Below are 144,179 nucleotides of genomic sequence, written 5' to 3' on the forward strand. Positions count from 1 at the left end.
CTTGCACCTCTACTCTAATACTACTGCTATACTCACTCCTCCAGTTTATACTATGTTCTTTATCGCACTCTTCCCAGTCACTACTAGTGTAGTAGTCCGTAGTTAAAGGAGTTGTAATGAAATAGCTGAGTGCTTAGTTAAGGTAATAAATTCTCACTAATTCTAATAATAGGAGTGAATCGTGGTTATGAAGTTAAAGGATGTAGGATGTAGTAAGTTCCTAGCGTAGCAGCGAGTTTCAAGATGTTAGGCTCAAATGCAACTCTAGGAGCTTCCAGTGGACAAGATAGTCAATTCTCCGACTTTTCTTGCCCGTTCAATTAATGTATTTTTGAGTGTATGAAAGGTTCATGTTTAAGAGCACGCCTACTCTTTCCCCTCCCTCTACATTCCTTGCCGCTGCAAATACTTGACCCCTATATGACTGACCTCTTATCCAGCTACTACTACAGCGTATGATCCTTTATCTCAACCTCACTTTTCTATTGGAGCTAGTCCTGCAGTTGCTCACCAATTACTTAAGGGCTAGAGCACTCGAACTCTCCTTGAAACAAGGAATTCTTGACTTAGCTCCCTCTTACCTATTGCTGCTCAGGGTCAACTTCAATTGTTGCAAATCTAAAACACCCTTCCTTATTGGCTGTTCCACGACACTTTTGCCTAACATATTACTTGTTCAAACTATCCGGGACAGGACAACTTCTGGCACAAGACGGAGTATCAGGTACTTACCCTTGCTCTTCAAAACTAGTATCCAGTACTTAACTTAATGCACCCTTGCTCGTCAAAAAGGCTTACTGCCCCGCTACAAGTTGCTTAATCTCTCTATAACTCGCATATCTCATAGGAATGTAATAAAGTCCGAAACTCCTAACAAAGCTTACTTATTAGCTTGTTCCTCTCGCTTCACTGATTCTCTCTCTTTCGTCGCCAACTCATGAACTGAACTTAGCCCTTACTTTCCACTTGACCGCATTAGCTTCATCAGAAGGAATAGATGATGACCTTCAAGTAAAGTTCTTTAAACTCAACATCAACAGGAGCTCAGCGCTTTACCCCACCAACGAAGTAAGCATTAGCACGACAATCATCTACTTAACTTGTTTCTTACTTAGAGTCAAGGAAAACCCTGGAATTGATCGTGATCTAGCAGCAAAGCTAGTAATTGCAGATGAAACTAAAACGGAAGATTCTCCTGCTTCCTTCACCATATATGGCTTCTACTTTTGATACTGATCCTGTTTATGGAACAATACTTTCATCTGTAACTCCCAGTTCGAAACCTTCCTGCTAACTTTTGCACTGTTCCTTGACCTGATACTTGACCGCTACATGGGCTATCTGCACCCGAACTCTCGTAAGCTGCAGATGGTAGTTGAGTCATTCAGATTGCTAAGTATCGAGATAAGAGCATATAAGTAAAGAATGTAATTGACTCTTGAAGATGAGACTAGAACAAAAGGTGCTGAAAGCCACTCAAGCAAGAAGTTTCCAATTGGCCATTAGCAGGGTAAGACATAGGTTAAACCACTCGAACTCCCCGTTAGCGCCAAGTAAACTAAAAAGCTTAGAGTCCACCAAGCTACGGATAGACAAGTAGGAAAGCAGACAAGAAACTACTAAACAAGCAAGGGCGACAGGGCAAGTAACGACTACTAAGACATAGCAAGTAGGCAAGCACCGTAGACAAAAACAGCCCTGCAAACAGACAAGCAATAGTACTAGAGCAAGAAAGAAGACATGGCGTCAGCAACTGCCAAGCTACTACTAGATGAAGAATTGCGGTAACTATAGGAATTCTTTGACTCCTGAGTTCAGAGTTCAGTTCAATTCCCACTTGACAACTTGCCTACCCGACCTCTAGTGTTAACGCCTAACTCTCCTCTGATCTTGCCTCTCTCTTTTCGTTAGAAAGAAACTACTAGCTTCCCTTGACTCTCTATCCTCTGATCTTTCCTCTGATCTTGCTCATCTAACTTGATTCTTAAAACACATAGTAAGTAGTCAACTAGTTCTCTTACCGACCCGACCTCAACTCTCAAGTCCGAAGCTTCTGGTAGAGCCAAGCCAAGCCTACCCTACCTCTAATAAGTGCCCTACCCGAACTAACTCTCAGTTCAGAACCACTTCTAGACTACCTCCCCTCTGATCTTGCTAATCTACTTCTGTAAACTCCCAATCTATCTTCTCTGTCAACAAGGGATTCCACCACTTTTCCTTGGCTCTGTAAACAAATACAGATGCAACTGAACCACTACTTGGACTAGACTTTAGCTAACACCCGAACCACCCCAGTACACTTTCTTGACCACCTCCCCTCAGTCAACTAAGAAAGTTATTGCTCTGGTCTGGACTACTCTCCTCTGGCAACAACAACAATGAGTGGACTCCCACTGACTAGCTACCCCCACACGTTTAAGGCTTATACCTATGAGTGGAATTCTGATCTCTGATCTTACTACTTAGGTACTATAGCATCTTAGAATTAATACCTTAGTTACTTGGCCCGGGGTTTTTGAATAGCTCAGCAGACTTCCTATGGCTCTTTGAACTCTTTCTCCTCTACGCCTAATTCCCTCTGAAAAGTAGTTCCCCGTGGAAAGCGAGAGAGCTTTTGATGGAAGAGGAATGACTGGTTCAATGGTTTGGAAGCTAAGCTCCTTAGAAAGGATTGACCGAGCCCCCCTTATTTGCTTTTCCTGTTTGCTGCCTAATAAGCAATTGACTCTTTGTTTGCGATTCTTTCAAGGAAGGATAGGATCCATCCGATCATATTGGCTCTATAGTGGAAAAGGTCTTTCTTTCATGGACTATATCCCAGCAGACAGCGACCCTCTTACTCACGTGTAACGAATCAGATGGTAGGATTCTCTTACGTACCTGGTATAGGTAGTTAAAAGATGCCTTTTTTCTCATCGAACAGCGGAAAATGCAAATACCTTTACTCCCTGGGCACTTCCTTCGTCTGCTTTCTTCCGCCAGTACTCTTCTTGCTCCTATTATACTATTCTCTTCTCTTTGCTTTTCGCCTGCCTAAACTCACCGACTTGGATATTCCTTTTACGTACGTGAATAAGTCCCTTGCTTGGCTACTTTATTACGCTATGATTCCCAAAGAGAAAGAAATAGAGGTAAGTTGGTTGGCTAGGCAAAGTCAGATGGTATAGTATAAATATGTCCGTATCTCTCTAAACAGTGGGCAAATTTCTTTGGTGGGTGAATTAGCTCAAAAAGAAAGGCCTTCTAAATCAAAAAGAAAGAAGGTTTAATACGAGGAGTTAGAATAAAATAACCGGAGGTGTAGCTAATGACAATTCGTGTTGAGTCTATTTTGGTAATGCTTGAGAAAGATTGTTCTTTACCTTACCCTTCCCACCGACCTGTTGTTTTCCTTCCCCGAATAGATAGACCTTTTTGTCTTAGTGCAGATCGAAGAAGATATTGTTGGTTGAAGTCACCAAGCAACGTAGTCGACAAGACACTACTAACGACCGCCAAGACACTACTAACGACCGCCAAGGCACTGGGCAAGTAACTACTAACGACCGCCAAGACACTACTAGACGCCAAGCAACAGCTACATAGCATCAGACTGTCACTCACTAGCTTCAATCTGAGGAGCCACATACCAATACTAACTCAGAGACCCCGAACACAGGACCACTGACTTAAGGCTTATACCCAATAGCTCACCTCTCTACCACTACCACCAAGAATTCAACACAACCCTAGATGCTGGCCTAGTCACAGACTTCGGGCTGACTCCTGACTCCTGACTTTCCTCCTTACTCTTGACTTTCCTCCTGACTCCTGACTTCTGGGGCAATCGGTGGGAATGTAGCTATTGGTTAAGTAGCTATTGGTTAAGGCTTATACCCACTAGTTTGATTCTGACCAGTGAGTTCACCCCGACCCTACTTCTTTCTTGAATTTGAGCACCCGAACTCTACTAAAGCTTAGTTACATCCCTTTTTCGGGTGATTGGTGCATTTTCTTGAAGTTTTGTCCTTGCCAGCTCCATTCTATGACTCACTTGTTTTAGGCTTTGATGCGCTGGTTCAAGTCTGAGATGCACCGGTTGAAGGCTGTTCCTCATCAGTATCGGGCTTGCTAGCACTGGTTGGAGTCTTAAAAGAGTTAGTTCAATTCTGCCCAGCACTAGTATAAGTCTGTTAGTTGGTGCACTGGTTCTGCCACTCCTTAGCTTCAGTCCGGGTCAAGTAGGAGGTCAGTCTGGTTGTTAGGTGCCTCAGTCGGAGTCTAGCTCCCCTTGCTTTAAGTCTTGGCTACCGAGACCCTGTATCAGGCTTTGACTCACTTGTTTAAGTCTGGTTCGGAGTATTAGTGTTTCAGGCTGTTGGGGCAGTGTTTGGTTCTTTAACTACCTTGTTTCAACCGGTTTCCTATATAAGTGGAAGTAGTAATTATGGAGGGGACAAGCCTACAAAAGAGATAGATTGTATCATTGCTTAACACAAGCTCCCGACCCGACCTCTACCTTTCTTTCTTCCTTTCTTAATAAGAGAAGAATTCATTTGATAGCTATTTTCTTATACTAAACGTCTACAGTGGCAGTAGAGGAGAAATGCAAGTTGAAAACATCCAATTACTTAAGGGCACAGGGCGACTCTACAATACCCCGGCTCATCTATATATGGCTCAGTCCAATCAATAACTCCCCTTTGGCATTCTTCCGAACTATGAGACCAAACCACAGCAATAAGGCTTAACCGAGTCCTAATGAATAGCGTCAATCCTCTTAGGTCCTATCGAACAATAACTTTACTACCAATCGGACTACCTGGACTACCAGTGTCGGACTACCTGGACTACCAGTGCTTTCACTTCACACGGATTCAACTTCAACACCCGGCCCGGCATCAGATCTTATTCCGCATCTCTACTTTCTTTCTTGATTTATTGATTTCCTTACCACCCCGCTTCTGCTCTTGAAACTAAATCACCCTTACCTGTAGCCGACCTATCCTTTCAGTGCCGACCTAGACTCTAACTTACCTCGACCGGGATTTTGGATAGCAAAGTCATTACTTCAGTACTTATAGCTTCCTGGCCTATCCCTTACTTTAGAACCAGAACAGTGAATTCTGCATCTGTATTCCGACCCGACCTCCAGAACTGCTTACCTTGATTCTTATTAAGAACACTGCTTCCCTTGCTCTCCCATTAAGTACTCTTCACTTGCTCTCCCATTAAGTAAGTTAAGGACCGAGCCAAAGATAAGCCCCAGTCGAGTCCCCCTAGAATGAAAAAGGTAGCCATCTAAAGCTGCCCTTGTTGTGAGCTAAAGCCCAAGAAGTACTAGTGGAGCTCTTTCACTTTGTTTTGATTATTATACGCACAGAGTATCAATTCTCATTAGCGTTGGTTTCATTCTCTCTTTTATTTACTAAATTCCTTTCCTTATCTATTATCTTATAATATCATATGTTTTGCTTATCTATTATCTTATAATATCATATGTTTTCTGTATCACGAGAGAGCTCTTGCTCCGGTGTTCGTTCAGTAGAATCCCTATTCTCAGTGTATTATGAGTAAAGTCCTTATTGCTACCTATGTCATTGATACACCATTACTACCTATGCCATTGATACACGCAATATAGTGTTCATTGCTACCTATCTATGCTATTGATCTACTAAAATGAAAAGAGATAGTGATTGTGCTATCGACGAAAGAGAGAGAATCTGCAGCCCGCGAGAAGGAACTAGTTGACTTCACTTTAATCGGGAGTTCACCTTTTGAATGCTAAGGTGCAAGTGCTACTATAAGTTCAACTAGAAGTATAAGGTATCGTGGTAGATCACCATCAGCAAAAGCAAGAGTTTTGGGTATTGCATAGAGATATACGGGTCATATTCCTTCTGAATCAGCAGTGCCAGTTAAGTCCGGAAAGTCAGCTGATAGAACAGAGGCGTAATCCTTCTTTGCTGGTGAAGAAGTAGTTTCAAGTAGAGGTCGGGTCGAGTGCTATTTTAGTTGCATCCACAGTGGTTGAATCCCTTGTTAGTAGTTGCATTCTTTGTCCAGTGTACCAGGGAAGGTGGTTTCATTCTATGTCCAGTGTACCGGAGTGCCTTATAGTAAGTTGCAAGCGGGTATCTCGGGCGAGGTAAGCAGCAATCGGGTATTGGTACTAAATCAATAAGATTCCACTTTCAGATTTCATATATAATATAATAAGTGGGCGAATCCTGCTAATAAGATCCTTCCTTCACCCTTACATTTGTTCATCGGTAGAAAGCCTAAGATCCTTTGTTCATCGGTGTTAGTAGCAGTTGTTCCCGAGTCCTGTGTTTGGGCACCCGCTAGTCAATTGAATTCCACTCTGCTGTATGAAGGTAAGAAACATCAGAATGAGCTAGGTTCTATTCGAACAGTATTGCCAGGACAGTGCTTTTGTTAGCTACGAGTATCCCAATTAATAGTAAGGGCCCTACTTCTTTATAAGATGAAACAAGGGATTACTTTCTCACTTCCTCTGATCCTGATACAGGCAATTCTAGAATAAGATAATAATTCATTTATAAATAAGAAAGATAAGAGTCAGCAGCGTAAGGAAAGGAAGCAAGAGAATCCGCTGTGTGAGTTTAATCCTGGTGAGCAACAGTAGGAGTTCATATGTGAAGCAACAGGTGGATCAGCAACTCCAAGTCAGCCAAGCAGACAAGTAGGAAAGTAGAAGTAAGTAGAATAGGGAAAAGAAGGAGCTGAGGCTGCCAATGAGATATAGGAGCTAGGAGCCTTAGTTCAAAGAGTAAGAGGAGAGGGAAGAAATAACCTGGAAACTAAGAGTGCAACCAGGTAGTAAAAGAATGGAACAGGTCAGGGCAAGAATGAAACCAGTAAATCTTAGAATTGAACGTCGTTGTATAAGAATGAACCTAGTTGTCGACTGGGGTGCGAGTAATAGAAGTTCATACCAGAGTTGAGGAATAGAAGTTTCTACTGGAATTACTGAATTGAACTAATAAGGGTAGAGTTAAAGAATAGAACTAAGTCGACTCAGACTGAAACCGGTGTATCTGAGACTTCACCCATGTAGTTACAGGCTATCCGACCCGAGTGACAGGCTAAGAGTGGAGCTAGTAAGACTTAAGGAGTGCCCCAACAAGCCCGATACCAGTGCCGGGCAGAGTGAAGCGGTGTAGTATGGGTCTTGGTATGTAGCTGCTCAGGCTGATGCTCTGTATTGGTAGCTAGGGTCTAGTAGCTGGTATTGGTATGTGGCTCCTCAGACTGAAGCGTGCCCCTACTATGTTGGGTAGTTAGGGACTGAACCAAGGGAGTTACAGAATCAACCCGGTGAGTCAGAGAATTAGACCTATGACCTGAACTCCTCATTTAGTACTAAGAATCAAACTCACACCTAGGAATGCTGATACTAACAACCAGACTTCAAGCACTAACTCCAAGCCCGATGCAGGGTATTATCAGACTGATTGATGCTTTGGGTAGCTAAGGTATCTAACTAGTAACAACAGGACTCGTACACCCAACAACCAGCCTGAAACCAATGAATCCAAGAATTGAAACGAGTACAACCCAGACCGAAACTAGTGCATCTAAGACTTAGCCCAGTGAAAGTAAGCCTTAAGCAGTGCCAGCGGGAATCAAAGTAGTGCTTGTAAGAACCAAACAGTGCACTATCAGACTCAAACCCATGCTTCCAAGACCGAAACAAGTGCTGGGCAGACTGTTGCTGGGCAGATTGATACCAATTCTCTCTCCACCTCTAGTAATACCAGGTGGAGCATATCTCTCAGTTATACAGTGCTTTGAGAATTACTGTATATACTTGGCTGTTGCTTCATCGCTCGATGGATCTGTGTTGACACTGGCCCAACCCCAGAGATCGAATACCAGACTGCCCGTGTGGAAGGCAACTCTGTTTAGCCAGCAATCAAAATCCACCCATAATCCAGTGGTCCAAGCAACGGAAACAAATAAGTAGGCTAGGGCTTCACCTAAGTTAGGTTAGTGAATTGGTAGTTCTTCACACAAGTCAAGACTTCTGGTTAATGGTTTCGCTCCCCTACAATATTGCTTGCTTGTTTTGAAACCTCTTGTTAATGCTGGAGCAAGTGCTTTGGGCCCAACTAGTCCTGATTTGACCATTATGTATTAGTTGCGAAAGTAAGTCAGCAGCAACCCAATCTTCTCTTCTGCGCTCGATAGATTCCTGTTTGCTGTTTGACAAGGAAGGCGCTAACTGAAAGGGAGTTGAAATTCCTACTTACGGGGGAGTTTACACAGGATCAGAAGTCGAAGCAAGATCTGTAGATAAGAGCAGAAGCTATAGGGCGAGTGGAGTCTGGCATACCCGAACACAGGACTTGGCGACGAGTCAGCTGCTATAAGGTATAGATTAGTAGTCGATACAGAGCCAATTCTTCTTACCTCAGTTAGATGAGATGAGAGCCTCATTCAGATATGAGCAATAGAGTAGTTGGCTTGAAGACCTGATTGAGAGTCCCTTTCCGAGATACCCCACAGCCTCGGAGACTTCTCTTGCAATACTAGATTCTGAGTGGAAGGCTTTCACACCATCTGCTAATTATAAGGGCAGAGGCAATAGAGGCCCCTATAGTAAGTTGCATCTAACTCCATTTCTTTGATACCAGAATGAGGCTTAGGCTCCTGTCCTTGTTATCAATCCGCTAGCACAGTTGCAAGAGGAGAGGGAATAGAAGTTACTTAACACCGTCGGAATAGCTCAATTCAATTGAGAAACTACTTCAATGGAATCCGTCTTGTTCCCCCCGCTGGGTAAGATAGCAGAGGTCAGGTAGAATCAGTAACTAACCACACCTAGTCTTAGAGTGGAAGCCAGGCAGTTCGCAGTGAGAGTTTAGTCTCGTGGGTAATTCGCTCTCCTATGAGAAGGGTCTCTCGGGCTAAAGTAAGCAACACTCGGGTCTTAAAGCTTAGGCACAAATATAGCATTTAGTAATGAATTCTTTCTGTCTTTGTTGACAGAGGCGAGGCCCTTATAGTCAGTTTATGGCGCCTAGAAGGAAGCTGTCCGGGGGCCAGTACGACTTTATTCTCTTCTTTCTTCCCTTAGTTACGGATATCTTATCTATAGTGATTAAAGAAGCAAGTCAGAATTAAGGCCCACCCTTCAGATGAGAACTCTAGCCCTAGCTTTTTATAGGAACGACAACTATATGAGAATTGCGCAACACAAAGCATTGCTGAAGAGCTCCTAACGACGCCGATACAAAAACGAGAACTCAATCTCTAAGATGTCGACTTTCCCCGCACCCGAAGGCATAGAGAGTCAGGAACTAATTCATATATCTATTAATGAGCTATGAGCTAGTCCAGTATTCTTTTGCACTCTCCTCTTGGCATTCCACTTTAGCTAGAAGCAGCTCAAGAATAGGGTTTGAAATGCATTCTTTCGAATCCTTATATGTTTTTATGGAAATCCCCCTTGGAATACCCCTAATGGAGCAACGAATGAATTTCTTGTGTATACCTGCCCCCGACTCGGCAGCATCAGATCTTATCTCCAACTCTGGAAGTCAGGTTGAATCAGTCGAGCACATAGCAAGTAGGCAAGCGGACTCCTACGGAAGGTATAACACGTAAGAATCACACCGGCAATGAAGGTATCAAACATAAGAACAAGAACAGTTCCAGTAGTCCGATAAGATGAAAGAGCTGTTTCCTTTCTCAAGTCTGGTGGTGTCGCAGGAGAATCTTTAGTTTCAAGATCAGATAGATGCCGAAGAGTGCGAGTGCAGACGAACCCCAATTACTTGACTATACTAACTAAAGGCAGAGGCATAGGGTTATGGTATCGGTGAACAAGTAAGCTGCCCGCTCACGTAAGCGCAACCAGATTAAGTGCTAAGTGGAGTTTGCGAGTGGAATTGAATCGTACCTTCACAGCGCTTGTTCCCTTCCCTGATTTGGAAAAGAATTGAGCTATCTTCGTAACTAGAGCAAACCAACCTCTTTTGAGCCTAAAGTGGAATTGAACGGACACACATATAGAAAAGTAGGTAACCAAACAACATAGCATGGCTTTAATCACTCATATCAGCACCCCTGGAAAGCTCACATTAGCACTTAGGCTACTACAGAAATGACTCTCTCAGGTCAACAAACGCAACACCTGTTGTGGGGCGTTAGCAAGTTAAGCAGAAGCCATTTCCATTAGTGAGATGAGAGTAATTTCACAGAGTCAGCAGTACTTTTAGATCGAAAAAGCAAGGTCAGCGTCAGCTGCTGGCTGCTGGTAGCAAGCAACTCAAACAAAGGCAAAGAGAGGAATGAACTACAAAAGGCTGTGACATTGCTGGGTTATATGGCACATCAGTGGAATTCATATTAGTGTTTGACTCGCCGATCGAAAGAGGGTAGGGTATTCTTCAGACTCTCGATAGACTTAGTTAAGCCTTAACGAGCACCCCAAGAGAAAGAGACGAGTATTCAGTACTTAGGGAAACTCCGACCCCTAACGCTAAAGACAATAACTCCTATAACGTCGATGAAGTAACTAACTAATGACTAGACGCATGAACAAGTAGTAGATTCCCAGAAGCAAGAACAGAGATATAACATAATATGAGTTGACATAGCGGCTATACTTTCCGTTTCTGTCTTTGTCCATCTGTAGCGCTAAGAGAACTTTAACTGTAAACTACCTTCCTGAACCCTGCTTGAACGCTTGCTTCCTTTCCATACTTACTAACGCTGAAGAATGGAATAGAGTGTGCACCTATTTGACTTTCCACTTATCTTGCATAAAAACTGGTTTTGAAAAACGTTACTTGAAGCGCAACTACCGTAGTTGGGCGAGTTAACAATCACTTCTTAGAGGTATGTTGAGCCAGTAGTAAGCGGTTTTGCAGCAACAAGCAAAGCAAGGGCCATAAGTATACGAGAAAAAGCAACGGAATGAAAAGTAGAAGCTATCTAAACTGGGAGATCACCATCAGAAAGAGGTAGATCACGATCACCATCAGCAACTGCAAGCTTAGGCGATAGAACTCCACTAAGTAACGGAACACGCAGGGTAGGGGCAAACCTAGGTTAGGGCTTTCTTTCAACAAGCGAGGGAATAAGATGTTAGGGGCGTCAATGAATTTCTACAGCCTTAAACAAGGCCTTACGCGCCGAGGAAAAGAAAACAGCAAACTGGTATTAGTATTGAGCTCACCTTTCCTTTCCGGTACTTGACCTTATTTCTCCCTTTCCTTTACTACTTTCTAATTATACCTTTCCTTTACTATACTTTTTGAGCTCTCTATCTAAGTCATTCCCCTCTGCCTTACTCACCTGCTAAAGTGATATTTCTATGCTTTCTTTCTGAAGCACATTGTATTGGAGTACGGTTTCCTTTTCTTTACCGCTCCGTTGAACATAAGTGAGTAGAGTTGCTAGTTTGGTTTACAGCCAACACCTTCAATCCATAAATAAGGGAAAACTGCCTTAACTACGAAACACTCAATTATCTAAGCTTTCGACCGACCTTGCTTGTTGCTACGCCCTTGCTATTACACCTAAGTTCCCTTTGACTCTAAATCCAATATCATATCTTTGTGCACCCCAATGGCTTTAAGAAGAGAATATAGCCGTTCACACCACACGCTCTCACGGATATTCCATTCCTCTTTGTGCTGCTCCTATGAGATCTGATTCTGGAAAACTCCCGAACACGCAACGGGTTGCTTCAGCGCAATAAGTGTTAGATATTAATGATTTGTTGATTGCCCTACTGTCTCTCTTGAACTTCTCCCTACTGTCTCTCTTGAACTTATGGTAATGGCGGTTAATGCTTGACGAACTGAACTGTTCAAAGTTTCTATTCTTTTCCACAAGTAAGGACTATGGGGAAGAAATGAGTTATTGAATTAGGCTTAGATAGAATTGAACTGTAAAGTCGGTGTTAACTTGACCTTTCTTGTAATTGAGTTCAGGGTCGCAAAACACTATATTCTATCTAGTTAGTGAGCAAAACACTATATTCTATCTAGTTAGTGAGTTTGAACAAGCAACTCGGTTTACTAAGTTCTCAGTTTATTCATGATTTCCGTTTAGTGCCCCCATTCGATTATGTAGTAGTTTCAGGACAGGACCCTTTCTTATAGCATAGGCGAGATAGATAGCATAGGCGAGATAGATGATAGCATAGGCGAGATAGATAGCATAGGCAAGATAGATGATAGCATAGGCGAAGATAGATGATTCCATTCTGAAATTCCTATATGTGCTGTGGATAAGATAATGAATTTGTATGGTTTACTTGACTCTGTCCCTACTGCTAAAGTATTCTGCTCAGTGGAAAGGTGGAGTAGAAAGGAATTGAAACCCCGGGGCCAAGCACCTAAATACAAGTATAGTAAAGTACGGGTACTCAGAAGAATTCATAGTCAACAAGGAGTATAAGAATTCCAAGTCGGGGGTTGGAAGTATATAGAATAGGAATGGAACAAGTAAGTGCGGGTACGATCTACCGACCTAGTATACGCTTGGCGAGTGTAATCCCGAGTTTAATCCTAAGTGAAGTGAAGTGCTATCCTATAATCTGATATGAATTGGAATTCCAAACCTTTCAATGAAACTTAAACAGTCTAAAGCAAGTCAAGTTTTCGTCAACAAGAACAGGACATTCAACAGCTTCGGATACAGCATCTTCTCTCTACGACTAGGTTTAGGCTTCAACACAATCTTTCGAGTCTACTAACCCATCATGTTCAAGGGCTGGGCGTTTCAGAAGGACAAAGACAGAAACAGAGACCAACCATAGCCTTTGTTGCGTTGTTTAAGCCATGGTCCACTTTCCATGTTGGAAATAACCTTTCAAACCCAACAAGCAACTACGGAAGGACAAACAAGCAAGGGAACAGGCGAGGCAACCAATCCTCAATTGAATTCTTTGTTGCGAGATAGTATAGATTAGAGATTTTGTAATCAACAGGTGCTCGAAAGTAATAATTCCATTTTGGATAAGTTTTGACATATAGGTAGCTTAAAAAACACATAAAAAATAGGCTTTCAAACTCGTCTTTAGGAGGGAAAAGTGATTTGGATAGGTTTGAACATAAGGGTAGCTCACAAAAATGAATATAAATGAGCCCCCCAAAAGTGCTTTAGGAGGGAAATTGGATTTCTTATCGGTTTTGCCATATAGGGAGCTTCCAAAAGAATTGGAAAATGTCCCAAAAACTATGATTTCCCTCGTAACAATTATTTGGAGAGTTTTGAGAATATAAAGTATAGAAAAAGTAGAGATCCGCTGTATCCCTGTATCCGAACTCAACTCTAACTGCAGCTGATCCTACTCAGGGTATAGCTTCCCCAACGCCTGGCCCGGCATCTCATATAGTTCCCGTATCCGGGTACAGCTTATTAGTCTAATCCAGCAGGAAACCCAGATTTGGAGTCGCCCTTTGTTCGGAAACTAACAACATAACGAGTTATAACAGGTTTCAACAAGTCTGGTTTTCGGGGTTAACGTCTTTTATGGTCAATTCTCTATTAAGTACTAAACAAGCAGTTATAGTGCCATATAAATAGTGCCTTTCTCGCTCTTCTCTCACCTTTCCTTTTTCCAGTCTCTCTATTTCTTAAAACATTTCTTATGTCAAATCATCATAGGTTGGCCCGGGTTCTCCTCAAAACTTCCCTTTCAGAAATACATGGGACTCTTTCCATCCGGATTTCTCACTTCATAATAGATTAGGCAATGAGCCGGTTCATATAAGTATACTCAATAATGACAGACTCCCATTGAAAAATAGATGCTCAGTTAGAAAGTACATCCGCTAGCTTATTGCTATAGCAATCTCTAGGTATGTTCAGAGAAATTCCATCTCTGTTAACTTCTGTCACTAGATTCTGAGACATATCCAAATAAAGCATCAATATAGGCCCGCTTTCCCTGGGTTCTGCTCCATCACCTGTACTGGAAGCAGCAGATCCGACTCTCGCACGCACGCACCTCTATGATCCTTTTTCCTCACCATGTCCCGATTCAGCCTTACCTCCCCATGTCCCCCAGAGTCAATCTTTCTTTCATGGGCCTAACGCCCTCGCACCCTCCTCTCTCTATGGCAGCCAAGATCTTTTTCCCCTATGAAGTTCCGTCTTATATCTTCTTTCCCCTTTTGACCCAAGTGAGAATCTTTCTTGCGCCTCGGATCAGCTTTACAAGCCAAAGCAGGGAATATGGTCAGAGGTTGGAAAAGCTCTTCTATTCATTCGATAATAGCACTACTAGGTGGAAGCCAGATCCGTTTCGGACAACTAATTCGGAACCTATTATTATAGTAAGTCCGTGTGAAGTAATAAGTCTGTGTGAAGTAGTAAGTCCGTGTGAAGAATCCTCTATTGGTGCTCAAAAAAGCAGTAAGGCAGAGCAAAAGATCATAGACCCGCTTCTTTCTTCTTTCTACTCTCTCTATCTCTCTCTATAAATTACGGACGGAATCCATTCTATGGAATTTCTCTTTAGAAAAACCATCATCCCTATTTATCTTCTAACTAACGAAAAGGAAAACCAACGCCTCGCCTCTGCTAGGCCCCATTGGAGCTATTAATAAGGCTCTACCAACCCCCACATACATTAAGTATAAGAACAGAACAGCCGGTCCAGAGTAGATAGGCAATGTATAGACTGGAGCGCAATGACAAAAACACTGATGTTATGGAGTATGGGCTTTCTTGTACGCTTCTCCTCCCGTAACCCTATTCTAACATAAGAATATGCCAACTATTTCACCTTATAAGAATATGCCTACTATTTCACCTTATCGTATTGCTATGTTATTTTGGATTATGAAACAACTATGGCTGCCTTCCACTACAAGGGTTTTCTAGAGTGACTTTCTCTTAGATTCAGCTCACTCCCTAATGGCACTTAACTTAGGGTCGGCAGCAATACCTTGCGCAGAACAAACGGAGTTTTCAGAATAGTGTTTCACTCCCTTTGCAGTTAATAGCCACTTCTAATTGTTCGTATATTATTAATGACTTTATTTGCAACTAGCGTATATTATTAATGACTTTATTTGCAACTAATAGAAGCCTTTAGGCCTAGAGCACCTCACAAGTGCTTTGGGCTTAGTTCTGTGCCACCTTTAGCACGCGCCCAGATGAAGAAGAAACTAGGAGTCGCTATACTTTTCAGGTATAGTATAGAAAGAGAAAAGAGGAATTCGAGTTACCGCTGGCATTTCGGAATGTGGGACGACAATATAGGTTCCCGCTTTCTTAGTTTAGGGTACAGGCCCAGAGATAGGATGGAGGTTCATTTGATTTGCGCTTGATTCTAATAAGTTCCAATATAGAAGGTAAAGGCAATCAATCAATCTTATTTCTGATCGCCAACAAAGACGGATGAAACTGATTGAAACCTCGCTTCCTTAACAGAGACCTACGCTCTTATAATAGTATAGCAAGCTAGATTCTTGGACCTACGCTATTATAATAGTATAGCAAGCTAGATTCTTGACTTTGTAGCCAGCAGTAATGGGTAAGTCTAGAGAACAAAGGTCCTTCGAAAGGAAAGTCCGTTTTCAGAATGCAAGTGTTAGTCAATAGAATAGGTTGGGGTTATTATCTAGGGCAGGAAGTAGCAGAGTCACTGAAGTAGCTTAGGAACAAGTAAACAAACAAGGGCTTTCGAACATGTAAGTTTAATATATCCAAATCGGTAATAAGAAGAACTTAGATGCTATGATAGCTCTTTCTCGAAAGATTGTGAGGGTAGGCCGAAACCTTTCCTTGTTGAATGTGTGGGTACCGCCTGTTATAGAATGAATGGTTGTAACCCAAGGGATAGGTAGCTTACTATTGTATTGTTCATCTTTGTGTTATGCGTACATTTTCTCTTCCTCGTTTTCTGTCTGTATCTGTGTTTGCGACTCGATAAAATGCTAGATCAGGAGTAGGAACAAGATAAGATACTGTATACGGGAGAAAGAGTAGGAGAAGATACCATATATGAACCCCTGTTTACGCAAGAAAGAAAACAGAACATATTGAATTGAAAACAAACATATCAGAACCCGGAACAACAAAATAGTCCTGTTGCGCCTAGAAGAGAGAAGAGTACTGTTGCGAAGAGGAAACTCGCCAAGTTCACTTAGCAACTACGTAGTGACAAAAGCATAGAGCCAAGCTACTGTCGAACCGAAAAAATAGAAGAACCTGTTTCCCAGAAACGGATTTACCATTGGAGTAGTTGAAGAGCTGCCCTACCGCCATGAAGACAGGACGCGGAGCCGAATTAAGCAAGTAAGACGAACACTAGCGGCCCTTTAGCGCTTTCACTCGTTAGGAAGTAGGTAAGAGCACAGAGCACCCGGTTGGTTACCCAATTCTTGGAAACAGAGCGAATTCTTCTGTTTCGGGACTTCAAGTTCAATTCAGACTTAATAGTATAGTATAGTACCTGGCCTGGTTCTTTCTATTCTGAGTATAGTACCTGTTTGTTACTTCAATGCCACACTTAATCATTTCCCGACCTCGACCCGAAAGATTCAATCAATTCTTTGACTGCAAAATTCCTTAGTGATAGAGCAAGAGCATCAATCAGTTCATAAATTATGGATTCCATTACTGTTTTACCTAATACAGCTAGGTTAATGCTTTACGGGGGGACTAAGCAATCTGATAGTGTGGGTCATTTTCTACTTTTCTATATGATCTCGGTGATGCTATGATAGCTCGGCGAAAGAAATAGTGGAGTTTTTCTGTTCCATTGGCCTTACTACGTTGCTTGGTGGACTTGCTGATGACAGTTATTAACTCCTAATATTACTGATCGTACTCTCTTATTTGTGCTTTTTATCTGATTCCTCGACCCCGACATTGATGGAATTGTTGGTCTGGTCTACCGCTCTGCTTATGCTTATTCTTCTTAATAGGAATGAATACGATGAAACTGATTGACTTTGACTTCCCATTTTGATGAATATCGAATTTCATTATATGGTTATCCTTTCACTTCAAATGATTCTCACAGCATCTAGATGAGGACGTACGTCTTCTGGGCTGCTACATGAATTGACTGAAATACGGCATAAGCAATGGTTGGTCTATATAGAGTCCAATATAGCAAGCTTCCCACTAGTTTTCGAGAATTTGGTTAATCTTGCGGAATGAGTCTATGTTTCTGCTTTCTGCTTTTTGGATTTATTGAGGAGTGGAAGCTGGTCTGGAACCAGTGATACCCGCTAGAGAGAAAGGGGCAAGAGCTTACTTCTGCGGAGTGCTATTCTATTTTGAAAACCAAAACAACCTGGAATAATGAAGCTCTGTTGAAAATCCAAAATATACTTCTTTACTTGTAGGAAGACATTTGGAACATCTAGCTTGTATAGGGACTACTTCTTTGATGCAGCAATAGCCGTGCTCATCGTTTTCATCTTAACAACTGGACGGAAGGTTTCCTCCAAATCTATCCAATATTATATTATTGAGCAAAGACTGGATTTTGTTTGCTATAAGCCGTTTGTACGTACCTCTAGAAAAAAGAGAAAAGAGCCAGATGCTTTACGCTTGACCTTGCACACCTACTTGTTTCAAATCGATCGCTTACCCTTTCTTTAAGTAAAGGAACAAAATCACTCCCCAGGTATTACTTATTGAAAGAACTTGTAGCTCTGGTCTCTCTCCAACATGATTGAGATGACGCTTCATAAGAATCAAAGGAATTGGGTTCTTTTATGGAGAAGAGAGACTCGCAAGATATACACGATTACAAGTAGATACAGAATGAACAATAAAGTAGGAGACAAAAGAATTGCATGAAAGAAAGCAAATAACAGGACGAGAGATACGAGAGGAATGGCGTACCTCAGGCATGCATGTTGTCTGGAACTGTCTCATGGCTTGAGTCTGTAGAGGAAGAAGCGTTGGTTTACTGATCTCTTTCAGGTCCTGGCTGAGCTTAAACAAGATCTTGTGTTAGACTAAGTTTCTATCTGGTATAAACTATGTAAGAGAGTCACTGGTATAAACTATGTAAGAGAGTAACAGGCTTCTCTGGCTTTTAGATATGTCATAATTCACTGTAATACTATACTTGGGAAAAACTAGACTCATCAGTGTAAGAGAAGTGGAAGTGGAAGCAGTGGAGGCAGAAGGTCGCAAATCCCCACTCCCCCGGAAATTCAAAGCAAAGGCAGAAAGGGATCTGTTCAAACCAGAACTAAGACTAGATAAAGATGTAAGGAGGGCTAATTCCGCATAGACCAATAGATAGATTCAAAAGAACAATGCAATAAATGATCCTTCGGTTCGGTCAGTGATTCTTTCCTTTAGTAGGAAGAGCCATGCTTAGGTCAGTTCCTTCAGTTCGGGCATTGACCAGGTTAGTGATGAAAAGACTTCCAGCGCCTTACTGTGGGAATAAATAGGGGAATTGATTCCGTCTGCAAATGATAGGGTGATGGCTCCGGAGCCTATAGGTTAACATCAAATTATAGAGCCAGATGCTTTCTTCATTGACCAACGGATGCTTTCTTCATTGTAATTGGCCAAGTGAAAGCGGGCGTAGGAGCTCCTTTTTGGTCCAGGCACCTACTACTACTATAGTATAGGGATTTGGAGGACCATATTGACGGTAGCACCAGCAACGGAAGTATACTAAGTAGATTTACCCAAATCAAATACACCTACTCTATTTGGCCGACCCCGCCATGGATTTCTCAATCAAGACGAAGACATATATCCCGGGTTCTTTTATGTTGTTGGGTAAGAAGTGTTGTTCCTCGATGTCACTTTCCCATGTCAACTAAAACCAAACTAAACCACTATTTCCTGCAAGTGTTCCTGTGCCTTAAGGCGAGCAAGAGTCTAAAGTTCAGTACTACTATAGTTTTGGAAAGCGACGAAGCAGATCTGTCCTTCTAAAAGAAAGGGTGAAGGATTTCGAATCGCTACGAAAGAAACAAACCTCTTTGATCACTTGTTTTAGGTAGCTATTTAATCCGTCTCATATGTGCGATTACCAATTCCTTCTTTGAAAGATGTTTGCTTAGCCCCGCTGGGATAGACATAAACAGCCAGGATTGCATATCTTACCCATGGTTTAATGGGAATTCATGCTAGAAGCTTGGCGCGCGATTGAATGCATTCCTGCGAGCCTCTTTCCTTTATATATAAGTTCATTATTTATATCTGGTAAGACGGAAGTTCATTATTTCTATCTGCGTTCATTCCGGTACCTAACGGCGCGCATCTCTAAAGCAAAGACAGGTGAGAATTCTAAGAAAGAAAGAAAGCCACACTACTTAGAATAATCAAGAGCTGGCGGGACTACCGGGACTACTTGACTTTAATAGTTCATCTTACTTCTAAGCAGATAGTTTGCTTCGCAAATTAGTAGGAATATGGAATATGAGCTTGTTCTATAAACTACATTCCAATCGAACGGCTCGGAAACCATTATCGATTCAATCTGTAACTGTCCTCTGGGGATTCATCATTCAATCTGACCTCAAGCTGTAGTTTGCTGGGCAGCGAATGGCATCAAAGCGGATGTGCCGCGCCTATCTTGATGAAACCAGAAGCTAGAGTCAGAGTGAGCCCCCATGTTGTAAGTTCAAAGAATGGCTTTAGTAGTGGCACAAGACAGATTTCAAGCAAGGCGGAGTGGGAAAGCTAACCCGTTCGCTTAATCTTACCTTCGTCTTCGTTCGGGCTTTGTAGCGAGGAACGTCTTACATCGAGTTTAAGCTATGCCAAGAGATCACACAACTTTGATACGGTCGGTTCCCTTGGTAATTATTAAGGGGAAGTCCCGAAACTGAACTAGTGAATTGATAGGATCATTGCTAACCCATTGGCTTCACGAGATCGGATAGCGCAACATAGGGCATTTTCTTAATGATAAGATTCTATTTCTACACTCTAGACATATCTGGCCTCTGATTTCCTTGCCCGCCTAAGAATATGCCTTCCTTTTTCACAGGTGGGACGAAGTCGCATTGATGGAATCGGCCACTTATCCAATTCCGTCGCCGAAAAAGTCAGTTAGGCTTTACTTGACGAGTATACCTTAGTTACCGGCTTATTGCTTATTAAGACCTGCGCGGAGTTTCTTTGCTTTCAACTGTTGTTGGCAAAAGTCAAAGCAGAGCTGACCTGTAGTCCCATTATCCACCTTTATAGACATTTTGGAATAAGGTTCTCTGTTTAACACATCTTGGCCGAGCAGGAAATAAGTGCTTTGTCGGTTGAAGGTGCTCTCTTCTCTACTCCGTCACATAGGATAGATACTTCACTATAATAGTCTTCTATGCATCTTCTGTCTCGTCTCTTGGCTTTCGGGGATATAGTTTCAACCGTATAGATTCTCCCTTAAACACTCTCGCACTAGGAAGGGACCAAAAGCAATATACCGCTCTAGCAAGAGAGACTCCTTTCATTTTGGATCGTAAGTCCACTTTTATTCCGTTTGAGTTTGTTTGCCTTTCGAGTTTGTTGAATCAAAACTTTCGTAACACCCCGTTCGTTGGTGAAGTAAGCCGCGAAAACTAGCTTGCTTATAGTCCCCCGCCTAGCTTCTCTGTAACCAACAACGGATCCATTTCACCGGGATAGCATTTACCAAAGAAGGTTGTCTCAAAGCCACACCCCCGCATAGACACCTGAAGAAACAAAAGCTTAAGGCGCAGGCCGGACTCAGCTAAAATGCGAAACTTCAACTAATAACTAACAGAATAGGAGCACTCATTAAACCTTGGATGGTCGTCTGGTATCCAAATCCAGAATTCATAGAACAAGGAGGGAGCAGAGCTGACAGCAAGTATCCTCAAAGCCAGGAAAAGGGGTTGGTTGGCTTCTGATAGATATTCGGGGGACCCTGTGTTGAAACTACAATCGTATATAAGGGTCTCCGCCTACTCTACGAATTCACATAAAAGGAAGACCTAACAAAGCTAGTTTCTGGGTGATTTCAGGAGACAGAACCGAAGGAGAGGAGCTTATGCCACTCGACAGGTTGGAGAAGAGCGTAAGCCACTCGACGAGGAAGGATAAGAATATGAGTCCTCCTTAATGAAAAAAGCATCAAGTTGACGTTAGAGAATAGATCTTTGATGAAAAATGAAATAGAAAGCCGAGCGAGTTAGACTAACAAGCTCTTTATGTATCGTAGGAATCATTAGAACCGCTGGCCCTAAGACCCTAAAGACACGAGCTCCACAATGGAAGTAGGAGCATCAACCATTTGTCGAATCGAAAGCTTCGCCTACGACGGAACTCAGCGCTTGTCTTACTTTTTTGGATCTAAAACCATACTCCAACCCTGCAACAAATGAGCGGCATATGAACGGAACGAGACCCTTCGAAGAGACTAAGATCGGGGAGAAAAAAGCCCTTTATTACTATCCATTCATTTTATGATTTGGAATAGTTTGTGGATTCTGCAGGTGAAGATTCGGCGTCGGCCTAGGCTTCTTTATACCTTGGATTTGGTACGAGAGCCTATGCTTTAGGAACAGGCTCAGGCCACAACGCTTAAGGTGGAAAGAAAGAATCCTACTCACTTTGTAACACAGACTCAAATGGGAAAACTAATCAGAAACTTCCACTGCGGAATGACCCGGATCAAGGGTATTCTTATTGTAGTTATAGAACCCATATTGGCTTGGCTACTTGAATCATTTATTCCCCTCTTTTATAGCTGATGATTTGGCTGAAGCTTTGGATTCTGTACTTTATATTAGGGTAGGGGGAAACATGAGCTTTTGGTTTTGATGCTCCAGTGGTGAGTGTAAACCCACCGAAGCGAGTGTGACAAACCCAGTTTTGACTTTCGGGGAAGTGCTCCAATGTTTAAAGCGGAAGACGAATCAGAGAGAAATGGGTATATATCTGCAGGGGCGGAACAAGAAGCAGCGCTAGCTAGCTACAGGACAAGACTCAAAGTGGGCTTTCGTCTCCGGGTAGAACCCAACGATGATAAAGCCTAGCTATCCTTGCCCGCGTTCTTTCCGGGTAAAGGGCAGCTCATTCGTTTCTATCTCCATCGGGATAAGCTGAAACCTACGCTGTGCACAGCTAATCAGTCATTGCTTGTGTTCGGAGCTATCTGATGTCCATCGTTCCGAGCTACGCAAAGCTGCTAAGCGATCAATCTACCTCACTCCCCCACCTGACTTATAGTTATAGATTAGATCTTTCACTTTACTCATCGATGGAAAATGGATCTTTCGACTATATAGATTCTCGCCCCGCCTAACATCTATCATTCCTTTGAAAACCCCTTTAGCGGCTGCACCAATATAGTATTCTATTATGAATTTGTCTTCTTTCTTATCCGCCTACATAGACTTCACTTATTAACTAAAGTCCAGATCCGCTTTGTCGCATTCCTCCCCTTCTCCTTCGCTGACTAGACTCGTGCCCACTCCACTGTCGATGAAGAATGCGGACGTATAAGCTTTCCTTAACAAAAGCATTCCCTTTCCCGCTTTACTGGAGCATTTCTTTACTTGACCGGACCAATTCATATATATATAACCCTGACAAAACGAAAAGAATCCCATTTGTCTATGTTCTATACTGTATACGCTCTTCTTACCTGAATTGCTTTAGGTATTTTATTCGTTCCCTTTCAAAAGCTTACTCAGGCTCATATTCATAGGGGGGCGCCTATTTCTCTGTAAGAAGAAGAGCCCTTATTCTTCGGGTATTAAAGAAAGAATACTTTTTTCTGGCTGAGGATGCTAAGACCGGATAAAGACAGTCGACTTACTTATTCTGTGCATTTGCTTTGGCATTTGTCCCTTGGCATTCCTAAAGTCAGTGAGAAAATCTCCTATCCGGCTCGTTCCAAGTATTCCATTCGCTCCTCTCTGCATTCAGCCCATGAAGCTTCCCCACTTCAAAGCCTTGGGCTGGGCGCTTGCCTGGGCCTCTTAGTCAACTATTTCGCCTTATTGAAGGACCTATTCTCTCTCGTGGGCTATTGGCAGTCCCATTTTCCTAGGGCCATTTCCATTCCTAAATCCAATCTCAAGCGTTACATTTGGTTCTTCTTTACTGCTTTCATGCGGCTGGATTTCGCTTCTTTCTAAGAGCCGTAGACAAAACTCTGGACGGCTAGTCTCCTTCTGGGCTGACCCTCCTGACTCATGATTGTAAAAGATCATGTCGAGTGCGAGCTGGGGGCCCAAGGTTATTGGTTTTGGAATGAATGGGATTAGACTTGTCTGTGAAAGAAGATCTGTCCTTGCCAGCGCGAGTCAAATCCTTATAACACTTAGAGCAGCTCTGGATCTGGCATCAATTGTTTATCCTGTATGATCAGAGCACCGGTTCAGGCATTGGGAGTTGATTCGATAAGAGTCATTGCGGAGTAGAGAACTAGCAGCTGCTGTTGGAAGATGGGATTGTATACTTGGCAACCTCTTTATTCCTAGACCTAACTGAGCGAGAACTCTAAGGAATAATCCCTCAAAATAGAAAGAAGGACTATCTCTGTCTTTCCCCCTATGGCAGCTTAAGTCTTTGCTTTAACAAAGTCAAAGAGACTATCTGTATTTCCCCCGATAGCTTAAGTCTTTGCTTCGACTAACAAAGTAAAGGACTGTAGCTTGAGAAAGACTGATTTCTTGGTGTTGGGCAAGAAGGGAAGGATTATTTCAAAGTCAAGTGAACAGAGCCTTAAGGGCAATCAGGAGAAAAGAGAGCAGATTCACCTCGCACTCAACTTGCATTTCCGAACTCCACTTGATGATTCTGAACCGAACCTATCCTTGAAGTTATGAACTGGAACTTGAAAACTAATACTATATTTTATAGGGCTGAAGCAACTCGCCGACAGCCCAGCTACGGGTGACACGCAACTACATCCAATTGAAACAAGCAACTACAAGTATCGAGTTCCTAAGCGAGGTTAAGCTCCCGAATCAACAGTAGAAAGTCAGTAAGCTGCGAGTGCGAGTGGTGTTGTCAATTCTGCAAGTGACGTTTCTTGGGGAAGAATCTTGTAGTGAGTAAGCTGCCCTGAAGTTAATGGCGAGAGTAAGTGGTGAGTCAGGACGGCAGGAGGAGTCTTTCAAGTCTAGTTCGTGTGTTGTCGATTCAGAAAGTGACGTTCTAGCTGGATCAGGTGATGAAGCAGGTCCGGGCCCAATCGTTCTCGTATCATATAGTCCAGGCCCCATCGTTTTCGTATCATATATAAGTGGGTAATCAGAATAAGTTATATGCACAGCAGTTCCATATTTCCATTCATGTTTTCCTTTACTCGGCACAATAAGATTATTAAGTTCTAAAGTAGTCTAAGGTGCGCCGCTTGGCTTAACAAAGAAAGAATCTCTATATTAGCACAAAAACAGTGAAATCAATTCAATGAGAAACGGAAATAGTGTTCGAGCAAAGGTCTCTGTGTAGTCCCGCTCGCTAACCCACCTAGTGCTCTGTGCTCAAGATATTTGAGTGAAGATTCAATTGCTAAGTAGAAACTCGCTACCGCTATCCATTATGCTTGTTGAGTAAAGAGCCGTATCAGAAGCTGGGTTAAGGGCTTACTCTAGTCCTGTTTCTTTTGTGTTGGCGATTAGAATAGAATCCTGAGTGGAAAGGTTTTGTACGAGTGTTGTCTTATACAGATACATAAGCGGAAACCTAGTTCTCTGTCATTTAAGAATGGAGTGAACTTACCTCCTTACCGCAAAACAGAAGGCTAGATCAGGTAGCGTTGACAGTATAGTAGCAGAGGGGTGTAATCGAAGAAGTAGCGACCCTAGTGCCCCTCTCTAAAGTCATAATTCTACTAGAGAGTAATAATGGAGAGTCTACCCTATCCCCTACTTACTTGATATACAAAGATGACAATACGATCTCGCCAAACCAAGGTGTCTTCGACTAAACTAACTGTTAGGCCTAGCCAGCAAGCTCAGAAGTCGGAATGAAAGTCCGGCTACCAGAGGAGCTATTCTTATATTATATGATTCAGACAATACCTCATTAATTAGATCCGGGTCGAAAGAAGGCCGTGCGAGTGATGATCTCCATCTCTGTCTGTCTTTCCACCCCTTCGATCATTCGCCTCAGAGGTTTGGTACGCTCCCCGACTTTTCCTTTTCGGTGATGAAGAGGTCTATTAAGAAATGCACCCTTATTCCCTTGTTCTATAAAGAAATGCACCCTTATTCCCTTGTTCTATTAATCCGGGGGGCAAACTAATAATGAAATCGCGTATACTTCATATTGGGGGAGAAGATGAATTCAATCCACTTTGATCTCTACTGCGATAACTCATATATAAAGAGAAGGCTTTGCCCCCTGCTTGCTTCTCCTCTTTCCTTTGCCGAGACAGTTCCGGTCCTTATGCTTGATGTTGATAGAAGAGAGGTCGGTTCAGATGTAGCTACCGCTTCCTTTTTATTGAAGCTTGTTCCTCTGCCGAGGTATATGCTGATTTAGTCTGTCTTGTACTCCGAAACAAGGAAGACAAGGAGATACTAGTCTAGGAAGCCGGATGGACAACCTGCTTTTCTTAATTGCTTTCGTTATCTGTCATTTCCATTCATAGGAAGCGCTAGAAGACCCGGGCAATGGCGAGTATCTAGCTAGGTGCTTTCCTGTTTCTAGTCCTCGGTTTTTGCTGTCTTTCTCTAGCTGGTGTCGTTCATAGGCGAGCGAGTTCATGCTTTTCCTCCGTTACTTATGCATAACCAGTGGCTTTCTCTGGGAATGGACTATAGGCCTATGAAGCCTTGGTCTAGAACGGGAATCTCTTATTTCACAGATGAGAAGGTTTTGATCTACGAGAGTCCACTACTGTGAGTAAAGATGGAGACTCAGCGATGCATCCACTGGTCGGTACTACCCTATCCCTGTGGATTATGGGGTAAGTTCCAGGCTCATGGAATGCTTGCTAGGTCTTAAGGATCGCTTAGGGTTTCTCTACAGCATCCGATAATAGGTCTCGTTCCCATATGACCAAGTCCTGTTTACGCCCTTCCTCACAACATGGGGCTCGGGAAAGTGAGTTGGTCTTGAGTTATCTCTTGAGATCTTGCCAAGAATCTACCATTCTGAATATCCTTCCATCGAGTACGCCACCACAACTTTACATCGCCTGATCGGTACATGGTAGCAGTGGTATCAGGCTTGGATTCACCGGTTTGATTCTAACTCTCTAGGCTGCATACCCATACTAGCTCATCAGAGAATCAATACCCACACTAGCTACCCTTCCCATACTAGCTCAATTGATACCCTAGACACCGCATCAGCCTGCAACTACATAGAAGCAGTCCCATACAGTAACATACCGCATCGGTCTACCCAGCACTTGTTAGAGACCTTAGACTTAGGTTAGCCATCCCATACCAGTAACCACCTAGATCAGCCTGTGACTGCTTAGTTCCAATCTCTAACTCCCTTGTTTCGTTCTATCACTCCCAAGCATCAGTCTGCCCGGCACTGGCTCCATTCTCTAACTACATAGCTCCATTCTCTAACTACTAGCATCAGTCTATCCCTTAACAGCATCAGTATAAGGAGCACTGCTTTAAGGCTTAGAGGCATTGGTATCAGGCTTGCACTTCCCCGCCGTTGTCTCAGTCTCGTTAGCAGTTGTTTGGTTCTCGTACTGACTGGTTGAAGCCTGTAACTCCTTGGGTTCACTCTATCCCTTAGTAGCCCAGCAGCCCCCGGGAAGTGGTTTGGTTCTGTAACACCTACAGATCAGTCCGAAACACCTAAGCATCAGCCTGAGTCATATGAGGCCCATTCTGCTACTGCTTAGTTCCATCCTGCTCGGTTTTAGTTTCATCCTTGCCCTTGCTAGTATCCGTCTGTTAGTTGGGTGTTTGGTTCCTGTCCTTGCTCGCTTAAGTCTCCGTGGTACTAGTTTCAGCCTGAGTCGAGTGAATTTGATTCTGAGTCTGCTTAGTTGGATTCTTTGAGCTTGTTCCCGCGCCTTGCTAGCCCTAGTTCCATCCTATGCCTTACCCGGTTCAGTCTGATTGGTATTGGTTTGATTCTGTCACTTCCTAGGCACCAGTACCTTTAATCACTAGCTCCATTCTTTGATTGAGGAGACAATAACTAGCCTCTTGCTCATATACCTGGAAAGGAAAGTAGTTCGCTAACAGAACTCCAAAGCCACCCCCACCCGGAGACAAAGATGAAATCCATTATTTGAATGCTTCTGCTTCATCAACAGAGGAATGAGATGCTTTCACACAACCACCGTAAAGAGATGCTGCACCTTGATACCGCACAGCTTAAGATCTTTGAACGGAAACGGATTCCTCTCTTTCCTTAACTGCTACACCAGTGCTTTATTCTTCCTAAACCTATACTTGAAAGAACCATACTCTGTAATTGAATCAACTCCTTAAACTTCTTCGCCTGTACCCGATCTTGGAGACAAGGAACTTGAAGACCCGCTTGTTGCTGACTTGATAACTACACTTTCTGACTTGACCTCGAGCGGAAAGAGACTCCACTGAAGTACCTTTACCAATAATGCCGCGCTACCATTCTAAACCAGTACTAGATGATTTTCTTCCCTTAACTCAAACTCTTAAGCAAGATCTTGCTTGTGGAATGGAAATGACACTTCTTTTCTATCTAGTGCGCATATAATAAGATAGGAATTGAAGAGCACTTAGAGTTGGTCCCCGGGCCGGGGTATAAATGGAAATAGACGACACCTTCCTTACGACGATACCGCTTTTCTCTTGATCAACTTTATTAACTTATTTAGGGCTACTAAACTGCACTGGAAATATACAAGACTGGAAACTGCTTGAGCAACCATTAACAAGAAGTCTTGGTAGGTACTATAAATGGTGAAGTCAACCACTCATTGAATCTAGATCGCACATTATAGAAGAAAGTCAACTAACATCATTGTTTCAACACAAACTATCCCCGCTCTCTCTACCAATAACTGAACTCGTAGACAAGGAGTGTAAGCCTACGTAAGCGAACAACATATCTGACTTTATAGACAACTTATAGACCATAGTAACTCTTTACCGAGCTTCTGTTGCTTGTTGACTCGAACTTGCTATATAGTAGGGGAGCGCATTAACTACTGGTTTTGAAACGGATAACTGCCTTGCTTTCCTATTTGACTTGATACTTGACTATGCTATTTGACTTCCAACTTTCGTATGCTATTTGACTTCCTGCCTTGCTTATTTGACATCCTGCTTGCCCACTAGCTGTGGAACTACTCCTTTTCTTTCAATCGAATGCCTCAAGGCCTCTTTCTTAGCTTAGGTTATCTCCTTGACAAAAAAATAGACTACTACGAAGGCTGGTGAGAATGTAATGGAACTATATGGCGGAGAACTAACGAGAAATCTTTATCCAACAATCACTTAAACAAAAATCCCCGGTCAGGAAAAGCAAGCTCTATCCAAGAGAGCAGGAACTTTTCACTCTATTACTTAGAACTAGCAGTAACACTCGAAAGTAGGCCACTCACACTGCAACACGAGGGAAACTCACAATGTAAATAGAACTTCTATATTAATGAAGAATACACAGATAGATGGACTGATACTATAGAAATAAGTGTGGAATGGTCTTCTAAACCACTGAGAAATCCCAACCAACTGTAGGGTTTAACTAAGTCCTCTGCTGCACTCTTCCCCGACGATGACACAGCCCCATGAAAAAGCAATATTCCGCCGCTTAATGCTTCTGCTTGCTGACGGACTCTAATACTAATATCTCTTTTCTGCTAGACGGACTCCAATGCTTATATCTTTTCTTCTATTGTGGGTGAAACCACAGGTTATGGATCCGTGGTTACAGGCCAGCATCCAAAACTCAATAAGGAGACTTTACTGACTTTTGCATCTCTAACACCCAGACCCCTTCCTTATGACTCTCAGGAATAGAATTGAAGTAAAGCACCGTTTTCTCTAAGCTTCTACTAGCTCAGTGACTCGAACCCTAGACAAGAGTACTTCATTCTTGCAAGCTACGCAAGGTAATAAACATCTTTACTTTATTAGGAGTGGGTGCCATTGAGTTCGGGGTTAACGCTTAATGGAGTTTCACAGTTGTGTGAGTTAGCGAATTACTAATTACTATATTACAAATGACTATAAGGAAGGCCCGGAAAGATTCCAGAGGTTTGTTCTACTTCTCCTTTCCATTGCAGCCAAGAAAAGATAGCCTCAACTCTATATCAACGTCTTAGAATGCCTTCTGGAATGATGGTTACCCTATAGAATCCAAGGTCTTTCCATTAATCATACACCTGGATTCACATAGTTAGGGGAGGAAGGCAAAGTGTTCAAACTCTTCTCCGGAAAGTAATCTACGGTCTCGTCTCGAAGAGCATAGTTAAGGACAATAAGGCTTATCAAGAGGATAGAGTCCAAGGCTAAGGCTTTCCCGAATCTTATTAAGAGCGTACCCTACTTTGGATATATAATAAGAAGAAGTTCCGGATCGAGCTAGTTCTCTTTCCACTCATAGTTCTCCAAGATCCAAGATTCTCCCACTTTTTGCCCTTTCATTCCTTGATAGATTTCCCATCAGCACCAGTAAGGGTTAGTAACAAATTAGATAGAGACTATAAGCTAAGTCCGGGTAAGTCACTTTGGATATATGGACTAAAAGAGGAGCAAGGTGCTGAAAGCCTCTTATATGGACTGTAAGAAGAGCAAGCGTCGTAAGGTGCTGAAAGCCTCTTATATAGACTGTAAGAAGAGAAAGCGTCGTAAGGCGTTGAAAGCCTTTATATGGACTGTGTAGAAAGAGAGATAAGAAGTAACAACTAAGATCATGGTGCCATCGTAGAGGATCCATCTGCCTCCATTCTTAAAGCAAGGTGCTGAAAGCCTATTATATGAACTCAAAGAGGAGCAAGGGCAAGGTGCTGAAAGCCCAATTCTATGGACTGTAAGAAGAGCAAGGGGAAGTAACAAATGAGATATATGGACTCAAAGAGGAGCAGAGCAAGCTATCTTATAGAGACTAAAAGAGGAGCAGAGCAAGCTATCTTCGGTCCTTAATTTCTTCTGCCCCGGCCTCGCCTCTCCTTTTATTCCACAACCCTATCCATACTAGACATCCATGCCCAATAGGATAAACTCCGTATGAAACCACAGCCCCAATAGGAGAAACTCAGTACTTACAGCAATTGACTTAAGGGCAAAAAAGAGCAGGACTATAATCTCTCTCTCATCTTGCAACAAGGGATGGTGCCTAGACTATTGAGAACCTGTCTAGGGTGGTCAATAAAGTCAACTATACAAAAGATTTAGCTGTGCGAAGAAAGTCAACTATAGAAGAAGTAGAAGAAGGAGTGCGAGAGGAATGCGAGAGGAAACAGTAGTGATAGTTTAGTCTACAGGACAGGTTAAGAAGAAAGAGGTGTTGACAGTTGCCAGAGGTAGATGCAATGGATAACCGCCAAGCAAGGGTTTGTTTACTTTACTTCATACAGGACAGACCCTGACTTAAGTGCTAGTGTTGTCGGTGAAGAACTCAAATCATTCCACTAAAGGGTACGGGTACTACTTGAATTCATACTTATCATACAAATACAGTACTGGTCTTCTACTCTGATCAGATAAAAATCACTACTAACAAGAGTGGAGCTACTGCTTCTTTAACTCGCTACTCGCTACTAATACAGTAGTTGCCTGGACTACTACTTAAGGATCAGAGTTTTACTAAACTTATTCTAGAGGGAGATTCGAATTGGTCACTGTTTCCAGGTAATTCAATTAGTAGGCGTCAATGCACTAGTAAAGTAATGAATTCTTTGCTGTTGACTACATAGAGGTAGGTTCGGGTTGACAGTTCAAGTGAAGTTGCGAGGGTTGGTTAGTTGAACTAGGAAGAGATCCAAGTGCTTTATTCGGGTTTCTCTTTTCACTTAAATGTGAGTTGGGGCAGGGCAGATTGCCTAGTTGCTAAGGCGCGGAGTCAAAGATTTACTTGTTGCGGCGGTAGCTAAGCGTTGACTACCCGGTGGTATTGAAATCAAGAATGGAGTTGAGAGTGAGCAGTAATTAAGGGCACAGGACTCAAGAACCATAACAGTACTACGGGTTGGTTTCCTGGACCATAAGTAGACTCATCGACAACTATAGCAGCAGTGGATTCCAAGTAAGGATCTTCAGCAGTGCAGTGTGGTACGCTAGGTAGAGTGGAATGGGAAGTCAAGTCACCAAAACCCAGAGTGGAATCAAAGAGAGAGGCAAGGACAGGAGCTGACACTGATAGAATTGCAGACGAAACTAGGGATGAAACAAGAAAAGCACTTTCCACGGGCTCAGGCTTACTCTCCAGAGTGACAGACTCCAACTAGCACCAAAAGCTCCAAAAAGCATCTATAGTAATAGAAAGAGTGGAGCGGCCCTGCCGCCTTTCCGCTCGCTACCGTTTTAGCTCAGGCTCCTCCGCCCAAAAAACATCTATTGTAATAAAAAGAGTGGAGCGGCCCTGCCGCGCAACGTTAGTAGTTGCTTGGCCTATTACTATTGCTACCGCACCGAGAGCATCTACTGTAATAACTTCGTTATGACTATTGGTTGCTGCCGCGTAACATTAGTAGTTACTTGGCGCGCCGTTGCTTGGTCGTTAGTAGCTCAATAACTCCTGCCGCGGAACGTTAGCAGTTCCTTGGCGGTCATTAGTAGTTGCTTGGCGGTCATTAGTAGTTACTTGGTTGATGACTTGGTAATAACTCTCAAATAGCAGGATTGTTTCTTACTAGTTGGTTAGTTAGATCTAGTTAGTTGGTTACCTGCTTCTGGTTAGTGACCTTCTTCTATAATACCGGGGGAGGTCAGCTACAAGTGATAAGCCGGCCGCAAGCAGTTCTTCAAGCGGAAAGTAAGGTTAAGGCGACTCCATTCAATTGCCTGTTCCAGTTCTAAGATATGCAGTTTTTAGGTATCCAAAGTCTCCTGTTAGTCAAGTCCTAAGGTTAATGAGCAAGTCCTTTATCCTGTTGTTGTTGTTGAAATAAATAAGGCTTTTGATAAGTGGAATGAAATATGTGAGCCCGCCCACTATTGGAAGAAGTAACACCTTAGACACGTTAGGATATAGTAAGATTCGAACGGAAAGGCCCTTAGACCATTACACAATGGAGCACTTGCTTACACCACTAGTTATATTACTGTATAACAGGGAAGGGTCTCTATCTTTAATAAATCAAAGAGCAACTACTCTCGATGGTAAAAGCTAATGGAAAATATGGTCAAAAAGCACTTTCTTAAACAAAGGATTAACAAAGAAAAGAAAGGTGCGCCTATGTTTGGGCTGATACGAGAATTGGCCTGACGCTCTTATGCTCGTTATCCCAGGCAATATGATATGCTTTGCGCTAGAAAGACGAAATGCCATTGGAGGAGCTGACCTAGACCCTCTTGTCTGTATGTACCTATTGGAGGAGCTCACCTGGACCCTCTTGTCTGTATGGACCTATACTATATACTTCTGACTTCCTAAGTCGAACCCAGCGTCTTTTATCCTCCGCATTCGCTCAGGCCTGTTAGGGTGGAAATATACTGTTAGCCAAAAGGTTTGAAGTTCGAATTGTACAATGTTATTACATCATCTGCTGTGAATGAAGGAATCGGATCTTGTCTCTTTGAATCTGCTTTTAAGGGCAGGAAGCAATCACTCTCAACTCTCTCTTTAGAGAGCGAAGCCCCATTCGTTCCCAGGAAGCAATCACTCTCAACTCTCTCTTTAGGTAGCGAAGCCCCATTCGTTCCCTGGGTTAAGGAGCAGTCCTTGCTTTCTTTTCTTCCCATAGCAACAGGGCTCGCTGAGAGTAGCCGGTCCGCCAGTCCAGTAGCAAGCCAACGGTTGCTAACTTTCTTTCAAATAAGATCTGTCCCAGCGGTCAGTCTCATTTGCATTAATTCTTCTTTATTTAAACCACCTTCTCTTTATGTATCAAATCGTTTCTGAGGGAAATACGGAATTAGCTCTATCTTATCCAATGGGAAACTTTCGAGTTAATCCTTTAGCGGAAGTCCTATCAGTGCAGTATTTGTCTGAGGAGTTATTCCTCCCGAGCCAGTAGGCCGATTGGTGTATAGAAAAGCACCTTCCCAGCCTGTGTTACTAATGAAGTGTTACAAGTAGTAATGGCGGTCTCCTGTCTGTGGTAGTCAAGCATTTCCGTGGCTATAGGAGACAAGCAGTAAATCTTAGTGCCCTGTAAGCGGTAGTTGAAGTAAGGCTTTCTAACTCCTAGTCGGCTAGTAGAAAGAGGGTATAGGATAGATACTCAAGAAAGAGCTCTTAGTCTACCCGAAGGAAAGTCAAGTATACGCAGACAAGCAACAGAGGAAGAATTCTTGGCTGAAGCATTATATTATATTATAGTTAAGTTGGGATATAGTGAAGTTGGGCTTACACCGAAAGACATCTATCTTACTTTCTAACAGTCCTTTGAATTGAATAATGGAGTTTCTTGCGAAATAGTTGCTAATTTAGATGTTTCCATTCTTTCTGTTCTTCCATTCCTATTCCTATAACTTGAGTTAAACGACACTCGAATGTCCATTAGCTTACTTTCGACAACATGGATTAAGGGTAGAGACTTTCCTTCCCACTTAAAGCTGATTACTTAAGCGCAACACCGCTACTTGGGTTGGGCATTCTCCAATAAGTATATGCTTGTTGGGATTCAACTCACACTGCGGATTCTCTTGGATACTTACCCTTGTGCATTGGATTTCGGGCCGGATGTAGTATCTAGTGCCCACAACCATCTCAAAGTAACGTGGGGTGGTGAAAGTGCCTCAACAGTCGGTAATACTGATTCTTCCTAACACAATGGAAAGGGTCGGAGAAGAGATTGACCTGTGCTATTGAATAAGAAAGTAGAATGTAGAGATAGAATAGAGTTTGTCAATAAAAGGTCTAAGTGTCGAGACTCCCCAATTGACTCTTCACCCTATCTCTGTGTAAGATTGAACTTGGCCTCACATGGTTAAGGGTTACAAGTGTCTGAGGGAAAGCAGTCACAACATTAGGAGTGCTTTCCTGAGTCTCAAGAGGGCGCAAGACCCACCGATTTACAAGAAAGAAGGAAGGAGACAGTGCTAATAGCTACACGGCGGAAGGAGACAGCGCTAATAGAGCTACACAGAAAGCAGGATGGCTTGAACCCCCGCTTTCGGGGATATATATATATATATGGATTCTTTCTTTATATGGTCAAAGGTGACCCTACCCTCATCAACGATCTGAAGGTGAGTAGCAGAAAGATGAGCAATTGGACTCAAGGGTGTGCAAAGCCTGTTGCTCGAAAAGGGGATACGCGCTTGGTAGACGAAGCCCCCAGCCGAGGGAGAATTCAGTCTCCACTGCATCTTGACTTCGGTGCCTAAACAACAAGAGCACGGAAGACAGCTTTGTCCACAACTAACGTTTGCGCGTTAGCGAGTTCTGTGTTGTGCGTTAGGGTGAATGTAGTATATAACTTAGTAATATTCCCTCAATAAGTTGTTCTATACGTGTTTGAATGATTTTGTTCAATTCCATTCTTTTCTTCATGAAAGTGTCGAGCAATCTTCCCTTCTATGATTACATTGTAGCCCAGAACCCGACGCCTAACATCTCATAAGGCGCACGCACCCTATATAGTGATAGCAATAGGTAGTGTTGTGTAAGAAAGTAGCTTCTTGGCTTACGAATCCGTTTTCTATACATGAGGCAGACGTTCTCCAATGAATGTTCAATCTTACAATAGGTAGAAACCCTCCATCCCTTCACCCGCTACTATAATTACTGAGCCCGCTACTATAATTACTGAGCCCTTATGAGATACTCTCTTATTTACATATAATGACTGAGCCCTTATGAGAGGAGAGACTCTCTTATTGACAACCGAATCAATTCATTGTAAGTTTTATTGAGCCTTTTCTATCTTACTTATTGAAGAGGCCTAAACTACTCGTTGGAGGAGACCGTAAGAAAGGACTCTCGGCCGGGAAGCGGAAGATGTTTATTACGAGCCTATAATTATACGTTTGTATTATGCATCTCTATTCTTATTAATTGCAGTCTTTCATCATATAGTAGATATCAGAGACCTAATACGGAACTAATGGACTTACCCTAATCAATCTGTATTCTGAATTCATCATAGAATGAGCTCTTCCTGTCTTTCCTACTCATAGGCGCTTGTCCTCCCAACTAATTCATGGGCCTTTACTCAACTGGATACTAATAAGAGATGGCCAGAGAGGAAGATTGCCAAGGCTGACTGCAAGAGCACGCAGAACTCATATCGATTCTGGTCTTCTTAACTTCCGAGCCGAGGGAGCTATCGGTTTGGCTTGCTTACGATAGGGCTTATTCTTTATAGTAAGGAAGGGAGTTAGGAAATAGGTTCGTTCTTTGACTGTTGAGTTGAATCGCTAGTCAGCTGTTAAAGTCAAGTATAATCGGTACGAGTGTCAATCCTAGGAGCAGTAGCTACGGAATGATAAACAGTCGTTTTCGAATTAGAGAAAGGTTTGTAAGGCTTGGGTTGCTGGTTGAGTGCATTATTCTTGTATTGATATTCCTTGTTTAGAGGTTAAGCCCTATACTATGGATACAGAGTGCAATTCCTACTTATGAGTTATCTTACTAGCAGAGAGAATCAATGGATTCCTTATCGGGAGCGACCTTACCCCCTTCCCTTCCCTTCTTTTGAATCTGATACAGCACTAGCAACAACTCATTCATTTCTTATTGATAGTGTAAACAAATCATTCTGAAACTTCCACTACAACTTGAAACTGAACCTCGACCTTCCACTTATGCTCTTTTCACACCGTTAGCGAGTGGAACTCCATTCTTTGAACCATCACTCGGGAAAGCAGTAAAGTATACCATTCTCGTAGTTTAAGCTCAGTTAAAGGTTGCTCATAGGGGGAAAACATTGATACTCGTAAACTGTCCTTGGAATTCATTGAAGCCGCCACATCTTACTTGTTCAAAGCCACTCTCTGGGACAGGACAACCTTAAATACTGGAAATGCACTAGCAATGTAGTATAGGGCCTTATTCTAATATTCTTTATTCTGATCTGATTCCCTCTCTCGGAGACAACACAAGCACCCGACCTATACTGAACTTGAGAAGCGCTTGCGGATTACTTACCCTAATATTTCGAATGGAATCGTACCCCATTTTGCATGGAATTGACTACTATAATAATCTAGAGCTTTAGTTTCCTTTCCTCGCTTTACCTTTATTACTTGAAACCGATGGTGCGAAGAGAGCCATCCCATAAGTTTCTTAAAGACCAGTCAAGGAAGTGAAAAGAAAGGAAGTCCCAAGCGAGCCGAAGACAAAAACCTAAATGTGTCAGATCCCAACATCTCAGATACACTCATACCTTCCCCTTTCCTGTGTTTTTCAGAAGGATATTATCCGGCCGAGTCTCCTCAGATCCCGTTAGAACTTCAGAGATAGCTATCTCGTATGCTATTTTTCTTCTGACTTTCGTGGAGAGCAGAGGCCTATATTCAAGGCGCAAAAAAGGGAAGGATTACAATCCGAGTTGATCTCAATTACTTTACAACTATTCAATCAAAGGAGTGTTTTTCAGAAAAGTGAGTTGATAAGCAATCAATTACAGGCCCTTCTTTTCTTAAGTAAAGGCATTCTCATCTTCGAAGACACTTAGCCATGGAAAGGGGAGAAAGCACGCCCGAGCTGTAGGTGTGTATAACTGTATAACCTTCCACTCCTTCCTTGCCGAGTTTAATGTGGCAAAAGAATACCTTTCCCCTTGTTAAGTGAAAGAGCCTTTAGAAGGGATAGGAAGGATGGCAAAAGAAGGACCATAGCAGGTAGAATCGTCAACAAGGGGGACGGGGCAGTATATAAGTCATTCCGGTTGGTGGGGGAAATTAATGCGTTTACAAAAAGACAGTAATAGGCTCGATAGATATAAAATGCAGAGATCTTTTGACGAAGCCCTATCAATACTGCTTACCGCTCCGTGGGACTGCAAAAGGGAAGAGAAGAGAACTGATGTGTTATTGGCGAGGTACAGACCGCCGACCCCGATTCAGATCCTATTTCCTTTGCTCCCTCTTGATTCCACCAGCTTTTGGTAATGAATTGAGCTAGACTTAAAGAACTACTTGCTGCTGACAATGCCACTCGAACTCACCCCACTCTATCAAAACAGCTGGCTCTGGCTCTGCTCTACCTCTTACTGGTGAATGCAGTACTCTGTGTAATTACCTGCTTATACCTATCAAACCCACTTATCGACTGGCTATTCTAGTTCATATTTGCCTATCATCTGTACTTTGAAACTATACCTACGCTTTCAACTTTACCGACAGAGATGATCTTAACGAGGAAACTCGAATACCACTTTCAGAGTCAAACAGGACAGGAAGTGCAGCTTACCTCTACCTTTGACCTGTGCCTTAACCCAACTTTCGAACTTATTCCGTTTCAGATCCAGATCCGGCTTGTGATCTTGTCTTGTAACGGCGGATTCTCTTTATACAGTTTCTTCTCTTGTCTACTTCACTCTTACAGCTTCCTTTGTTGGGCCTGGCAATACTTACATACTTCTTTCCCAGAACTACACTTTCATGGCACTGGTTCTTCTATGGATCTTGCTTTGCTGATTCTTGGCTTCCATCGTAGACTTCCGTAATATATATAAGTAAGGCAACCGGAACTGGCCTGAACCTTGATTCAAAGCCGATACTTGACTCTGCCCTTAACCCGCCAAGCTAACCTTAGCAACGGGACTTGCAACTGAAAACTCCACTTGGCCAAACAACTCGAGTCCTGTGTCAGCCCAGGAGTCAAAGGCTTTATGTTAAGTTCAGGGTCGTGGTTAGGATGCAGGCGCCAGTTCTATATTCCATTCCCTTTATCGGGTAAAGAATACGAAGCAGGGTATTGGTATTGGTCAGGGGTAGCTCAAGTAAAGAATCTAGAGTCGTAGTGAAGAAAGAAGATACGGGATAAGGTTAAGGTGAGGAATACTGATCGGAAGCTTGAACAAGAGAATAAGCGGGAACAAGATAATCATAGGGGGAACTCTATAATCATAGGGATCAAGTACATAAGAATAAGTAAGAGAATCAGCGGGAACAATAAAATAGACTAGAGAAGAAAGAGTAGCATAATCTATTACTTACTTATATAAAGTTTGATTAGAAATTCCATATGAGTCTAAGAATAATCAGATAGGGCGCAAGATGGTCTAAGTGTGTGAGTTGTCCGGTGGAGCAAGTCGTTGTCGTTCATTTCAAACAAGCAAGGGAACAAGCACTAGTAATAAGGGCGAGGGAACAAGTCCCAAGTTCTGCTTTCTCCTAAGGCTAAAGTCAAAGAACTCCCCGCTGCACTCACATGGACATTGACTATTGAATTTCTTAAGACGACCCCATGGATTGATTGATACGGGACCCCCCAGACCCTGTTGTCGATAGTCAAAGGGCATATTGGATTTGGAAAAAGCCCTAGGCAAGGCTAGGCTTGGCGTGGTAAAGGATCTCTAAACAAATGGAATGGGTGTAAAGTGAAGCGCATATAGCTCCTTATTATAAGACGGGACATTAGCCTTGAAGAAGTGCCCACCCGTGACGTTCTTTTTTTCATAGAGTGGAAAGGGCTCCTGGTGTAAGAAGAATACCAATGAAATGGGGTGCCACTATGTATTCTCATTTAGATAAAACCCAATTGAAAGACTTATGAAGGAATAGGCTATCAAGCTTATCAACGCTAGAAAGAGATATTTGCTTATGAAGGAAGCTAGAAAGAGATATTGGCTTATGAACGCTAGAAAGTGATATTGGTTTATGAACGCTAACCTGACACCGAAACCTATCTTTAGGAGCATGCCCGGGGAACAGAGCAAAAAGGAAGGTAACTACACTACACTACTGAATCCTTTCTTCTGCTGGTCTTTCAATCGCTTCCAAGCAGGGAATGCAGGGAAAACTACCCTCGGGTTCTTTCGGACTTTCCAAGCGGATGTGTAAGCACTCCGGGTTCTTGCTGACTTTCCTCTTTGATAGTATTACTCTGTCCTAGACACTTTCCTCTTTGATAGTATGACTCTGTCCTATACTTTCTGTCCTATTTCATTAATTGAGTCTAGTCAGTTCCTTTTATATGTTTCAATTATATGAAGTGAAGTCCATGAATGCATTTACTTCTTTACTGTAGGAGAAGATAGGAAAAAAAGAAAGCGGACTTCGCCTAGTCTTTGATTCCTTCCTATCTTTTGAGTGTGATAAGTGGAAGATTCCTTAAACATTCCAAGCTACCTTGTATATGACATTTGTCGGAGAAGGGGCCAGTGCCTTGATGAACATATCCATTAACGCGACTCTAGAATTGTATTCTTTCCTGCCATTCCCTAACCATAAGGTATCCATCTTTGTCTCATGCATGAGTAGTAGCTATCGAATGTAAGTATGAGTTTTCTGCCTATCATCTGATTTTTGGATTCAAAGTCGGCTATTCGATGTAGCTAATGTAAAGAAAAAGAGAACTCCCTGCCGTTCTTTTAGAGCCTTATCCCTTTCTTGAAACTATATGCCTTACCATTTCTCTATATGAGGGCATCCGTTCGCCTCTCTCTCTTTCTTTCTAAGTAAAGTCAGTTCTCTGTCTTGCTTGCTGCTTTTTAGAATACCCCCTTCCTTCCTGTATTTCGGTTTCCGCGCGGAACTGGTGTTTCAATCATCTTCTTATCCCTTATCTTTCTCTGTAATAAAGCATTCCCTACTATTACAATGATTTTTCGGTTCCATGCTCCTTTTTACTGCTTTCCTGAAGCAAGCAATTGCATTTCTTTTTTATTGGCACAGCGAGAGGGATTTCCGTTTGATCAGTCTATTCCTCATCGGTATGTCAGCATTCAAGCATAGTCCTTTAGCTCTATGCATTTGCTTAGTCTCTGGGAAAGCCTTCTATTCTATTGTAGTGTGTTATCGGTGAAGACATCTATTGTAATAACTCTTAATAACTATTACTTGCTGCCGCGTAACAGACGCAGTTACTTGGCCCCTCTTTCGTATCAGGGACAATCTCCCTTTAGCTTTAGGTATTGGATCAAAAGGCGGTTAATAGCAAAAGTGGAAATGATTCTTGTACCTCCTTAACGCTGCAAGTCATTATTTTCCTTAGTTTACAATTGGGGATTCCGCTTTATTACCATTGTGGTCTTCGGGGCTTAGACTCAGTGCTCGAGTGGGCCTTCAGGAAACAATCATATTAGCGGGCGAGGGACTGTGTATGCAGTTGTAGCACCAGTTGCCTTGTCCTCCTCTGGGCATTAGGAATATAAGTGCCTTCCTTTTTCCTTTATCTTGGATACCGGCTTCTCCGAAGAAATGACTTGTTTGGCTTTTTGGGGTGACTTGTCTTGTATCTCTCCTAGTCATACCAATCGGTGGTACATCCATTTAGCCTTTTAGACTTTGAGTGGGAGCTGGGTTATGGGCTGGTGAGGTCTACCACCATTCCCGTGGTGCTTATTATTGTTTTAGGAAGAGAGATTCCCGTGGTGCTTATTATTGTTTTAGGAAGAGAGTCTATTGTGAGCACGGGTGTTTTAGGAGGAGAGTCTGTTGTGAGCACGGGCTTTTCCTTTAGTTAGTCTAACTGCCTTCCTTACAGCAGAGTGGTCAATAGGGACCAACGTATACTCTAGGATTGACACCTTTCCCGCTAGTCTTATAGGTTAGGTTATTAGTTTCAAAGCTATGTTTTGAGCCTCCACAATAAGAAGGAATAAGGTAAGCGTGTCCTGTATCGACAATGCAGTCTACAGAAGATGCGGGCACAGAGTCGGCTTAGTCAGAGATTCTTTCAAAGAGATCGACAATGCAGTCTACAGATGCGGGCACAGAGTCGGCGTAGTCAGAGATTCTTTCAAAGAGCTTAGTTAGCCGTCTTCGATTTACAGATTAGCTTTAGTGAGAACCATCTAGTCTGAGAGCTTATATGAGTTTGAGAACCATCTAGTCTGAGAACTTATATTAGTTGGAAAGTGAAGTATGGGGGCCCTCATTTATTCATTCCACTAATCAACCATATATCCCCAAGTAACTATCATTAGAAGGAGTAGCATGATGGGGATATAAACAGGAATAACCTTTGTATAGGAACAAATACTAGAAGACCAAAATACGCAGCGGAATAAAATGGAAACACAATCAAACAGAACACCAAGATATACGTGGAAAACCCCTTCAATGTGAAGGGTAAAAACCACGGGGCAAACTAGAGATAATCCACTATGAGAATAATGAATATACAAATCTCAATCTCTTGCCCAAAACCCAAGAAACAACCACAAGAGAATAACCGGGATACAAGGATCACGTTACTGCCCACAATATCTAAAACCTCCCAAGTAATCACAGCAAGAGCCTACTGTAGATTTGATCTAACCTGAGATGAGAATACTACTAGATGATTGTGAACAGTCTCTCTGCGTTGTCCTTGTCTTCTTCCCTTTCTTTCTCTTCCTCTTCTGCCTTGTTCTCCTTCTTCTCTTTAGAATCTCGTCGCTCCCAAGATCTGCCTCGTTGCTGCCTTTTTATAGCTTTAATCTGCCTCTAAAACGCAGCCACCACACCCCCTAATCTTAATTAGGGTTAGGTTAAGAGGGGGTGTGAGCTATGGGCTGATAAAGCCCACATGGGCTGAATATGGGCCATCAGCCCAACAACCTCCCCCTTCAGCCCATAAGGGAGGCTGTCCCATGACTTCTCAATGTGAAGCCATACCGACCAACTGTCGGCATATCTCCTGTCTTTCTTTTGTTAAGGTCTTCGTCAACATGTCTGCTCCGTTGTCATCTGTATGAATTTTCTGAAGCTGCAACTGCTTCTCTTCAAATACATTTCGAATCCAGTGGTATCTGACATCTATATGCTTTGACTTGGAATGAAACATTGGGTTCTTACACAAATGGATGGCACTCTGGCTGTCACAATGCATCACATAATTTTCCTGTTTCAGCCCCAATTCTTGTAAGAATTCTTTCATCCATAACATTTCTTTGCATACCTCTGTAGCAGCAATATATTCTACTTCTGTGGTGGAGAGAGCAATACACCTTTGTAACCTGGATTGCCATGACACAGCTCCCCCTGCAAAAGTAAGTACATAACCTGAAGTAGACTTCCTCGTATCTATATCTCTTGTCATATCTGCATCTGTGTAACCTGTTAACGCAGGTGGTCCACCTCCAAAGCTTAAATAAACCTTAGAGCTCCCTCTGAGATATCTAAAAATCCACTTCACTGCTGCCCAGTGCTCTTTGCCTGGATTTGCAAGAAATCTGCTAGTAACACCCACTGCATATGCGATGTCCGGCCTCGTACATACCATTGCATACATTAAACTTCCAACTGCTGAAGCATAAGGAACCTTTTGCATTTTCTCCTTCTCCTCATCACTTGACGGACTCTGTTCTGAGCACAACTTGAAGTGACCTGCAAGAGGAGAACCAACTGGCTTAGCATTGCTCATACTAAATCTTTCCAATACCTTCTCGATGTATTTCTCCTGTGACAACCAAATCTTCTTGTTTTTCTTGTCACGAGAAATCTGCATGCCTAGTATTTGCTTTGCTGGCCCCATGTCCTTCATTGCAAAAGACTCACTCAGTTCCTTCTTCAACCTGTCAATTTTAGACATATCTTTTCCAAGAATAAGTATGTCATCAACATAAAGTAAGAGAATAATAAAATTCTCACCAAACCATTTGATGTACACACAATGATCTGAAGCCGTTCTTTTGTATCCATTTTCTGTCATAAATGAATCAAACTTTCTGTACCACTGTCTTGGAGCTTGCTTTAGCCCATACAAGCTCTTCTTCAACTTGCAGACAAAATTATCTTTACCTTTGACTTTGAAGCCTTCTGGTTGCTCCATATAAATTTCCTCCTCCAAATCACCATGAAGGAAAGCTGTCTTCACATCTAACTGCTCAACCTCCAAGTCCTGGCTAGCAGCAATACCAAGAGCAACACGAATAGAAGACATTTTAACAACAGGAGAAAATATCTCTTCAAAGTCAATACCTTTCTTTTGACCAAAGCCTTTCACAACCAATCTAGCTTTGTACTTTGGTTGAGAACAATATTCTTGAGTCTTCAACCTAAAAACCCACTTGTTCTTCAAGGCCTTCATTCCATTTGGTAGCAGCACCAAATCATAAGTGTGGTTCTTCTGAAGAGCATCCATCTCTTCCTGCATAGCAACTAACCACTTCTCTTTCTGCTCACTCTCAACTGCTTCCTGGTAACTCTCTGGTTCACCTGCATCAGTAAGCATCACATACTCATATGTAGAGTATCTTCTGGAAGGTTGACGTTGTCTAGAAGATCTTCTCAATTGAGGTTCTGCGGGAACTTGCTCTCCTACTTCTTCTTGCTCAACATGTCCTGTAGGTAAATCAATATAAGGCTCTACGCTATTTTCCTGCACATCTCCCCCATCACCCTGATATACTGGAGGAATAACTGGGTCACAATCTGCTAATCCTTCTACAGAAGTCTTGGCTGGTGCCTTCTTCTTCAAATCCTCAAAGGTTTGATCCTCAAAGAAGACCACATCTCTACTCCTGAACACCTTCTGCTTTTCTGGATCCCAAAGCCTGTAACCAAACTGATCATGTGAGTAACCAAGAAAAATACATTCTTTAGACTTACCATCTAGCTTGGACCTCTCATTATCTGGAACATGTGCAAATGCACGACAACCAAACACTCTCAAATGCCTGTAGGAAACATCTTTCCCTGACCATACATGCTCTGCAACATCACCATCTAGGGCTGTACATGGTGATAAGTTGATCACATCAACTACAGTCCTCAAAGCCTCATCCCAAAACCTTTTGGGTAGCTTGGCCTGTGAAAGCATACATCTGATCTTTTCCATGATGGTGCGGTTCATCCTCTCTGCAATTGCATTATGCTGAGGTGTACCAGGAACTGTCATCTCATGTTGGATCCCATGCGACCTGCAATAGTCATTAAACAATCCCATATACTCACCACCATTATCTGATCTTATGCATTTCAATTTCCTTTCTGTCTCCCTTTCAACCCTGGCATGAAACTCTTTGAAGACATTAATAACCTGATCTTTGGTCTTCAAAGCATAAGCCCAAACTTTCCTGGAAAAATCATCTATAAAAGTGACAAAACAAAGTGCACCACTTATACCAAGAACATCAACAGATCCACCAGGAGTTTTTGTCCTTAAAGGACCACATACATCTGTATAAACACGGTCTAAGGCATGCATTTTTCTAGACAAAGCAGCACTAGCAAATGAAACTCTATGTTGTTTACCAGCCAAACAATCAATACAAGGGTTCAGATGTATACCTCTGAGATCTGGTAATACCTCTCTCTTGGAAAGAGCTTGCAGCCCCTTCTCGCTCATGTGTCCCAATCGCCTATGCCACAACTCCATACTGAAGTCTTTCTCTGTAGCATTTAACTGCTCACCATAAGCTTTAGCCTGCAACCTGTACAAAGTATGACATTTCTTTCCATTAGCTATAACAAGAGAACCCTTACTGAGCTTCCATTGCCCTCTGTGAAATCTGCTTTCATACTCTTCATCATCTAGTCTTCCAACTGAAATTAAATTTAGCCTCAAGTCAACCACATGCCTCACATCCTTAAGTACCAACTTACAGCCAAGGTTGGTCTTTAAATGGATATCACCCATGCCAATGATGTCTGCTGTGCCATAGTTGCCCATCTTGACAACACCAAAGTTTCCAGACCTGTATGTAGCAAAAAACTCCCTCCGTGGTGTAGCATGATAAGAAGCACCTGTGTCAATCACCCACTCAAGATCCTGACACACACAAGAAAAAATATCATCAGAAGGAGACAAAATCAAATAATCACCACCCTGCACTGTAGCAGTAGTATTATCCTTTGACTCTGTAGACTCCACTTCTTTTCCCTTTTTCTTGTTCTTCTTAGGTTGCTTACATTGGTTCTTGTAATGTCCTTTCTCACCACAGTTATAGCAAACAATATATTTTCTTGATCTTGACTTGCTCCTACCCATACGTGAACTGCTTCTAGACTTTGACCTTCCTCTGTTCTCTGAGATAAGTGCCTGTGAATCATTCTGAGATGTTGCCGAACTCTTTCTTCTCAACTCCTCATTCAACAAACTGCTTGTTACTTGACTCATAGTGACAATACCATCTGGCGCAGAATTACTAAGGGAAACCACCAGTGTCTCCCAACTTTCTGGTAATGAACTGAGAAGTAACAATGCCTGCAACTCATCATCAAGAGACATTCTCATAGAGGATAACTGGTTAGTAATACTCTGCATTTCATTTAAATGCTCAGCAATAGAAGCACCCTCTCTATATTTTAGGTTCACAAGTTTTCTGATCAAAAAAGCTTTGTTGCCAGCTGTTTTTCTTTCATAGAGACTTTCCAATTTTTTCCAAAGAGAATATGCAGAAATTTCAGTAGAAACATGGTGAAATACACTATCATCAAGCCACTGTCTAATAAATCCAATTGTTTTTCGATCTAACCTCTTCCACTCATCATCTATCATAGTTGTAGGTTTTGCACTATCCCCTTGCAAAGGTCCATACAAATCTTTGCAATACAAGAGATCTTCCATTCTTGGTTTCCATATCATCCAATTATTTCCATTCAAACTAATCATGCGAGAAATATTACTGGCCTCCATGTTCAAATACAAAAATTAAATCACCAAAACCCCGCTCTGATACCAGTTGATGGGGATATAAACAGGAATAACCTTTGTATAGGAACAAATACTAGAAGACCAAAATACGCAGCGGAATAAAATGGAAACACAATCAAACAGAACACCAAGATATACGTGGAAAACCCCTTCAATGTGAAGGGTAAAAACCACGGGGCAAACTAGAGATAATCCACTATGAGAATAATGAATATACAAATCTCAATCTCTTGCCTAAAACCCAAGCAACAACCACAAGAGAATAACCGGGATACAAGGATCACGTTACTGCCCACAATATCTAAAACCTCCCAAGTAATCACAGCAAGAGCCTACTGTAGATTTGATCTAACCTGAGATGAGAACACTGCTAGATGATTGTGAACAGTCTCTCTGCATTGTCCTTGTCTTCTTCCCTTTCTTTCTCTTCCTCTTCTGCCTTGTTCTCCTTCTTCTCTTTGGAATCTCGTCGCTCCCAAGATCTGCCTCGTTGCTGCCTTTTTATAGCTTTAATCTGCCGCTAAAACGCAGCCACCACACCCCCTAATCTTAATTAGGGTTAGGTTAATAGGGGGTGTGAGCTATGGGCTGATAAAGCCCACATGGGCTGAATATGGGCCATCAGCCCAACAACCTCCCCCTTCAGCCCATAAGGGAGGCTGTCCCATGACTTCTCAATGTGAAGCCATACCGACCAACTGTCGGCATATCTCCTGTCTTTCTTTTGTTAAGGTCTTCGTCAACATGTCTGCTCCGTTGTCATCTGTATGAATTTTCTGAAGCTGCAACTGCTTCTCTTCAAATACATTTCGAATCCAGTGGTATCTGACATCTATATGCTTTGACTTGGAATGAAACATTGGGTTCTTACACAAATGGATGGCACTCTGGCTGTCACAATGCATCACATAATTTTCCTATTTCAGCCCCAATTCTTGTAAGAATTCTTTCATCCATAACATTTCTTTGCATACCTCTGTAGCAGCAATATATTCTACTTCTGTGGTGGAGAGAGCAATACACCTTTGTAACCTGGATTGCCATGACACAGCTCCCCCTGCAAAAGTAAGTACATAACCTGAAGTAGACTTCCTCGTATCTATATCTCTTGCCATATCTGCATCTGTGTAACCTGTTAACGCAGGTGGTCCACCTCTAAAGCTTAAATAAACCTTAGAGCTCCCTCTGAGATATCTAAAAATCCACTTCACTGCTGCCCAGTGCTCTTTGCCTGGATTTGCAAGAAATCTGCTAGTAACACCCACTGCATATGCGATGTCCGGCCTCGTACATACCATTGCATACATTAAACTTCCAACTGCTGAAGCATAAGGAACCTTTTGCATTTTCTCCTTCTCCTCATCACTTGACGGACTCTGTTCTGAGCACAACTTGAAGTGACCTGCAAGAGGAGAACCAATTGGCTTAGCATTGCTCATACTAAATCTTTCCAATACCTTCTCGATGTATTTCTCCTGTGACAACCAAATCTTCTTGTTTTTCCTGTCACGAGAAATCTGCATGCCTAGTATTTGCTTTGCTGGCCCCATGTCCTTCATTGCAAAAGACTCGCTCAGTTCCTTCTTCAACCTGTCAATTTTAGACATATCTTTTCCAAGAATAAGTATGTCATCAACATAAAGTAAGAGAATAATAAAATTCTCACCAAACCATTTGATGTACACACAATGATCTGAAGCCGTTCTTTTGTATCCATTTTCTGTCATAAATGAATCAAACTTTCTGTACCACTGTCTTGGAGCTTGCTTTAGCCCATACAAGCTCTTCTTCAACTTGCAGACAAAATTATCTTTACCTTTGACTTTGAAGCCTTCTGGTTGCTCCATATAAATTTCCTCCTCCAAATCACCATGAAGGAAAGCTGTCTTCACATCTAACTGCTCAACATCCAAGTCCTGGCTAGCAGCAATACCAAGAGCAACACGAATAGAAGACATTTTAACAACAGGAGAAAATATCTCTTCAAAGTCAATACCTTTCTTTTGACCAAAGCCTTTCACAACCAATCTAGCTTTGTACTTTGGTTGAGAACAATATTCTTGAGTCTTCAACCTAAAAACCCACTTGTTCTTCAAGGCCTTCATTCCATTTGGTAGCAGCACCAAATCATAAGTGTGGTTCTTCTGAAGAGCATCCATCTCTTCCTGCATAGCAACTAACCACTTCTCTTTCTGCTCACTCTCAACTGCTTCCTGGTAACTCTCTGGTTCACCTGCATCAGTAAGCATCACATACTCATATGTAGAGTATCTTCTGGAAGGTTGACGTTGTCTAGAAGATCTTCTCAATTGAGGTTCTGCGGGAACTTGCTCTCCTACTTCTTCTTGCTCAACATGTCCTGTAGGTAAATCAATATAAGGCTCTACGCTATTTTCCTGCACATCTCCCCCATCACCCTGATATACTGGAGGAATAACTGGGTCACAATCTGCTAATCCTTCTACAGAAGTCTTGGCTGGTGCCTTCTTCTTCAAATCCTCAAAGGTTTGATCCTCAAAGAAGACCACATCTCTACTCCTGAACACCTTCTGCTTTTCTGGATCCCAAAGCCTGTAACCAAACTGATCATGTGAGTAACCAAGAAAAATACATTCTTTAGACTTACCATCTAGCTTGGACCTCTCATTATCTGGAACATGTGCAAATGCACGACAACCAAACACTCTCAAATGCCTGTAGGAAACATCTTTCCCTGACCATACATGCTCTGCAACATCACCATCTAGGGCTGTACATGGTGATAAGTTGATCACATCAACTGCAGTCCTCAAAGCCTCATCCCAAAACCTTTTGGGTAGCTTGGCCTGTGAAAGCATACATCTGATCTTTTCCATGATGGTGCGGTTCATCCTCTCTGCAATTGCATTATGCTGAGGTGTACCAGGAACTGTCATCTCATGTTGGATCCCATGCGACCTGCAATAGTCATTAAACAATCCCATATACTCACCACCATTATCTGATCTTATGCATTTCAATTTCCTTTCTGTCTCCCTTTCAACCCTGGCATGAAACTCTTTGAAGACATTAATAACCTGATCTTTGGTCTTCAAAGCATAAGCCCAAACTTTCCTGGAAAAATCATCTATAAAAGTGACAAAATAAAGTGCACCACTTATACCAAGAACATCAACAGATCCACCAGGAGTTTTTGTCCTTAAAGGACCACATACATCTGTATAAACACGGTCTAAGGCATGCATTTTTCTAGACAAAGCAGCACTAGCAAATGAAACTCTATGTTGTTTACCAGCCAAACAATCAATACAAGGGTTCAGATGTATACCTCTGAGATCTGGTAATACCTCTCTCTTGGAAAGAGCTTGCAGCCCCTTCTCGCTCATGTGTCCCAATCGCCTATGCCACAACTCCATACTGAAGTCTTTCTCTGTAGCATTTAACTGCTCACCATAAGCTTTAGCCTGCAACCTGTACAAAGTATGACATTTCTTTCCATTAGCTATAACAAGAGAACCCTTACTGAGCTTCCATTGCCCTCTGTGAAATCTGCTTTCATACTCTTCATCATCTAGTCTTCCAACTGAAATTAAATTTAGCCTCAAGTCAACCACATGCCTCACATCCTTAAGTACCAACTTACAGCCAAGGTTGGTCTTTAAATGGATATCACCCATGCCAATGATGTCTGCTGTGCCATAGTTGCCCATCTTGACAACACCAAAGTTTCCAGACCTGTATGTAGCAAAAAACTCCCTCCGTGGTGTAGCATGATAAGAAGCACCTGTGTCAATCACCCACTCAAGATCCTGACACACACAAGAAAAAATATCATCAGAAGGAGACAAAATCAAATAATCACCACCCTGCACTGTAGCAGTAGTATTATCCTTTGACTCTGTAGACTCCACTTCTTTTCCCTTTTTCTTGTTCTTCTTAGGTTGCTTACATTGGTTCTTGTAATGTCCTTTCTCACCACAGTTATAGCAAACAATATATTTTCTTGATCTTGACTTGCTCCTACCCATACGTGAACTGCTTCTAGACTTTGACCTTCCTCTGTTCTCTGAGATAAGTGCCTGTGAATCATTCTGAGATGTTGCCGAACTCTTTCTTCTCAACTCCTCATTCAACAAACTGCTTGTTACTTGACTCATAGTGACAATACCATCTGGCGCAGAATTACTAAGGGAAACCACCAGTGTCTCCCAACTTTCTGGTAATGAACTGAGAAGTAACAATGCCTGCAACTCATCATCAAGAGACATTCTCATAGAGGATAACTGGTTAGTAATACTCTGCATTTCATTTAAATGCTCAGCAATAGAAGCACCCTCTCTATATTTTAGGTTCACAAGTTTTCTGATCAAAAAAGCTTTGTTGCCAGCTGTTTTTCTTTCATAGAGACTTTCCAATTTTTTCCAAAGAGAATATGCAGAAATTTCAGTAGAAACATGGTGAAATACACTATCATCAAGCCACTGTCTAATAAATCCAATTGTTTTTCGATCTAACCTCTTCCACTCATCATCTATCATAGTTGTAGGTTTTGCACTATCCCCTTGCAAAGGTCCATACAAATCTTTGCAATACAAGAGATCTTCCATTCTTGGTTTCCATATCATCCAATTATTTCCATTCAAACTAATCATGCGAGAAATATTACTGGCCTCCATGTTCAAATACAAAAATTAAATCACCAAAACCCCGCTCTGATACCAGTTGATGGGGATATAAACAGGAATAACCTTTGTATAGGAACAAATACTAGAAGACCAAAATACGCAGCGGAATAAAATGGAAACACAATCAAACAGAACACCAAGATATACGTGGAAAACCCCTTCAATGTGAAGGGTAAAAACCACGGGGCAAATTAGAGATAATCCACTATGAGAATAATGAATATACAAATCTCAATCTCTTGCCCAAAACCCAAGCAACAACCACAAGAGAATAACCGGGATACAAGGATCACGTTACTGCCCACAATATCTAAAACCTCCCAAGTAATCACAGCAAGAGCCTACTGTAGATTTGATCTAACCTGAGATGAGAACACTGCTAGATGATTGTGAACAGTCTCTCTGCGTTGTCCTTGTCTTCTTCCCTTTCTTTCTCTTCCTCTTCTGCCTTGTTCTCCTTCTTCTTTTTGGAATCTCGTCGCTCCCAAGATCTGCCTCGTTGCTGCCTTTTTATAGCTTTAATCTGCCTCTAAAACGCAGCCACCACACCCCCCTAATCTTAATTAGGGTTAGGTTAAGAGGGGGTGTGAGCTATGGGCTGATAAAGCCCACATGGGCTGAATATGGGCCGTCAGCCCAACATAGCATCATATCCGAGTCCATAACAACTTACGTAAGAGCGAGCTTAGCATCCTTCGCAGCAGCCTCATTTGCAGCAAGCTTTGGCAGCATCCTTTCTTTCCACGTGAGAGATGCAAGCAAGACTCTCATGGCTTTCAGCACCTCTCCTTCTTTGGAAGACACAAAAGCCCATGATTAAGATGCTTTCATTGCACCCCATATTCCAATCCTACAACCACACACACAGGACGTCCTTATCCTTTCTTTGAACAAGTCTTCCTACTAGAGCTTCTGACTAAAGAGGAGATTCCAAATACAGAATCAATGAATTATGAATTTGACTAGAGCTTCTGACTAAAGAAGGAGATACGTAGGTCAATGAACTATTAATTGGAAAGCATAATGCGGCCTCAAAGCGATCATCCGCTATGGTTATTGAGAATTGTGAAAAGAGAGCCACTTTCCCTCTTATGCCTTCTGTCTCCTTCCATTAATTAAGTAACTGTCTCTTTCCCTTAATTAAGTAAGTCAAATAGTCCTCTCTAACAAACTGTAAGTAAAGTAGTCCTCTATAACAAAGTCTGTTGTCCAGAGGCTTTAGTTAGCCAGTTTCATTGAAAAGGGGTCTGATCTTTCTTTGTCCGGAGATGGGAAGGTAGCATGGCTATAGCATGGGATGGGAAGGCAATCGACTCGACGCTCATATCTATCAGTAGGACTAGGAGCATTAGGCAACCATCTCTCGTAGTATAAGCTCTCTGTATCACTCTTTCTCAACAACGTCGACCCTTGGAATAAGTAGGAAAATCCAGGGCTCCTGCGGTAAAATCTGTTGACGCGTATATAAGTCTGTACCACTACTAAGCTTGTATACTCTGACTTTTGATACTTAACCACTGCTTGCTTCATTCGAGTCGACAACAGTACTTAACCTTTCTATTTGGTTTTTGTTCCTAAGCTTGTTTACTGAAATGGATGGAACTTCTTTTCTATCTCTTGGCAATATCTGATTGGAACTCTCTTGCTTAGCACCCAACCTCGACTTGAAGGGTGAAAACGGTACTTTGATGCGCGGTGTACGGTGTACCTCAGTAGATTCTCTTTGGCTTGTTTCTTCCCTTGCTAGTTTTCTCTAACCTCACAGCTCTTCCTTTAAGATCGCTCGATCAGTGTAGTAAAGTTATAGTAGGTAAATTCCGTTTAGGCCAGTATCAAGTCAAGATAGAAGAGAAGAAGCGTCGGTGAAGTCTAAGGAAAGTAAGCAGGAAAGCGGGCAAGTCAAAGAAAGGAAGTATTAGCAAAAGGGCGTTGAAGCTAATGCATGCGGTGCTTGTTCAAGTGTTGTCTACTTGTTCTGCTCGAGTCATGGTCTCTGTTAATTAGTTTCATGGAGTTATTGGCTTTATTTGCCTTGTAGTGGAGAAACTGTCGTCAACTGACTGTCCTACTTAAGAATACGAGTGAAAAAACAAACCCTTGTGAGAAAGCCTAACTTGTTTATTGCTATACTAATATTGGGAATTGAGTAAGGGCTGTTCGGCGATACCAATTCGACTAATCCCTGTGGGGCCATAATCAAAGTCAAGGCAAGCAAGACCCATTGGCACTTTCAAGGCATAGCGCTGTCAATGGCTAAAAGTATGGGGGAGTTTAGTGCTATTGGACTCTAATTCTTTTCTTTCTGCTCGAAGTCAAGTTCCAGCCCTTTAAGAAAGTAATATCTTAATAAGAGTATCAAGTCTCACGTAAGCAAAGATGCCCCTGAACTTATTTATTGCGAGCATCTACTGTTGGTGAAACCTCTCCTGCCAACTTATTTATTGCGAGCATCTTCCAACCCGCTAGTTGCATCTGCTACCGAGCACGATTAGACTAGGTAAAACCATTGCTGGACTTCTTTCAGGTTGAAGGAATAGCTTTGAATGAGGCGTTGTGTGAAGCATCATACATAAGATTCTATAATCCAAAACTCTAAGAAACATAAAAACACTGCCTATGCTACATATGCTCTAGATGAGCAAGAGAACAAAGGACGAAAGAAAGAACGACAGGTGGTTTAGTTCGTGTGATGCAGCTCCAAATTTCTCTACTTCGACCTATAGCTACTACTCCATTCTTGATTCTTTTCTTTGTCAGCTAACGTGAGTTCACTCAAGAATAGACAATACTTCCTTTCTTTATACTAAACAGGAGACTTTCTACTTTGTCTCGCTGGACCTATGAATGAAAGATATGTATGTACCCACCACTATAGGAAGGAAAGAGGAATGCCCATTAGTAAAGGTGTTGTGAAGATGAGCAATGTAGAAATCCAATCTCGCATTAAAAACTCTAACAGCTGAGTCTGGGCCTGATCCCGGATGAAGATTCAGTTACTGCGGATTGAGAGTCTCGGGGAATCCAATCAATTGGAAAAAGTATCATTGAAGATCTCTATCAGTTGTTCTAGTTCATTGGCGCCTATAATCTGTGCTTTCTGGTTCCGCTTGATACTATACTTCAGTACTTTTAGCTTCCGCGGGACAATCACTATAAGGCAATAAAGCAGCTGACCAGAGCTATAAGGCAATAAAGCAGCTGACCAGAGCTTTCGAACAGTTTCTTCTGTTGAAACAGCTCTTTCTTACTCACCGGATCCTGCTCCATATTCTATTCTATATTCTACTCCCTGGATCTTCTTATTCTTCAATGGGCATAGCTTCTTTTCCGGACTCAACTGAAACTCCCTTTCCATTAGCCGATACGACGAAGACTTGAATTGCGAAACCATCCTCCTGATTCTATTGAAACTGCTTTAGATACTGATCCAGTAATATTGGATCCCAGCCAGCCCATGAATATTATTTATCCAGCTGCTTCTTTGCTTGCTTGCATAATGAGTGAGCCGGGAAAGGGTGGAAGAGAGATGGGGCAACTACCTTTGGGGCACTACCAAACCTAGATAGACCAACACACAAACACCCCCGAACAGTTCATTTTGATGGGCCGGAAGCGCTTTGATAGCCGGCTTCTCTCTCGAGTCATTCTAAAAGGCATGCGTGTGATCCGAGAAGAAAGCAATAGTTTGGCTCGGCCCCTTCTTAGTCAATGGACTTCTAGTTTCAGGGACGGGAATCATGACTTTGACTATTAGGGAAACCTGTAAGTGTAAAGGAAGGAAGAGCTTACAGTTAAGGTTTCCGTAGAGTTGAACCTGCACCCGAACCAGAGAAGGAACCGAATAAAGCCTGTAAGGGTACTCGGGCAGGATGGATAGCATTCAATAATGTAGCAGGTAGCGGGTAGGCGTTACCTAAGATAGCCGGCACTCGAATCAAAAGCTTGAGTTTCGTTTCGGTACTAAAGTGACAGCGCTCTACGAAATCCTATCTTTCGGGCTAGGCTAGTTACGGTCAGCAGTTAAAGCAGATCTGGTAAAGAATTCTCTCATTGTCGGGCGGGCATTCCAACTTCGTCCCCAAGACTACTGCCACACCAGACCTAGTGTATGGGTAATAAATCCCTGTGTTGCCTGCCTTGCTTGAAACTGTCATGCTACTTAAATGTTAAGGTAAAGGTGGGTTCCGATAGCTAACCATTGTTCTCCAGTAACCGAGTTAGTTATGAATTGAGTATCTAAGTATCATTCATTCACGCTTCGAACGAAACGAAGAGAACCGACATTTTGCTTTCTGATATAATGCATACAAAACCGCGGGTTCTTCAAACTCCTCGTATTAAGGTCAAAAAGAGCAACTTTCCCGATTCCTGCCATTCAATCTCCTGATCCACGACCAACCATATTCTTGCTTTAGCTCATCCCTTGTTGTTTATTTACCGCTTCCTCTCCACTTAGTTTTGTTGTTGGGCCTGGACTGCCAACTGGACATACTTGCTACTTTCCTAGAACTGGAATGAATCCAGCATCTGAACCGACTCGACTTGGACCACATCCCGCTACACCAGTACTTAACTCTGCCTCTGAACTATACCTCACTCACACCCTCACTCTACTTTCCATCTTAGGCTTCTCGAGTGGGGCGACTTAGCTGATTCACTTTCTTCACCGACAACAGGACTAGTTGGGCCCGGACCAGTTTCTGATCTATCTTCGGCTTCGGCAACAAATCTTTCCACTTATTCTTCTTCTGCAGACTTATACACAAGAGCTTAACTCTCATTTGAAGACCCGCTTGCTGTTGAGAACTTGGATGAGGCTTCTTCTACGGATTAGGCTGTATCTACAGATGCTGATTCAGTTGTCGATGTCCACTTTCTATCTTCCGCTTAAGGGTGTGGGTTTAGGTTTGTATTCATTCTTAAAGAGATGATCTTCGGCTTCATATCCCTTTTCATCTACTACAGTCTCCGCTCCACCAGTTTACTTGAGAACTAAGGATTCTGTTTAAGTAGTTGCTCGGCTGAAGTAGTTGCTCGGCTGTTTTAGTACTTGGTAGATACCTGCCTGAGTATACTAATACTAATAATGAAAAGCAAGAATCAAGCTCTCAAATAGTAAATAAAGAATAAAGCAGAGAAGAAAGAATTTCCCTTATATTAGTAAAGGCGGGAACTCGCAACACCGAATCGGAATAAGGAATTGAAGAAATCCACTAATAAGTGTATAAGGCAACAACTACAGCTTCTAAGACACCAACTAGTAAACTCATAGGATCAAACTCGAAAGTCAGGATACTTGTAGTTAGGGGTCAGACTTCTAGTGTGGTAGTAAAGAATTCAATCATAAAGTAGCTGTTGAGGAATGGAAAAAACGGCCCCACTATATAAGAATTGCACTCAGTAGTAGCAGAACGAACTAGTTCACTTGCCCACCTTAAACTAACAAGTCAGAAGTGGGTGTGTCATCAGTGTATAAGAGGCAAACCGGAATTCCAGAATAAGAAACCGCAACAAGATAACAAAACACTAAAACCAAAAAGTACTTAAGAGACGATAAAGAGCAAATGAGACCTAAATGCTATAAGAATGGAACTTGGAATTAAGTCATTGAAGCATCCAACTAAAAACTAAGATTCGCTATACACCTAATGAATCCAACTTTGTAGAATCAGAATGGAACTAGTACTTCCCAGGCTTTACTCCTTGTAACGGTCAAACTAGTACTTAAGTTGACAAGAATCAAACTATAGCCCTTAAGAGTTGAACTCGAAATCCAGATACAGTATACTCACCGGCGCCCACTCCTATTGGAATGCATTTCCCGCCTATGAGTCTACCTCTACCGACTTAAAGTCAAGTCTCTCGCTGCCGACCTCAGATCTGTATTAGTAGATTGAGTCCGCCCTTGCCTTGATCTGAGCCTTACTACCTGGCGCAGCATTCCAATCTTATATCCATGTCTCAAAGCCTAATACTTTGGGCCTCAAATCTCACTTATGGCACGGAACAAACAGAACTGCTTGAAATGCCTATAAGGTTGGATCGGCTACTCGGGTATACCATTCTCACTATCCCGGCTGTCACTCTTGTACTACTGTTAGGGCGCTAAAGAACCCAGATTTCTCATAATTTTACCCATCCGTAACTCTGCTAATGGAAAATAGATCATTGAGAAACTAATAAATGGTCCAATGAATGCATTTTATGCCTATAGTCCTCTTTGCCCAACCCCTTTTTATGACTTTTCATCTACTTCTTTTGATGATACAGCTTATTCCTTTTGGCCTGGGGCCTGACAATACTCAAACTCCGTTCTTATGGAATACCCTAAACTCAACTCTTAGAAAGTCAGGATGAAAGAAGCGGGCGAGACTGCATAAATAGGAATAAGTATCTTCTAGCTATGGGGGAATAGCATAAGTGGATTCTATTGTATGGAGATCCCTTTCCTGACTTTGTTCATGTGACCTTTGCAGTAAGTGGGCCCGCTCTTCGTCCCATTTCATTTACTTACTTATTGCTTCAGTTAGGTTATCGGCCGGGGGAACTCAATCAGTCAATCAATAGTTGGCTGGTTCCACAAATATAGAAGATTAAGGAAAGGGCTGGAACATGACATGACGGCTTATCTCCTTCCTCTCTTTCTTTTACTTGAGCCTAAACTTGACCTTTGACCTTGCTCTGGAACCTGGAGAAGGCAGTCCTAGGCCTAACAAAAACATTAGAGAGCTCGGTTCGGAGGCACCCCCAACACTCTCTTTTGAATATTACCCATTTGACTCCTTCTTCTCTTTCGCCCTCACGCATTAGCTTATAATAGTTTCGCTGTAAGGTTAGCTAGAGCAGAGTAAGCAGAGCAGTAAGAGGGCCTTTGAAAGCTCTTTGATTTCATGTTTATGTCAGTTATCTACTTTCTTGTTCCAGTTTTCTTAGGAGTTACACAAGAGAACAAGCGGAAGCAACGACGAAGTATCCACTTTTTTGCGAAGTATCAACTTTTGGAACTTTGCCTCTACCTTATATACTAGCCGCTCGAAAGGTGCAATTCCTATCTTAGCACTATAAGAATAAGGATAGCTCTTAGCACTATAAGAATAAGGGTCGCTATGTCTACTGAAGTTTGAGGCAAGTGCTTTGTTGCATCGGTTAAGCGCTTAAGTGGAAAGAGTGAGTGGGAAAGACAGAATCTCAGTATGACGCTAAAGGCTCTCTTTCTAGAGCGGAAAGCAGGGTTGTAGCTAGTGGGCAGTTCTACAAGTGGAGTCAGTTCGGGTGCTCGAGAGACTCAACTCCAATCTTTTACTGCTTAAGCTTCATAGCAAGAAACAAGTGGCCCTTATATCATAGTAAACAAGGAGAGTTCGAGTGTCTGGTTCACCAAGGGGAAAGTATGGTTTTGAAATCCAAGTATACGAGTGGAAAGATAGTAGGGGTCTCCTATGGAATAAGTCATTATTGAATCATAGGAATATTTAGGTAACAACAATCTATACGATGGGCTCAATAAGCATGTGCTCAATAAGAAAGTATTGACTCGGGAACTATAAGTGGATAAGCTTGTTCCCTCCGCGCTAAAGAGAAAATAGAGAAATACAAGAGAATCAAAGATCTAATAATAGATAATCAAATAAATAATATAGAAATGGAATTCTACGCGTGTAGTGTCGTAAGGAGAGTTCTCGCCGTTTAAGCTATATGCCTCTGTTCAACTACTCTTATGGTAATATTTCCACTCTGCTACTGTCTCCTTCAAATGAATTGAAGCCTATACTTATTATGATGACTTAGAAACTCCCATTAGCTGTAGTCTGGAGCTCACGTAAGCACAGCGTCTTTCGTCGGCAAACTCCCGTTAGCGCCGCGTCAAGAATGATTTATCTCCCTATTCTTGAACACAGCCTTACCTTACTGCTGACTCCTGGTACTTTTTGAACCTAACCTATGCCTCTTTAGAAACTATGCTAATGTAAAGAACACTTGAAACCGAACAACCATATAAAGCGAAAACCTGCGCCTAAACTCTATTCTTTGCCTCGGGTACGTGTTATTTAGTGCATATATAGAATCAATTGGTAATAAACTAGCGCGAAGTAAAGATACAGCTTATTTATTACTTATTGACTTACCGCTGGAGAAACATAGGACTTTCCAATTCCCGAGCGGGAGTGAGCCGAGGGAAAACTCTGAAAAGCGCATTGACAACTGCCGGGGAAGAATCAGAGTAAGTAAACAGGCTCGACAAAAGGCTTAGTTGTGGTCCCGGAAACTTGGAGTTGTCCCTATCCCTATCAGTCGAGTGCTAATGCCCTAAGCCCTCCTTCCATACTGACTGCTTTCTGGATTTCTCTATTGACTCTTTCTTTTCAAGTAACCTGGATGACTAAGAGCTATTCTCTTGTGCTCCTTGTTGGACCGTTGCTGTCTTCGTAACCGCTGTGAGAGTAGCCGCTGCTAGAGGAATACCCTAAGTAATAAGTCAGGACACTAGTCTCAGGAAGATAGCCAGACTCGGTTGTTACAGAAGGTAGAGATGCGGGGGCCAAGCTATGACAACTGACCTAAGCGAAATATGGGCACCCCGAAACAACAATAAGCAAAATACATGTTTGCCTATCGAACGGGAACTCGACTTCAGTACAAGGAGCGGGCTGTAAACCCTTGTAGTGGTCGGTGTCGGTAACTACTCTCTAATCTAACTCCACTTCTTGCCTTTATCTTTATTCTGGTCTTCCTTCTCAAGCACCCAAAGACACTTTCCTTTCTGAACCGACAAAGCGAGAGCGACCTGTTCCTGCGGATTTGACTGCGGATTCTGTTACTACAACACGATCACCTCCTTTTACTTCTACTAAAACAGCTTCTTTCTCTTGATACAGTTTCAGATGTTTCAACTGCTTCTTCACTATAGAACTGGAAAACTAGTATGAAGGACAACACGCGGAAGAAGGCAATAATCAAAGTTCAGGCAATCAGGTAACTTCTAGTTTGCAGAGGCAATCAGGTAACATTTTCTAGTTTGCAGAGGTCTTATTACTTATAGTTCACACCAAAGGCAAGTAGGTCACGCAAAGAACCTACCTCGTAGACACCACTCGAAGGAACGAACACACCCGGAAGTACTGAGAGCGTAAGCGGGAAGAGCATAAGCGGGACTATCAGGCAATTCTAGGTTACAAACACTCGAAAGAGCCTCTAAGCCAAGAACTATCATTGCAGCTGAAACAGATGAAACTCAAACTCAACTTTCTTATTCTGCAACTTACTAGAAGGGACTATCTCCTTGACCGTAGTGGTTGCTTGGCAGATATCAAATAGAGACTTTAGTTAGTATGTGGAAGGGACCTAGGAAGTATATAACTCCATTATGAAAGGACGGAGCCATAGGTTAGTGACCCATACAATATCCAGCTAACCGGGCTAATTCTTAGGAACTGCAGCCCTTGCCCACCTATGCGGTTAAGCCTTATTGTCTCCCGCGCCTAACCACCTCTCTTATCGATGACTCACTCACCTCTCTTATCGATGACTCACTCACCTCTCTTATTGATGACTAGATTCTTTCCTGCCCTAAGGGCTCTCTTTCTCGCCTACTTGCTCTGAACCAACCCAGTCACTCATCAAAACCCGGGCCCGGCTTGAATTCCAATTATTAGCTTATTATAAGATAGCACTTAACTACATCAGAGGTTAGATTAGATGCTCGAGAGTCCAATTCCAATTCCAATTAAGGAGTTGCTTGGCCCATTCTTGTCATTAGAGATATCCGTTTCAAAGCAAAGAAGAGCGGGCTCCTAGTTAGTGCTTCCTTGGCCTGTGGTCTGATTAGGTATTAGCCAATTCCTGTTACTGGTGTTCGTATTCCCAGTTTCGGGTGTCCGTTTTACCTTTACTAGCCCGATTCCTAGCTGTGAGTTAAGGTCTCATCGTAGTAGCTGAGTTCCCGTGTTCTTGTTGGATTCTTTTTAGTATGAGTTCGAACCTTGTGACTTTGTTAGTCGTAGGGGCATTCCTTTTATCTGTGTTTGGATTCCCTGTGCCAAGTATAAATATGAGAAGCACCAGTTCACTTCAGGATTATAAGCTTAATGCCGAGAAGCGGTAGTCGGATCCCCTAGTGTTGAGTTCAAGTCTTATCGTTATTGGTTCCATCCATGTAGGCAGTAGTTCGACCCGGTATATAGTAGAGAAAGGTGTAGTTCCGAGTTATCGTCAAAGGCAGAAGCGGCAATAACAAATCCAAAATGGATTCTGTGTCTTTATTCTGACATTTGTGTTTGTGCACTTGCTCAATTCCCGACACTAGTAGTTTCTTTCCTATTTCCCCGACTTTGGAGGTTGGTTCTTATCGGTAATGGTGACAGGATCCGAGTCAGTAGTCATAGAATTTCCGCTAGTGGAGCAGGGTTCCAGATCAATTGCTGTAGAATTAGCGTAAGGCAGAGCAGGCTAACAGATTCAATAGGGAATACAAGTAAGGGGAGGTGGACTAGTAGGCAGTAGAGCAAAGATATGGATCAGTAGCTGCAGAAACCAAGTCAGTATGGGAGGAGTTAGTTATTTCGTTTGATCTAATAGGAGACTTCTTTCTTGTTAGTAGCGATATAAACCTTGTCAGTAGTAAGTGTATCCTGCCCCAGCTCCCGAACACAGGACTTGGTCATAAAGGAGACAAGCCTCCAACTAAGCACTAAGTATACGCTTGGCAGTTTACAGAGGAGAAGTATATGAGCAATAACAGTATTTGTAGCCTGAGGCGAGGCAGCTAGTAAAGTAATCGATAACTGAGGCCCTTATAGTCAGTTTAAGGAAAGAAACGAAATCAGCTGTAGCGCGGCAGGAGCTTCGGACTTGAGAGGTTGCCAGATCAGAGCACTTCTTGTTGGCAAAGCCTAGTAACAGAGGAATGAAACAACCCCGGGAAGTAGTGGTCCAAAGAGTAGAGTAGTTGTTACAAGATTACATCTCTAGCTCTAGATGCGCTATTTCAGTCCCGATCTCATTCCACCTCCCCTTTATCTAAAACCATATCTCTGCTTTAAGTATCTGTGTAGCTCCTGACTTTCATGCTTATGCGTTTGTAGCATGCCCCTCCTTTCTTTAAGACATTAACTCCTTGTTCTCATTCCGGAGTTCGCCTCCCAGTCTACCTCTCTTGGTAAAATTCCTATTCTATTGGTTGAGTCCTGTGCCTCTACATACTATACTAGAAGCTATACTCCTTACTCATATTCTTATGCTCCTGTTTTATAGGCTTGAAATGCATTATTTCTAATCGCCAAGACACTGCTACAAAAACATAGGCCAAGCAACGACTAGACAAGTAACTACTAACTCAAAGAAGCAAACTAAGAAGAAAGAAACGACCTTCAACCAACAAGACTGTACCTTAGAACTAGGGCTTTCACTACCGATACTCATAATTGAACCACTGCTCTAACAAGACCCTAGCTCCGACAGCAGAATCAAAGTCATAATATTGGTATCGATGCTTCAACCCGCAAACAAGGGCCTAGGTTTCCATGCTCCAGTTCTGGTCTTCCCCTCCTTGCTTTACTCTTCCGCTCCCCGCTTGACTTTAGTTTTGGATGACTAACTATAAAACTAATATTGGTATTGTTCAGAATGCAATCATTAACATTAAGTAGGGCACCTGTCCTGTCTGGGGGTTTTGCTATAGAGCTCTAAGGCCTATATTGGTAGTAGTTAGAATTCCATTAATCGGCCTAAGGATGAGGAGGTGCATTAGGGAAAGGGCCAAGCAATTGAACTATTAATACAAAGAATAAGGGACTGGCGAACAAAGGACTAAGGGTCGATTTGCGGTAAATATCTAGTTTGATTCTTTAACGACCGAGTTGCGTTCTTAGCCTTATTGGCTTCATTCTTTCCCTTACTGGTTCTATTCTTGACTTCAGTACATATAGCTTAGCTTACTGGCCTAGATGCTGAGAAGCAGACCGGCACCAGTGAGTAGTGGTTTCAGTCTTAGTTTTGGGGGCGCTAGTTTGGTTCTTAGTCGTACTTGTTTGAGTCTGTTTCGCCCGTTGCTTGGCGAGTGAAAGCCCTGTTAGTGGTAGGTGTACTCAGTATTACTAGTTGATCTATTACTCAGCGCCCACAACACTCATTCCTATGTTATGCTTGGATTATTATAGTAGTAGTTGCTTTAGTATACGTTGCTTGTCTGTTTGGCCCGTAGCTTGCCTGTAGTAGTTATACTTGGTCTATATTGGAATAAGAATAGAAAGTGGTTAACTGAACACCCGCACAACCATAGAGAATTCAATGAAATAACGATTGTACTTTTGAGACCACGTTTGCTCCTCGCTTGCTTGTCTCAAACCGGCACTGCTTTCTTTCATTCACGATACCCGATACACTCGATAAGCCTGCTACTCATAACTCGGGAGCCAACTACCCTATATAGGACTTTAACATTGAACTGGCAACCTGGCTATTCTTATATTAACTACTGAGCTGCTTTCTCATCTAATGGAATTCTAATCCTCTGTTTGATACCTTAGATCCACTGGTGCCTATTCGGGATAGGGCTTGTTGACTTACGTGCTTGTTAGGGTGTCAGTCCAGTAGTATACGCTTGTTGGATCAAGACTAACTTCCCCGGCTTCAGATCTTGTTCCTGTAGTTTTATACCTTCCCTTCCTACGTAGCTTATCTCTGTTACTACTGAGTGCAATTCTTTATCTGTTGCCAGCAGGGTTCAATTCATTGGAGTTTCAAGAGCAAGAGAGTGAGTAAGAAAGATCCCTTATTAGATTGAACTGCTACTGGGTAAGGTTTAGTTCGAAGAATGGAATTGCCTAGAAACACCTTTACCCCCGGCTTCTGATCCTGCTTTCATGACTAACCTCGATCTCATCCCTCTCCTGCTCCTCCACCGTAGTAAACAAATGAAGTGGTTGCTCCCGAACACGTGGTCTTCTTCTTGGTAAAACTCTGATCTGATCCAGCTCCAATAAGTAGTGGTATAGTGAAATCCCCAGTAGTAGTACTGTGTAAGGGAAGGGAAGTTTAGTCTTCAGTAGTCCTGGGGCGAGTAGAGAACTTCTTCAGCTCCCGTTAGCTGCAAGTACTGAGTTATTAAGAGTTCAGAGCACCTACTTCACTGAGTTGGCAAGCACGTACTTTACTGAGTTGGCAAGAAAGAAGTAAACTATTGAGTGACTTATACTTCAAATAGTTGACCTTGTTGCGGCAAAGAGAGATCCTAACTGTTCCCCTTCCGGTTCTTGCTTTGTATGTAGTAGTAGCGGTGGTTAACTTGGCCTTTCTGTTCACCTAGTTCTACTTTAATCCCGAGTTTAATCAGTAATTGTTGCAAGAGAAGAAAAGGGCGTTGGGCAAGTAGTAAAGGTATAATGAATAGGGCTAGATCTAGCACATAGTATGTATATGTATAAGTATGAGTATTAAGGGATAAAGATATGGATTAGTGTCTTTACTTGTTTGTTTCTATGCCAGGTGCTGTTGATCCTTGGCATACACCGTAACCTATCTTAGTAGTTACCTTACGCGCTACACCACTACTAGATGATGACCTTAAGAACACTGCAACACAAGTACTCTCTTCTGCCTCTGATCCGCTTGCTTGTTACAGTTGCTTTCAGGTAAAGGTTATACAAGGGTCTATGTTCTTAGGCGTCAATGCATTTCTTTTCTACATCCGATAAGTAGGTCTCATAGGGAATTCTAGTTTCCTTTCGAACAGAAACAGACTCGTATATTCCAGCTTCCTTGTGCGCACTACTTCTTTTCCTTCTCCAGCTTATGCACCTTCACCCTCGGAACAACCTTAACCCTCGGCTTCTGGGAGAAATTCTTTACCTCTGTGTTTTATTACTTTATTCTTTCTCTCTTTGTTTGATTAATGTATTCTTCTTGACTTCCCCAGCTTCAAAACCTATTCACAGGACTGGGTAATGTCAGGCTTCAGGTCCTGCTTCTGGAACAAGTATTCTTAAGTACACAAGTACAGGCGTCAAAGTCAATAAGTATAAGTTCTATCTTCTCCACTTCCTACCGAGGCCTAGCTAAAGGCGATGGATTACCCCGCTGCTTCTCTCGCCTAGCCTCTTGCTTGCTCTCCCATTAGCGCAACTCAAGGATTCATTTCATCTCTCCCGCAGTCAGGTTAACTCGCATTGCAACAAAACTCCATTAGCACAGATCAATTGACAAGCAACTATACTACTGAAGAATTGAAGCGGTGAAAGTAAGCGCTAACTCCTAACGCACTTAGGAATAAACAAAAGCTACCGTTAAGTACTTAGTGAGGCTAAGGAAAATAATGCTACTGTAGCTCCTAGTCGGACAGTTCCGGTTGCTAACTTATATTATGTATTATGGTTGTTGACTCGAATGAAGCCTGGCAGCAATCGATTCTCAATCTCAAAGTGTAGCGCTCTAGTGTTGTTCGGCTGTTGTAGGGTCTTCAAGTGTAGTTTAGTTAGGAACTTCAAGTCCTGTTTTCGTCTTAGTCGGCTTCCGATCCTTCTTTGAAAACCGCTTCATATACTTCTGATGATCCAGCAGTAATATGTTTTGTTAGAGAAAGGCTTAGAGTTATATGTTTTGCTTAGAGTTAAGAGGGGAGAGTAATATGTCAGCAGCTTAGAGTTAAGAGGGAAAGGCTTCAAGTCATATGTTTTGCTTAGAGTTAAGAGGGAAAGGCTGAGGTTCCTAATTCTCGTTTTGGCTACGTAAGATGTCAGCAGTGAAGTGTTGTTATTAAATATTCTATTAAGTTCAATAGTGGTAAGTTCAATTCCATTCTTTAAGCTTTAAGGCAAAAAGGGGTTTGTTTGCCCTAGTTACATAGTTCAATTCCATTCTTTAAGCAAGGGAACCCGAAACAGCAATTCAAGTTGAGGTCGACAAAAGAAAATATGGAAATTAATATTAATAAAGAAGATGGTCCAAAAGAGCATAGCTTGCTGGTTAAGATCCAGATCCTGACACTGATCCTGACTCGTAACTTGATGAACCGCACCGCTTGCTTGCAGCAGCTAACTTGCTTGTTTCTTGAGTCAACAGTGTTTTACGTGATTCTATGTCTTGTGCACCATCCTTTCCTCCTTTTGACTTTAGGCTTGAAGCACCTTATTTGGAGGCTTGAAGCACCTTATTTAGAGATTGCTAACTTGATACTTGACCGATGCAGAGCTTATATCGGCGATGAACTACTGCCAGCCTACTGGAATGAGCTGATCCTGATCAAGACTCTCCACTGGAATACCCTACCTAAACCTAAACTCTTATGGCAAACAAAAGGATTTGATAACTTGTATGAGTTGTGCGTGAAACAAACTAGGGCAATGAAATAAGTACTATAGTATAGCGTGAAGCTGCCTATGTATAGCGTGAAGCAGCCTAGCTGAGTTCTTAAAGCGGGGATAGCAGTGCCTCATCAATTCTAAAAGCACGGGCTAACGGGAGTTCACCTTAATTCCATCTTCTCATCTTTCTTTGACTTTCCGGGAACAAACACGCGGACAAGTTAATACCCTGACCCCGAAAGGCTGTTCTACGGCATTGAACACCTATTAAGAATTTGCTCTTAAAGAAATACGTAGCTTCTTTCTCGCTCACTTGATGGATACTTAACCGCTATGTGGGCATGAGATTCGAGAGTTAACTCAACTTGAATTGACTTTTGACAAGCACAATAACTCTCCTTGATTACTAATATGTAAGTGCAACACCCGAACCAACACTTTCGAACGGATTCTAAACCGTCAAACACTGTCAACTTTCCTTAGCACAGAGTCCTCTTGTTTTGTACCAGGTGCTCTGTGCAAGAGATAGATGGAATTCAGAACTTCCACTGAAAGGAGAGGTCGGGTCGGTCGGCAAGGTTCAGTGGAGTCAGGTATATCGGTGTTGGTAATGGGAATGAATCAGCGGTCTCAGCTTTGACTCGCTTAGGGTTAGGGCGGTAAGTGAATTGCCTGATTGATCCGTTTCTGTTCTTGTTTCATCCCTTGTTTGATCTATGGGTGCGGTTGATGGTGCTTACGCTCTAAGTCTCGGGGTCGGTAACACGTCGAGTAATCCTTTCACCCCTCTGTTCCACTTCTGGAAACCAACTATTAGTGGTCCAGTTTGATCTGTCAACTATGAACCTAAATTCGGCTCCCGAGCACATAGTGCATTTTCAACAAGGGATTCCACCACTGGGGATGCAACTATCACAAGTGCTAAAGAGAAGGGGGCAGGGCATATAGCTCTAGCGTATTAGATACTAGAGAGCGGGTACTGGACTTCGGAACAAGACTTAGTTTCAATACGGAATGAAACAAATACTAATAAAAGTCAAAGAATGGGACTGGCACCGAGGAAACCCTCTTCTGATTTACTGCTTGAGCGTCAGTGCTTTCAAGTATCTACTAGACAAGAGCAAGCGGAAGGGTTGGCTAAGAGCAACCAAACAACCACATTTCCTACTCCTGCTCCTGTAAAAGAGAGGAAGCCGGGTGCTCCATAGGTTCAATGAAATTCCTAACGTTGGAGATAGACCCCTCCAGTAAGATTCAGAGTTCAATCTAAAGTCAGTTCCTGGAAGAAAATCATCTAGTATAAGACCTAGGCTAAGATTCAACATGTTTTCGGGGGCAATAAGATAGTCTCCCCTACTATAGAAAAGAGTCAAAAAGGGTGAGTTACCGGAAAGGGTTAGTTAAGTGAAAGGGGTCGAAAGTCTAGGTACTGTTCCTTAAAGTTGTGGTCCAGAGCACTAAACAAGCAAATTCCTCTGATTCCGGTTCTTCTTCTCCCGCTTCTGGTTGAACGAGTTTGCCTCCGCCTCTGGTTACCTCTATTTGAATGAAAACAGTGTGCTAAAGTTGTTACCGAGTCCCGTGTTCGCCTGTCCGAGAGAGAACCTGTCCTGGGTTTGGGGCAAGTCTGGTAGAGCGGAGACAGTAGTAGATGCAAAGGGATATGAAGCCTAATCTCATCTCTTTAAGAATGAATACCTAACTAACTAATGGCAAAGAAGGAATACCTACCCACCTAATGGCAGCTACACGCTAGCTCTAGCTATGACATTCTGAAATGAAACAACCATCCAATAGCGCCTCTTGAGATGAGTAATCAGTCTTCTTTTATTATCTTATTAAGAGTTCACCTTTGTTCATCGGGCTAATATGAACTAGAACATCCGAGTTGAAGTCTTCCTCCTCTTTTCATTCTGATTAGTATATGTTTTATTTTGACTTTTGAGTTTCACTAGGGTTGGCGAGAAGGACTAAAACCTGACAAGTATATGCTTGGCCTTTCCCTTCTTTTTAGTGTTTTCTGCCTGGGTAAACTTCAATTGTTGGAAATAACCTATCAAACCTTCTTATCGGCCGCTCAACAGCATACTTATTTATTTGCTTAAACCTACCTATCAAACCTTCTTATCGGCGCTCAACAGCATACTTATATATTTGCTTATATATATTATTTTCTTTCACGTAAACCGTGGCTTCCTCACTCCGCACTCTAGTCACTCATATTGTAGCACTCCGAAACAAGAATCAGTTTGTCATAGGCGATGCTCCCCTTACTACCGCGAGATCATATAAAATAATGTCTTATTACTTTGTTTCTATATAATGCTTGGCTTGTAGTTGACTTGTGCCTTAACGTTGATACCGTACGGAATCTTCTCCTTCCTTCTGATTCTCTTACTTCTGATCCCTAGAACTATACTTGCTACTGAAACAATAAAGTAATATTTTCGATAAGTGAACACATGGGATAGAAATAATGGTCAATATACGTATTCATATAAAGCATCTTCTCGAGTCCACCTCTCACCCGAACTAGATTCTATTGTTCCCCCACCCATCTTGTAAGAAGTGAAGCTGACCTCTGAAACAAATTGATTCTCTTTCTTGCTCTAGTACTATACGTCAATAAATTCTGATTGATTACTCTTACTCTTGTACCAAGTAAAGAGGACTCCTTTAAAGAAGTCAACTAGTGAGTAACAAGGCAGTACCATATAAAGCTTCTTAAACGATAACTGGAACAAGACTTGAGGAACCGATTCTTTATACCCTGCTAAAACTTAACCGCATAGTAGGCATTCTTAAAGAGCTGGATCTATACTCTTTCAAAAGAACCTATCTCTTACTCGGCTCGGTCAATCACCTTTTACCTCTCTTCTCTCCACTTAACCTTTTGCTCGTACTCTTTGCGCTCTTCCTTTGACTTATACCGCTCCCATACATCCTATTTGGATTGTTCTGTTTCCCGATAGGTGCTAACGCTTAGAGCGGGATTAGTTCCTGTCATCATCCTCAATTCTATTCCTTAGCGCGGAGGGAACAAGCTTATCCGTCAGACAAGTTACTACGACAAACGGCTTTCCCTTTCCCTTTCACTTGACCTTAGTTGTTGAGCTGGACATTCCACTTTCGAATTAGAGTCTAGTGAGCATCTGGTATAGACAAAAGTAAATACACCGCATCCCCATCTTTTTCATCTGATCGGGATCTAGCTTATGGCACTGCTTCCTTAATGGCTTAAACTTCTTGAACTCGAGTAATAGTACTTCACTCTCACTGTATATTATGTTGGGCCTGGACCTGCACCATCTTTAGAATTCGTTTTCTCTTTTCCTTGCGCAGACTTAAACACAAGTAACCGGACTAGTTGCAACGAATAAAACATTCCATTTTGCTCTCTCACCTGCATACCTATATAAATAAGGAATCCACCTGCATACCTATATAAATAAGGAATCCACCTGCATACCTATATAAATAAGGAATGGAGCTGCTCACTTGTTCCCTATTCTTAAAGCTACGTAAGCAACTAATACTTCCCCGCCTCTCTTATTCATGCTCTTGCCTTCCTTTCATCTTAACCTAGCGCACCTACTTTAAGCAATGACTCGGGAAGAGAACTAAAGCAAGGAGATACTTCCCTCAGACAGCTGAACAAAGGAATGACTCGGTCAAGCTGAAACAAAATCCTCTACCTCAGACAGTAGTACCCATATCTACATCAAATACGGATATCCTGCATTAACGTACCGATATCCGAACAAAAGGCTGGTGGATAGCTCTAGTTATGCGTTTGACACGCACCTAGTCTTTCTTAGTGCTGTTGCTTGTTTCCTAGGCGGCCTATAATCGATAGGTGAGGACTCTTTACCAACCAATCCAATCTTTCTTTCTTTTTCTATTAGGAATTATTGATCTTTGATGCTAGTGGAGCAAAGGAAGCGGTAGACGAACTCCTCTATCTACCGTAGAAATGGGTTATATCTATTGAATGGGATCCTGGAGACAGAGGGTATGAGTCGATCGGATGCAGGGAAGCCCAGGCAATCAGTTCCTATCAATCATTCGTCAGGAAGCTTTGAATCGTCTTTTGAAATCTCATTGTTTAAGGCATAGAGAAGGCTTCAAAAAGGATGGGACGTACAATTGAGGATAGCCCTCTCTCTATTCGTTAATAAATAATTGTTTCATTAATCAAACCAAGAGTCCATTGGGATACCGCTTACTTGAGTTAGTCTAAGGTTCGAGCAAGTGGAAGTAGGTGCCTAAATGATTGTCTTTCAGCCCGAATTACTATAAGGTCGGTAGGCTATTTCCGTGCTACTATAGTTTCTGTAGTCCCTGCTATGCCAGCAATAGGGAATCCTTAGAAAACCGGAATGCAAGTTGCGTGATAGTTGGATTCCCCACAAATTATAAGTATCCAAGCTTTACCCCTCCCACACAGGGGCTACAATCTGGGGAAAGAACCCGAAAGCCATAATAGCATTGCAGGTCTCGACACAGCCTATTTCGAGACTGGGATGAAGAGATGAAAGATTTGCGTTTCATATAGTCTTTCAAACGTCTACTGCACTCACGAGGCCCCTATTCTCAACAACTTCCTCCTCGGGGGTTTTGCTAAAATAGAATCAGTTCATTTATCAAGGGTCGAGTGCTTCTGCCCCTTTCCTCTTTAGAGCTCCTACAGCTGCCCGGTTCTTTTGTTATTTTGGAATTGGAACAGGTACAACCCAGTTGATCCGATTACTACAAGGATTAACCCAATCCAGGATATGAACCGGAAAAGAAAAGGGCAGAAAGATACAGATCCCCAAAGCTCATAAGATGTCCCAAGGTTAGGTACGCCTACAGTTTCGCTTTTGAGTGAATGCGTAGCTCTGAGCTCATGGTCTTTCTTTGCTTTCGGAGGTAGAAAATAGAGGGCTTTCGGAGGTAGAAAATAGAAGAAAAGTCCAAAAAGCTTGAGGCAGCTGTGTCTGTGTAGTTACTCCGTACTCAGTGTAGATTGGTTTACTCCAGCTTCCCGTTTACTCCAGCTTCCCACGGGCTAACTAGATAACATGAAATGACTTTACTATATAATAGAAATAGGCACCAATATAATAGAAATAATAGAAATAGGCACCAACCAATATAATCGAAATAGTTCCCCGGAGTCCTATCCTAAATAACTGTGATAGTTCCCAGGAGTGGTTCTCTATAAGGAGGAATTACGCCAAAAGCGAATGCATTAAAGTCAACTGTAATTGCCCCATTCTCATTTATATAGAATGGACATAGTGTATAAATACATGATACCAATTCCGTAATATCCAATTCTATTGTTATGATTAGGTGGAGAGACAATTGGTATCAATCATAATCACTTAAGGGGAGTGATCTTAGAGTAAGGAACTCATTGTCTTCCTCCATAGATAATCCATTCTATTTCTATTAATTTCTCGAGCAAATGCTTTGGATTTTCACGTTCATCTTATCTTCTTCTATGATTACTGTCAACAAATCGGGGTTTTCCACCATTCAACCATTTACTCTCCTTTTAGATTATCCCCCTTTTTCTCCCCAAATAAGAATCATTGACAAAACTGGAATTGGTGTAGCTAGGTTAGCCATGATCGGGTTAGTGCTCCGGCTGAGGAATACCATAATTTTCTTGAAAGGAAGGGCTATGGGTGAAGGATAGCTCGACAACAGCCCAGAATGCTACTTCTTCAATTGTTCTATTTCCAAGGTCACGGAAACAGTTTCAATCACCATTCATTTTTCAATAAACCGAGGTTTAGGGCAAGAGAATAGTAGGGGCAATCAAAGCCAATGCCACGGGGAAGGGAAAGGTGGCACGAACCGATTCAACATAGGAACACAAAATGCCAAAAGGGGATTGGACCTATGAAAATGATTCCGACCCCAAAAACACAAAGCCTGTTTGTTTGGGCTAGAGAACAGTAACGGTAGGGAAGGTGCGATTGAGCGACCGGCAGAATCAGTAGCGAAACTTGCCCCTCGGAAGGAGTCTAGATCCTAATCCTAGTTCAAAGGAATTGATCTTGGCAACACAACAGATAAAGAGTATACCTTTGAGCATCGCGTATAGATCCAAGTAAATACACACCACCCTACCCTTATTTGGAAATCTGATCGTGATCCGGCTTGTTGAACCATTTGATGCTTACTCTATATTTGCTTTTGCCCTTGAGCGCTTCGGTGTACATTCATTCTCAAAGGGATTATCTTCGGCTGAATACTTAACTACTTAACCTAGTATGTATATCAATGTAGAATTGGACTTCTTTCTATACTTCATACTCCAAGGCTAGGGTTTATTGATCCCTAAAACAGGACTCGCTTCTTTCGCTTGATACTCTTCCTTGAGAAACAGCTTTTCAATTCTACTTTAGCACGAAATTCCCCTTTTCTTCTTTTAGTGAACTCCTATCTATCTGTCTTTCCCGCGGACTTGAGCCTCTCCTCTGCCTTTCCTATTGCCAACACTCGCACTAGGCTAGGATTAAACTCGAACAGAAAGAGACTCTACAAGTACAGATGCGTTTGATGGTTACTTTCGAAAGTACGGATACAGGCTCTTTAGGACTGATAGTCGCTGCTCTTCTGGTAGTATAGCTGGTAGCTCTGCTTATGCTAGCTCTCTTCCTTCTTTCTTATGAGAGAGAGAGAGAGATTCGCTATAGGGGCATTTCTCTGTAAGAAGAAGGCCTTTTACTGCTATTATAGTGGATTTACTTAACCTTGAATAACTATCATGGCTTTCTTTTCCTTAGCTTTTCTATGAAATTAAGAAGGAACACAAGCTTACCTTATAATTCGAATGAGATAAAGAAAGGGGCAGAAGCTCAGTGAGTTCCAAGTTGATTTCTTAGTTCAGTGGGCGGCAGAAAGGCTTTAGGGCTACCTAGCGTCAATGAAATGCTTTTTATAAGCGCCCGAACGAAATAGAGTTCTAGTGCCAAACGAAATACCATTGGATTTTCTTCTGAGTGAGCTGTCTTTTCACTTAGGGTTTATTCTCCTTCGACAGAGCTCGCTCACAGTATATAAATCCGGAACTAGCTTAGGGAAAGCAGGAGCAACAACAAAGAACTAAAGAAATAGGAAATGAAACTTCTACGCCTGGGAGGAACTCAATAGGAAGCTCACGGAAAGTTGCTGTCCAATCCGTAATTCAATCTTATGTTGTGGTACACAGCCTTGAAAGTAGAGTCGAATGGGAAGGGCCACTATCAATTGCGGGCCTGCGAAAGCTCGAATCAATAACATATTCTATAGAAATCGTATATAAACACAAGCAGAAGTCTATTTCTTTCTCAGCAGGAAGTAGCTTTCTCGCCTAACTACAGGTCAGATTCCACCTGTTTTCGTTCCTTTCTTTGTGTTATAAACAAGTCCTTTCTTCTCCAGCCACAACTCCATTAATACAGAAAGACCAAGCTGGTGTGCCACACCTCTAACTACAACAGGAAAGATTATACCTCTATCTTTCTCATGAATCAATTTGATGGCATAAATCTTTTTTCATTGGCGCTTTCTCACCGGCAGGACAAATGGGAGCTCTGACTCTTTGACTCTTCGTTGTAGGCTTTGGTTACTATAGAGTTCTAGTATTCCTGAATGGGTATTAAGTTGGTACTTTTTCCAATGCTATTGAGTATGGAGCTTATTCCTTTATGGCTTCTGCTTATTCATGTGCATGTGTGTGTTCTCTCCCTAAATCCCCATCAAAGTAGAAATAAATGCTCAATAACTGACCATTCAGAACGTTTTCCTTATGTCGCAGCATGCTGCTAGCTAGAACTAGAATCAGAAGAAGGCGAGCTACCAGATGAGCTACCCAGCATACTTCTACCAGATGAGCTAACCAGCATACTTGACATTCTATGTTGAATGAAAAGGAATGAAACCGACGTACCGTATTGACCGGCGGGTATATTAATTGATGAAAGAACTAAACCACCGCCCGGCCCGCAGCTTATACTGCTCCTCCTACGCCAACGGCTACAGATTGTGTTAGCCATTACTTGATTCTTTTAGATATGTTGAATATTAATGTGGAATTCATTCTAGTTATTCCCAATGGATATTAATGTGGAATTCATTCTAGTTATTCTCTCCCCCCACCCTTCTGATCTCAAATTGTGTTGTAATTCAAAATGGGACTTCGGGTTAACTTATTGACTTCCAACAATGGGATTGACTTTCCTATATAGGAATTGGAACTGCTCTTTCCAATCTTCATCATCATATTCAACTGAAATAACTTGATTTCAAGAAACAGCTCCCGTGTCTCCCTCCTCTGTATGCTACTTATAAATTGTCAAAAAGGATTTTGCACCCAGCTTCAAAACGTAAGGGTAAGGGCGTGCTACCGCGTTTCTCTTTGATGCTTTCTCGCAAGTGATGTACAAATTCTCATCAGAAATAGAAATAGTAAGATAACTCCAGAATTTAGGAATTCGTGCTCGACTATTCACTCTCAATCTCATTTCAAACATGGAACGCTAAAAACAATCTCTAGAGGTTTTGGGTATAAGGAGCCTATCTCTTTCTTTGCTTGATCTATGGCCTGAAACTAGGAGATATCAAAAAGTCCACTAATCCACAAGCAGTGGCTAGTTCAGGGTTCCATTTGCTAGCTTCCTATTGATAATGAGATTTTCTGAGCAAGATCACGTGCCTCATTACGAGCTTGTACACACGCTTGCTTCTAAAGCGACCCTATAAGCAACTGCACCAAGTGGATTTCCCCAAGCCCAAGGGTGTCCGTAAGTTCCTATGCCAAACTGTAGTAAGGAATCATCCGGTCAGAGCAGGTATATGCAAAACATTAATACCCCCTGAAGCAACGGGCAAAACACCTTGGCATAGAGACCCGAGTCCACGCCCTCTCTCCGCTCTGCCCGAGGTCCCTCCGGAAGAACCTATTCCTGTGATGCGATCCTCTCCCTCCTTACACGTTGTTGTCTCAAGCAGCGCCACCAGGTTCCTACGTCCTCTTTCTTCTCAGGGGTGGTGAAGACCAATAAGTAAGCGTTCGGAAGGCCTCAACCGCGTTTGCTCGCCTTGTGGAAAATACTTCACCTGTGTTGCGTAGCCTGGAGCCCATTGAGGGTTAGGGTGTTATCATAGAGCGACCGACAGGTTTGGAGTCTCAGACAGCTGATGTTTTTGACGCTCCAATAGAAAGTCCTGAAATGCCCCCTCGTCGTTCAAGAGGAGCTATGGAGACCACAATCAAGGTGCTTTCTTCCTTCCGCGTTGAAGGGCAATGCTTCTCGCAATCTCAAACTTCCCTCGTCCTAGAAGTTTATTCGACGACTTTGGTTCCTATCTCGACTGAGGCAGTCTCCTCTGTCCCTTTCTTCGCCCTGTTCTTTATTCAAATAATGAATTGGAATTGTAGAGGTGTGAGGCGTCGACCGGTCTATGACTACTTGCACAACTTATTCCTGAAATTCTCTCCTTACTTAGCTTAATCATACTCTGCCTTGGTTTATTTAGGTTCTCTATGCTAGCTTTCGATTTTCCTCCATAGTGTTTTGGGGATTCTCTCGCTTCGGTTAATTTACATTACACTCCTTGGTGCTTAATTGGATATTTAGGAAGTGTTCTTAACGCTTCTTAGAAACGCCGTGGTTCACCTTTCTCTGTTACGTCTTACCACCCGTTATTTGATTTATTGGTTTGATCGATCCGTTGGTCCCTTCACTTGGACTTGTTGGGAAATCATGGGGGGCGACATCATATGCGCAGCGGAAGAACAAGAAAACAAAAATCCCCGATTCCCAAAAAGATGTTCGTCGTCGTGCGAAGATTGGTGCGCAAAAATCCGCAAAAACACAAAACTGCGTATAGAGATTGTGTTACCTAGGGAGATCGTATATCCCTGTTTCCTTGCAGATCCTTAGGAGAGGGTGAAGGAGGTCAAGCGTCCTCCTCTCTAGCGGTGATCCACACAGCAGGGTTGCGACGACGCTCCTCAAAACTCCAGGCCTACTCTGAGGTGGAGAGGGAGAGGAGAATAGGAAAGGCAAGCAAAGACTCTAGCCTATGAGGCTGTGAATCCCTCCTATTTATAGAGATCCCGTGTCAAAACCCTAATGGGTCCTTTCCCTAGTGGGTATTGGATCTGCATCCAATAAGACAAGGGCTCCGTCGGATATCTCATATCCGAACCTCTACTCATCGCAATGCCTACCATATGTGTGTGACCCTCTAGGCCCAATATCGAGCTGGCCGTGAGTCATACCTGTCAGAACTCCTTCTAACTTAGTGAATTATTATCTCTGTAATAATTCACTCGACTCATCGACTACGGAAGTACTAGGCCACTACGCCGTAGTCCCCAGACGATACAGGGGAATCCAATCCATTGGACCTGTCTGTCCTCAGTTACCATGTACCTATAGTCCCTCATCCATCTAATATCCCAGAGACCGTATATCGAGCATGGTGCTGTCAGACCCATACGGTTTCTACTCGAGTCTCGCTCTAATCGGATTCTCCCGGAGAACTCTTTCTCTCTCAACCCGAATGACCCTGGCCAGGGATTTGTCTGAGCAAGAACACATAGGATATTCCTCTCATGACGCCGAGAGTGGATGATCCTCTGTCGACACTCAATAGCCCTCGTAAGGTCGACTACCACTCCCAATGACCAGCTGTACTAGATCTGAGAACAGTCAAACCTATAAGTCTGGTATCAAAGAGTGGAGCACTCATACAGGACATCCTTGGTGTCTCAAGTCTAAGGACCAGATACACCACTAGGACTATGGAATCGCTGTCTGACAATAAGGCATCATCAACCATCCAGCATTCCGTAAGCGGATCAATCAGTGAACTCATTCTCCAATGAGCACCTGTACTGTATCCCTAGTGTCCCTACACGAGCAGCTATGAGACCAGCTGCATCCATCATATGGACGGGTATACAGCACACCAGTCTATCCGGTTATCACGATGTCCCTCTCGAGTAACCTATGACCGGGATTATTTAGGATATGTATTTAAAGGTGAATCGATCTCATTATCGTGATCTCATCACGATCCGATTCCCATTGCACAAATCCAAGGACATCACAATATATATGCATTTATGCAATAGTTATAAAGTGATATACGCCAAAATATAATAAGCAAAAAGATTCTGTATCAAGTCACACGTGCCATCACTCACGTGATTGGCTTGCTGGGCACCTATGACTAGCAATCTCCCACTTGACCTAAAGCCAATCACCTATGTGTCTGATCCCCATCAGACCCCTGTGACGCTCAAAGACAATCTGAGACAACGGCTTTGTCAGTGGATCTGCAATGTTATCTTCGGATGGAACTCTTTCCACTGCTACATCTCCTCGGGTCACGATCTCTCTGATAAGGTGGAACCTCCTCAGAACATGCTTAGATTTCTGATGAGACCTAGGTTCCTTCGCTTGAGCAATTGCCCCGTTGTTGTCGCAATATAGGGAGATCGGCTCCTCACTATCCGGCACGACTCCCAAATCTGTGATGAACTTTTCAACCAGACTCCCTCCTTTGCTGCATCTGATGCAGCAATGTACTCCGCCTCTGTGGTCGAGTCAGCAGTGGTATCTTGCTTGGAACTCTTCCAGCACACTGCTCCTCCATTCAAGGTGTTCATATACCCTGAATTCGACTTGCTATCATCGACATCAGACTGAAAACTTGAGTCAGTTAAGCCTTCAACCTTAAGGCTATTACCTCCATATACTAGTAAAAGATCCTTAGTCCTTCTCAAGTACCTAAGGATACACTTTACTGCTTTCCAGTGCTCCAAGCCTGGATCCGCCTGATACCTGCTCGTGACACTCAGAGCATGCGCTATATCAGGCCTAGTACATAGCATGGCATACATGATGGACCCTATTGCTGAGGCATAAGGTATCATATCCATGTTCGCCCTTTCTTCTAGAGTCTTTGGGGACATACTCATAGAAAGCGATATCCCATGTCTCATCGGTATGAGACCTCTCTTGGAATTTTCCATGCCAAACCTTTTGACAATAGTTTCTATGTACCTGGACTGGGACAAGCCAAGCATCCTTTTGGATCTATCTCTATAGATTCTAATCCCCAAGATATAAGATGCTTCTCCTAAGTCCTTCATGGAGAAGTGTCTAGATAACCAAGCCTTTACTGTGGATAGCATTCCTATGTCATTCCCAATGATGAGGATGTCATCCACATATAACACCAAAAAGCTAATAGCGCTCCCTCTTACCTTTCTGTATACACAAGGCTCATCTTCGTTCTTAACGAAGTCATAAGATCTGATTGCCTCATCAAATCTTATGTTCCAACTTCGGGAAGCTTGCTTTAGTCCATAAATGGATCTAAGCAACCTACACACCTTATCTGGGCAGTTCTTGGACACGAATCCCTCAGGTTGCATCATATACACCTCCTCCTCCAGGTTCCCGTTGAGGAATGCGGTTTTCACATCCATCTGCCAGATCTCATAATCATAGTGTGCTGCAATAGCCAATAGAATTCTGATGGATTTTAGCATTGCTACGGGTGAGAAAGTTTCGTCGTAGTCAACACCTTGCCTTTGACGATACCCCTTAGCCACTAGCCTTGCTTTATAGGTCTCTACCTTTCCATCTACTCCGATCTTTTTCTTAAAGATCCACTTGCAACCGATGGGTACAATACCTTCGGGTGCATCAACTAGGTTCCAAACCTTATTGGAGTACATAGAATCCATCTCAGAATTCATGGCTTCTTTCCACTTCCCGGAGTCTATACTCATAATAGCCTCCTCGTAGGTCTGAGGATCAATATCCTCTACATCCTCTGCTCTAATATGTCCCACATATCTCTCAGGAGGATGGGATACTCTATCAGACCTGCGTAAAGTTGATACTTGTGTATTAGGTACCTGAACAGACTCGGGCTGTAGAGTGGTGCTTGAGCTTGGTTCCCTAACTTCGCTCAACTCTATCATTCTCCCACTGTCTCCGCCAAGAATGTGTTCCTTCTCAAGGAACACTGCTCTCTTAGCTACAAAGACCTTTTGGTCCTCGAGATGATAGAAATAATACCCACAAGTTTCCTTGGGGTATCCCACAAATTTGCATCGCTCTGTCCTTGATTCTAACTTATCGGGGTTGTGTCTTTTAACATGGGCAGAACAGCCCCAAATCTTAACAACCTTAAGATCAGGCTTCTTCCCTTTCCATATCTCATATGGTGTAGACACTACCGACTTAGTTGGAACTCTGTTCAGAAGGTAAGCTGCGGTTTCTAGGGCATATCCCCAGAATGAGATGGGTAGGTCAGCGAAACTCATCATAGACCGTACCATATCTAATAATGTACGATTTCTCCTTTCAGAGACACCATTGAGCTGAGGTGTATAAGGAGGTGTCCATTGGGATAATATCCCATGGTCCTTGAGGAAGTGAGTAAACTCTGTACTTAAGTACTCACCTCCTCGATCTGATCGAAGAGTTTTGATACTCTTTCCAGTCTGGTTCTCCACCTCATTCTTATACTCTCTGAATTTCTCAAAGGCCTCGGACTTGTACTTCATTAAGTACACATATCCATACCTTGAGAAATCATCAGTAAATGTAATGAAGTAGGAGTAACCTCCAATGGCATGAGTTGACATGGGTCCACATACATCACTATGTATGAGTTCCAACAACTCAGTGGCTCTCTCTCCAGTTCCACTAAATGGAGAGTTGGTCAGTTTTCCACGAATGCAAGGCTCACAAGTTGCATATGACACATAGTCGAATGGATCTAGATATCCATCATTTAGCAACTTTTGAATCATTCTTCCATGGATGTGACCTAGCCTACAATGCCACAGGTATGCATTGTTCACCTCATCTCGTTTCCTCTTAGACACATTTACATTCATGATATGTGGAGTGGTGTCTAACATAAATAAACCATTATGCACTGTTCCTTTCGTGATGATCTTATCATCTAATAATATCGAACAACCATTGTTCTCAAAAACAAATTTATATCCACTAACTGTTAAACATGAAATGGAAATAATGTTTTTGATAATAGAAGGAACAAAATAACATGCATCTAATGCAATAAAAGCTCCACTAGGCAGATGTAGAGCGACCTCGCCAACAGCTAATACAGCAACTTTTGCTCCATTACCCATCTTTAGGTCCATCTCGCCTCTCTCTAGTCTCCTAGGCCTTGCCAGAACCTGCAACGAATTGCATATATGATAAGCACTACCGGTATCTAATACCCATGTGTTATCATAAGAGTCTGACAAATGGAGACTGATCATGAATGTACCTGAAGCTTCATCAAGCTTTTGTTTCGCCCTTTCTGCAAGGTACTCTTTGCAGTTTCTCTTCCAGTGCCCATCTTTACCACAGTGGAAGCACTGGCCTTTGTCCTTTGTTGGGTCTTTCTTAGCAACCTTTGCTTTACCTTGTTTGCCCTTGCCCTTTCCCTTCTTAAGGGACCTTTCTGCTTTCCTTTTCTTTCTGGTCTCACCAGTGTAGAGAACTGGCTTCTCTTTCTTAATAGTACTCTCTGCCTCCCTCAACATATTGAGGAGCTCTGGGAGAGTCACCTCAAGCTTGTTCATATTAAAATTCATTATGAACTGTGAAAAGGAATCTGGTAGGGACTGAAGCACAATGTCCACACACAAGTTATCCTCTAGGACCATTCCTAGACCTGTGAGTTTCTCTATCCACTCAATCATCTTTAGGACATGGTTCTGAACCGGTGTCCCCTCAGTCATCCTAGCGCGGAAAAGGCTCTTGGATATCTCATATCGTTGAGTCCTTCCCTGTTCCTCAAACAATTTACGGACATGTAGGAGAATGGATCTGGCATCCATCTTTTCATGTTGTCTCTGTAACTCTGGAGTCATAGAGCCCAACATATAGCACTGAGCAAGAGTGGAGTCATCAATGTACTTCACGTAGCGAGCGATCTCATCCTCGCTTGCCCCTTCTTCGGGCGTAGGCATCACTGTATCAAGGACGTACACGATTTTCTCCGCTGTGAGAACAATTCTCAAGTTACGGAGCCAATCCGTATAATTTGGACCAGTGAGGCGGTTGACATCAAGTATGCCACGTAAGGGATTTGAAAGCGACATTTTCTGAAAATAAAGATGTAGCAAAAATGAATAACATGCAGATTTTGCAAGAGATAAACTATCAAGATATGGACTTCTATCTTAATATGCTCCCACTATTTTACTAACGAGTCACGCGACACCCTCAGCACGTGAAACGGAAGTCTCCGGCAGACTTCTAGTGGGGATCAGGATCCAATCAGCGTCTTAGTGTAACCTCGAGGGACTCGACCAATCACACTAAGCCTAAAAGGTAGGCAACTCTTACCGATCACAACTCCTTGTGATTCCCGTCCTGTTCAGCCTCCGAATCACCATGGCCTCGAGGGACTCGACCAACCATGATGCTCGGTTAAGTCAACACCTTCGTTACAAGATGAGTCTGATTTGATGATATACCCTCGAGGGACTCGACCAAGCATACCATGTCCTCAGGTCACCGGTGACATCTCTATGTCGTAAGCAAGATAGCGAATCGCGATATAGGTGAGTCTCGAGGGACTCGACCAACTCAACCTACACCGGGATTCGGTTCCTACTCATAACGATGGAAGGCCACGTGGGTCAATCTAATTGCCTCACGTTTACCGACTTAATATTATCGAGAGATGTTTCTATAATTTGGTCTCCTAATATGACATGTCACACATAGATCTACGCCAAAATAGTTATAAAGTGATATACGCCAAAATATAATAAGCAAAAAGATTCTGTATCAAGTCACACGTGCCATCACTCACGTGATTGGCTTGCTGGGCACCTATGACTAGCAGGACTAACTATAGAAAGAAGAGGCCTTGCTCGTATTTGTGTTCGGTTAGATCGTGTTCTTCTCTTATACACGTGTGCTGTTTCGGCTCTTCCTCTGTGAATCACCTCTCCCTCACTTGCTCCTACCATTGTCCCTTGGTTTTCTCGGCCCAGATCCTACTAGGGTTTGTATTCGGATTGATAACCATGATTTGAATAATGTGGTTAAGGATAGCAGGCAGTTGAATAGGAATGCTTTTTCCGGCAAACTAACTAACGCGCTCCTTGTTGTTTGATCTTTGAGTTGTCTTCTTGCTACTTGTAATCAGATTCTTATTCCTACGACTGGATCCATCATCTTGGCAGGAATTCCTTATAAATGGGGAACTAACGGGGAGAGCCATACAGTAAAGGCCGTGTCCGAGGGCAAGGAGAGCATCTTTTTCGTTTTTTCTTCACAGGAAAGAACAGAGATCCTATCCAAGTGAGAAAGGTACACTCATTTCATTCCCCAACGAGAGTAAAGCCCGAGTTTTCGAAAGGCTAGAGAGGAGGCTCTATACATAATAAATGAAAAGAACGACTCGCTGGCAAACTAACCCGTTATTCAAGGGGATTCATCAGGTATAGGAAAGGGAAACAACAGAGGGAGTCGAAGGAAAGGGAAAGAACAGAGGGAGGAGAAGCAAGAGTCAAATGTGTTGGACATAGGTAGGGAATAGCAGTTGGGTTTTTCGCTTCCGAAGAAATCAAAGAGTAGTTCATTGAATCGAGAGACTAGGCTTTGAATAAAAGTCAGCGACCCGCTTGCGATGATGCAGTTTTTCGAATGGACTAATTAAGGGAAGGGGAAAACACTTCCTGGACAACAGGCAAAGTCAAGCGTCTCAGCATGGTATCTGCCCTTTATCCAACTCCACGAAACCAAAAGAGGAGAGAGAGGTTTTAGTAATGGTATAGGGTTGCCAGGGCCCCACGAGTTAGTTGAGCGGACATACCAAAAGGACTAAGGTGGACATCACTTTTGTAGCTTGGAATCGTTCACTCCTCGGGGAGCAGAGTACTTGTAGCGGAACTCGTATAAGAGCTAGTAATCTAGTCCTTGCTTTCCGTTTATACCTTTCAAATGATGCTGACCGTTACCCTAAAGATTCTCCTGCTTCTGTCAAAGGAGGTCAGCCTGTATTTCATCACAGCATAGCTCTAAAGTTAGGTGCCAATGTCAAGTGAGCATCCTCAGACCTTGATTAGGTGTGGAAGGCTAGCGAAGTAATAAAAGGGCTCAAATTGGATGCTAGTCGGCTCGGCAAAGTAGTAGGCTTCGGGGGTAAGGTAAAAACCCCTATCGATCCCAAGAAAGTGTTTTGGGTAGCTATAACTCTTGCAGTACAGGAGGAGGACAGTATAGCTTACTTTCTGGAGGATGTTGGTCAAAGTAACAATTTCCACTTTGGATCATTTCAATGATTGGTGGAGATCCATTGAATGCCGGTATAGGTTTTCAATTCCGCCGTTCAAGTGCTATTTTCACTATGAACTACTCTGAACCGGTCTGAATTTCCAGGAGAATTCGTTGGAATGGAATAAGTGTTAGTGCTCTTGCTGGTAGGTTGAGTCTCCCAAGAACACACTTCTTCTGAAAATGTTGATTATGTGCCTCCGCCCGGCTCGCCCGATGGGCCAAGTTCCATGTAGGGTGTCGAGCTGAAGTAAGGAGAAATAAATGGTTTTTGATGAGCTCGGTTGCTTGCTTATTTATTGGAGAGGGCTGGAACCAAGGAATAAACCATAGCAAGGAGTCAAACGTCGGGTCATATGGCAGCTAGCCTCATCTGAGTCGCGCTTGCAAATGTAAATAAGTATTTGCCGAGAAGATAAGACCCTAGACTACCTTTGAAATATCCGTAAAACCAATTGAAGCGGAAAATACAATTAGCGAGAAGCTACTAAAGTCTAAAGACCGAGCGACTCCCCCTCCTAACAACTCATCCGCATCGCTCATCGAAAATATCCATCCCCCCAAAACATCCAAGGAATGCCCTGACCTGACCATCTAAATGATAAGATATTCCACATTCGAGTATTTCAGGTTACAAATGGAAATCTAGCCGAAACGAAAAACGCCACTGCTAAACGAAAGAAAGGAACTGTCCATATAGATGGCTTTAAAGATAGAATACTTCGAGAGAGCACTTTACAATATGAGAGAAAGCTTCCCTTCTTTTGCTTATTCGATACTGCTGGCCTAGAAATGGCGGGGGCTTGGCTTGCCTGAGGACATAAACTGCTGATATCCGAAGAGTCGCGTACCCTAAGAAAGAAATTCCATCAACCATCGAAGTCAGTTCGGCTGGATCGATAGAATAAGGATAGCTATTACCTAACTTGCTTGCATTCCTCGCTTTCAGATGAGGCGACCGACGGAAGGAAAGTGAATCAAATCCATAACCCTAAACGAAGAAAACCAACGGAGAAAGAGAAAGAAAGCAATACCGAAATCAGAACTTGTTCGCATATTGTATTCCGCTCGCGAAACTGGTGTTATTTAAGGTTGGCTAACAGCTTTCCGGGCATACTAATAGAAAGGGATAATATATAAGAGAAAGAATAGAAAGGGATAATATATAAGGGAAGGAATAGAAAGGGATAATATATAAGGGAAGGCTATCTCTGGAGGAAATCAAATAATAAGGAAGCTACCAGACCAGACCCCAGGTAAAGATAAGGTACAATGCTCGATGAACGATCTAACAAGAGAGCATATGAAAGGAAAGATCATTCGTCCGGGGAATATAAATAGAAGGTTGCTGTAAGGGAATAAGCGATGGATAAAGCATTGATGAGGGAATAAGCGATGGATAAAGCATTGATGAGCAATCCAATCTAGGCGGAAGAGAATCAACCTGTCTGTTACCTTCTATCGGTATTTATGAATACGCCTATTCTTGACAAAAAGGGAAAGTCCGGAACACAAACACTGGTTACAAGATCGAAATCCAAAATAGTTCCCTGGTTCCGGGCACAGCAACGATTAGGGGTAAGTCTAGAGTTCCCTGCTGGCTCTGTAAAGTGTATAAGGAAGGCAAAGTGTATCACTGAGAGAGGGGAGCTCCTGAGATTCTATGGTAGTCAGGTACCAGTTTGCTGTTACTTAGAAATAGGAGGATTAGGGAATATAAGGAAGAAATAGGAGGATTTGGATTTGAACAATGAATATAAGGAAGAAAGCCGATCTTTTTATTGCTTGTTGAGATGAAGCAGATATGGCGCGTGGTCCGAGTCAGGGTTACCCTTATCCTAGTTAATCTATGGTATGTGATAGCTAACTGTTTAGGGCGGACTTCCCCCAAGGTTGACGGCGAGAAGTCGACGACACCAAACTTGACGTCCCTATACGTGGCAACGGCGGCGGGTAGCCTACGCAAGGGCTCTCCAAAGTGTTCTATTTGGACTTTTGGTTTTAGGTACGGGCTATTAGGCTAGGACACTGTCTTATTTAGCTCCCCCCTATTGCCTTTCCAAATCAACTCATGTAATTGTGGAGTTAGTTGCTGGTCTACTGCAGCACCGGTTGAGGGCTTATCGCGTACCGAAGATCAAATGTCACCCCTTCCACTCAAGGCGATGGGAAATTCTGGAAACAAAAGTAGGCTTTCGCCACTCCATGGGAATGCCTTCTATACTAATATAATAGTGGACGAAATTTTCTTTGATTTGAGTCGTTCCATTACATTTGGATTCCGTTGATCTTTTTGCTGTGTGTCCTCTCACCTTCGGCTGATTCAATGCTGTCGATGACCATACTTTCCTTCTTCACTGGGCAAGACATCATATTCTCTTTCGTGCTGCCTATAATCCTTGCCATTTCTGTCGTTTCCATCCCGCGTTGACTCTTTACAATAGGGGCCTTTTAGCCTTCTTTCTGGAAATCTATACCAATCAGTTTGTTGGGCTTGCATACTTATTTGTGGGGTTTCGATTCGTTAAAAGGGATTATTGTAGGCTAACGGTGCTGCTTCGATTGGTGTAACGACTACCCGCTCAGGACGCAACACTCGCCGAAACGGGAAGCTAAACTCACCTAGACCTCTTGTACACAAAAGATTCTTGACTCAGATATGGTGCGACTCTTTGTTTTAGGCTCAATAGCATACTCGTCTTAGGGGGCATGTCTTATCTCTCTCTCGCTCTCCATTCAACTACCAGACAAGCAAGGAAAGTCGCTGGAAGGAAATTGGTGATTGACCTTCTTCTCCACTTGTATTGTAGTAGGAAATCCACATAAAAGAGCTGGAACCTACTTAGGAACTAAGGGCTTTTCAACGCGGAAGGCGCGAACGAAGAAGTTTGATGAACCACATAGCTTAAGAAATAGTAAACCATCCAACTTTCATAGCTAATAAATAGTAAACCATCCAACTTGTGTTTTCTAGTGCACATTTCGAATATCAAATTGATGCATCGAATTTCATTAATGGAATTGTTGGCTCTTTGAAAGATGGAGCTGCATGTGTTCTACTTTGACCCCAAAGCAAAGTCAAGAAAGGAAGAAGAATGGACTGCTGCTGCAATTGCAAGTTTAGGAGCCGGGCACCCTTTCAGGGCTAGTGTTTTTTCTGTTGTTTGGCACCATCTTTTGATAAAGGTGCGAAGCGCTCTCCTTAAACCATCTACAAAAGGGTAAAGGGAGTGAGGCGCATTCATAAAAGCTTTTTTCACGGGTGGGCCTTTTAAGGATTGGCAGTTCTTGGTTCATAGATCCAGGGGAAGCCCTCACAATAGATTAATCCCGAATATGTATTGTGGGGACATGGAAGACTTCTCTTTTCTGGACATATTCCTGTTCAAAAAGTATTTGTCCCCGGGGCTCCTGCCGCGCAACTACTTCTGAATTGAATTTAAGCTGTTTCAAGATCATACTGAGTTTCAAGAGCAAGAGATGAGCCATAGTTATAGTTTACAGAGGTATCGATGACTTTCGAGTTTCTTTCTTGAAGACCGCTTCTTTTCATATAAGTATTAGTAAAGAGTTGAAGACAGGGTATTCTTATTCTGATTATTATTAGTACCCGCACTTACTTGTTCCATTCCTATTCAAATACTAACTACATTCATTCTATTACTGGATGCGCTAGCAAGTTATGTATTCTGGCCCTCAGCCTAATTCTTATACCTGTCCTTAGAGAACTTAGAATTGAGGTATTGAAGTCAAGACTTGATAGAAGTAGCACTAGGTAGGCAAAGATGGAGCACTAGTATTCTCTATTGACTACTTGCTGAACACATGGGTTATACAACTTGCTTAATTGACTACTTTACTCTATTACAATTCCAGTTTTCGTCTTCGTCATGGCGGTAGGGCTGCTCTTCAACTCATTGAATGGAAAATTTCCCTATGAAACTCCCTATTGACTGTTCTAATTCATTTGAACCTAGAGTCCTTATTTGATCTTGCTGATGCTGATGTTCTATAGGAGAGGAATTGACCTATCCATTCTGTTAGCGTACGACCTATACTTTAGGATGGATGAAGAATCGATTGCCTCCCCAGATCCCCAAAACAGGACTCGTAATAACTTGACTCTATTAGTAATAGCTTGGCTCTTTGCCTTTAAAGTAGTTGCTCGCCTGCTTGCTTGTTTGTTTTAGTATTCGACTCCATTAACAAGAACAACCCAGAGCGAGAACTCAGCTAGTAATAAAGAAAACACCTAACGGCAAAAAGGCTTCACTCCTATAACTATGGAATTGAACCGGGGACTGTAGAATGGAACCTGGGCATATGAGAATGGAACAGCTGATAAACAGGCTAAGCTCCCTGGGCCTTAATACTTGATCTTTTGATTCTAATATAGAATAAGTGTTCCCAAGGCTGACTACCCGAACCATTACTCTTTGACTCCTTATTAGGATCCTATCGCTACTGCTATAAAGTCCTATGATCGAGCTCGGGTCCGCCTCTCCCATGTTTTTGTATGCCTTTTGCCACTTATTAATCCCTCTGAGCTTGACACTGCTCTATCGAATTCTCCCGCTCCTCGCTTGAAAGCTGAACTGCCCCTATCAAATTATGCCACCCTTATTCTTGTAATACTTCTTTGAACTCCGCCCATACTCCCCATGAGAATCAATCTACTAACGATAAGGGTCGAACTACTAATACAAAGCATTGAACTGGTGCTAATAAGGCTATAGCTTGAAACTGAGGATTCACTGCCCTATTCTAATACTTGATCTTGTAGTAAGGTGCTGAAAGCCTAGCAAAACCGAGACTAAAACAAGGGAAGGGATAAGCGAATTGAGATCAGGAGCGGAGTAGCCAAAGCTCAATCTATAACAAGTAAGATTTAGGTCCGGGAGTCTAAGAAAGGGCTCGGGCTACTAGGCCTAGTTCTAATCCTGTTGTAGGGTAACCAAATTATGTTACCGCGTAGTCGTATTCCTAGTTATTAGTAAAAGCATGAAACCAAGGAGAGTAAGGCCCATAATAAGTCAAGCAAGAGTTAGTACAAAGAGGGACAGGCTCACTTCTGAACTAAGTAATGTTAGTGGCGCGGGCCGCCTAGTCTATTGCCCAGGGATATAGAACTCAACTAATAAGTCAAAGAGTGAAACGGCAGTGGTTATAGTCTCAGTAGCTCTAGTTGAAGTCTTGCCAGCACTGGTATCAGGCTGAGTACCACTAGTGACATTCTCGTTGGCACCGGGTGAAGCCACCAAGCAACTACTAATGACCAAGCAACAGTACAAGAGCCAGAGGTATAGAAGACAGCATCAGAGAATTTGGCATAGCTCTATCATTCTTACATTAACTACTGAGTTGCCCTAGATGCGGTAACTATCTAGCTAGCTCACCTCGACTACCCGGTTGAAGGCTGAGATGCAGTGGTTGAAGAATGGGTGGCACTGGTTGAAGTCTTAATAGCGATAGTTTGAGTCTGATCTTAGGCACTGTTTCAGTCTGTTTCGTCCGTTGCTTGGCGGTTGAAGTCTTTAACTACCTTGTTTTAGTCTGTAACTACCCAGCTTCAGGCTTGGAAGCACTAGCTGAAGTCCGAGTAGCACTTGTGTCAGCCTGATCGGATATCTAGTTTGATTCTTGCCCTTACCGGTTTGATTCTTGTTAGCACTGGTGCATCCTGTAACTCCTACTCGCCGACCCCTACTGTTACTACTGAGTTTCATTCTTATACAAGTGTAGTTTACAGCTTCACCGAGTAGGTGTATAGGTATGGGATAATTAAGGTCAAGTACCGGAAAGGAAAGGCGAGTAGTAAGGCTGTGTTCCCCAAGTAATAACAGAGTTTTCAAGCAAAAGGGGAAGCAGTTAGTTTAGAGTCACAGTGCATCTGTGCTTCTCTTCTTCAACGGTAAGTGAATCAATCTCGTCTCGTATCTTCATCTTAGTGTAGAAGGCAAGGCCAGGCAATTCCATGAAGTTCTTTGAGATATTTGCTTGGGGACTGACCTGCTCTCGTAGGCTGTAGTGAATAAACTCTAGTAGCTCTGGTAAGCTCTAAGGTTAGTCTTTTTGGAGTGGATTCCCTGCGCCTCCCCGAAGGGCCCCCGCAGTTAGGCGGCTTTCCGAGAGTCTCTTTGGAGTTTGAGGGGAGCCACTGAAAGGTGCTGACTTCCCGAGTGTCTGGATCCCCTCATGAGCTTGGAAATTCAGAACGTTAATAGTAAGAGCAGCTATGGGGCCCCTCTCCCTGAGCTCTCTTCTCTATGAGTTACAACTTACCCGATTGATGGGTTTAATCCGCCAACAACCAACCCCAAATACCTTTGAGTTCCTAAGCTTGTTGACCCGCTTGTTTCTTCCTTTAGTCTGGGATCTGATCCAACAAGTCACTAAGTCATTTATAGTAAGTCATTTCTAGCATTAGAAGAGTTCTCGGCAAGGAAATTCTCCTAGACATAAAGGTAAGTCGTAGAAGGTGTCGCTCTAGCTCAAAGTAATGACCTGACTGGAATGGCCTGTTCTAGTGTTATCCAATTAGGAAGCCGAATCGAAGTGCGGTATAAAGTAGGGCAACGCTGGAAATAAAGAATGGTTGTAAAGCCCGCTAAGTATTGGTTGTATTGAATACTTGTTCTGAATGAGTGTATAATTAAGAAAGAGTCTAATCCTCTTGTGCGAGTCGAAAGGATCAGTCTAATTCCGTTTATGGATAAGGATCCGGCTCAGAAACAGTGCTAGGAAATGATGTTTCTGGTCGAGGTAAAGTATCTAGTCTTGTTCCAGAAGCCCTTCTCTTGTCCTAACGTGAGTCGGGGTACCCAGCTGAGTGATTTAAGTCAACAGTGAGTTTAGGAGTTAAGTGGAGTAAGCTCCGCCTTTGTGTCCATTTAGTGGTTTTTGTCCTTTTAGTTGTATAGGTTTCGTCTGTCTCAATTCCATTCTTTAGCGATAAGCATATTTCTTCAGTCAAGTTTGAGTTAGCCGGGGTGTGCTAGTGAGAAAGCCCTTTCTTCTTTCTTTGCTTGTTTCAGTTCCCAAAGGAAGGGGATGCAGTGTCTTTACTCAATTCATTCTATATACGAGACTCGAGAGATGAAATGACATTTAGAAGGCAGCAGTCCAGGACCAGACTTGTTGGGAAAAGTAAGGAACAGGGGTTGGGTTCGAAATGCATGTTTTCTTTGGGATGAGCAACAAGATTAAGTGCGGCAGGAAAAGTATAAGTTTGATTCTTTTATTTGACTTCTGCTAACGGAGTTTCTGTTACATTCCTATAAATTCTATCACATGTAGTTCCATTTCCATGACGGGTTTCCTCGGTGTTAACGGGAGCAAGAAAGATTCCATTCCTATCTTTTTATTCAATCTGATCTATATCTTATAGACTCGAAAGAACAAAAGCAATGAAACAAGCAAGTGCTCACTCTGTTTTTGGATGAAAAGCTGTGCTCGCTAAGAAATGAATGTTTGCCCCATATTGTAAGTGCTTCAGCGCTAAGTACTGCCAGACAGTCCCAACAAGAAACAAGTGACCGGTAACGAGATTAAGTGTGTCAGCGTTAATGTCAGTTTCAGAATTCTGCGCGCTATTAACTTATGGTTATTGACCCATGTAGTATAAGGGTCTTGTATAGATCAAGTCATTCCGGAATAAGAGGATTGATTTGCGCTTGACCTTTGGTGAATCGTATCTAGAAGCTTTATCAACAGAAGAAGTAGTTCGGAAGGAAGCTGTTCGAAATGAAAGTGTAGTATCAATACCTTTCCGCTCGACTCGAAGTCAAGTATCCAGTTCTTGTTTCATTTATAAGAGAATCTCCATCTATTGCTTTGTTGTTGTAAAGAGTGGTTGGTAGGTTCTCGAGTAGGTTATTGGCCAAGACAAGATTATAAGCAGGTGATGAAAGAAGTGAAATCCTAAGTTTCAAGAGAATGCGGCTGTAGGCTGTACAAGAACTGCAGAATCTAGTCGTGGAGAATGTCCTTCCTCAGCTTGCCTTGGACTTGAATAGAAGCCTTCTTTTGCGCGTTAACTTACTTGACTTGACCGAGTCCATTAGCAGAAGCCAGTTTAGCCTTTTAGTTTGTTTTGGAGTGTAGGGCAGAGCAGGGATAGTGAGTGGGCTTTAGCGTTAGCTTATTAGCAGAGCAGGGATAGTGAGTGTTGAAGCAAAAGGTGCGCGAAAGCGAGTTACAGCTGGAGTTAAGGGAGATCCTGGTCTTTTTGTGCATTATTCGAATTCTTTTACTTATTGTCGTTGAGGCAGACTTACCCTATACTCAAGTACTAGTTAAGGCAAACTTATCTCCTATCGGCGCAAAGATGAAAGATGGGTTTTCGATCTTCAGCAACTGAATACGAAGGGGAAGAATTAGATGCGAGATCGGGATCCAGAATAGGAACAATATCTTAAGCTGTACCCAGAGATAGAGTTTCCGTTCTCAAGTAAGCCTATGAATTGCCAGTCACAGAAGATGAAGCGGGATCTTTCAGCTGTACGAGTTGCATCTGTCGGTGATTGGCTTGACGTCGTACGAGAGAGGTTCACATAAAAGGCATAATCTTGTCATGACACCGAGGAAGTCGGGGAAGCACTCGAGTTTCTCCCCTTTTGTACGTTTAGAAGAGGTTCGGAGTAGAGATATTTAGAGTATATTGCTGTTTGGATTAAGTCTCAAATCAGGGTCAATTCCTTCTTCCCCTAAGAAAGCTCCATTATTAGCGAACTCAACAAGTAAGAAAGCTCCATTATTTGCGAACTAAACAAGCTACGGGCCAAGCGTATACTTAGCTACTACGTTATTACAATTCCTGTGAGTTTGAGTCTCCCTTCCCGGCTATTGGTCTTGCTTTCTATGCTTGAAACTCTACTTGACCTTTGATTCTTCTAAGCGTGGGTACGATATCTAGCACACCCAGGTCGATATAGGTAATCGAACTCTAAACTAGCAATAAGGAAACGAAAACACTGCACCAATAGAATGCAAAATCCAAGAAGTTCTAATGGAACACGGCTCTTATGCTTTTGATTGTTAGCCTGTCCCCCTCGGTCTCAAACTAGCATTCCTTTCTGAAAGTCTGGTTTCGGGGTGAACTCTGGTACTCCTGCCTCTCGTTCTTTAGTTGTTGATAGGCTTTCAGCACGCACCTTTCTTTCTTTCTTCTTTGTGTAGTAGGTGAAGCTGTGTTACTAACTAGCCTAAGGGATGTTATCCTCGGTAAATAGGTTCAGCTGTGTGACTAGCTAGCCTAAGGGATGTTATCCTCGAAGACTTCCTTCATCTTTTATCTCTATTGAGCTATAAGCCTAGAAAGAGGAGTGAGTTGCTAGGAGCTCGGATTCAGAGGAGCTTTGTTCCTAGGAGCTGTTAGCTGGAGAGGAGAAGCAGAGCAGAGGGTCGATGTGATATAGCTCATTATATAGTTATTGGTGGGAGGGACGAAGTTCAGGCTCAACAAAACCGGACCTGGGCTCGCTACCGAGCTATAACAAAAAGAGTGTTAGCTTGCCGTCCCGCCATTCCTTCAAACAAAAGGAGTGTTAGCTTACCGTCCCGCCATTCCTTCAATTCCTTTGATTTTCATCTCCTCCCTCTCAGGGACTACCTCAGAATACCCCTTTACTCTATAGTGGCTTCTACCCGACCGTGTAGAGGAGCAAGGTCTGCGGCCGGATATCAATATTTCCCGAGTTATCTTGTTCCTGAATTAAGGGAGTTTCTGACTAAAGTAGTTTCGTTTTCGTCAAGGTAAGAGATCAAAGCTATGGATCTTAGGCACAGGAAAACACTTCTAAGATAAGAATCATTAATGCAAGCAAGACGAGTTATAGACTAGTTCTTTTCTTTAGTTCCGGAAATGAGAATATAGACGACTAGCTTCTACGAGCGGGGTTCTAGAGATTCCCTCCGACTTATGGTACCCTTGGGTGGGTGGCCTTATTCGATCCTGAAGGGAGGCACGAAGTCGCTCGGTAGATGGGTAGAGTTCCTTAGTGTTTCTTGTTGTTCTGAGTTTCCGCCATGTTATAAGTTGAAGTAAGCCCATGTTCCACTCTGCCCACGGAGCCGTAACGGATATCGCCCCCTAAATCTTATAATGCATTAGAGGGGAGTGAAACACCGGATTGACCCTTGGCCGCTACCTTATGGAATTTCCTACTGGCCTGTAGCAGCCGTGGACAGTGACAGTGCGTGCTGGACGAAGAAAGTAAGCAAAGAGAAGAGCGAAAGACTACTCACTAGCCCCCAAAACTCACTCATTGTCGGGAAACTCATAACTCGCGTTAGCACTAGCGCACCACTAACTAATGCACAACAGACAGTTGCCGGGTTGCTTGTTCCCCGAACTTGACTTTACCCCCACTTCTTTCCCTTGCTTGCTGAATGAAATAATAAATAGAAGAGAGTGCCACTCGGCCTTAGTCCGGTGAGTTAAGAGCAACGTCGTCTGCAAGTAGTTCTGTTCCAGTTCCTTCTTCAGCGCTAAGTGGTCCAAATCGTCAATGGAAGTGCGGTGCATACTCGTCTCTTTCAGTTTGAGTTTCATCGTATAGCAAGTCCGCATAAGAAGCCAGGAAAGTCAGAGTTAGAGTTTCCAAGAACTCCCCCCTTGCACTTTCCCTCCCGCTTGTAGCTGACTTAGCGCTTGAAGGTTCCCCTGCGAGAATCATCTTTCCCTCACCCGCCTATACAAAAGGAATTGATATCTCGGAAGTAACACAGGAATCTTTCGAGCCAACACACACCTTTCTCTTTTGTTCCTAAGCTTGTTCGTCTTGTCCGAACTTACTTCACTTTGATGCTTGGACGACTACTCGGTTTGTTTGCTGATCTGATCTTCTTTCTTTCTACGATAAGACTACACTTTCTGAACCGCCAAAACACCTACCGCTGATTCTCAAGTGGACTTTAATGGAGACTTCTTACACACATACTGAGGTGGGTAACCAAAGAAAAGATATAGGTATGGGTTGTTTCTACTCGTATTGAGTACGCCTCGCTTCAAAGCCACTAGTCTGCTCTTCACCCTGACTTTATACCCTTACTTTAGATTTGATGAATATCTTGATTTGGCCTCCGCTTTGGATCTATCTCTATACTACTTAGCACCTGAACTACACTTTCTTCGCACTGATCCCGTAGGCTATGCTATCAGAACTCCCAACACTTAGATCCGGAGGCTATCTGAACTCCCTTAACTGACAGAGATGGAGATGCTTGCCCGAACGTCCCTTACCTGAGACCGGATAAGTACTTAGTTCGCATTATGTTGTTGGGCCATCAAGTACCTAGCGCCTGAGAAGGCAATCTGAGTATAGTACATAGCTTCAGCAGAAGGAATTTCTTATGATCCTTATCTTCAAACTCTCACTCCATTTGATACAGCAGATGCGGATTCATATTCTTCTCTATTTGATTCTGGAACAGGCAATTATTCTGCGTTAGATCCCCGCTTATGGTTATCGTACACTAGCTTCAATCAAATCATCTTTATCGGCAACCCTCGCCCTGCGCTTGTTTCTGGAACAATACTTGAATAACGGACAACAGCACTTGCAACTGGAGACTTCTATTCCACAGAGTTTCGCAGGGTTGTTACTTTCTTCTAGAATATGCTGCTATCTATATTCCATTCAATAAGATAAGTAATCACAAGACAAGCAACGTCCTCCCGCTTATATAACTACAATACAAAACTCGGGTAAAGAATTCAGCAAGAAGATATAGATAAGGGGTAAGATTATGTTATATGAGTCCAAAGCCTTGTTAGCGCTAGGGTCATTCTTGGAAGTCCCACCACATCTTCTATTCTTATTGGTATTGGATAAAGTCTTTATGTTTACAGTATTGGTCTCGCTGGGCCGAGTTTCATTCTACCTGTTCCGAGTCAAGTTCTCATCACATCAATAGTAGTTCGATTGCCGGGATTTTTCATAGCAAAGATCGTCTTGCCCCAACTCGTATCTACTAGGAGCTACAGCACCAAACTCCATTTCCTGGGTTTGATAGCAATTCCAGACTTCAGTACTTAATAGGCTTCCTTGCCTCGAACAGAAGAACCTTTATCTCCACCACTACTTACTAGTTTGGGCAAGAACTCCACTTTCATAACTCCCTTACTAGGCACAACTCCGTACTTCTGGACCACTTAGAGAACTATGACATCCTGTAAGAATAGAGGCTCTTAGCACCTTTCCTTAAGCAACTACATAAGTTCCTAATTTCTCTTCCTCTGCCTCCGCCTTACCTTAACCTTATGCTTGGACTGTACCACTACTCAGATGCATAGTCTCCTAATAATAGTCAAAGTCAGAATAGTCATAGTATAAGTAAGAGTCATAGTATAAGTAAGTCAGTAATTTAGCGCATGAAACTAAAGTAGAGTTCGATTGAGTGAGTAAGTCAGGTATAGGAAAGGTGCTTGTGCTTGTGTGTTGCAATTCCAGAGTGGAGGTGCTTGTGCTTGTGTGTTGCAATTCCAGTATAGGTCGGTTCAGAATCAACTCTCGAATCAAATGTCTACGTGCCGGAGTGCTCAAGGTCATCATCTAGTACTGGCAGGGAAGCTCCAGTTCGCGAGCCCGAGTACGAGTATAGAGATAGGTGATAAGAATAAGGGGATTGATCTGCGCGTATTAGACTCTAGTACATATACGTTTGCTGCTTACTTTCGCACTGCTTCTTCATACGTTGTGAATTCCTTCTTTCTTAAAAGCCTCCCCCTAGTTGGATTACTTACATATTCTTCCCTTAGCTTCACACGCCTGTAATATATTCCTCACATAAGCCAAGGAAAGGAAAACGGTTTCCATATACTAAACCACTAGCACCCAACCCAGGTAGCTCTTTGTACTGAAGTAGATGGATTTCCAGTTTGAGTTTAATCTGCAATTAAATCAGTGTTGAGGTCGGCAAAAGGTAAGGGTTCTTTAGTCTCAAGAGCATCAGCGGGACGGACAATCAGTTCCATTTCCTGCCCGACGAGCAACTATATACAAATCTTCTATTCGAGCTGGAACAATACTTCTTGAAGAACCAATTGCTACTGACTTTTGAACGGCCGATTCTCTCGTTGCAACCACGGATTCAAGTCGAAGGGGAACTAGTCATTCTTCTCTTTCAACAGAAACAGCTCTAACAGCTTTATTTCCTGACGCCGAGTCAAACAGGAATCGTTCTTACACCGAGTCAATACTTTATTATTGAGCATAAGGTATAGACTGAAGTAATGGTATATACTGAAGTAAAGACATAGCGAGTTCACCCTTTGCCGATACTTAAGCTCTCAAACACTGGACTTGGCGAATGTGAGAAAGATTCTTATCGCCGTGTTTCTGCGAATCGATGTGGATAAAGCTGGGTCTGTTCCCACCAAGGAGCTTAAGATCCCAATCACCTTTGGGCGAAAGGATCTAGAAAAACTAGCTCACAAATGCGAGAGAGGTTGTGGCACTTATGAAGAGATCGGGACCCGTGTTCACTGCGATGTATTTGTTACTGTGCACGGTATGTCTGCTGCATTATTATGCTGACTGCGCACCGATGGAAGGATCATCCATGCCTCCCTACCTAGTTACTTTCATACCAGGAAATTAGCATCCCATAAAAGGGGGAAGGGTATGTGGAACGAACGGTAGTTCCATTCTGGTATTGAGTTAGGGTGTAACCGAGGATGGACTACTCGCCTTCTTACAAGTGACAAGACCATCTCTCTATCTATTAGCTGTTGTAGCTGACGCGATAACTGCTGCTAACCGTCGAACTAGTTGGATGCTTACCGTCGAACTATTTAATAAACTGCTCCAGGTAGAGATGTTCTTTGTTACTCTTCCTCTTCAGCTTGCCAGTAAGATGAGACCCTCTTGAGGAATAGATGTTCTTCTTCCTAATATCGAGGTAGGCATACTCGTTGATCAAAACGTCTTTAGGTCGCTTCGTATCAGCCTCCCGGTACTTAGCTGTTACCTTTCTAACGGGGTAAACCCTATCTAAAGGAAAAATGGACTAATAATGGAACCTAACAAAGGTTGTTTCCAGAGGAGTTGGTATTTGACGGAGAGCAGACTTGAACGCTCCGAATTGAGAAAAAACTGCCATAATAGGATTAAGCAGTGGTTTTCCTGGTATCACCTGACGGCACTTTCCTAGTCTAGCCTATTCGACCTCCATCTATGCTACTTCGGGGAAGAGATCTGCCGAAGCAACATATAAGGTAAAATAAGGAAGTTTACGGTATGGGTCATTAGGTTCTCTTGTTCCTAGTATAAGCTTAGAGGAAGACAAACTGTAACACCATTCAGAAGAAGTTTACTGGTTCCAACAAGATGAAGTGGCATAGGTTAAAGGAAAAGTGGAGGTTGCTTCACATAATCTGAATTGCCGGATTGTCTTTCTTTTGTTCGAGTGTAATCCTAGCCTAGTGCTTGTGAAGTCGTATCAAGACAAGAATCAGAGGTTAACTTAAGCGGTTCAGTCGTAAGCAGAAGAAGCATGAGTCGATAGCAGTAGAAGCAATAGCAGTTGAGTCGATAGCCGTAGAAGGGAAAGATGTTGTCGACGAGTCAGAATCAGTGGTTCAAAGGTAAGCTGAAAGGCATTGTATAGAAAAAGGCAATATGACACTTAGATATAGGTGCTAGAAAGTCATAATCTCATTTCACTGACAAAGAAACGGAATTAATACTTTCATCTTGTCCCGCTGGAGCTGGTGGGGTACGGTATCAAGGTTAAGGTGCAAGTAATAGGTCAGTTGCAAATGGTTCAACAAGTAATGAATCAGAAGCCAGCCGTTTCAAGATCATCTCTTAGCTTTGCGGCAGATATATAAGTCGACCACTACAAGGTGTTAGGAAGATAAGGGAGCTGTGTATTTACTCATATATATATACAGGTACTCTACAAATATAGATATATATATATAGAAGATAGATTCTTTGATTTGTTACTTAGTTAGTGGTTAGTTCCATTCTTGTCTTTTGCCCTACAAGCTATGACGGAACAAGGCGTTATGCATTAGGAGTTGTAAAGCGAGAAGAGGTTTAGCCTTAGGAGTATTTCCAGTGTTGTTACTAGAATCCTGTAGTTGTGTACTGTACCTTTTTCCATTATGAAACACCCGCCTATGCTATAACAAGCAAGTACAATAAAAGAAGTATACGTGCGCCTTCACCTGAATACACGAGTAGATTAAACCCACCTATCTTATCTCTTTGGTTACCCACTTATAGAAACAAAACAACCTACCTATGCTCTTTGCGACTTCTAACCTATGCTCTTTGCGACTTCTAACCTATGCTCTTTGCCACTTCTATATAATGTTCGTGTTAGTGAAAAAGTGCTGTTTTCGTTTCTTCACTGGAAAGTCCCGTTTTTGTCATCGGTGCATGTGTTAAGGTTCAGTGCTTATGCTTGTGTCTAAGGCGAAGAAAGTCTGTTTCTGTTCGAAAGCAAGTATAAAGTGGAGAGTAAGGAGCAGTGTAAATTCCCTATAAAAGCAGTATCATCCGCTGTTCTGGTTTTCGTATCTGCGTCAGCTAACGTTGGGGCAAGACGTTGTGCGCTAACTGGAGTTGTTGACTCGGAGAAAGGTAAGGGAGCAGCAGAAGTTTCCGTTTCCGCGAGGTGTCATGTCATATAGATATAGTTAAGCGATTCGAAATAAGCTTTAATCCAGTTTTCTGCTTACGGAATTTCTAGGTCACATGGAAATGAATTCTTTGTTTTCTTCGTCGCAAGAAAGAACAGTAGATGATTCTTAGTTGACTTCAGACTTTACCGCTTCACCCAGATCCTAGAGACTAGCACTACCACGGAGCATTCAAGACTCAAACTCAGCAGTAGTTGTTCCAGAGTAGTAAGCGCGTATATAAGTCAGCTCGAAAAAACAGTAACAGCAGATTCCATTGGAGAGCCGAAAACCACTGTACTTGCAACGGGATAGGATAGGACTTAACTTAGGATGAAACTCGGTATTCCACTATAGCACCGACCTCTACTATGGCTCTGTCAACTAATAGAGTTATTGCTCTAGTCTACTCTGTACTACTCTACTACTTGTTTGGGATTCCACTCATAAACTACAGGCTAGGCCAACTTCAATCTAGGGCAACTACTACTGATTCACAACTGGGTTCCCTTGCCTGACTAGATAACTCGAACAGGACTACCCGGGCTATGGCAACTATGGAAATTATGACTTTTCTGCTATACCTCTGGCAATTGAGCACCCGGCTCCTGAGGTCAATTCTGTAACACTCTACCACCTGCTTGGCCCTTCCCTGCAAGCTGATACCTTTACTATAAGACTAGACTATTAGAATGGAACCGGGGTATACTAGAATGTGACTAATTACCTCAATGCTTCCCTTACTCGCTTGAAACCTATATATCCTTGCTTTCATCCTTTAGCTCCATACTTATATTCTTGAACTGCTAGCTGTGATTCTGACTATGCTCCCACAAAAACCGGAGCTTCAAAACACCACTTCCCCCTTTGAGCCTTGCTTTCTTTGTTTTGATTATTTAATTACTTACTTAGATCCACCAAGCAACTACCACACACCTATAAGTCTTGTAGCTGTCCCTGGCATCCCTTAGTTAGAGCTTTCCTCTCCTCGCCCTACACCAAGTATAGTGGTTACTCATCTTATTCTGACTTTTCTGTATTTATCTTATTATTTCTCTGAATGGAATTTTCTTTATCATACTTTTGATCATACTCATTTCTCTTATATTAATTCATATATATATATTAGCATGTGTTTTTTCACTTAATATTAATATGTGTTTTATTGGTTTCTTGTATTCTATTTTGGATTAGTTTATTAGAATTTATTGGTATGAAAAAGGTAGTTGTTTTCTTTGGAACGATAGATCTGTGGTTCCGGTGTTATGTACGGGTTTCCTCCCTGCCACCCAGAACTATACCTTGACATTCTTATTTGTCTTATACAACAACTCCACTATCATGGCGTAACACAAGCACAAGCTTCACCTTTCCCAGAGCTTTGTTTTAGGCCTCAACTTATTACTTTCTCACTGGAACTGGGCGCAGTTCGAGTCCTGTCTGTGTTCATGGCATTAGCGAGTCGGGTTAGTTACTAATATCCATCTTACCTAGTAGCTCTATATTAGCTAATGATTCCGTTTCTAGACACCTCCTCTTCATTCTTTATTTCAAGTAGGATTCTTCTATCACTTATTTTGAGTCTAGCTACCCTGGCTACCAAAGTCTGTCCTTACTTGCTTTTACTCGCGTACTAGTGCCAACAATCCTTCTGTTTGGATTTCAGTCTACTGTTCCTCGATCTCAGGTTGACTTATCGCCTTGAAAACTAGAACTAGTGCTCATAGGACCTTAGCTCTAAACTCATTCTTTATCCACTGAGTCGGATCCTTGCTTCCCGCCTACAAGCTTTGCCTTATTAACTATATTTTATGTATTTCAATATATTTTATGTATGTTCAACAATGAGCCTGTCACTCTTCACTACAAGACGGACTGCCTGACTCGTGTTCTTCAACCGATGACTTCGAACCTTGCTTTACTGCCTACGATTCTGACTATCCAGTGTTTCCAACTAAAACTCGCCAAGCGTATACTAACGACATAAAGTCAGACCTATGCCTCTATGCTTCTTCAACGGTAAGTAGTGAAGTAGATTTCTTTCTAGTTCAAGGAAAGTATAGTCTGCCAGAGAATAAGTTGTCGAATGGCCAGTTCCTTCCTGTTGGCACCAAAAACTGTAACTCAACGTAAGCCGGCCAAGTCACTACGCAACAAGTCACTACTATACAAGTACAGGAACAGGAGTTGGATACGGAACTGAGTAAGAAGACAGATCCCCATCAGCAACAGTCACAACTGGGGGGCAAGCTCACCGCCGAATACATCTACTTTTCCGCTACTCCTACTGCGCTAGGTACCCAATTATGACTAGTGCAATTAAGACTTGAGCTTTAGAGTCGCATTCCCCTGAGGCTATTGATTATCTTCATTCCCCTTAGGCTATTTATTATCTTATTCTATATGAATATATAATCACTTTTTCTTTAATACCTAGCTCATGACTCTGGTCTAACTCTAATACAGAGCGGGGGTTGGTGACTTTTCTTTCTATAATACGTATCGGGGAACAAGCTTATGGGAGTTTCAAGCAAGGGTCAGAATCCAGAGATTAGTCTGAACAATTGGATACAACACTAGACCTCGACTTGACTTTAAGTTGAAGCTTACCTCGGCCCTTACCTTTCTTGCACTGAAGCAACAATTCATTGATTGATTCTTTCGAGTGGCGAGGAAAACGGTAAATGAATCTTTATCGAGCGCTCTGCCTCTTATATCTTAGAAATAGACACTCCCACCTGGTATTGGTATAGATTTTTGTAAAGATACAGCTCATTCTTTGGCTTCATATCCCTCTTATCAAGTTGACTTAAACAAAGCTTAGAATACTGTTGCGCTTTAGAGGCGAGTTACGGAAACAAGGGGGAAAACGGAGAAACTTCTACTTCAAGACTAGCACCCTCAACAATACTTGAAACAGCCAATCTCTCACCTATTGCTCCAAAGAGGCGGGCAAGGGAGTTGGGCCATAGTCAATAATTGGTAGCGCATTCCCCTTAACAGAGGCCGGCAAGATAGAATGGAAATTGTGCACCTTTTGGTGTGATCTGAAGAAAGTGCTGGTATTGAAGCAGAAGCAAGATCTGGAAAGTCTAGTTCGAGTAGACTAAACTCTAACTCACTCACTCGGATTGAAAGTCTTGGTTCTATAGGGCAAAGACTGGGTACATTCCTGCTCCCGTTCAATTGAAAGTTTCCAGCTAAGGTATTGTTGGTGGTATCGTGTCTGTATCGATGGCCACTTATGAGTTTGATCCCCTTTAGTGAGTTGAATCCCCGGTTTCTTAGTAAAAGTCCTTGTAAGTGCTATTTGGATTCTTCCTTAAAGGTTCTAGTTTGCTTAGTCACTAGTGTATTCTTGTATGGGGTGGCCGGATTAATAGTTTCGAGTTCAAGCCTCATTGTGCACTGTCAAATTCCCTGTTAGTAGCTCCATTCTAATAGTAAGTCAAGTCAGAACGAAAGAGGGGGGAGTTTTGTGAACTAAGCACGGATCCGAATCAGTAGCTAAGGAATGGTAGCCAGGGAAGTAATACTGAAATCCAGGAGCCTATTACTGAGATAGAGGGCATAAAGGCGGAGAGCCTGGTGGAGATACTAAGTCTAAGCTGGTGCATCAGGGAATGAAGCTAAAAAGCATGAATCTAAGTAAGTCGGTGAAGTTGGAATCAATAGGTGTTGTTGGCGAGCGAGGAAATCAATCTGACAGCAGTAACCGATAAGTATTCGAAATCAGAGAGCGTATATCAATTGTGGAAGCTTATTGTACTGGTACAGGAAAGGCGAAGGGTTCCAGTAACTCATCAAGTGGATAAGGGTATCTATTGCTTAATCAAAACGTATAGATAACTGTGCTTATCCTGCCTCTATGTAGTAGTAGAGTTCGTTTTCACCCTTGTGCGCCAGGGAATCAGTATTTCCGTGAGTACAGTAAGTACGGCTAAGCTCTTTGTCTTGTGATTATCGTTTAGGCTGGAGCCTATCGTAAGTGAATTACAGTTAAAGTCGGTCAATAATGGAATGCAGAATCGTTGGCAGGCAGGAAAGATAGAAGGTTAGTCTAAGGCGCTTCCTCTCTCTCTCTTTCTATCCATTAATGTGTCTATTCATGCCTATAATGAGAATGGTTCCTACCCTCTTGGATGTGTTTTCTCTTTTTCGGTAAACCACATTCTAGCCCAGAAGAGAAGGCATGGGAAGAAGGGGATCCAAAAGCTTTTCACAAACTCAATTGATGTATGCTACTACTATACCTATTTATAGAATGAGATGCGCACTTCCATTTGAATTAATGTTGCTTGTGTTTGCTTACTAGATTCCATATGTGCTTGTGTTTGTTTACATATTATTCTATATGTGTCTATCAAGGTTTGTTTACTTGCTTCCATATGTGTGAATTCCTAACGCGCATAATTATATGTTGCTCTTCTTTGTTTGTTTAGAGTGTTTTTAATCAATTACATAATATAGGGTAGATTCTTCATCTTCTTTTCCAGAGGGATAAGGCTAGTCATCTAAGTTATGTGATTTATCTGCACTAGCATCTACTCGATTGGCATTGTTGCCCGGGAGTTGCTTGTTGAGTGCACCTATAATGTGAAGTAGGAACCTACCTACCTAACTGATTACTCAGCTTCCTTTACAGTAGAAGGCGGGAGATGCTCTATTGCATTATAATCTATCTTCCTTTACAGTAGAAGGCAGGAGATGCTCAATATGGAATTCGAATATCTATTCTAGTAAGCAGTGTTTATTGACTTTATTCTATAAGATGTGTGTGTTTGTTACTTATCGTTTTCGTTCATCTAATCTTTCTTATTTGATTTCCTCCTTTCCTTTACTTCGGCCCTACTCTCCCGACTTATGGGTTAATGCAAGAGAAGTCTCGTAGCCTTTTTTTCTACCCCGGTTACCAGCCCAATAGATAGTATTCAATAATAATGATATTCAGTAGTCTAGTTTTGGAAGCAGTGTTTTTCTACTCTTTCTTCTTCTATATGTGGATAGCTATCTTCAATTCAAATCATATAAGTTCCATTATGGGAGCACTCAATGAATAAGAAAGTGGTTTAGAGTTGATAGTGAGATTACTTCATTATGGAATATGTGCTTTTCTCCTTATTTAAGAGAAATAGGGGTAGCCAACGAACGACTAAAACTATACTTGTTCGGTGCAGTGGAAAGGAATAATCCGGTCAGGGCGAAGCCTTAGCCACTTTTACCCGTTATCCGTGTTGTCGACGAGCCAGATGACCCATATATATGCAGCGGTGTCAAACAAAGTCAGCGGTTCCACAAGCTTCAGAAGAAGCAAGCGATAAGTCAGCAACAAGTGTTTATGTTCTAAAGTAATCCGAACTTCTATTACGGGTCCCGATGAGAATCCTATGTCAATGGAAGACAGAATGCGATGCCCCTTTGATAATACATTGCGGTGCGTAAACTCTTATTGTCTCGTAGTTGCTAAGTGACTTACTTGTCGGACTAGCTTCTTGCCTTGCACCGAGGAAAACAGTAATATGGATTGCTTTCGCCAACACGGAACCTTGATACTTGACCTCGAACAGAACAAGTATGAAGTAAAGAAGCGCTTGATGGTTCAGCTACCTATCCTTTTTGTTACAACAATCTATAACATTCAGTACCCGAACACAGGGGCGAGTTCCGAAAGGGATTCTCTAAATACAGGTAGTCACGGGAAGAAAGCAAATATGCTGTTTCAAGATCCAAAGCTGGATTATAGGCCAGATCGGTAAATGATGTTTCTGTTAGAGTTTAGTCCCTAGTTGCATTCTTAGTGGCACTGGTTGAAGTCTCATATTACCTAGCATCAGCCAACAAGCAACTACTAATGACCGCCAAGGAACTGCTAACGACCAAGCCACGACTAGACAAGACACTACTAACGACCAAGCAACGGCGTAAGACGTTGTGCGGTAGGAGCTAAACGTCAGCGAGTTAAAAGCGGTAGCGAGTGGAAAGGCGGCAGGAGTTATTGAGCGACTAGACGCCAAGCAACGGCGCGCCAAGCAACTACTAACTGACCTAGCCCAGTAACTGAATGAAACCAGAACTCCTGGCCAAGTAACTACGATGCTTGCACACACTAGGAGCTCTGCAATCCTTCTCGCGATTTCTTCTCTGCTGATGGCAGCTCTCTCCTTGGTTGCATCCGCTCTGGAGAGTGTTTATAATACATTAAGAAATTGGACTTCTTCGGCTTCCCTTCCATAGGATTGTTCATATGAGCCATCTTCCTTCCTTCTGAGCTGGTATTTCTACATCCTTTCGAAGGCTTTCTCCCAGCAAAGTTCTATCTAGGACAATAGCTTCCTATTTCTATATACGACAATACCCTCGTTGCAGCTGGCACGCTATCTAACCTTGTTTCGACCCTTCTATTTTGGATTCGCTTTCACCCCTTATGAGTCGTACCTTTCTAGTACAAAGAAAGGGGTTTTTGTAGCTGCTGTTCGGCTCTATTCTCTCCGTATCTCTCAGTTTCCCTGAGTGTGTGTTCCCCCCTTCCTTGGTTCGTTGTCTTTTCTCGTTTCATCTCTCTCTGCGTTGCTTCCGGCTTTTCTCGCTCTGTTTCTCCGCGTTTTCTCAGCGTTAACTAGGAAGAAAATAGAAATGATTGGAACCCTGCTAAAGACCAACCACCTGTTTACAGCCCCTTTAAGTAGTAGTCCTGCTTAATCAGTATTTGTTAGTTGCCCTTATATTAAGTCACTAGATGGAGAGTGCTTTCCGAGTCAGTGATCTCTAGGAGGTCGGGGTCGGGCGCTAAGCAAGAGATAGAATTTCTTGTTTGTGCCCCATATAGTAAGTGACTCACATAAGTATTACCAGGCCCAACAAGACGAACAAGTTACGATGTAACCAGATGGTTGACAGCTTAACCGAGCGAGTTGTATTAGCCACAGGCAGGGGTTCTGAAGCGCTAAGTCAATCAGTTTCATCTTATATAGAAGTAGTTACGAGAATCTGCTGTGCGAAAGTCAAGGGCAAGCCGAAAGTATTGTTTCACTGACATTAAATAGAGAAAGGGGTCACTAGGGAATCATAGGTGTCAAAGTCAGCAGCAAGCGGGTCTTAATTCTCTGTGCGAGTTTCATCATATCTAGAAGTAGTGGCGGGGCAAGAACTACGTAGCTTGTCAGGCTTAGGTTAACTTGTATTATTAGTCCAATTCGGACTATCTTCTTTCTTAGTTACCGACCTACCTGGGGTTAGAGCACAATCACCTCTTTCTACGCTAGGAGCTACTGCCTACTTACTTAATAAGCATGTAGTCGGCCTTAACAGCTTCTTCAGATCTTTCTTATGCTCTAGCTTCTTGACTTTCGGATTCCCTTGCTTCAATTAGACGACTTGGACCACTACGCGTTTCAGCATTGCATTATGAAGTTTGGCCATAATCAAGCTCTACAGGGTGAGATCGTATAATATCTGAAACAACCGGCTAGGCTATTACTTTTCAATCACGTTAGCCCTTGCTTGAATCATGGAATTTAGTGCACCTAGGAAGATAACAAGCAAAGAATCATCTTATAGGCCCAGTGCAAGCAAATAGAAATAGAATTCGTATTAGGAGGAGGACAAGCAAAGAATCATCTTATAGGGCCCAGCGCAAAGCACCCCCCCAGTTCCGAAGCTCATCTGCCTTACCAGTTCCGAAGCTCATCTACCTTCCTTTAAGCAACAGCGTTAGGAGTTTCATCAATTATACAGTCTGTACACTTGTATGCGATTCTGAAGTATTGTATATGAATGGGCAATGTTGGCCGACTACATAGTGTTGTAGGCTTTAGCTCCTAGGAGTTACGTCTCCGTGGGCAGAGTTTCAATAATGGATTAGTCTACGAAGGGGAAATAGCTGGATCTGAAAAAGGATCTGACGCATCAGCCAAACCCAGATCAGGATCAGTGCCAAAGTAAGGTAAGCGCGGGACAAGACAATCAGTTTCATCTTATACAGAAGCCGGGGGTGAAGGTTAGGAAGCCGAGGTAGGTGTTTGTTTACGGCAGACAAGTTACTACTAATAAATGTTTTGAATCGAGGTGAAGTTACGAGAGAAGGTTATTGTTTCACTTACTTCATATATCAAGAGGTAACTATAGAATAAGAGGTCGCTTTCAGAGTTGTACAAGATAGAATAAGAGGTCGCTTTCAGAGTTGTACAAGATAGAATAAGAGGTCGCTTTCAGGTTAGAGTGTTGAAGTATAAGTTTCCGTTGAGTATATACTAGATATGATAAAGAATAATCATCAAATACTTTCGTTAAAGCGGGAAGTCATTCAAGTTACGAGTAAGGATCAGGAGCAACAATTCCAGTTTCGTTTGGGGCAGTGCCCGTGTTGCTTGAAGAATCTAATTGTGGAATGTGTCATCTAGCGAATAGGGGTTTTTCTAGAGAAATGTAACTGGAGAGTACACTCCTGCGCCTCGAAAGTCAAGAATCTAATTGCCTAGTGGCGCCCAGTGGAATCGTATAAAGAAGACGGAGTCCGAAGGTGCGAGTCAGCAGCAAGGAAAGTGGATGAGAGAGGTGAAGGCAAGACCGTCGTTTTCAGCAGCAGCGTCAGTATCCGTTCAATCTTTTCCTGGGTTACTTAGAGTCAGTTCGAGTCTCCTCTTTTTGTTCTTGTTGAGTCGACAATAGAATGCAGATAAATAATAAGGAAAGGAGCAGAATCTAAAGCTTACTCAGGAGCCTTAGAAGGATAAAGATCTTCAGCTGGGTGTTGGGCTGGGTTAAAGAATCGGAGCCGACCAAGCTACATATTCTTTCTATTCAAGTCAAGAAGCAAGGAAACATGTGGTAGTGAGTTGCGCGGTCAGTGAACAGCTTGATTACATTCTTAACTTCCGGGGGATAGTTCGGAAATTCCAGTGGAGTCTCAATACTTTCCGCTCGAAGTCAAGTATCTAGTTAAGGTTTAGAATCCATGGTAGTTGGTAACGAGTATCTTTCTGTTCTTGTTTCATCCTATAAAGAGAAGATCCATCCATCTCTTTGCGAACGAATACCAATAACCACTACATCCAAGTAATAAGTCCGTTTTTAAGCAGCACAAGCACCAACCTAGACAACACAAGCACCCGGCCCCTAATCCACTTTCCTTTCCTTCCCGCTTGCTGCACAACTGAACAAGTATTCAGTACCAATGCAAATGCAGATGCGCTTGAGTGACTTGTGTAGTAGTCGTTTTCTATACTTAGGTACTCTATCTCTTCTTATTGTCGCTGCTTGTTACAGTTCCTGTGTTCAAGTTTTCAGTCAAGATATAACACTCTCACTAACGTAAACAAATAGCATTGCTTTCCTTTCCGAACCCTAGACCAGAGTACTTTCTTTTTATTGTCATTGCGGATTGTTCCGTTGAGTGCAAAATCATACATATGAGAATGAAGTGCAAGAATATGAGAGAGTTGGCAACTTCAAGTCCTTTGTTCGACTGGCTTTGAAGCAAGGTATACTTCATGAGTTAGCTGTTGCGCAAGGGAAGGAACGGAACCAGAAACAAAGATGACAGGCGTCAATGCCATAGAACAGCCGATAGGGAGCAAGATAGGGAATTTCAAATAAGAGTCGTTTCCCATAGCATAGGTGAAAGACCAGAAAGATGCCTTCTTACCCTGAACCTTGATTATTACCTTATTCAGCCTGAACCGTGATTCAGCGCAAAGTACTCTTATGGCCAGCGCCCAGCTAGCAAACTACGCGAGTCAACTCATCAAATGTAGAATCGTGAATTTCACAACTCCAGAGAACTTCTCTCGGCACCAACTAACACGGAATCAACTCATTCAGTCCATTCTCGGCACCCCGAAACTAGAAATCAAAAGAATGGAATCTATACGCCCCCGTCACGCCTTGTCAACAACTCCCGTCTCGTTTGCAGTTTACGACTAAACAGCGGATTCCCTAATTGCCCCATTATATACTTAACGATACTCCATTCTTTCTACTGTTACTGTTCCTGGATACCGCCGTACTCCACTAGACAGAGAATAAGCCTTAGACACAAGCACAAGCCTACACCTATTTCCTCTCTTGTTGACAAAGCTCGAACGTAACTTGCATTTCTTCACTCTACTTTCCTTGTTGCTTCCTTTCGCACCCAATGATACTCTCCTAAAGCTAGAAGAAACCGCTCCCGTATTAGAAAAGGGGTATTCTGAAAGCTCTTAAAGATACGAAATAGTAAGTAGCACCGCGCAGATACGAGTGAGAAACCCGAACATCTTACTGAGATCTTGCTCAAGCTTATAATCAAGCCTCTTCTTCTTATCGAGTCAACAACACACACAGACGAAAGTGGAACGTAAACTGGAATTGATCTTAGCGCTGAAAAAGTGGAACTAGGCCAACGGAAAACTATCGTATGAAGGACTATACTGAAGGAATATACTTTGCGCTTGCTGACTTACTTGCGCCTGTTTCTTGATACTTGCACTTAAGAATTTCCCGACCCAGAGCTACTAGATACGATGAACTAGCCAACGCCACAAACGGAACCTTTCAGACCCGCTAAAACGAAAACAGTAATAACAGGAATTGGTTATAAGCTTCTGATCTTGATTCCCTTGCTTCCTATCTTGATTCCCTTACTTCAGTGAAGAAACGTTTGCAGGTGACTTCTTACTTGAGCGCTACGTAGGTTAGGTCAAATATCCGTTTTCCGCATTAGTGAGTGAGCTCCTCTCCTGACTTTCCACTGAACCTTGATACCGCACTGCTTTCCAATTATCGGCTTCTACTTAATGACAAAACAAGAACATCATGTCATTGCAGAAAATCATGGAAATGGAACAGAACAACTCGCTTAGGGGTGGGGTTCTGCTTACGTTGTGCGCTAGTTAGTTTGAATGTTGTAGAGTAAGGGTGCCTCTGCCTCTGTCCTTTTGAAAGTATTGTGGAGTAAGGTAAGGATGCCTATGTGCTTTAAGTATGAAGTCTGCAGCAAGCTTAAAGGGGAGGCCCTTATAGTAAGTTGCAGAAAAGAATCTTAGAATACTGGCGATGGCTTTGAAACGCTAAGTCAATCAGTACATTAATATACCCCTTAGTTTGTTTTAGAAGTGTGTGTGTTGCTATTTGCATTTCATCCATAGAGATAGGTGTGAGTGTTGAATCAGGCAAGCTCCACTCGTACTCAACCACTTCTTCTTATTGCCCAGCGTGCAACGGAACCATAAAGATTAGAGTCGTTAGCGAGCCGGGAACCACTTTACCTCTTCCTGGTTCTATATAGGATATAGGATGAAAGTGAAACCTCGTAGACTCATACAAGAACAGAAACAGAGCAAACTGGCAATGTAGTGGGCTTCTCTACGATGACACTCTACTTGAAGAACCGCTCCGTGGTCAATCAATAGTACTTACCTTGGTCAATCAATAGTATAAGAATACCCTGGTCAATCAGAATACCTTGGTCAATCAATAGTACCTGAATAGCCAGCCTGGTCAATCAATAGTACCTAAATCCGAACCCGCTGCTTCTGCAGACACTGCACTAGCCCCGATAACTCCAATAAGGCGTTAGCACCATGAAACAAACAAGCGTTGCGCGTTAGAAATAGTATGTTTACGCGTCGGGAGTTCATTGAAGCTGCTGTTTGCTTCTTTCGCTCGCGTTAGGGAACTTGAAAAGACATGTTTGCTCTAACTCAACTCTACTGAAGTACAGAAGCCATAGCTTGTTGTGATGTTTACTTTGAAAGCCGTTGCTTGCTGCATGGAGTTAGGAACCCTTAACCCATGAGGACAGAGGCATAGTTTCGAGAAGAAAGAGGGATGTTGTAAGGTGTACCCACTTATTAGAGTATAGCAGAGAGTATAGAGGAGTTAGAGTATATCGATAGTATAGAGGAGAGTTCACCTATTTATTAGAGTATAGAGGAGAGTTCACCTATTATGTGAGAAAGTCACCTTACTGTGAAACTTACTTAACTGACATCTAGTATAGCCTTCAAACAACTAAGCTTCGCGCTCTTTGCCATAGACCAGAGAGATTGGCTAGTGTTGAGGCCATATAGGCTAAAAAGAAAGAGGTAGGTTTGTCCTAGTCGATTCGTAACTTCCTACCGGGGCCTAGTGCTTGCTAAAGGAGTATTCAATGCGCCCTCCTTGCTAAACTCAAATCAAAAGGAATGCTTACCGCCCTGCCTTGCTAAAGGAATGCTTACCGTCATGCTTGCTAAAGGAATGCTTACCGTCCTGGGAGTAGAGACGGAGCGGGAAAACAGTATCTATTGAGTGCGCCTTATACATAGCATTGTCTATTTATGGGCTTTCCTGTATACGAGTTTCGTTCTTGTGCTTACGCTTACTTCTACTTTTGCCTTAGCCTTGTGCTTACGCTTACTTCTTGGGTGCATTAGGAGTTTTCTGACTTTATTCCATTATTGGGTGCATTAGGAGTTTTCTGACTTTATTCCATTATGGGTGTGCTAAGAGCATCCCATTATTGGTGTGGATAGAGCTCAATTCTTTTCTGATTGCCAACGCGCTAACGCAACACTCAAACCTGTGCAAGAGCAGCAAAGCAAACAAACAACGGAAAGAGCTTTGTATAATGGAGCGTTAGTATTAGAAGCGCTTACGTGAGTTCTGACTCAGGCCTCCTCTCTTTATCCTTTACCTGAAACGTATTATGCTCTGGTAGCTTCAACAACTACTGTACTTGATTAATTCCCAGAAACATCATTTCCTAGCACAGCTTCTACTCTGGCTTCTGAAACTCTAACTTCACTTTCGAACTGCATCTTTAGACTGGACTTCAGCAGTTTCCAATGATCTTCTTAATTTCATTGACATAGGATTCTCATCGCGAACACTGTAAACAACACTCGCTCGCCCTCTTGCTGCTGCCCTTGATACCCTGACTTATTCTTATGAAACTGCTTTGTTACCGTTCCGCTGACTTGATACTGAATTAGGCAACCATGTAGCTGACTTTCTACCCGTTGCACTATCACTTATTGACCCATGGAGCAGTAGTACTAGAGTGAGTGGAGAACAAGCTTAGAAATCTACATGTGGTAGAGTTAAGTTCGGAACAAGCCTATAGCGAGAGCTTGATGTTTAGGCGCTTAAGGCAATAAGTACGTTAGTATAGCCTACTACACGGGATCGGGTAAGAGTAAACCACCCCTCAAAGGAAGAGAACTCCACTTCTGTTCAAGCGTAAGTCAGTAGTAGAGGAAGAAGAAAGTACTGGTTTAGTGGAAGCTTTATTTGATGGCAGCTAGATTAGATGGCTCTTTTGCCGTAGCCGGGTTAAGTCAAGATTGATTGAAGGGCTATGATGGAATTGATTGAAGTAATAGTTTTGCCAGTCAATTCGTCTTCGGTACGGACAATGCCGGATGGATGAACTTTCAAGGTCTCAACGAGACAAGCACTAAATGGAATTGATAGAGGTGCGTTGCAAGAGCAAGGTCTCCCATTCATTCCAGTTGATTGATGTACTCGCCGTGTTTTGATCGATGATTCACGGCCCGGGCGAACAAAACACAGAATGACAGGGGGCGGCCCGCGGTCGAGAGCGAAAGCCCTCTCAAACCTTATTCATTTGTTTAGGGCTAGTTGGTGTCCTTCTTCCGGTCTTTGAGGCTTTCAGCACCTTTCTTTCTTTCCTTCTTTACCTATTTATGACTCTGATCCTCCACCCGCCAAACGATGGGAAACTGAAACATGAGCTTCAATCCTTCGCGGGCGATATAAGATATTATCTTTTTGGTATTAGAGTTGAGTGGGAGTTCCAGGTAATGGAATGGAGAGTATAGTAGTTTCTGGCTGGACAAATGGACTCTTCACGAGCCTTTAGTATCGCGGGAGGATGAAATGTCCCTGAAGAGGAGAAGCAATGAGCAATGGATTGTTAGATCTTTTTTGACACCTATGGGAGGCTGGAACTTTTCTCTTATTCAGGGCAAACTTGAACAGTCTTTATGCTACGTCCCTGAAAGGGCAAACTGTATCGCATCCAATTTCTTTTCCTTAAACTCATTAGTGGGCAGGAGCGACTTGCAATTTCTCTGTTAAGTCAGAGCTTCTTTGAAATATGATTTTAAACAGCAATTGGATGTGCCTTTCTGTTCTACCAAGATGGAAGGACTTATTGTGGTTGTTGTGTTGTAACCGGCTGCTTACCAATAATAAGAAGGGGGCCATTTGTTTCATATCAGATTTGTACTTTTTCCCGATGGTTTCAATAGATTGTTCAACACTGGAGCATGTATTCCAGCAGTGTCCTCGAGCTCATCAGGTCTGGTTTGATTTGTATTCCAAGGAAAGGTGAGTTGGGCCCTAGCTCGTTCATGGATTGGATTCGTTGAGGTGCCCTTAGAAGTTTGTGTTCATATCGGCATTGTGGCACATTTGGAAGTGTCGTCACTTTGTGTTTCAACCTAAGAATGCAGTTCCCTATGACACATCTGCCATGACACATCCGCCAAGAAAGTGAAATCCACCAATAGGTATCACTTCAATGGAAATCCTCCGTTGAGAATCCTTCTAACCTATCCGATATGTACGGTGGTTACTTAAGCAAGCCCACTGTAGATATCTACTCTCGCTACCGTCTCTTCACTTCCCATAATTCGAATCATTTTGGATATCAAGTTAGGACCCGAGAGAATCATTCATGTAATTAATTCACTCCAGTTGCAGCCGTTTGAGATCAACATATCTCTGTTGTCCAATAGCTCTTAATGTTGCTAACGCGTCACATTAGTAGTTACTTGTTGCGCAACTAACAACTAAGCTTGGTGGACTCGGAGGTGAGACTTGTTTAACTTGGTGTTCCCTATTCAAAGCTTGGCATCGACTTCCACTTAGGCACCTGCTGGAGCAACCATTAATAAGTGTCAGGCGCCTCGGCATCGTTCTATCTTGAATACTCTTTCTTCCTCCTTGTAGCTCCCGAAACGGATGCTTCCTCCTTGTAGTTTAGTTCCCGAAACGGATGATTTAGTTGTTCGTGGTGCCTATATGTATGTATTTGATTGGATTGATTCTCGAACGGTGGAGCATTGTTCAAATCGAGCCGTTGAAGCCACGAAGTGCCCCATCTTCAGGTGGTTTTCCCCATTCGGGCTAGATAAACGGACCCTTCTCTGCCCTAGATAGACATGTTCCATGAAACCCGTTTTGTGTAGGAAATAGGGTTTCTCCCTTATCTAGCTACTCGAGAGGTAGGTTCGGGTTTGGATTTGATATCAACTTCTCTATTATCGTACTACTTTCTCCTCTGCAGTCTGTCGTTTTAGCAGTCTTTATCATATCATGTACTTTCCCTTTCTCATATCATGTACTTTCCTTTGAAAACATAGGAGTTATTATTGGAGTCTTCCTTTTCACTAGTGCTGCTGCTATTCAAAACCACTCTTCCTACGCACGTGCGTGCATCTCTTCTCATTGCTGAGTTTTCATCTCTTGCCGATTCTGCTCAGGAGGCTAAGAATGGTTTCGCTTACCACTCTTACTTGTATGCTGTGAGGGATGATGTCTGATCTGCCCTTTTGGCTAACATCGCCCACGGTCCGTCCTTTTGCTATCCTCTATCTAACTGATCATCGCGGTGATAGTGAAGTTCAAGTCCATCTCCTCACTAAACCTCGCCCATTCTCTTTGAGCCCCTACTAGACGTCGACCTGTCGGATATTATACAACATTGAGCCCAAAAGAGCGGGACTACTTGTTCACTTCTTCTACAATGGAAAAGAAGAGTGGAAACTGCTTAATCGAGCCGTAGTAAGCCAACCCTGTTCCTACGCTCCCTAAAACGAATTCATCCTAAACTGTTGCAGCGATCTCTTGAGCTCGGTCCTTCCGAATTGATTGCCAAATCTTCATATAATTGCCATGCTCTAATCAAGGAGCGACCAATTCCAATAGAGTTACTAGTGGTAGGGCGAAGCACTCTGATCCAGGGCTTTGGAACGCATGTAGACAGGCCTCTCTCTTCCTTCTTGCCTCACACCAGCTAAGGACCGGACCCAAGAAACCAGCCAAGCCCGGACAAAGAGAGTTAGTTGTAAGGCATTCTATACCCACCAAGCAGTCCACCCTATGAGTAACACAGATCCAAAGAAGAAGCCCCATTTGGTTTTTATAGGCTATCATTCTACCTTCCTATTGGCAGTGAGAATATCTTTATCCTGAGGGACTCCCTTATTGCGCTCGAAAAGAGCCCCAGTCATTGGCCCTTAGCTTTCTTTCAACTACCTTACATACTTCATGAAGGGATGATGATGGAACTCCCCCACCAACTATTCCATAGCACCCGCAATAAAGTCATTGCTAGTAAGACCAGCACGATAATCCTCTGACTACTTGACAAACAGCTCAAGCTCTAAGACGGAAATGCACTCGCTAGTGAGTCTGAGTCCAGAAAACGATGTTCGAAAGAGTCGAGAAAACATCTTAATAAGAAGGTATCCAGCTCTTAGATACGAAACCGGTTTAGCGTATATTCGAGGTTCGTAGGTGGGTTCGGGTAACCACTTCGCCTACAGTGGATTCAGCTACCCTTAACTATTGACCAGCCTAGGGACAACGCAATGTTGCCCAGCTACAATGATGTTATTCATATCCTTTGAGCAGAGGTGGCGGATACCCTTTTCGGACAGTGGCATCGTGCGGTACTCAAGAAAGACGTAGTCGATAGTGCCTTTCATCGAACGGTGCCTATGGTAAGGGCGAGAGTCAATTGCCTAACTAGGAAGGGCAGACTCAAGGCGATGACTCGTCGATATCCCAGGAGTTTCGAAAGCTAACGAATGGTGAACTAGGAATTCCGATTTCATAAATCAACTACCTAACCCTGTAAACCCTCTTGCCCACCACTAGTCACTCAGTTGGTTAGCTGGGAATGAATGTTAACCAATTCTCCCTACCCGCCAGCGAGTTCGACTTCTAGTAGTTTCGGTAAGCATGACAGTAAGTTGGTCATGGTTACGTGTAGATGTTTGTCCTAAAATGCCTCCCCCCGGGGACCCTTTAGTATTTGATTCCACTTATTCAAACCACTCTGGAAGAAATGGGATTCCACTTATTCAAACCACTCTGGAAGAATGGAAGAGCTGTTAATGTAATGTGAGCCATCCTATTCCTATATATAATATATGATCCACCATTGTGTAAGGTTCATAAAGATGTATAGGTGCACCGCCATAGCAGCTCTATGCCCAGCATGAAAGGAAGAGTTCATCAGGCCGGGCGAAAAGGGCCTTTAGTCATTCTTGTCCAGTAACCATTCCGAGTGGGCGATCGACACACCAATAGAATTCCAATGGATTGATCACAAGGACCTCTGAGATCTAAAGCTTCGACCGAGAAAGGGCAGTTGACCCGATTCCACTGTCAGTTTAGACCATAAGTTCCTGTGCTAAGCTTATCGCCCTCGTGGACTGAAAGGACTCTGCGGCCTGTGTTTTCTTTTTCCATGTAATTAGTCGAGTTTTCGTCCTGATCAATACATTAGTAGTTTGCCCACCCAGAAAGGATCAAATGGCACGAGAGAATTCTGGTGAGGTTGTAGTCGGCGCTGTGGGACGGGACCTTTGTTTGATAGTACCAGATTTCCCTGCCCTCCCTTTCTATTCTAGAGCGAGATGGGAGATGGTAGCCACCAGGAAGTAGGTTTTTAGGGAAATGCAGAAGTAAGTACATGCAGGAGGTATGTAACCAAACCCAATAAGGATGGATTTCTTCGTATAGGAAGGCAGTTCTTATCAATGGAGCAGTATACCGCACCGTGGGGATAAATCGTCCTTCCTTTTTGCTCCCGTTTCAATTAGGCTAGCTAGAAGGGTGGATAAAAGCAAGATTCAAAGACCGATCGATATCCTATCAAACCGTCAACTGAGAAGAGAAGAAATCAAGCAAATCAGCAGGCAGTCTTATAGGCCCAGGAACTACATTCTTTTCTTTCGATCTTGGTGTGTGGTTCAGAAAAGGAAATGCATTTGATCAGCATTCTTATAGTTTACAAGACATGCTTTTAGAACTAGAGTAGCTCATGATCAGGTCTCAGTAGGTTCCGGGCAAACCGTAGTCATTGGGGTCCCTCCTGTTCAGTTCTTTCTTTCAGTGGTAGCCGGTGAAGAAATAAGGTAATCTTTCCACGGCTTTCTACTAGGGATAGGTGAAACTACCAGCTTCTGCCTCTAAGAAAGGTATTGGTGGATAATGGTGCAGCCGTCAATATTCTCCCCATTCGGAAGCTTTAGGAAGGATATAGGAGGACTCCCACAACTAAGCTGCGAAATCGCTTTGGACTATGTTTTAGTTTCAATAAGAAGCCATCTTCTTCCCGATCCGAATGAATTAGCTAATTTCTGCCCTTGTGGTAGTCTACTAAGCCCTTTAAGCTTATGTGGGCGCTTCTTGCTTCTGATGCTTCTGCTCTAGCCTTACCCCAAATTGGTAGAAAAGAGAGAGGCCCCAAGCCCTTGATCCATCATTTGACCAGGAACACCCCTTTATTTAAGAGAGAGGCCCCAAGCAAAGCTATACAGTGAAGCGACTCTAGCTAGCCAGTGAATATAGTAAGAAAGCACTCACTGAACCGAGATGACTAACAAATAGAAAATGCTAATATAACCGTGGTTTCTGTAGACTTTCCCTGGTTCCGTTGCTACCTCGGGCTTTAAGCAATCGATCGAATAATCTCTTTCTTTTAGATATCCCTTCAACACAACATAGGTCATCGAAAGGATCTCGGAAACCAAAGCAAGATATTTCATCAAATGGATTCCTATTCTCAGAATGCCGCATGGATAAGCTCAAACTCACCCGTTTGGATCTGATTCGCCTTGGGAGGTCTCGGGAAGGAATTGGGATGTCATAATCCAGATTTCTACTGACTGAATAAAAAAGGTGATCTATTGAAACAGTACCTACAGAGATACTTCTAATTCTACTTAAGTGGCTTTCGAAAGATGAGTTTCCTATATTCAATTGAATCAATGGGATAATCGCAAATTGCTCAAGTGGGCTGTTGGGCATAATCGTCAGAAATGTCTTTGAGTTCCGCTTCTTGCTCGAGATCGAGAAAAACACTTGTCTTCAATCTCGCCTTGGGCTAACCAAAGGGTAAAGACGGGAAGACGTCGTCGCGGTTAGGGTTTTCCAACAAATCCCATAGCGATGTCCCATTCTTTTCGATCTTGTCCCGATGGATGCAATTTGTCTGATCTTTGTGTCACCCAATAAGACTCTTCTCTGAATTCGAGCGGCTTGTGGCACCTCTGAATTGAATGAAAGACTGACTAAGGTAATAGACCTGGACCCGTCGTGGAAGCCTCAGCTCGATCCTGCTTAGGGTCTTGCTCGACCGAGTCGGATAGGATCTTTCTAGTAACCAGATGCGCTCGCTCTTTCTTAATTCGGTTTGAAGCGCAGTTACCGATTGCCTTATTTATGGACGTGCAGATCTTTACCTAGACCTTAGAGTCAGAGATCGAATTCATAAGACAAAGACTGAACGCCGATCGTGAGAGGTATGGATGGAAGTGCTATGTTAATATGAAACTCCCGAAGTGAAAGATAGGGCGGTAAGCGGTCTCGATTCTCTAATGCTGAAAAGCTCTGTCCCGAGTAGTGGAAAAGCCCAGATACGAAGAGCGTGAATTGTTGAGCCGCAGCGTCCCGATTGAAATGGGTCGTAGGGTAGGCCCCCATAGTAGAAGGAGTTCGCCCACGGAAACCAGTTCATACTTTCTCCATACTTTCTTTCTTGTCAAGAGACAGACCCCTTTGTTTTAGATCAGTTGCTGGGCTCTTAGTCAAAGTGCCGACTCCTAGGATTTACTGGGTTAGTTAGGTTCCCCCACCGTAGCAGCTCTTCTTCCGTTTCATAAATGAATAAATAAGGTTTTCTATAAGTAATAGAAGGTTCTAGTTAGTTCGTTAAGGTTTTCTATAAGTAATAGAAGGTTCTAGTTAGTTTGTTTGTGTACCACTGGATTGCTAGTAATATTCCAAACCTGTGTAGAGAGTAGCTCGCCTCCTATCTTAACGCTTTTCAAGTGAATTGCTTACGGCTATATCTTTCTCTTAATCATAGCACAGCTTTCTATCAAACTCGGTAGTACTCTAAATTTACAAATTGTCATTATATTATAGTCATGGTTTTCATTCAGTAAGAATAATGACCCGGAAAGACTGCCCTAACGACAGCAAGTCTTTACTTACATAAGCTCCTAAGTGCGTGCCGCCCTTTGCCTTTTTCTCGATTCCCGATAGTGTGTCAAGAAAATCCATAAATAGGCTCCACTCTGCTGACGTCTGAAAGTCCAGTCCGTTTTTTCACAATTGACTTTGCCAGTAGTGCCTCAGAGTATGTTTTCTGTCATTCAGTACTAGTTGTATTGTCTACTTCATCAGGTAGTAAGGCTAAAGCCAGTATTGCATCCTCTGCCGAAATGCTCTTAGTTTACGTGGGTGGATCCTGATCTAGCTTATTTTCTTTTGCTTGAGATGAAGACGAAGACTCAGTGCCATCGATACAGTGTAGGGTTTTCCTAGCCTATTAAGTCAGTCTTTCTGGAATTTCTTCTTTCTATTTATGACTTTGGAAGGTACTTTGAAACAGGTTATGACTTTGGAAGGTACTTTGAAACAGGCCGGCCAAGGCAAATAATCAAGATGGATTCTTTCTTTTTCGATCACCAGTCTAGACCTTGCAAGCTTTCCATTCCACTTACTAAGGAACTTTCCATTCCACTTACTAAGGAACAATCTCTAGTTATTCTCCCTTTACTTTTACTAAGAAAGGCATGGGTCATTTAGCTTGGAAGAAAGAAAGTCGAACACTATTGGGTTTTGCAAGTGACTATAAGGTATATAATCAGCTTCAAAAGAGAAATGTAAGAGTCTTCAAATCAATCGAGACGACTTCCATTTCCAAAAGTGTTCGCGGCTGTTGTATCACCTGTTTCTAGCTTTGTATCGAGTTACCCTCTTTCTTTGTTGTATAACCAGTTTAGAGCTGTTGTATCGAGTGCTCCCCTCTTTGTTGTATAACCAGTTTAGAGCTGTTGTATCGAGTTACCCTCTTTCTTTGTTGTATAACCATTCCTATAGCCAGCCCGTCTTTCCATATGTCCGTTTGGAAGTAAAGTCCCTAATCCGTATTGAATCCCTATAGAATAGAGTCTAGTAAATCAAGTCTGTGGTAATGTATTATACTCTCGCTTTCGTCCTAGCTTTGCTTTCTCGATCTTATTCTACTAGCTAGCTGTCAAATCGAGGGCCATTGTCTTTGAAATGTATACCCCAATTCCTCCTCGCTTCTGTTAGTACTTTTTCCTTGCCTTAGTGGAGTCTTTCGTTTTTTTGTGCCTATGAGCTTCTGGGCCTTTACTCCTGTCCGAAAAGGCTCTACTCTAAAGGAAGGGCCAATAGGGTTTCTCTTCGTTCGTATTTTGAGGGTCGTGTAAAGAGTTCCTTCCTTCGCCTTGACTCTCAACTCTTTCCTGCCCAGTAAGTCAAGCCAGTAAAGCAAACAAGTAGTTCCTCTCAATTAGGTTTCTATAGCATTCCACTCGTTTGGTCGAATCCATCGGGGCTGAGAAAAGGTGGAAGGCTTCATTCTAACGTTCCAGTGGCGTGGAGGCAGCTTTGCGGAAACTCGCGATATCCCTTCTAACAGATCGAAAAAAGACATCATCATAGGGCGGCGAATAGAGATTCTAGCAATGCCAAGGCAAGAATAGATACCCGCATAAAACAACCGAAAAAGATAGTCGAAATGGTTGCTTCAAATAAATGAGAAACCCTATGTTAGTAAGTTGGTGCGTTTAGCTGATGAAGGCATGATCAAACCAGTTTTCAGATCAGAAGGCCCTACAGGGGTAGAGCAATAGTCTTTATTTCTTAGATCAATCTGCAGCGTCTACTCTCTCAGGTCTTGGATCACTGAAGAAGGATAACGAACGGATACTAGACCAGGAGCTCCATCGATTGACTCAAATAATGGAAAAAGGGCGGATGCTATATCGAATAATAGAAAAAGGGCAGAGCAGGACTTGAATGGAGCTATTACTAGTGACATAGGAAGAAAATAGAGATATTACGGAAGAAAATAGAGATATTACTAGTGACCGGATTATTAGAAGTGGCAATTGACCCTCAAACCCTTCAGCCGCCAAGATGGACCCATGACCACATTGGTTCGGATTAGATGATAATGACAGGGGTTCACGAATAAAAGTACGGGCGACCCGAAGCCAGGAGCGAAGATGTTGCATGAGATATCGGCTACAACAGGATAAAGGAAAAAGGTGCGGGAGAAGATGTTGCATGAGATATCGGCTACAACAGGATAAAGGAAAAAGGTGCGGGAGAGGATTTGAGTTTCGGAAGAAGTAAAGAGCAGAGCCTGAAGTCAAGCAGTGTTGTTTACTTTCATCTATATTGTCGAATGGGCGCACTTCTATGATTTTCTTAAGTATAGTCTCTTTTCTTAGTGGGTGCCTCAATTCTCACTTCCGGGTAAGCAGTCAGGAGGTTGTTGTTTACTTCATTCTATATGTTAAACGCTCTCCTCAATTCAACAAGCAACTCAACTAAAGCGCTAACGGGAGTTACATCATGGCTTACGGAGTTATGCAAGGGAACCCGCGTAGACATATTCTAGATTTGAGTTACCCAACATCACTGCTCACTAGAATATAAAGAGAAGTCCACAACACATTATAGAAGATAGTAACAGAGAAACCCTATTTCTGGAACAAACGCCAAACAACAAGTGACAGAACTAGCTAACACGAGCGGACAAGTAGTTGCGCGTTATGGCCTATAGCTTCCGTAAGTTTATGACAGTTAAGTAAGTTAATGACAGTGAGGTTTCCGTTCAGGTCATTCAAGAAATCCATTAGATAAGGGTCCCTCTTGCGATTGGTATCTAATATGGACTATTGCTTAAGTATGGGTAAAGGTTTCTGGACTATTGCTTAAGTACGGGTAAAGGTTTCTGGACTATTGCTTAAGTACGGGTACAGGTTCGGTAGTCAAGGGCCCGCAGTAACTACCTACGATTGACTCTGCCTATGTTTATTGCTTTCCCGATCGAAAGAGCCTCATCTGACCTCTCACTTAGTTCCCTATTTCCGTAGGCTATTGAGCCTTCCGCTTCTGGCTTCCCGAATAAGCATTACCACAGCAGCACTATAGTAGGAATCACCGAAACCGTATAACTATGGATTTCTCGAAACAGAAAGAAAGGAGGACGACACGAGTGACGTTCAACGTTCCGGTTCGCTCCACTCTTATATATAGGCAATTCCATTGTTACCGACGAAAGGACCTTATCTCAGCCTTGACACTTTATCAACAAGGTCGGTCTGCTTTTGGATTCCAATCTTTATTGACTAGCTTTCTACCCTAGCTATATCACTACCCTGCCTTGTAATATCTGTCAAAAGTCTTGCATCTCTGCGTGGAACCTCTCAACAATCAATCAATATATATATACATTCGACATTGCTTTCATTATAGAAATCACCATATATATATGGATTATCCTTAGATTCATCATAATATTTATGGAATTGAAGCGGAACTCCCTTCTATGGAATTGAAGCGGAACTCCCTTGATGATTTCTTATTCAATCTAATAGGCCTGGCTATGAAAGTAAGGAGATACAAGTAGCGGCGTGACGCTCGTGGAGGATCCGTTGAGAGTGTCCGTTGTCTCGGTAGGTAAAAGTGTCTATTGTCTTGCAAAAAGGGTCTGGCTTATCTCAATCTATGGAATATGAGATTTCTGCTATTGTTTGATTCTTCTATTTGCACAACCAAATTCAAGTAGAGTGCCCTCTGATGTGGATCACCTAAAACTTGGAATTGACTCGTCAATGATTTTCATCTACCGATACTGAAAATGCTCTTGCTTGTTTTCCATGATTTGAAGCAATGGTTCTCTTGGTGAAAACCCTCTAAGATCGGACATTCCATCAGTTCCAAAGTGGATTGGATTCTATTAGGAAAGATCATCCCACCCGAACGGAGTCAAACCTTCATTCCTTAGCTCTCCGACGACTTTATTCCTTAGCTCTCCGACTAACAAATTGAATACAGCCTGCCCATCATCCATCTAAGGGGTCTGCCTTTCTTCTTTACTGCTATACTGCTGCTTTCCTTTGGCGGTATCCTAACAGTTTCTTATCTTCTATTTGATAGAAAGACTGCTCTCGAATTGCCATCCCTTGATTCCAATTTCACCGACTTCCTCCCTTTCCTAAAGACGAAATAACCTATTAGATGTTGGGACAATCAAAATACAATGCTTCTTTGGATTGGAAGCTTCTGGTTGCCAATGCGGATTGGTGCAGATAGGCGAAGAGAGTCCACGTACGAAGGTGGAACTCCTGAATAATGGCAGATTCCAGCAAAAGAATGACTGGACATACAAATAGTGACTAGATTGGGGCTTTTCCTTGTTACTTGACCTGAACGGAAAGTGTTTCTTCGGGACAAAAGAAAGGGATGCAGTGTATTTACTTTCTTATATATAATATGACTTTCTTATATATCATATGCTAAAGATAGAGATTCTACTGCTATTACTGTTTTACTTGGCCCAACTAGTCCTGTCCCGATTCCGGTGTGAGAGAGTTTGCAGCGTTAAGTATTGCCAGTCCCAATCGTTCTCGTTTTGTTTGCTGTAACCCTATATTTGTTTAAGCCAAGCGAAAGGGCTGCTGGGCGCTCAGAACCCCTGTTGAAAATAAGACTAATGCTAATGCGCCATTATCGGTAAAGGAAGCAGTCAACCCGATCCTACACATCTTTTGTTTGAAACAGTATCAAGTCAATCAGTTTAGGAAGCAAGATCTGGCTCTTCATAAGGATAAGAGGTTGTAAAAGGATCTGACTTCTGGTTATCTACCACTTGGGCCATATAATCAAGGTAACCGGATTGTCCCGCTTTAGATCTTGTCGACAAAACTCCGACTGCGGAGTCTATTCTTACTAACGATGAAACAGGAACAGAAAGAGACAACACAGCTTAACTGCCTAGTGGGCCTTAACCATGTAGTGTAGTGCGCTTCTGCTCTAGATACGAGATTATTCATGTAAGCCAATGAGCACAGTTCTAATATGCTATAGATTAAGTGACTGTTTCTTCTCGAACTGCCGAATATCTCCATTTTTCATATCAAATAGGAATTGAGGAGCTGAGCTCACTGACCATTTATTATAGTAGTCTTGATGCGAAGTCCATACTGAATTGATTATCGAGCGCAGAGTCCACAAGCCACTACTAGGAAGAGATAAGAGCCAAGCAGACAAGACGGCAAGTCACTACAAACGTTACTTGGCCCTGGCATCCGTACTTATGGGCTTAAACCTTCCCTTCCCTGCTACCAAACTTTGACTCACGCTTGAATTCTTTAGGTCCTGCCTTTCGTTCTGCGACTAGTGACTCTTAGGCTTACAAGTACTTTATATTCTTCTAGGCCGTTAGGATACAGATCCTAGCTATATTGCCTATGAACCTGTCCTGCCTCGCTTCTATCCTCCAAATTAATGGCTTTGGTTCTAACTACCCTATCTCTTATTCTGACGAGAAACTCTCTTGGCCTTATTTCAAGTATACCGATCCTGTCTTTTATGCCTATACTAATAAGAGAACAACAGGTGCTTCTAAGAATGTAAGATATAGGGAGTTGGCTGATACCTTAGCCGTTAACTCATAGGACCTTAGCTCTAAACTCAGACTATAGCAGGTTAGCTACATTATCCATCCATTGATTGAAACTTTGCACTACGACTCCTGACTGGCATCCTTGCTTCCACAGATCAGTACACCGATATCCCCTAGCTAAGTCTACTGCAACTATCTCGAAAAACAATGCTGCGCTATCTCATTCTCCCGCTGCTGACTTGGATTCTAGGATTCCGACTTCCGTAGCTGCTACCAATACTATTTCTTATAAATAGGACTTCTCTCCCTGCCTACAAGCCTGCCTCTCTTTTATTGAAAACTCCGGAGCTCACCTCTGCCCTATTACTGAGGTCTGCCCTATTACTTAGGCTTATTTTCTTTGTATTGCATTCTATATCTCTTTAGTTTAGTCTGCTTCCCCTAACTCCAAAACGATACTGTAGGCTGATAGAGCAAACTAAGAACCCGGGCTTCACTGCTTGGGGACGAGAACAAAACCGTTGCTAACAAGGCTGCGGCTCCTTCCTCTTAGCCTCACACTACTTACTTGAGAACTTGATCTATGCTTTGATTCCTCTAACACTAACTGCAGGTCTTCTACTCCTTTCTTACATCCCGGTTTAGTCTCTCGCCTTTGCCTATGAGCTCGCCTCCACTAACTCTCCTATTCTTATCACCCGAACACCATCATCAGTATTTCTATCCCAACTCTTAAGCTGATACCATAGAGCTATTGACTAGTTTTCTTGCTCCCGGGCTTTAGGCTCCTACTGCTTTGCTTCATTTGCATGCCCATTCTCCTACCTAACTCTGTCACTCCCAACTCAAGTGCTGCCTATCCTGTCTTTTCTTTATACTTGTTTATTTCCTTATTCAATTCACTATTAAGTTACACCTATATTAGCATGCGAAGTACGTCGTACAAAACTCAACTAGAAAGTCATAACTGAACACTGCCCTGCCCCAACGACTTGAACCAATACCGATGAGAATAAAGCACTAAACTAGTAATTCACCACTGCCCTATGATCTTGCCTGTTAGCTTCCCTTGCTTGCTTTCTTGAAAACCTTATTTCCCTTCTTTCCCTCTTGAACTACTAACTACCGGATTGAAACACTACCCTCCTCCAGAATAAGAACTACCGGTAACTGGGCTCACCATTCCATTTTTTCTTCTTTCAATATTGATCCGGATCCTCTTACTTCTTAGGGCGGGTCCACCTCTCCTTTCTTTTGCACTTATACATTGATGCCAATAATACTGAAACTCGGAACTAGGGTCGGATACTACAGATCTAGATCTTTGCTTCTCTAGCTCTAAAACAAACATTACTGCCTTCTCTTCTTGCTTATATGAGTTTGTCTCTTCCGCTCCCGCCTTTCAGTCGAACTTTCCCCTATACAGCCTAGTCTATCGCTCTTGACTTTATTCCCTTCATTCTAGTGTTTCGCCCGGAAACTACTTCTTGAAAGTATTGATTTCTTGTCTGTGATTGTTTATCCCTGGGCTGGGGCCATAACGCGACTTACTAGCTTCCAACCACTATTCTATTATAAGACTAGTAGAATGCACAACTACCTACTATGAGATTGTAGCTACAGCACCAGAAGCTGCCTACCTGTCTTTGCTTACTAGGTTTGAATCTGCCTTCCCTTTCTTTGATTCCAACACAGCTGACTCATATCCGGACTTATTTGTTTGAAACCTAAACTCATAACTATGAATGAAACTCTAGACGGGGGATCGAACCAAGGAAAGCACATACTCCTATGGGAATTGAACTCGACATCCAAGATCCTATGCTTTTGATGTGAGCCTGCTCCTCTTCGCTTTCAAGGCAAAATCACTGGTTCACTCCTAGCTTGCTTCATTAATGTCAGGTAAGGTAAGGTAAGGCGGGGAAATAATCAGAAATGTCAGTAAGGCGGGGAAATAAGATATCTAGTATTAGTAACTACAATATGATAGTAGTCAATTCATTCTAAGGACTTTAGGATGGTTTCGATGAGTCATTTTGCTATAAGAGTAATTGCACAGAGATTCAACTTATCCAAATAGGCCTTCTTACACTGATTGTCCCACTTATGCTTCTTTTCTTCCCTTGTTTGTTCCGTTTATGCTTATTCCTGTAAAGATAGGGACTGATTGCCTTTACCTTAGTAGTCTACGAGCAGGAACAGAGGCAAAAGTGAGCAGTGCGGGTGCAGGCGCTAACATAGTTTCAATTCAATGCTGCAATGCGAGTTTCCAGTTGATAGGTCAATTCCTATATGATGTCAATTCCTATATTCTATTCCAAAAGAGAGAGATCTTCTTTTGTTTGACTTTCCTCGGTACAAGATGGATAAGTATCTGAAGGCTTTGCGAGTTATGTCTAGGTTCGGTGCTTGTTCAAGTGTTGGCGACGAGAATGAAGCCTTAATTGCCTTATTTTGATTATTGCCTTATAAAGCCCCTTGTAGTGGAACTCATTCTTTACGTGGAACTAACTAAAACACATACCTCTATGGGCAGGGCAGGAAATGTTACTTATTGCCCTTTTGCTTATTATGTAATAACCGAGTTGTGGTCCAAAGAATGGAGCAGGATTAGAAGCTATAGAAAGTATTGTTCCAGAATCACCAGTAGATGAAAAGTAGGGAGCGGTATCTGAAGCCGAATGTACCCAGATGAATAAGGATTGGGATAAGAAGAGGGAGCCGCATCAAAGAAAGATGAAGTCAGGATCCGCATAAGAAAGATGAAGTATTGATCTTAATCAGCAAGCAAGCGGGGTATGTTTCAGTTTCATATTAAAGTACTATAAGCAGTAGAGCAAGCCCTATTTCTTAGTAATGGAAGTATTAGTATTCTGGGTTTTCTTCTTGTTTGAGTATCGGTTGCTTGGCCCGAGTTGAGTTCACTGAGTTGTTGTCTTCTTTCCACTACAGAGTTTGATTGTCAAGGGAGGGTTTTTCTTCTTTGACTTATGAGTTGTTGTTTACTTAGTTGTGTACTTATTAGTTGTGTTTACTTATGAGTTGTTGTCTGACTTCTGTTGTTGTCTGACTTCAGTTAGGGATGTTATTTGACGGAACACTGGAGCAACTGATCTCTCTTTCAGTGAAAAAGCACTTGCTGTTTTTGCCCTAGGTTCTATAATAAACCACTCCATAACTCTAATCAAACCAATCGAAAATCAAGTATGATAAAACATATTCTAATACACAATAAAGGCATACTTCAGCATAGGAATGCCAGGTAAAAGTTGAGGTTGCTGCCTATCAAAGTAAGGCTGGGGCTACTCAGTTCAATTCCAATAGTACTCCCCTGTATTGTAGAGTTGTTAATTCCATATCGAAGTAAGGAGGCTAAGAGAGAACCTAAGAAATAGAGATAGGAATGCCAGGCTAACTGACAGCAGTTGAAGAACGAAAGAATGACAAGTCAGAGTGATAAGCAAGAGAGGCAGCTTTGCAGTTAGGGGTCAAAGCAAAGACCGGAAGAGCTAAGGCGACGAGTAAGGCTTGTTAGCACCAAGCCCAGTCTGAAAAGAAGCTGTTCGATTATTATTAGCATTAGCATAGGTTGTATTAGTAGTAAGCTACTGAGTGAAAGAAAGGTATGGAAGCCTTAAAGCAAGGGGGCAGCTTTCGATAAAGGAGTGTCGGGCTTGGGGCTATTGTTTGATCTCGTGGGGTAGTGTTCGGTTCTTTCTTTTTATAGTTCAACTCGGATATTAGCATTAGTTAACTTAGCATGGTACCCGCCCTTTAGAATTGGATAACTGAGACAGGTACCCTGACTTACTTGTTTGATTCCGAAACTCTTGGTTCATCCTTGTACTAATCACTTCCACTCAGCTAGGGGCTCTTAACTCATTCTCTGTTTCTTGCTTACTTACCTTTCATTCAGTCTTAAAACAACCGACTATTAAAACGAAACTGCTATTATTAGTATTAGATGTCAGGGCCCAGGGACGGGTTACAAGATAGGAGCGGTAGGGTCAAACTCTCAATACAGAGCGAAAGCGGAGAGGTTCAGGCAAAGAGACATGAGTTGCAGAATCAAAGACGGGAAGGGCAGCCCTATTATTAGTATACGCTTGGCCAGGAGTTGCCCGCGAAGATTCAATTAGGTAGCCTCAGGACCAACAAGACTAAGTAGAGATTAGGTTTGGTGAGAGTACGGTGGAAAGTGGTATTGCGTCGGTACAGATGCAGGCGCTTTCTAGTTCAGGGAAAGAATCAAGTACTTGCATTGAAGCACGTTAGAGAAGTTCGGCGGCACAAGACTCAGTGGCTAAAGCGAAAGGGAGAGTAGTGGAACAGAGGTCTTACGCCGATAAATCTAGATTGACAGGCCGATAAGTATTCGAAAGAAGATAGCGTTCAAGCCAACAACTCATAATCAGGCGATGTACTTCCAATGGAGTTACCCTTTGAATGAATGAACTTCAACAGAGCCGAAAAGTCAGAGAACTCAAACTGGAAGGTAGGAAAAGCAGAAAAAGTCTTAATCCACTTATTAGAAATCTTGTCCACCATTGTATTGCTATACATCTTTCTTTAGTGAGGTCATCGAAGATGATTAAGGAAACCTTGTTGCAAAGCCCCTTACGAGAGTCTTCCGAATACTCTCTGCCAACGTAGGCGAGGTGCTAAGAGCCTTTTCGATTATTCCATTTTGATCCATTCGATTCCACTATTTCACTAAGAAAGAAGAGATGTGACCTCGACTTTATGCCTCCCATAGCCTAGCCCCAACAATCAATGTGTACTCCCTAAGAGTAAGAGCAGCCTTTGGGCATAGTTCCCATTCATGCAGAAATCAATTCAAAGGAGAAGAAGCTTACAAAGCCGAGTAGACTGTGCCGAGAGTAACCCGACGCACCCATAAACTGCAAAGATCATAGGCGCACTAACCATAACTATAAGAAGAATTGGGGTAATTAGAGATAGATGCGGATTTCCTAGCATCCCAAGAGTAGAGTATAGTATTGTTTCCTTTCCTTTTGTCGAGCTTCAGTTGCCTTTCCTCGAACTACCCTTTAAGAACCGAAAGTAGACTTTGTTGAACCGCTAGTAGACTTTCAGGATCTAGCTCCTTATTCTGATATTGCGTATGCTGATTCACCTGCTTTTATAAATGCTTCTTCCCCTTTGCCGACCTCCTTTCTTAGCGCTGTTGCTTGTTCAACTCCATTCTGAAATGCCTAGTATCAGTGTTGCTGTAAGTAAACTCCATTCTACAATGAAAACTTCTACTTTTTGGCTTTCGCTCTTCAAATAGAGTTTCTCATTCTTTCACCCATGCCTTTAACTCCTTTTACTTATAGTATAGAATAAACCCACTGACTAACGGCTCGAACCTACAATATAGGGCTACAGACAAGCAGACTCCAAATACCAACTAGTAGAATCAAATCGACGCTATGGAGGGAATGAACCCAATACACGACAAAGACTTATATCACAAAGACTTATGCTCTAACCCGAGCCTGTCCTTACTGACTTAAAACCCTTGTTTCCCTATTGGCCTGTAGCTCCCGATCTCCAATCTGTATTGAACTTCGTAGCCTACCCCCCTTGACTCTAAGGGGGTAGCTTGTTGGACAATGAGTGTAGTTACCAACAGGAGTATGTTAATTAGTTCCACTACAAGGTTCAAACTATCACTCGTGCTTTTCATCCTTCGTACTACTGATGAGGCTGCTGCTACTTACTTCAAAGCTACCTTTCCTTATTAGAAGTCTGACTTGACTTGTTTTCACTCTGAACTGCTTATTTGTATCCTTGCTTGCTAGCTTCCGACTACTGTTACCATCAGGCTTAAGCTAGTGGTTCCAATACTATATCTTAAATATAGGATTGACTACTATATATGATGGAACAGGACCTTAACTCACACCTAGGAATAAGGAGTCAAAGACAAAAACAGGATGTACGGAATGAACTTTCAAGTCAAAGCCCGACCTTCTTGTCTACGAGTCTGTCTTTACCTTCTATTGGTCTGTAACTCATACCTTGCGCTATGCCTTCCCCGGCTCTAAGGCTACCTCTCTTTCAGAAAAGTCCGATCCCTTAGACTAAATAGAATGGAACGAGCGCTCCCAAGGCTGTCCCCCCTGACTTGACCTCTTTATTGGATTTTTTGTAGTATGCCTTTCCTGCCTTAAAGTATTGCTTGTGAGTTTTGAATTCTTTGACTTACCCCCTAGAGTCTTGTTTGTTAGCTCGCCTCTCCGTTAGCTAAGCCTTACTATCTATTCTCCGAGTCCGCTCTTCCTGTCTCTAAGCCTTGCCTATTGGTTTCAAGCTTATATACTATGCTAATAGGTTGGACGACTATAGTAAAAACGGAAACTCTAACTGCGGATAACAATAATCGATCCTGCCTTCCATTCTTGAGGTTGGTATTATATCCTTACTTTTAGGACTCCGCTACTTACCTGAGAACTTCCCCTACTAAACTAGAACCTTACCTACAGCTCAAGGCTTGCTCCACTTCTTTTCTTTTAAGGATAACCTCCCTTGCTTGAAACCCTGTATTTGGACTTGTCTCTAACTGCCTATTGGCATAACTATTGGATAGGCAGAAAATGCATTAGAAGCTCGAGTAGGTCTATGACATGATCTTATTGGATGAAATAGGAAAGCAAGAGCCAAAGCCGAAACAACAGGATTGAACTCATCAGCTACTGGCTTCACCTCTTCACACAAACTACAGAATTGAGACACTGAACCAAACTCACACTCTAAACTGGGGATCGAACCCGGGCGTAAAAGAATGGAACCGCTGTTATTAAGGCTTTTGTCCCTAGTAGGCTAATCCTATCAATTAAGTAAGATTGACTTGGTACCCTACTGGACCGAAACGTAATCAGTGGAATCAAACTCCACAGTAGAAGAATTGAGTACAAAAACATGGAATCCAATCTATAAGTTCCAGAATGGAATCAACAGTTAGGGAATATTCCTTGGGTCAGTAAGGGAATAGTTTGAGTGTCGCAATTAAAGATATATGTTTGATATGACAAATCATAATTAGAGTTAGAGTCAATCGCCTAGGTATGTAAAGTGCTAGTCAATAGAATGAGAATAGGTATTCCAGTTTGGAGCCAATGTAATAGGTATGGCATGGTCTAGTGCACCCACTGATAGAATAAATAGAAAGTCTCTAGTTTATTAATAGAAAGTCTCTAGTTTATTAATAGAATAAAGAGAAGTTGCTATAGGATATGAGAGACAAGTAAACAAGTACTCAAGCTTCACTGAGATAGGGCCTAATTGGGATCAAACGCCAGTGTACAAGAACGAAACCACCGCTAAACCCTGCCTCTAAGAATTTGGAATGTGGGCATAATACACTGACCCGGAGGCTTACAAGGCTGGAACTCCTACGGATAAGGCAGCAACTACTACCTCCAATGCTAAAAAACCCCATCTAAAGGATTGCATTACAGCCCACGAGCTTCTATCCCCTGTCTTTGATTGTACAACTAGAGCTGCCGATACAGCTTCTAAGCCTGCCCTCCCTACCTTACCTTCAATGCCGAGTTTGAGTATTCCCATCCCGGTCTCAATACCAATGTTCGAGTATGCCTTTCCCGCCTAAAAGTATGACTTTCATGTATTATAGTATGCCTCCCTTAGCATTCATTCCTCTTATTGGCAATAGAGGACGTACTGTTGACTTGAATTCTATAAATGCTTATAAAGTCTCTTTATTTACTCATTAAAGAATCCCGCTACAGCTTCTAGGGCTTTACTCTTGACTTGCATTACCTATCCGAGGGATGAAAACTACCACTAGCGCTTCTAAGACTTTATTCTGATATAAATAAACCAACCTCTGCGGACGAGGTCAACTAAAGAACCCAACTGCTGCTTTTGAGTCTGTAGCTACTCCCCCCGGATCTAGATCTTTGACTTATAGGTGGAGTCTCCCGCTACCTACCTTGAGTCTTGCTTTTACTACGGCACTAATGCCTTTAGCCTAATAGTCGTTGTAGTAATAATCAAAGCTAGTAGTTCCGTAATGGAGTTATCATCCAATACTCGCTATCCTTGCCTAGATCCTAAGCCTAACCCCTATTTATTGTTCTTATTCCTATGTTCGAAAGGCAATAAGCAATTTCATAATGAATATAAGCAAATAGAATCGGCAATTTCAGAACCCAGTAAAGTTGGAATCAAAGAAAGGCAGAGGTCGCCTAAGTCTAAGAAGCAAAGCAGATCGGTAACTACAGAATCCAAAAAGAAGGAAAAGCAGACTAATAGAAAGAGGAGTAGCAGACTAAAGCTATCAATACATAATTCCATAAAGTATAGTTTGGACTAAAACCATAATTAGATAAGGGGGAGGCAGGCCCAGAGCTGGTAGTTTAAGAGTTACAGGCTCAAACAAACAAGTCAGAAGAAAAGTCAGTAACTAAAGAATGGTAAGAGAATGAAAGCAGCGGTACTGGTTTAGAGGTAGGCTCGTAGGCAGCAAGGACAGGATCTAAGGCATTAGTTAAGGTATAACAGTAATGAGTTTGAGGTTGATAGCAAAGAATCTGGATCAGGAGCTACGGAACGCAAGCAAAGATAGATAGGTTTCAAAAGCGGGAGGGCACTCAAGACTAAGAGTAAGGAGCGGGAGAGTGAAAGCGGAGCCGGACTAACGCTTGGAACTCGCTAGCGCGCTTGTTTCTTGCTTGTATGTTTGTTCCCTAGCCCCTTTGACTAGTGAGTTTATTCTATTGCTTGTTGAGTTGAGTTCGCCAAAGCCAAAGTGCTACAACTTACTCTCTCGCGCCGGACAATATGTAAAGTACAGGTAGAGTCTAGCGTGAGGCTGCATCAAGCAACATTCTAATGGCTTCAAGTGGAGGAGATAGGTGGCTTTAAAGATCAAAGTAGTCAATTGAAGTGTCGTGCATACTAAACTCTTTGGGTGCTGGCAGGAGTCGTTTAAAAGACTGGTTTACAGTAGTGTTGTCGGTTAATCAAACTTCAAGTATAGTTTGGGGAGGAAGAAAGTAAGCGTTAGAGGGTTTTCAAGAGGCAAGTCTTATTAAGCAAGCAAAGGCATTAGTTTAGCATTTCGGTGGACAAGAGAGGGAATTAGCCATTAGCGTGGTTTAGCCTCAGCTCAACGACTAAAAAGAATAGTTTACAGCCCGCTAAGTATTCGAAATAAGGGTTATTTTATGAAGCCTGAACCTTTATGTGATCCAAAGAGTTGAGTTATTGTGGGAGTGCGGGCAGACTTGGAAGCTACCAGTTCATTCTCCCGGGCACTGGTGCAATTCCTTTTATATCAATAGTTCGGTTCTATTCCTGTATGTGCTGGCTCGTACCTAGATTCCGTATTCCTATTTGTAGATGTGAGAGATCATACCTATCAGTGGAATTCTTGACTTGGCTCATATTGGCCGTTAGTTGTTGCTTGGCGTGCCTTAACCTACTTAGTTTAGATCTTATTCTTCTGTATGGGATGAAAAGAGAGAAGAAACACATCTTGGAGTTCGCTGTGGCTTCTTCTGCTACTGTTCCTTGATATTGAATTTGATAGTAGCGTGGGCATTCATTTGATTCGAGATGATCTTCGTGGACATTTGCTATGGAACCGTAGTGTTCAGAGGAGCTAGGTGGGAAAGGAAAGAACTGGGATTTGAACATGCAGTAAATGCTAGCCATTATGACCCATCCTATATAGGGCCAGGCCAGGAAGCTGATCCTGAAACTGCCAACATTCCATCCGATATAGTAGATGAGATCCATACATCCTGATTTCCCTAATTGAAACATTATGAAACTGCCAACATTCTATCCGATATAGTAGAGCCATAACCCTTCTTTCCCTTATTGAAACATTCTATCCGATATAGCAGATAAGAGCCATCTACCTATCTTGTATTTCCCTTACTTATTGGTGGGGTTGGTCGGACTTCCTTCATGGTAATCATTAAAGTAGAACATTCCAGTAAAAGACTTCATGGTGCGTGCCAATCATTCAAAGTGGTGATCTGGGCAGAAGTAGATAGAGGCAAACCACTCAGATGCCCAGTCAGCTAAGCTTCTATGGCTGTGGGGGGCCGAATTCTTTAAGTAGTCAGTTTCGGAGCTTAGTCTTACTTAATTATATAAGAAGTCTTTTGCATAAGTTAACATATTCCATAAGATAGAACTTCCTATAAAACCAACGGAAACTACATCTCTATTCTCTCTATTATGCCTCTGCCCTTTAATAAGCAGGGTTTGATTATGCCGAGATATATTCGATTCTTGACTTATGCCGAGATATATTCGATTCTTGACTTAAGTAATAGCTGTGAGATTACTAAGTAATAGCTGTGAGATTACTAAAAGATATCCCATGTGCTCGAGACTCGAGAGATTCCATTCTGCACTTCTTGTAGAGTGAAAAACCATATTGGTAAGATATACTATTGGATTCTATTAGAAGTAGTGTCAATCATTGAAAATCAAATATGCAAATCATAATGGTGGAAGGGTTTGGACTATGCTTATAGAAGAAGTGACTAATATTCCATTTGGAAGCTTCATTCCTATATTTCCAGATCAGCCATAAAGAGTGGGCACTGCTAGCTCGAAGGGATTTGATTTATGTTTAGTCAAGTCACGCGTACCCATTTAGTATGAATAATAGAAACACATATTGAGGATGAATAATGGAAACACATATGAAATGAGTAAAAACACTCCGGACTCCTATGACTATAAAGAATAGAAAGAAGATAGCGTCACACATATAGAAAGAAGTAAACAATCTCCTTACTATCCTTAAGGAACCTTTCATACAATGAACAGATGGGTACTGCCGAAGATTGACTTTTCCAAATCCAGAAGATTGTATAGACCCAATGGGACCGAATCTGACCTAAACCCCAGCGCCCTAAGAGAAGGAACTCACGTAAGCACCCGCTTATATACAATACTAGCATATTACCCCTGACCCCGGAGATACAAGACGGAACTCTATTCCCTTGAATCACCCCTATCTTAAATCACCCCTATAATAATTGATTGATGTCGGCACCCCCAACTTGTAAAGAAGGGAATGAGTGACTATGACTTTTCATGTACGATACTAAACTCCCTTCCTTCTTTAATAACATGACTTTTCATATACTAAACTCAACTCCCTTCCTTCTTTAATAACATGACTTTCGAATATATATATCTATATGATACGCGACTAACGGATATCTCCTTTCAGATTCTCACTTTCAGAGTCAATAGATTCTCCCACATGCGTCTAATCGGTTTCAGTTCCGCTATTGCTTTCTTTTCGGTTTCAGTTCTGTTATTGCTTTCCTTGTGGCTTCCTCTCTCTCTCTTTCCTGATGGTGAATAACCGCTCTTGGATTTGATGTCGGAAGTTACATCTAAGGGTAAATAAGAGATGGCATCGAAAAGGAGGGCCTAAGAAAGAGTGTCTCGATAAGGTGCGGATGCCTGATTGACCATACTCTCCTTCGACACAGGAAGGGAAGCATCGAATTGCCTTAGTGGGATAGCTTAGTTCAATAGTGAGTTCTTAGTGGGATGGGATAAGCTTAGTTCAATAGTTCTTTTCTAGTAGGAAGGAATAAGGCGATAACTTAGAGTTTGTTACAGCCCAGCCCTAAACGGAGTTTCAGAACGAAAGAATCGCACAATGGTGGAGATGACCAGAAGCTTCTTAAAGAGAAGGGGCAAAGAAGGTTGCCTTGGAAGTGATTCAGTTAGAGAGCCGGTTACCGAAAAGCACCTTTAGCTGGGGTCTATCGAAGACGAAGAGGGGATTCTTTCTCTCTTCCCCACATCCACAAGACGATGAAAAACAAATATATGCCATTCGATTCTTTCCTATTTAATAAGAGATGGGAAAGGCAAGGAGCGTCCATAAGATAAAGTATAGAGCTGGAGTGGTTGGGAAGTAGTCTATAAGATTGATTATAGATCTCAGGGGTCGGGAATGAATTACAGAGGACTGGGTTCAGGTCAAGAATCCGGTATACTTTTCTATGTTGGTGCCGATATAAGTTCTTCAAGCTTCAAGTCAGATGTTAGGTTACATAATGTTCTCAGATGTATATTAGATTCTTTAGAGTGGAGAGTTCTTTTACTTCATTATAGAATCCGTGTGAAACAAGCAACTCGAGGTGCACTTCCTTTTTCTATTAACTTATCCCTCCCAGGCTTTCTGAGACCTGTGCGAGAAATGCCTTTAGCACGAATTCGTCAGATACGAAGCTCAGGGGTGGGAATCAATTTCTTATAATGACTTTTGGGTTGCTTTTCTATTCTCTTCTCATTCTCTATCTAATGATAAAGAGAAATATCAAGTGCTCTTTTGTGTCTCAGTGAAGGCCAGGCCCCCAATCCCTTCTTTAAATGGATCTTCTCCTGTGCTTAGGATCACTCTGCGCCTATGAACCCGAAAAAGGAGGTCGTTTTGAACTTCTTCTTTCTTCTAATGAGGGAGAGGTCTCACTTCTTCTTTCTTCTAATTAGGTCATTCATGTCATGGCTCGCTCAGTTTGCTCGCGGGCGCCCATTCCAGCCCGAGTTTGTGAAAGGAAGGCTAGAGAGGTGGGTCTCTCCTGATTGAGTTCGCCATCGTCCACATCACTAGATTCTATCCCTTGCCCTAACTCTCCATTTGGTGAGAAGGAAGTCAGCTTCATCTTTCCACCCCTGCTGTCCATCTCCGTTTCAATTCTGCCCTCATACACCTACTCCTTTCGGACTCGGTAAAGAAGCTATCAGGTAATAAATCAATCCCGGCAAACCACTGGAATATGATCTTATCTTGGGCAAACAAACAATAAATCAATTAATGAATTTCAGAAAGAAGAGCTTATTGTTCCAATTAGATACTAGAAAGAATGGCAGAAGGAATTAGCTAACTATTACAATAAACGATTGAAAGATTAACCGATATAGGAGTAGCCTTCCTTCTCTCTATCACTCCTTAGATGGGGAATTCATTCCTGAGAGGAAAGCAAAGGTGCTAAGAGCCTCTATATAATTAAGCGGAAGATTAAGTGAGGGAAAGGAAAGGCGTCGAACATCTAATCTAGGACCGGTCGCCTTTCTCAAAGAGTCTTTATATGCTAAAGCATACATATACATTATTGGGGAAGGAAGGAACGCAGAAGATAAGCCCTATAGCATTATTTGGGAAGTAAGGAAGGGACGCATAAGCCCAACACAATAGCATTATTTGGGAAGTCAGGAAGGGACGCGGAAACCCACCCTATAGCATTATGGAGTTCTGCGGTGAACTAATCGCATCAGGTATTCTTTGAGTGTCGGAAAAACACGAAAATGGTAAGCTCAGCTCCAGAGTCTTTTCACTGAAGACAGCTATCAAGTTCGGCTCTTTGCAGTGCACAAGGCGGAGTTGGGACTGTGGTGAAGTCAAACAGTTCGGACGTGAGCTTGGGGACCTCGGCTTAAACCCACTATCAGGTATAATAAAGGGCAGAAGGAATGGGAGCATTTTCCACCCACCAGCACCGACTCAGATAGAGATAGGATCAAATAGTACCATATAAGGGTCAGATTCTCTCTTTTCTTTCTAGATCAAATAGTACTATATGTTGGTAAGATTCTCTCTTTCTTAGATCACAGAGTACTGTACAGTTGGTCAGATTCTCTCTTCTATAAGAAGTGGTGTCAATCATTTTCAATCCAATATGGAATAGTGTAAAAACACAGCTTTGCTTCCCAAAGAGTCGCGGGGGGTCTGGTTCCACACAAGTATTGGTATTGCCATGAAGCGTGGGCACTTATTAATATTTGACTACTATTCTCTTCTTCAAGCGTAGTGAAAGTCAATTCCTAATCCAGAGACGCGCCTATTCCCCGAAAAGGGTTTCAGAACAAAACGAGTACTTCTGTATAAGGTTCTAAATGGTTAGGTTCGAGTTTGATTACTCTTTTTTATATGAGTGGTATCTCGATTTCATTTATTCCATTTCTTTGAAGAGCCGGAGCCGGATAGGGGTGTTTCTTTCCCCAAGGTGCTAATGCTAATGTGAGTTCTTTCATAGCAATAAGAATCAAGTTCCAAGACATTCTTTCCTTCATTGACCAAAAACAAGGACAGGACAGAAGTGAGGTTCGGCTGCCAATAAATATTTTTTGATGCAGAAAGAAACTCCTGATTAGATTCTGACTCATTTCAGGATTGGCCATTGGGATCTCTTTCCCTTCTAGCTCTCACCGGTACATCCCATTCCCCTTTAAGTGGATCAAGGTGATAAAAGCAAATTAGTTGTGAGATCACAAAGATTAAGAAAGAAGAAACATAGGTCTAGTCCTGGGGACAAATCCATAGGTAATTCCATTTGCTAGGAAAGAAAAGCAAGCGAACACTTTGGTTATTCTAGCTTAGAGCTCTGGTTGGGGAGATATTTCATCAAATGGAGAGATATCTATTACAAAAGCGGATTCTTACAAACGGGTTGGGATATTAATTATGAGCACTTTCACTTATTCCAGTAACCTAAAACGTTGCTTCCTGCTAGCCTATCCCAGCCCTTGAACTTGGCTCCTTGTCGTAGAGATAGTTCCGTTCTCTTGGCTTTCCCCTTTCGCCCGCTAGCCTTACAGCTTGTTGGGTTTACTGCCTGGATTATTGCCTTATGTTTCTGGCACTCCTTCTCATTTTCGCTAAGATCTGATGCTTCTGCGCTTAAATCCATTCTAGTTTCCGTTTGACTTTTCTCCGTATTTGTTGGCGACTCGAAAGAAAGGCTCAGGTCTCTTGTTAAGGCAGATAGTCCACTCCGGTTCGGATAGCCTACGGAGCGGTAACAACACAGCTGACTCTTGTGCAGAAGCAAGAGGGCCAAGTAACTACTCGGTCTGAAGACTATCACTCGCACAGCTTTCCACTTTAGCTCTTTGAACTCTTTCTCCTCTGATCTTTCTCCCGAACACATAGTCAGTAGGCAAGTAGTGATGAATTAATGACCTCTCTTTCTTTTTGATACCAAACAGTGCACTATCAGACTGGACCCTCAGGAGCATTGATTAGGCAATTACACAGATCTTCAGAGGAAGTTAGTTACTGATCTTCAGAAAGAGAGGTCATCACAGATCTAGGAATCATTTAGGTCAAGTGAGAGATTGCTAGTCATATGTGCCTGGCAAGCCATCACGTGAGTGATGGCATGTGTGACTTGACACGCAGTCTTTTTGCTTATTATATTTTAGCATTTATCACTTTATTCTGTTGAGGATTTGATGAAAATTTTCAACTTAGCAACCATATACCTCAATAGCTAAAGAGCTATGATACATATGGAATGCAAATTGACCCCCTCCAATGATATGAAACAAGATGGATCGTTCAAGATTGAAGTTAGGAAAACTATTCTAATCACATAATCAATGAAAATTTGATGAAGTAATTAGAATAGTACTTTGATTCTCTTAAAACGTCACAAACTAAAAGCTTGATAAGTTAAAAGGAAAAACAAAGATTTTTCTTGGGTTTTGAATGCCATAAATAGAAATGCTTGATAAGTCCACAGTTCATGCAAGAACTTAAAAATAAAACACTCACCGGTGTTCTAAGTTGAATATACTTCTCAATATCCCTTTACAAAGAGAGTCAGTCTTGTTTATATAGTACAAAGGCCAAGTACAAAGGGAATGAATATATTAAATGACATTCATATTCCTAATGCTTGAATGTAGATTACATAAATCTACATTGACTTGTTTTGAATAATTATTCATGAATAAGCTCAGAATTCCTAATATGGTCCAATATGGCTGAATGACCTTTATTATTCAAAGATGGCTAAAAATCCATCATTCTCTCAAGGTTGGACTTTCTCTTCATGATGTTGACTTATTTGAATCAGGTTGATTATTTTATGCTCTTCTTGTATCCATAGAACATTGACCAAGTTTTGACTAGCTTGCTCCTTCCAAATGCCTTCTAATAAACATGTTAAGGCTTCTTTCATCCTTTTAGTTTTCGCTCTTGTCATTAGTCCTCGATGAATAGTTAAAGGGTCTATGGTAGAATTATAATAAACTTGCTCATTCATATCATTTCCCCTTTCCTTGAAAGGATTCGTCCTTGAATCAGTGTATTCATCACCTGCATCAAACAAAGATAAATCAGAAACATTGAAGGTTGCACTAACATTACCATACTCACCCGGTAGTTTGTTAGGACTCTAGTTAGGAGAGTCCTAATTGAGAGGGACATTCTGTTAGGACTCTAGCTAGGAGAGTCCTAATTGAGAGGGACATTCATGTAGGAGGTTTTTTCTTAGAGAAGAATTAGGAGTTGTAAGGAAATAGGAGTCTTGAGTAGGAGTCCTATTAGGAGTTGGTTAGAAGTAAGAGTCTTAAGTAGGAGTCCTATTAGGAGTTAGGGTTTAGAAGCCCTATAAATGGCCATGTATTCCTTCTCTTTCCTTAATCAATATATGAATATTTTCTGCAGCCTTTGAGCAGCAACTTAGAGGGAGGAACTCCTATAGAGTTCCAAGGAGGCCGATCCCCTAAAGAGATCAACCCCAAGTTTAGAATCTGCAAGGGTTCTAACACCTGGTATCAGAGCAGTGTTCTTGGCTTCTCGCTGCCCTTCCACAGCCATCCATCAACCCCCCACAACCATCCAAAGCAATTCCCACAATTGCTAAAAAGATCGTCGTCGAATTCCGCTATCATCTCCACCACCGCAGATCATCCTTTGATCTCCCTATGAATTGCAACAAGTTCTGGTTTCCTACCTTACTACTACTGCAATTTAGTTATCCCTATTCAAAAATCCAAAAAAAAATAAAAAAAAATTTCGTTCCTATATTGCTGCAAATTTTCATCGTAAGTTGCTAAAATTTTTCGACGAGAATTCTGCTATCACAACTTACACCAATTTTCTTGCTGTTATTGCCAAAATTTTCTTGATTAAATTGGACATCCTTGCTGTCATATAAACTAAGATATTACTATCAATTCCCTCCTCAAATCTCTCAAATTTTGTGTGGAGATTTCGTCGAGAAACCGCTGTTTCTTCGACGATAATTCTGCTCTTACAAGACAACAATTTCTATCAAATCTACACATGCCTTTAACCCGTCAACAAAAGAGAGATCTTAACATCACAAATTTGGAGTCATATACTATGGCATCTGAGGAGGCAATCAATGCTAAATTTGAAGCCTTTGAGGCACGAATGGAGGATAAGATTCGGACTCTCCTTACCGAATTCAGTTTGGGCCGACCACCAAGCCCGAAGAAATCACATCAAGGAGAGAGCTCTAACCAATCACATCATGCCCAAAGAGATGACTTCCAAGAGAGGGGAGGCTCTATGACCGACCCCAACTATTCACGCATGAGAGTGGACTTCCCTAGATGGGAAGAAGGAGACCCAATTGGTTGGATCTTGCGTGCGGAGCGATATTTTCAGTACCGTAAAACTGCGGATGCATCCATGGTGGAAATTGCAGCCATACATCTTGAAGGGGATGCCATACAATGGTTTGACTGATTTGAACACACTTATGGAGTCCTTTCATGGCGACAATTCAAAGAAGGACTACTGATCCGCTTCGGACCAACTTATTACGAGAATATTGACGGACAACTAGCAAAGATCTGACAAACCTCCACCATTCAGGAGTACCAGACCAGGTTTGAAAGGTTATCTAATCAAACTCATGATTGGTCTGAAAAATAATTATTGGGGACCTTTATTGAGGGCTTAAAGTCGGAGATCCGGGGAGAAGTTAAGGTGCAACAACCTTACACGCTTATGGCAGCCATCTCTTTCGCACGACTTCAAGAGGAGCGATTGAACCATGAAGTCCGGAGGACTAGGATCACTCTACGACCTACAATACTAAAGCCCTCAGCCCCCCCTACTATCAACCGAGTCCCTACATCGAAAAGGTTAACAAGAGAAGAACTTCGGGAGCGATCTGCGAAGGGGTTATGTTGGCATTGCGACGAGCCGTGGAGCCGCGAGCATCGCTGTAAAAAAGGTAGACTTCTTATGATTGAACTAGTAGAAGAAGAGGTCATTGAACATCTAGAAGAGAGCCTTGAACATGAAGAAGAAGATATGGAAGAAGAGCCATAGCCGACCGACATTACGGTACACGCACTAGCCGGCTACTCAAATCCGCAAACGATGAAAGTTGGAGGCATTCTCAAACAACAGCCGATCACTGTTCTCATCGACACGGGTAGCACTAATAACTTCCTGAATAGTAAGGTTGCTGCTCGGATGGCACTGTATATTGAAGGTTGCAGCAAGTTCGATGTAAAGGTTGCCGACGGCAGAATCCTAAAGTACGACCAAAGATGCCCGCAAGTGAAACTATTACTACAAGACCAAGAAATTATCACCGATTTCTTCATCCTACCAATCGATGACTATGAGGCAGTGCTTGGTATAGAATGGCTGACTACACTAGGTGATGTCTCTTGGAACTTTTCTTAATTAATTATGAAATTCTACTGTAAGGGCAAACAGATCATCCTACGCGGGAAGCGCGGAAGCAACGTTACCACTGTTTCGACCCAACGAATGGAGAAAGTTTTGCACAAGGTAAATGGTGGCTTTTTGATGCATCTCCAGCCACAACCAAAAGAGAAGAAAATATAAATTGAAGATCAAAATCTTGCCTAATTACTTACTGAATTTGCCGACATATTTGCTGAACTGTGCGGTCTTCCTCCTTCTCGGCAACATGACCATCGAATTCCAATCCTTCCGGGCAAGCCACCAGCGAACACTTGACTGTACCGATATCCTCACCTCTAGAAAGATGAAATTAAAAAGATCGTAAAGGAGATGCTTGAAACAGGGGTGATTCGGCCAAGTTGCAGCCCCTATTCCTCACCGGTGCTACTTGTACGCAAGAAGGACAGAACTTGGCGGATGTGCATCGACTACCGAGCTTTAAATGGCATCACCGTCAAGGACAAATACCCAATACCAGTGGTGGATGAACTTCTTGATGAATTTAAAGGAGCTTGAGTCTTCACGAAGTTGGACCTCTGATCCGGTTACCACCAAATTCAGGTATGTGACGATGACATTCCAAAAACTGCATTTTGCACACATGATGGCCATTATGAATTCTTGGTAATGCCTTTTGGACTCACTAATGCTCCTTCAACCTTTCAAAGTCTCATGAATGATATATTTCAAAGCTTTCTTCGTAAATTTGTGCTGGTATTTTTCGATGATATTCTCGTTTACAGCCCTTCTCTTGAGACTCACTTTCAGCATTTACGGATTGTTTTGACGATCCTTCGGGAGAATACTCTTTTTGTTAAGCAACCAAAGTGTAGCTTTCTATAGCAAAAAGTAGAGTACCTTGGGCATATAATATCAGAAGAAGGAGTGGCGGTAGACCCAACAAAAATTGAGGCAATGCAAGGCTGGCCGAAACCTACAAACGTGAAATGACTGTGGGGGTTCCTTGGACTAACGGGCTACTATCGAAAATTTGTTAAGGACTATGGGAAGATTAGTGCACCACTCACTTCTTTACTGAAAAAAGATGCTTTCCAATGGTCGGACAAAGCCTCTGCTGCCTTCGACAAACTTAAAGCAGCCATGACAACGACGCTGGTGCTTGCACTACCAGATTTCAATAGACCCTTCATCATTGAGGCCGACACATCTGGAGTCGGAATTGGAGCTATTCTCATGCAAAATAGTCGACCACTCGCATACACTAGCAAGGCATTATCTCTCTCCCATCAAAACATGTCAGTATATGATAAGGAGATGCTTGCCATTGTACACGTAGTAATGAGGTGGAGACCCTACCTGATCGGCCGGCGATTTCAAATTAAAACTGACCATAAAAGCCTCAAGTACTTTTTGGAGCAAAATATATCATC

The sequence above is a fragment of the Musa acuminata genome, chromosome BXJ1-6, assembly GCF_036884655.1.
Source record: "Musa acuminata AAA Group cultivar baxijiao chromosome BXJ1-6, Cavendish_Baxijiao_AAA, whole genome shotgun sequence".
NCBI classification, from domain to species: Eukaryota; Viridiplantae; Streptophyta; class Magnoliopsida; order Zingiberales; family Musaceae; genus Musa; species Musa acuminata.